This window comes from Barbus barbus (genome assembly GCF_936440315.1).
Source record: "Barbus barbus genome assembly, chromosome: 35".
In the NCBI taxonomy this organism is placed as follows: domain Eukaryota; kingdom Metazoa; phylum Chordata; class Actinopteri; order Cypriniformes; family Cyprinidae; genus Barbus; species Barbus barbus.
This window is the reverse complement of record NC_136763.1, coordinates 1,434,221-1,567,500: the sequence shown is the minus strand read 5'-3', so window position 1 is coordinate 1,567,500 and position 133,280 is coordinate 1,434,221. Positions and strand designations below refer to the sequence as shown.

The following is a 133,280-nucleotide window of genomic DNA, read 5'->3' as shown; positions in this document are numbered from 1 at the left end:
TTCTTATTTTGTAAATGTTTTTTTGTGAGATTTACCCTTTTAGGCATGCACATTTTGACCTGTATGTAAGCAGAAAAAAATAAGGAATTACTAGATAAAGAATACATAGAATATTTGTTTTGTAAAATTATAAAATTTCATATTTAAAAAAAAAAAAAAAAATATATATATATATATATATATATATATATATATATATATATTAAAAAATATATATCTGTTTATAAGTAACCAGAAAAATGTATTAAAGAATTTAGTCTTAATTTAGGCTTAATTTCCTTTATGTAAAATATTATATTTTTTTAATTTTATTTAGAATTTCTGTGGAAATATGACCTTTTTCAGATTTATTGTTGTATATTTGATGTGTTTGTGTGTAACCTGAACTCTTTTCTCTGTCTCCTCTCAGGTGATGATGATGGTGAGTTAATATTGGCTTACGTACCGTGTTCTTGTGTTTGCACACATGATATATGATACTTCTGCAGGGAAACTGATCCCAGAGCAGTGCAGAAGGGCTTTTGTTAAAGCAGACTTTGTTTGTTTCTCACAGGTGAAGTATTTTACAAATGGCTGGAAGGTAGGTGATTATTTACAGTATAAATATGATGAAAACACAGACACATTCATTTACATCATAGTAGTTGTACAAATGATTAATTCTGCTCGTGTTTCATGAATGAGGCCTGATGTGCGTTTCCTCCTGAAACTGAGAGATGTCGTCATTATTTATTTTAAGTCACTCTGAGCGAATCCAGGCGAGATTTATAACTTGAATATGAATCCGTATTTATCCGTATTGTGTCGGTTCTCTGCGCTGTGAAAAATGCAGAATAATAAAACAGATGAGATGAAATATAGATCTCTGTGGTCTAACCCGTTCATTTGTACTCTGCATTGAAAATGCTCAAGGATTGTGGATAATTTGAGTTATTTTGATGTTGATTTGCTAATATAATCAGCCAGGCTGTGGTTAGACTCTGTTCAATACTGATAGTGGAAACAAGAAATTCCTACATTAGAAACTAACATCTATTTATTTATTTTTATATGGATACATTCGACATAAATGTCTACATTTATGTTAAATTTAAATGATCTATTGTGAAGAATTTTTTTAATTATTTATAATAATTAAAAGTAAATTATTTACTTCGTTTAAATGTAGTTTAAACTTACTGTCATAGTACTTTTCATTTATTATTATTGTTACAATTATTATTAATAATAATGTTTTTGTGTATAATGTAATTATTTATTTTGGCGGAAAAGTTTAATGTAGGGAAAATATAATATTTTTATTTCCTGTTTGTTGCCATTCTTATGTATTAAATATGCATATGACTTTTTCTAATGTATAATTATTATACACGGTTTCATGAGCTAATATTTCTCCCCAAAATTAAATATTTATTTAAATACATTTGAAAAATAAAGTATACCTTTATAGTTATTGTATTTTATTTATTATTATTATTATTATTATTATTAATAATATAATAATAATTCTGTGTATATTATTCATTTTAATGGAAAGGGTTCTTGTGGGGGAATTGTTTTGCATATGATTTTAACCTAAACTATTTTTTTCTAATGTATAATTATTATACAGTTTTATGAACTCATATTAAAAAATAAAACTGTACTTAAGAAAAAAAAATATTAATTTTATTATATATATATATATATATATATATAATAAATACATACAGTCACACACATACAAATGCATACACATACATCATGATTAATTGTTAGACAGCACTAAATGAAAACAAAAAAATATTAAAATCCTTATAAAAATACTATAACTATAAACTGTAAGATATAATTAATTTTTTTTAAAGCATTTAAATAAAAAAATTAAAAAAAAAAATTTATTATTATTTTTTTTTTTTTTATTTATACATGCATACATAATAAATATACACCGTACACATACATATATTGTGTAAACAAAAACTTTTATTTTGGATGAGATTAATCGTTTTACAGCACTATTTTCATCATTTAAAAAGCAAATAGTTTGTATTGTATAAAGCTAATTGTTTATTCTTTAGAGAAGTGTTGGTTTAATGTGCTGAGGTCTGTGTGCTGATGCGCTGCAGGTTTGTGTTTGGAGAAGCGTGTTTTCTATCGTCTGATCTCCGGCCTCCACAGCAGCATCAACATCCACCTGTGCGCCGAATACCTGCTGGACGGTAAACACACGAACGAGCCGTTCTGTTATAGTGAGGTGTCTAACGAGTATAGTCGTGTCTAACGAGTGTTTCCTCCAGAGAGCTGGGGGAAGTCGATCTGGGGTCCAAACATGCACGAGTTCAGACAGCGCTTCGACCCGGCCGAGACGAAGGGCGAGGGAACGCGGCGGCTCAAGAACCTGTACTTCCTCTACCTGATCGAGCTGCGGGCGCTTTCTAAAGTGGCTCCGTACTTCGAGCGCTCCTTCATCAACCTGTACACCGGAAACTCTCAGGAGGACTCCACCACCAAAGAGCTGCTGCTGCAGGTCCTCAACGAGACCAAGTGAGAGTCGGAGGAATATTCACCGTTTCATCCGGATTTCTTACTAGTCAATATATTTATAATTTAATGTATTTATTACGTATGTATACGACATTAACTAAAACTACATTTTAAACTAATGTATAACTATCATACACAGTTTTATGATCTCATATTTTCACCCAAGATAAAATAAAAAATATAAAAAATGTATTTATTAAATAATAATAATAATAAAAAATACTCAAGAAAAATGTATTTATCTAAACAATCTTTAAGAAAACATTAAATACTCAAGAACATATTTATAAAAAAAATATTGATTTATTTAATTGATTTATTTATTTATTAAATACTTTTTGTTTTTTATTAGAAAAAAAATTCTTACTGATATAGACTTATATTATTTGTCAGTAATCTGTATGTTTCATGAGAATGAAATGAGAAGTGAATATATTTAATTTGATGTAGTTATTTTTTTCTTTCTTTTTTCATAATTCTTATTTATTACACTGACATTATGGCATTAGCTTAAACAATTTGAAACATTTTTCTAATGTATAATTATTATACACAGGTTATTTTCCCCCAGAATAAAGAAAAAATATAAACACATTTAAAATGTTATTTATTTATTTAAATGCGTTTTTTTTAAAAATGAATCCAGGAAAAAAAATCTTAAAATGCTAGTATATGTTATAAATATTAGTATAGATAGGGGGAATGATCTTGCAATATTTGCACTTTGATACATTTATCTGAATAGTGTGACGATTAATGAACTACATGATTTCTTTTATGCATATTCATATAATGTGCTTACAGTCTTGACTGATTGAGAACAGGTTAATGGGTGTTATTTGTGTTTGTGCAGAGCGTTCCCTATGCACTTTGACGAGAGCTCCATGTTTGCGGGACATAAAATAGAGTCAAAGACCCTGAAGGTGAGGTGATGCATTCTGGGCCGCTTTACAGAACAGAAACCCTCATCTGAGGAGCGGGGGGTAGTTTCTGTATGATTAACTCCGTCTAAACTTTATTTTATGACAGTGATCATCTGCAGGTGCCTGGTTTTACGGTTATACTTTTTGCATATTGACCATTGATTTGCATGCACGCTCATTTGCATTTCATATTTCAAAAGAAGCCTTTTAAACTTCTAAACTCAATGACATTAAAAAATGTGCACACATTTGCAATGCTTCAATCATTTGTTCATGACACATACCTCAGCAAATAGCTTTAATTGTGTTTTTAACTAGAAGCTGGTGAATTAAAGCATGAACATCCCATTATACTTCTGTAATGCTGGGTTTTTGCAGATCTTAAAAAGTCGTAATTCATCCTTCCACAAATTAAGGCCTTAAAAAGGTGCAAAAAGTCTTATATTCATAAACTCATGGCATTAAATGTTGCATGCACTGCAAAAAAGAAAAGAAAAGAAAGAACATCATTCTCAGTATTTTTGTCTTGTGTTCCAGAACAAATATCTGAACATCCTGAAATCAAGAGACATTTACTGGAGATGCAAAACGAACATATGAAGTCTTGATTTTTGAGAAATTGAACAAAATGATTGAGTTTATGATTAAAGCAAGGACAAATATCTGGCTGTGGGGGATGAAAACTTGTTTGCCTTTGATTTAAGATGATTTTTATGAACCCTTCAGCAGATATTTGTTCATGTTTCATTCATGAACTCACTTCATTCTGATCAGTTTCTCATAAAATAAAACATCTTATCCTCTTACATTTTGTTTCTCTGGTAAATGTGTCTTGATTTAATAATCTTTATACATTTGAGCTGGAAAACAAGACAAAAATACTGAGGAAAAACATGTATGCAGTGTGATCAGAAAGTACAGTAAAATATATTTCTAGTGATTTGGAGCAGAAATATTAAGCCTTAATCTATTTCTTTTGTAAAATGCATTAGAAAGGATTGTAAATCAGTTGAAAGTTGTATTTTCAGTCTCTGAAGTGTTGCTAAAACAAGACATTTATGGTACATTTCGAGAAAATAGTGATGTATTGTGTTCCATTTATACCTTTAAATTTCTTTATTTGGTCTTAAATGTACCTTCATTAAACCTGCAGAGTGTGTGAGATTTCAGAAAAACACCAAATATAACCCTGCAGCACAAAAGCAGTCATCAGTAACAGGTATATTTGTAGCAATAGACAACAATACATTGTAAAGATCAAAATTATACATTTTGCCAAAAATCATTAGGATATTAAGTAAAAATCATGTTCCATGGAGATATTTAGTACATTTCCTACTGTAAATATATCAAAACTTCATTTTTGATTAGTAATATGCATTAAGAACTTCATTTGAACAACTTTAAAGGAGATTTTCTCAATATTCAGATTTTTTTGCTCCCTCAGATTCCAGATTTTCAAATAGTTGTATCTCAGACAAATATTGTCCTATCATAACAAACCATACATCAATGGAAATATTATTTATTCAGCTTTCAGATGATGCATAAATCTCAATTTCAGAAAAATTGACCCTTATGACTGGTTTTGTGCTCCAGGGTCACATATATACAGTGAAATAAATGTGAAGAATGTTTATATGACAAAAGGGCAATTTGATGAAAGATTATAAAACTTTTTTTTTTCTTTAAAACAGCATAAATGTTGATTTGGTGTCATCTTTAACCACCTTGTCTTTGTTCAGGAGGAGTTCAGGCTCCATTTCAAGAACATCTCTCGTATCATGGACTGCGTCGGCTGCAGTAAATGTCGGCTCTGGGGAACGTTACAGGTAAAATAACTACTCTTTATCTGAAATTGAAGCGTTTTGATGTGAGATGAGAATGAACCGCTGCTGTCCCGTCAGACTCAGGGTCTGGGAACGGCTCTCAGGATCCTGTTCTCGGAGAAAGAGATCAAGGACCTTCCAGAAAACAGTCCGTCTAAAGGCTTCCAGCTCACGCGGCAGGAGATCGTGGCTCTGCTCAACGGATTCGCCAGGTCAGAGTTACTGCATCATGATGGGCCGCTGCGAACACAGATTATTACACGCACATTCACAATAACACTAGGAATGTGAATTAGCTCAGGAAATGAAGCGCAACAGCTGGTTATTGATATAAAAACTTATTTATTTTCTCCATAAGGGAATTGATTTTTAAAGATAACTTATAAACTGTTAAAGACAGATGTACTGTGAGCTCTGAGGTTGCTAATTGACATTATTTCAACTTATGTTTAACTAAATTTGTGGTGAAATACTACATTACCCATGATGCTTAACAGAAAATTCCACCAATCAGAGTTGTGGCATGTAAAATGTGCCAAAAGAGCTCCGCCCACTCCCATTAAACACTGCAAATGACATTATATAGATCTTTTTTTATTTTATTTGTATAAATGAATTAAAAAAGAAAAAAATTAACAAATATAATAAAAAAATTATATACTCTTTTTGTACTTTTTTTTTTTTTTTTTAAATATTGAAGTTTATAAATAAAAGTTAATAAAGTCATTAATAGACACTCTGCAGGACTGTTAAAATGATCTGCAAGAAATCTTTTATGCATTCATATGGGTTTATTTTTACCTATAGGAGTATATATACATGTAGGAATAAGAATAATTATAAAAAATATAATTATAAAAGTAATTAGTAATATTAATATGAAAATAAATAAATAAATTTTATTAAATAAAAGATTGTGTGTGTGTGTATATATATATATATATATATATATATATATATATATATATATATATATGTGTGTTTGTATGCATATTTTTCAGTAATATAATATAACTTAATATATATTGTTTTTAGGGGTGGCACGGTACACAGATGTCACGGTTCGGTACGTACCTCGGTTCGGGGGTCACGGTTCGATACAATTTCGGTACAACAGGGAAAAAAAAGACATCTACTTTGCTCAGTTTCTTTTATTTTGATGTGAAAATGCTAAATATTATTACATGTTATATATATAAAATCTGTTTTGTTTTCATTGTGAGTGTACACAAATAAAAGCAGACCTTTAACTACAAGCAACAGCACAAATAAAAATACAATAGAGTAAAGATACAAATAAAATAATCAGTGATTTTCAGGGGTTTTTTTAGGTACAGAAATTGAAGTACGATTAAAGTAATCAAAGGTAAAACAGCATTGCATATTTGACTGTATAAATTAAAGATTACTCTTTATTAAAGTTACAAAAGCGATTCAATCAAGAGCAGTGAGTGATTTCTTTGTTGTTGCTGTTTATTTAATATTAACTGTCACTTTAAGAGAAAGCACTGATACTGTACGCCCAGCCGGCTATGTCTGCTATAGGATACTTACCAAGACGGGCATTTTGACAGAATTTTGTGTGAATTTATCCATTAAAACACAATACTTCAGAGAGAGCTTCATATTTGCGCGCGTTCTGAGGCGCAGGTTTGTGCGCTTCTGATGAGCGCACGCACAAATCTTCTCACTGCGCGCGCGAGCTCGCGTCCTCTGGCTCTTAAATATTTCAGCTGGCAAAGCTTACATGACTTTAGTCTAAACACCGATATCAACGTGTGCTGTTCAGGTCTCACCTGTGCGCGCGCTATCAGCACCCGGGTGATGACAGAATAAATGCTCATATTCCAGCATACGCACTCGCATTGAACAAGAGTGAATGATTTGTCCACTTATTTTATTTTTTTTTCTTTCTCATCGCTGTTGTTATAATGTACTGGGAAGCCAGAATGCGCATCCATTAACAGAAACATACATTAGCCGAACCCTATTTGTTTTACGTGTTATTTATAACAAACCACATGCGTTGTCAGAATTCAGTTGAACCGCGGTCCTAGCGCGTGCCGAACCGTGTGTGGAGAACCGTGCGGTTCGGTTTTTTTCCGCGAACCGTGCCACCCCTAATTGTTTTATATATAACTTAAAACAGTTTTGTATTTTTATTTGATTTTTCAATTCAATTGGTTTTTAATAATAAGGGTTTTAATCTTGATTATTCATTCAAAATGCATCATGGGATTGTAGTTCTTTTCCTCATTAAAGCGGTTCACAATCTTGTACCTTCTACCTCATCACATTTTCATTTACTGTTATTCTGCTCATAGCTGGATGTTTTGGTTTATGGCTTATGACACTTATTAAAAATCCCTATTTGAAAAGAGTAAATGTCTCTGTCTCTCTTCAGACTGTCCACGAGTATAAAGGAGCTGCACAACTTCCGGACTCTGCTGAAGGACCAGAGGTAACCGCTCCAGGCGAGCAGGTGGCAGCAGCACTAGACTCAGGGACTGCAGGACCGGATTCCTCTACAGTCACCACATGTCTAACACTTCAGAGTCACACAAACACTGCTCAGACTGACTGTGATCCTTCTCCTCCTCCAGTGGTTTCTCTCAGATTTGACTGCGGTTTGTTTCCTTCCTTCTCTTCGGTTTGTGTGAATGTCTGTTCCTGCTGACTACAGTCATTTCATTATTTTTAATTTGTTAGTAATCAGGTGAACATATCCAGGTCACATTTCACACTAAAAATCACAAGTAATTATATGATTGTATATGTATATGTGGAGAGAGAGAGAAATTTTCATTTTTTTAAGTGAAATATGACCTGTATATATTCTTGACTGATTGACTGCTTTATTTTATATTTTATTTTATTTTGGTGTGTGTGTGTGCCTTTTAAAGGCATTCCTCATTTACAATGAAGACTTTTCTGTTTATAGGACCATGGAAATAAATTTTAAGCTTGAAAGAAGGAAATGTAGCTTATTGTTACACATTTACGCAACAGATAACAAGCAATAATATTCCTCCATTTAGTCCAGATTCATGTTTAATGACAGATTCAATGCAGAAAAGAAAGATGCAGCGTAAAAATAAAACAAAACAAAAATTAGATGGGTGAAAACCATCAAAAACTATCAAAATTATATATGAAAACTATCCAAAAAATATTTGTCAAAAAAAAAAAAAATATATATATATATATGTCTGCTAAATGACTAAATGACTTTTGAAAAAAAAAAAAAAATAATATATATATATATATATATATATATATATATATATATATATATATATATATATATATATATATATATATATATATATATATATATATATATATTCATAAATAAGCCCCCAACAGTGAAATATCACCCACATTTTGTTCCACATCTGGAAAGCTTTAGATGACGTGATATTCTCAGCGCAGGCTTAAAATATCTCATGATTGATCTCATGGGCTGTTTTAGTTTCACAGGTTTTGAAGACAGCTCTGTTTCTATGAATAGCTCCACACACCAGCATGAGAGCTGAATATGCATCTGATCAGTGTTATATTTAGCTGTGAGTGTTTTAGATCAGAGTCCAAACCCACGAGTGATTGCAGCTGAAGCTCAGTTTGGGATCCACTTGATTCATTTTTCTGCCTTTTTCATGATCTGCTAATTCTGGAGGAATAGTTGAGCTAGAGTTGAGATGAAGGGCAGCTATTGGTGTGTGTGTGTGTGTGTGTGTGTGTGTGTGTGTGTGTGTGTGTTGAGCGCTGCATGCTTTCATCAGCGTCTGCCTTAATATTTCTGAATGACAGAATAATACTGTAAATATGGCTTCTCTGCCTCCCTGGGTTCTGATCTCATCGGATCACAGTCGACATCCTCACATCTTCAGGACTCAAAGCAGTGTAATTATCTGCAAAAATGATATGATGTAAATGTATAATGATATGCATTTCCATGTGAATCTGCCTGATGTGATTTGAAGCTCCTCTCTGCCTTTCTGACATGATTTTGAACATTTTCAGGCCGTGATTTAACCATGATCTGTCTTGTGTGTTTGTGTCAGGAATATTTATTTAAACAGAAATAAATATGTCTGGTTGTCTCACAGATTTGTTTTTCGTCCTGTTTTCAGTTTTATGCAAGTTTTATTTTAACAGCAAATCATTTTGTTTTTTGAAAAAAATATAAAGAATAGAAATATATAAACTATAAATAGTTTTTTTTGGTGAACTTTTTTTTTTTTTTTTTTACAATCATTTATTTAAATTCACTTATTTAAATGTATGATTTGTAGTTTTTTATTTTTTTTAAATGTGTATTTATATATTGTTATTTTATTTGTATTTATTTTAGTTCTTGTATTTTCATTTTATTTGTATTTGTTTAATATACATAATATAGGCAAGGCAGTTTATTTATATAGCACATTTCATACACAGTGCTAATTCAAAGTGCTTTACATAAAAGGAAGTAAAATAATTTAAAAAATCACAACTTTTAAAATGATTTAGAAATTGATTTAAAGTTCATTTAAAACGGTTAAGAATAGAAAATGATTATACATAGTGCAGTCAGTTGAGACGTTGAGATGAGTTTTGAGTCTTGATTTAAATGTGGCTAATGTTTTAGCACATCTGATCTCTTCTGGAAGCTGGTTCCAGCTGCGGGCCGCATAATAGCTAAAAGCAGACTCCCCTTGTTTTGTGTGAACCCTTGGTGTTTCTAACTGACTCGATCCTAATGATCTGAGTGGTCTGTTCGGTTTATATTCAGTGAGCATATCAGCAATATATTTAGGTCCTAGGCCATTGAGTGATTTATAAACAATTAAAAATACTTTAAAATCAAATGTAACTGGAAGCCAGTGTAAGGAGCTGAGGACTGGTGTGATATGCTCAGATTTTCTGGTTCTAGTCAGAATCCTGGCAGCAGCGTTCTGGATGAGCTGCAGCTGTCTAATGGTCTTCTTGGGAAGGCCGGTAAGGAGACCATTACAGTAATCCACCCTGCTGGTGATAAAGGCATGAACAAGTTTCAAAACATCTAATTCTTGCAATATTTTTGAGATGATAGTATGCTGATTTAGTTACTGCTTTGACATGACTACTGAAACTAAGGTCTGTCTCCAGAATCACCCCAAGATTTCTGACTTGATGTATAGTTGTTTGACCCCTAGAGTCAAGGTATGCATTCACCTTGAGAACTTCATCTTTGTTTCCAAATGAAATGACTTCGGTTTTCTCCTTGTTTAACTGAAGGAAGTTCTGGCACATCCAACTGTTAATTTCATCAATGCATTGGCAGAGGGAGTCAATGGGGCTAAAGTCATTTGGAGATAAGGCTAGGTAAATCTGGGTATCATCAGCATAGCTGTGATAGGCAATTTGGTTCTTCCTCATTATCTGACTTAGTGGGAGCATATACAAGCTAAACAAGAGCGGTGCAAGAATTGAGCCTTGTGGGACTCCACATGTCATGGCCGTCCACTTAGACTTATGCTCTCCTATAATCACTTCTAAGTATGACCTGAACCATTTGAGTACCATCCCAGAAAGCCCGACCCAGTTTTCCAGTCTCTCTAGAAGTATGTTATGATCGACAGTGTCAAACGCAGCACTAAGATCTAGTAGTACCAGCACTGATATTTTGCCAGAATCAGAATTAAAGAGAATATCATATATTATCTTAATGAGTGCTGTAAATAATAATGTAAAAATATATATATATATGTGTCAGTCAAACGTTTTTGGTAAATATTTTTATTTTGGCTTTTTTTAACACTTATTTTGCAGATTTTTGTCATTCGGCTCTTGTCCTCGTTAGTAAGAAGCATATTAGTCTTATTTTAACAGCAAATAATTTATTTTTGTAGAAGGTGACGAACATCATCCTCATTACAAATGAACAAATGAGAATCACGTGATCAGTGAAATAACATGTGTTTATCTTAAATATATTTAAAGACATCGGCATCATTTTTAAGTGTGCTTCAACCTTAGTTGACCAATTATACTGTTTTCAACAGCTAAAGATAAATACTCAAAGAAACATAAATTCATGCCTTGCACATTATTTCATAATCCTGACTGTAACTACTGTGTTGGAATCACAATGTAAATGTGATCGTGTGAATATAAACACTTACAGCACGAGTCTGTGATCAGAATGTATACTAACGTAATCGCATTATTTCTGCAGTGTATTGTATGCATGGGCCTCATTTATAAAATGTTGCGCAGAAACCATCCTAAATTTGATCTTACGATCATCTCTCAAATATGCGTACATGTGATTCATAGAATAAACGTACGCACTTTCAGATGTGAAATCTATGAATCACAAATGATCTTGAACTTGCACGCAACTGAATGGTTTCAGCTCTCTGCTTTGTAAACGACTCCTAATTAAATAAAATATATAAAATACATGAAAATGGAAACAAGATTAAAAATCCCACAATGCAATGCACTCAATATGTATCTTTTCTCACTCCCTGTTTGATCAGATTGTCAACATTTTATACAAAATTAGATTGAAAATGCTGAATATCCAACTGGATGCCACTTGCTGAATTAAGCATGCCGTGTAGTGACGTAAGTATACTGCACTACTTTATATTGTTGCAACTGGTATTTTTGAAGTAGTATGCAGTGTGTTAGTGCAGCATTCTGAACACAGCCTCGCTCAGAACCTAGAGTCAGTTTCCATGGCGACTCACACTTACAGTGCGTCATGTGTGACGTGTTACTCGTGTGTGTGTGTGTGTGTGTGTGTGGGCGTTTAAAGTGCAATGCGTTTCTCATTTCCAGAACTGTACATCTTTAGCGGTTCAGTCCGGCTGTTGCCAATGACGACCGTGGCTCGTCTCCTCCCAGATGGACCAGGAAGCTGCTGCTGCGGCTGCTCCAGTCAAAGCCGTCTGTCGACAGACTGAACACAGAAAAATCAGACCAAATCAGCTCATATCAATTTAACCTGTCAGTCCAGTGCTCCTCAACCTTCCCAAGCTGCTTTCAAATACGTTTTTATATTTATTTACATATTTACTGAATATTCTGAAAAAGAACCCATATGATTTTAGGGTAATAAAATAGTATGAAATATATGGCTTTCTGATGTCATTTAAATGACTGATTAAGTATTTCATTTTTTTTAAAGTGTTTATTTGATCATTTTACAATTATTCACTTATTTGAATTGACATGTTGGAGTTTAAAATTATTTATTTCAACCACTCTGACAAGCCAAGGATAATTTTTAATATAACAACGACTGGATTCATCTGAAAGAAGAAAGTCATATACATCTAGAATGCTTTGAGGGCGAGTAAAACACAGGCTAATTTTCATTTTTGGGTAAATCTTATATCTTTTATCTTATATTTATGTTTTATTTTACTTCAACTTAATTTCAACTGCTGAAAATGATTTTTAATAGTTGTATGTTATTATTATTATATAAAATATTTTGATTTTAAGTTAATATTTCAGTAATTTAACAGCACATTTTGCATGTTAATGGTTCTCTGATGTTGAGTAATGGCAACGTGTCAAATAAGTGTTTTATTTAAATTTAAATTTTAAAATGATTTACTGATTTAATTGTACATTTTATTATATGAATGTGTTAAATTTTTATTTTAAATATCAATATATTAAGTTTTTTATTATTCATTTTAATTTAAATTACATTTTTAGTGTTGCATTTAGATTTTTTTTTATTATTTAAATTTTACACTTTTATTATTTAATTAATTTTTGTAAGTGTTTTATTGTTTTTATAATTTTTTTGTAAAGAAACTATTACTAAATTATTATTATTATTATTATATTTAGTTCATTTTGATTTGAGTTTTTCATCTGATATATTTCCGCTTTATTTCAGGTATGATTTGTAATGTTTGTAGTTCTAGGTGGTTTTACCTGGTGGAGGTGGTCACCGGATGGGAAGCCCAGGCTAAATCGTCGTCGCTGTCGTAGCGTCTGGGATTGTCGAAGAAATACGGCCGGTTTGAGAAGACGTGGCTGGGAATGGAGGAACCGCTCTAGAAAACAGCAAACACACTTACAGTCAGACCAGGATCTTCTTCACACTGAAAACACTAGGGATGTAATGATATTATCAAAACCGTGATATCGCCATAGCAAAACTGTCTCGATATTATCGCGGTCACATGACGATATGATTCGATAGGTCGTGTAGTTTTAAAAATACTGTATATTTAAACTTCTTATTCTAACTTAAAAGGTCTTTAAAGTTGTGTTTTGGGTCATTTTGCTTTGGCACAGTACTGTATCTGTCAAACGAACTCAGACCGAAAGCACAATATGGCTTGTTCCTTCATCAAGTCTGTTTTTGCTGCGTGTTTTAAAGCGTTTCTGCGTCTCACGTTCACACTGAATGAATGCAGTTTATTTCACGTTCTGTGAGTTTAGCACACGTTTGGGAACAACAGCCACCAGTTCTGCTTTATTTCAGCTGCAGATGATTACAGCGTTTCACTAGATTTGTAGCGAGACGTGTTTTTGTGCCTGTTTTCACTGAAGCTGGAGTTTCCTTCAAAATAAAAGCTTAAAGTGCAGCATGAATTACTGACAGCTAGCGGTTTAAATGCAGTCCAAACTCAAAATATCTCTTTCAAGTGTACAAATTAGCAAAGAGGTATTGTAATTATCCTACTGTAGTGTAAAGCAATAATAATATACCTATCAAATATTCATTTACATTTATTTTACAGTGCAGTTGTTTTATAATATATGGCTATTACTGTAACTTTAAAATGTAAAAAAAAAATTTTTTTTCCAATTCTTCATTCGTCTATTTAAAAAAAAAAAAAATATCATATTGTGGACTTCATATCGCGATATTATCGTGATGGTGAGATTTTGTTATCGTTACATCCCTAGTAAACACTCATCAGATCTGGTCCGGCTCACCCGGTCCTGGGCTGGTTTTCGCACGCGGAAGAAGAAAACCACCAGAGACGTGGGCAGCAGCTCCCAGACGAACAGAATGACACCGAACACGACGTAACCGGCGTCGCCCAGACTGGAGCGCAGATCCGCCTGCAGAACCGGAGAAACACCGGCTTTATTCCTGATTCAGAGCGAGTGAGTCGTGAGATGAGAGGAGAGGAGGTGTGAGCCCACCTGATCCGACACGTTATACCAGTCGTAATCGAACGAGTTGATGCTCTCGATGTTGGTCAGAGCCAGAACCAGCAGATTATAACAGGCCCGCGACGCGTACAGCAGGATCACCATCAGCCCGATCAGAGTCACCTGACACACCGATGTGCCCTGAAACAATACACAGACTTACTGCCAATCAACCACAGTTTATTATATATATATATATCCTTTTCTTTAAGTCCACCTGAGATTTTAAGTTAATATTTCACTAATTTAACAGCACATTTGCATGTTCGCAGTTCTCTGATGACAATTAATGGCCACCTGAAATGCAAGTAAACTAGTTTAAAAAAATTATAATAAATAAAAACTATTAAAAACCTATTAAATTAGTAATAATAATATATTAGTAAGTGTTTTATTAAAATTTTGATTTTAAGATATCTTTAAAAATCTTACATTTATATTAATATTAATTTTACATTTTATTGTTTATTTATTATTTAGGATTTTTTTAAATAATAAAATTTTTAGTAATTGTTTTATTTTTATTCTTTTTATTATAAAATAATTTTTTAATTTTACAGTTTCATGACAAAACATTTTCATTAAATGTTTTATTTAAAATTATTTTAATTTTGTATTTTTATGATTTAATTATTTTTAGTAAATGTTCAATTTTTTGTTTTATTAAAATTAATAATAATAAATGTATTACTATTATAGTCATCTTATTATTATTGTTATTACTATACAATATTGTTTGTTTCACTTTCATAATTTTATGATTGTTTTTTGTTTTTTATTTTAATTTGATATTTTTATGATTTAATTTGTCGTGATTGTATTAGTTTATTTGTATTATCAATTTGATTTAATAGATTTTAATTAGTTTTTAATATTATTAAAATTATAATTTTTATTAAAATTAATTATAATAAAAGTATTACTGTATTACTAATATTATTAATTATAAATATTACTGTAAAAGTATTACTGTATTACTAATATTATTAATTATACATTTTTATTTTACATTTTTATGATTTAATTTGATTAATTTAGATTTTGTTTCTATTAAAATGATTGTTTTAGTTTACATTTTTATGATTGAATTATCATATTTTCATCAGTGCAGTTTGGGGAACCCTACTTTAGTGTAAATGCCGACAGGATTTCTCTTTGATGTGTCTGAAGTGTGTTTCTCACCTTGGACTCCAGGTAGATGCTGGCGAGCGACATCTTGGCGATCTTGTAGAGGCAGACGGCCAGCGAGACGGCGCAGAGGACGAAGAGCGAGTCGTTGATGGCGACTCGCACCAGAACGACGGTCTTGACCTGTGCGTGGCTCATCTTGACCAGCAGAGCGCAGCTCAGATTGACCAGCAGAAACAGCAAACTCACGCCGAAGAACAGCAGGTAGAGAGGAAACCTGCAGACACAGGAGAACATCAGCGCCACCGATGCACAGAGAGAAGCTCAAACATCAGCTTCAGCACTCACTCATAATTATACATCTCATATACTCATATAGATATCACTCACTTATATTTGAGGAGGTGAGGAGAGTACTTCGACTTGGCCTTGAAGAAAACCTGTCAAAAGAAACCTGATTATTGACTAATTAAACACTCTAAACCCTCAGCCTGACACTCTTTTTATTATTAATATTTGTATATATTTTTTAGTGTTGTCAAACGATTAATCGCGATTAATCGCATTCAAACTTTTTTTTTTTTTACATAATATATGTGTTTATTTCTTATGTATATATAAATACACACACATGCATTGTGTATTGTGTATATATATTTATATAATAAACACAGTACACACACATATATTATGTAAACAATTACATTTTTATCTTGGATGCGATTAATCATATGACAGCACAATTTTTTTTACATTTTCTTGAAGTCCCCCTAAGATTTTAAATGAATATTTAAATATTTTTTATTTACATATATATTATTTAAAAACACATTAGCATGTTCACTGATGAAGGTTCTGATGACATGCAAGTAAACATTAAATATTTCATGTATATATATATATATATATTAACGCTGTCAAGATTAGCGTGTTAACGCAGGCGATTAATTTTTTCAGTTTATCGCACTCACAACTGCTGCTTCTGTCTCTTTTTTCTTGACAAAAACTGTGTTTATTTAGACGAGCACATCAAACTGGAGACTAACGAGGTAACGAGGAACTACGTCTTGTCTTTAGCCTTTGAGAATGTGGAATGCGTGTTGTCTTAAATTGTGTGTTTTAATGAGTGTTTCTTGATTGTACAGCACTTGTCTGCAGGTGCAGTTGTAAAGTGCTCTATAAATAAAGTGAAATGAAATTAAATGAGGTGACGAGGAGCTTCAGTAGAACATCAGTGAACTGCGGTCAGATGAGATGTTGTCAGGCCATATGTCAGTAAAAATGAGTTTTCCTGTCCTGTCAGCTGTTATACTGCGCATGCTCTTCAACTGCATTCACAAATACGCCGGCACGCTGTATATCATTTCATATTAAAGCACATCATGTTCAGCAGCGGCAGCTCTTAGAGTGATAGCAGCCTAATAACCAGCTGCAGCGATGTCTGTTCATCAAAGATGGAAATCAATAACTGTTGTAGCCTTAAGGATTCAACTATATTTCATTTAGAATTTAGTGTTTGATAACTTTATTCAATTTCTGTAGACTTCCAACTTGCTGAAGAGCACAGGTAGCTAAATTTGACATCTATTATAATGGGTTTATGTGAAGTATTTTTTAAAGTCTAATCAATTTTAAATTGATAGCTCTCAATTATAATGTAATGTTGAATGGCTTTAGTCAATGGTTAAATATTAGGGGAAAAACTGTTACATAGAAACGTCAGTGATACTACATTCATAAAAAAAATGCCATTAAACAAATATTAAAAAATATACTGTATGTACTTTATGTTATATATACAATATTATATAATATATAAATTATAACAAATAAGTATAAAAACATATATATATTGTTCTTATACTTATTTGTTATAATTTTACATTTTAAGACTTTATTCATTTTTGGTAAGTATTTAATTTAAATTTTTAAATAATTTATTTAAATTGTACATTTGTATGATTTTATTCATTTTTATCGAGTGCTTTATTTTTATTTTAAAATTATTCATTTACATTATAATTTTTATGATTTATTCATTTTAGTAAGTGTTTTAAATTAATTGCACATTTTTATGATTTATTTATGATTTGTTTTTATATATATATATATAATTTTACTTAAAAATCAGTTTGTTTTTTGTTTTTATTTTAAATTAATTTTGCTTTTTATTTAGTTCAAGTTTTTTTTCATTTAGTTTTTATTTAGAGTACATTTTTATGGGGTCTTATATGTTTTTAAACTTAACATTTTAACATATTAATTTTAATTTTATGCATTATTTTTGTTGTTTATTTATTAGTAAGAAATTTTCATCTTAAATTTTTTTCTTTTTTTTTATGATTCATTTATTAAATTAAATTTTATTAATAATATAAAATATAATTTTAATAACTTAAATTTAAGGAGGTGACAGAGTACTTTGACTCGGCTTTGAAGAAAACCTGTCAAGAAGCATGATTTATCATCATCATTATAATTGATTTGCCAAGCAGCACTAATTAAAGACTGTAAATGTTGGCTTTACGAGGGCAGACGTCTCTCCTGTTTAATGAATGAACAGAGACACTGCTGTGGGACTGGATTGACTGTGTTGTGTCTGCTGAAGCTGATATTAGACGTCTGCCGGGCCGTCATCACTGTACTCGATCATGACGCAGATCCAGGCTCAATGTAGGTCATTTACACGTGTGCGAACACGAGCAGAACGAGCATCAGCATTCATGTTCACTGAACTATTCCTAGAAAAAAACATCCTACAAGAAATATGCTGAAGTATGAAGTAACAAAGTAACAAGTAACAATTCCACTCATTCTCTTCTATTGGAAATGAAGAATTGTATAAACTTGTTAAATCATCTAAACCAACACCTGTATTTTAGACCCTATTCCATCTAAGCTCCTAAAAGAGGTGCTTCCAGAAGTCATAGATCCTCTTCTGAATATTATTAACTCATCATTGTCATTAGGATATGTCCCAAAAACCTTCAAACTGGCTGTTATTAAGCCTCTCATTAAACAAACACAACTTGACCCCAAATAATTAATTAATTACAGACCGATCTCGAATCTCCCTTTTCTGTCAAAGATATTAGAAAAGGTAGTATCATCACAATGTTCCTTCTTAGAGAAAAATGATATATGTGAGGATTTCCAGTTTACAAAACTAACTGAATGTATAGTTGAAATCAAAAACTGGATGACTAGCATTTCTTACTGCTAAATTCAGAAAAAAAACGACCAAAAACGTTTGCATGTAATAACCTAGATCACTGTGTAATACTTGACGGCTGCTCTGTAAATTCTTCGTCATCATTTAGGAACCTAGGTGTACTTTTAATAGCAATCTTTCCTTCGAAAAACATGTTTCTAGCTTTTGTAAAACTGCATTTTTCCATCTTAATAATATATCTAAATTAGAGACCCATCTCTTTAACCTGGTTTACACATAATACACTATCACATTTCTATAATTCAAATCTGTTAAATGATTGTTAGGCTGCATTAATTAGGTCAACCGGAACCGGGAACACTTCCCAAAACACCGGATGTACTTGTTACATCGTTAGTAGAATGGCATCTATGATAATATTAGTGTTTCTTTCTTATTCTGAGATCACCGTAGCCACCCAGATCCAGACTGTATCCAGATCAGATGGTGGATCAGCACCTAGAGATGACCTCTACAGCAGGACACCTAGATGAGCCCCAGAGACTGATCCCCAGTGAAGACCCTGTCTCCAAGACGGCCATCGGGACAAGACCACAGGAACCAGATGAGTCCTTTACACAATCTGACTCTGCTTTAGCCTAGATTTAAACTGCTGATTATGTCTGGCCAGAGGAGAATGACACTATTTTGACAAACAATTTCCCGTCTAAATACTGTAAAGCTGATATAAAGCCACCCAATTTGCATTGTTAAAACCGCTATACAAATAATAAAAAAACTAAATAAAAAAAAACTATATTTCAACTCCGGATTTTTCTTATTAGATGTTCCCTAGAATTCTACTCAAGTTATAAAGGGAATCATATTAGTAGCTGATCAAAATATTCCCATTTGACATTTTTATCATTTCATTTTCAGTATTTCTTTTAATTATTTACATTTTAAAAATTTCATTTTCTGTATTTTATTTATTTTAAAAATTATTTAATTTTTTTATCATTTCATTTTCAGTATTTATTTATTTTTTTTTATATTTTTTTTTATAATTTCATTTTCAGTATTTTATTTATTTAAAAAAATATTTAATTTTTTCCCCATTTTTTTAATTTTATTTTTAGTATTTTATTTATTTTATATTTTTCCCCATTTTTTCCATTGTTATAATTAAATTTTCAGTATTGTACTTATTTTAAAAATTATTTAAATTTGACATTTTAATTTTAGTTTATTTTAGTTAAAGTGTTCCTTTCTGATTCCCATGTAGCCGCGGCTCACCTGAGCACAGTAGAGGTTCATGAGGCTGAGCATGAAGAACTGCAGGCAGACGGGGAAGCAGTAGAGCAGCCAGAAGGCGAAGGGTCCGAGCGCGTTGGCCGTCACGCAGTCTCTGAAGTAGAAGGAGAAGAGCAGCGCTCGCAGAGCCGCCCACAGCAAGCACAGGAACAGGAACGCCGTCTGGTAGCTGAAGCGCTTGTGTCTGTAGCGCAGCACCAGCCACAGCTGAGCGTAGATGAAGGAGAAGAGCAGCGAGTAGAAGACGGTGTAGGCCAGCGTCAGGCCCAGCTTGACGAAGGGAGGGATGCTGGGGCTGAGCGTCGGAGGAGACAGAGAGGTGTTCGCTCCGGACGATCCCTGCATGTCTGCGTCTGTCATTACCTTCCCATCCAGCCTCAGAGCTTCACCGTCTGCAGTCGTGAGGAGAGAGCGTGCAGAGAGGATGGAGCATGTGATCAGGATCCGGAGAAGCTGATTGGCTCTGGGGTGTGAGGAGAGAGAGAGGGGGGGTTGGGAGGGGTTCGGGTTTATCTCTCTTCAGGAATAGAATGCCATTGATAGTTTATTATACATATGTGACCCTGGATCACAAAACCAGTCATAAGGGTCAATTTTTATAAATTGATATTTATACATCATCCGAAGGTTGAATAAATCATCTTTTCATTGATGTATGGTTTGTTATGATAGGACAATATTTGTCTGAGATACAACTATTAGAAAATCTGGAATCTGAGGGAGCAAAAAAATCTAAATATTGAGAAAATCTCCTTTAAAGTTGTTCAAATGAAGTTCTTAGCAATGCATATTACTAATCAAAAATGAAGTTTTGATATATTTACAGTAGGACATTTACAAAATATCTTCATGGAACATGATCTTAATATCCTAATGATTTTTGTCATAAAAGAGAAATGTATAATTTTGATCCATACAATGTATTGTTGTCTATTGATACAGATATACCTGTGTTACTCATGACTGCTTTTGTGCTCCAGGGTCACATATATATATTAAAAAAAACACAGAGAAAGACTCCAGATATAACATCATACAAACGTGAAATATGTAAATGTAAAATAATGAATAAAAAAAAAAAAAAGAATTTAAATTAAAAATTCAGATATAACATCATACAAATGTGAAATACATACAGTGTTGTGAAAAAGTGTCGGCCCCATTTTTTTTTTTGCATGTTTGTCACACTTTAATGTTTCAGATCATCAAACTAATTTAAATATTAATCAAAGATAACACAAGTAAACACAACGTGCAGTTTTTAAATGATTAATATTTAAATTTGTTTGATAATCTGAAACATTAAAGTGTGACAAACATGTAAAAAAAATAAAAAATCATAAAAAAATCCACTTTTTCACACCACTGTAAATATAAAATAAATATTTTTTTAAATTAAAAATTTTAATTAAAAATTACAAATCAAAACACTAAAAATGTAATAGCTATTAATTAATAAAAAGTCAAATTCCAAAAATTGTTTCATATGAATTATTTACAAAAAAATAAAATAAATAAAACATTTGAAATTAAATTAAATTAAAAATTAAAACACTAAAAATAATAGCTAATAATTCATAAAAAGTCAAATTCCCCCCAAACATTATATTAATTATTAAAAAAAACAATCAAGATAAAACATTTGAAATTAAATTAACTTTTAAAATGACATTAAATTAATTATTTTAAAAATAATAAATAAAACATTTAAAATTTAATTAAATTGAACTCTTGAAATTGAACTTTTAAAATAAATTAAAATTAAATGAAAATGAATAAAATACTAAACATTAAACATTAAAAATTAAATTAAATTTAACTATTGAAATTTAACTTTTAAAATTCAATTAAAATGAATAAAACACTAAAACAATTAAAAGCTAATAATTAATCAAAAATGTCAACTTTAAAAAATATATTTTAAAATAAAAATAAAACAAACACGAATTAAATCATGAAAATGTTCAATTCAAATCATGTTAAAATAAACATAAAAAAAATTTAATCATGAAAATGTACAATAATACATGAAAATATTTTGGGACTATTAAGATGATTTACACTGTGAAAATAATACTAGCTGATCTACACCTACCTGCTACTGATCTATTAATACTATACAATTAATATCAGTATTTATGTTACATTATGTAAAAAGATGAGAATGACTCATAACTCATTAAAATAATGATAATAAATGATCAATGCATAAATAAATAAATACATTTATTAATAAAGGCTGTACCAAAATATTACCATGGTCTATACTATATAATTTCAATTAATTTCAGTGTTTTTGGTACATTACATAACGACTTATTATTGTCTTATTATAAAAATAATGATAAAAAAATCAATAAAAAACATAATAGTCCTAAAATGGTCCTAAAATCAGCATAAAAGCAGTTTAAAAATATTAAACAATTTCAGTTATAATTTTTTTATTACACTACGTAATAAAATGAGATTGACTTGTAACTGTCTTAAACATAATGATAAAAAATAATCAATGCAAAAAATTTAATTTCATAAAAAAATCTTAGTGGTCGTAAAATATAATCACTTTTCTTTATACAAAATGCAATGTATATTTATTTAGTTTTTGTATGTAATAATGTAATTGGTTTAGTGATGTCACCACCAGAGGGCGATAATAAAACACTGAGAAGAAAATCTGTGACTACAAACCTTGACAAAAGCTCTGTTATCATCTTTCATGTTGTTGCCAGTGAAGACCTCTGTGTTAGATGCAGATGTTACAGCATCAGAGCAGTTACTGAAGCTTTACCTCGGCAGAAAACTAGCTGTTGTGCAGGACATTCCTCTACTGTCTCTCATTTGTCTGCAGATGTGTGCTTGTGAATCATAATTGTACCTGTGCAGAGAAACACATGACCGAGCTTTGCAGAACTGGATCATAACAAACAGTCCACTAGTAATTATTTTCAGAAAAACACATTTGTAACAAATGAAATATGCACATGGCTCAGTAAGGATTCTTTCATGCATGACTGTGGAAAAGGCTGAGAATCTGGGTTTATAAATAAAAAATATGAATATTAAAAAAATTTATTTTATTTATTTATCGTGTCCAGTCTTTGATTAATCAAAAAGCTCATGGATGTAATTATAATATAAGTCAGACACTGAAGTGAGATGCTGTTTTAGTCTTTTCTCAGAAAGATTCATTCAGTTGTTTGGCAATCAATCACACAGAGACATTCTGGTCAGATTCTGGTTTTAATGTTCATCTAATCTCATTTCCTAAGTGGCTTTCTGATTTAAAGATGAAGGCTATTCTTTGGATTGTTTGACGACTCGAAGGAGTCTAAGTCTCGAACTGAATCAAGTGATAGAAAATGCCTCATAAATAGAATTAGATCATTTATGGGTGATATTCCAACAAATGCAGATTATTTTAACAACAGTAGGCGAAGCGTTTCTTACAGATAGCTATTAGATGTTTCAGCTGTTAAGTCTTATATTTGAGTTTATTTTTACGCAGTTGTTAAATTAATAGTAAAGTGATACAGTTTTAATTTTTGCCAATGTTTGTCCGATTTTAACATTGCTCTTTTACCAAAAGAAATACCTGCTCTGCCTCTAAAGCACCTATAAAGTTACTGAAACTGTAGAAAATGTCACTTATATGTGATGTTCAACCACTTTAGTAGATATTCGAACAAAACAACACACTCTCTTGTCGCTGTGACTCCTCAGGTGAATAAAAATACCTGCTCTCTGACACAAATGTTCTAAACGTAGAAAATACCTCGAATTGAACGACTTTAGTGCGGGTACTTAAGAGCTCGCCCACCCTACCTTTAGTTTTTGAGGGTTGAAATCTCTCAGTAATGTAAATGATCTCCGAGGCTCCTCCACCTCCTCCTCTCACACCTCTTCATCACTCCTGACCGGGCAGTAGACGCACACAGAGTGGTATAATGGCTCTTCTGAGCAGTGTTGGGCTTCTGGCTCTGCTGGTGTCGGTCCAGGGTCTGATCCGGGAGCAGATCTTTGATTACGGGATCCGGTTTGGGGACCAGATTCTGGATTCAGGAACCGATTCGGTTCGAGAGCTCGAGCTGCAGCAGACGCTCTTCTTCTTCAAAGGAAAGTTCGACAAAGTTTACGTAAGTAACTTTCAAAATAAGCTAAATATTCATAATTATAACGCGTTTTTCCCTAATATTTCCATTGATGATCTTTAAATCGGCTAATTAATTTAAATAAAAGAAACTGGTGTATACAGATTATTTATAAAGTTTAAAACCGACACAAATTCATTATCTGAACGAATGAATGAATGAATGAAGTGAAATCCTACAAATTGTCCCCAAGAGATCCAAGAGGAAACATGCATTTCTATAAGCATCTTTATTAGTGATTATGTTTTGATATTTGCTCAAATACTGACCAAAGAAGCAAAGGTGCTCTCAAAAGTCATCTGTTGATCAAATCCAGCAGTTATTCGGTGCATATTAAGATGTCTGCCTCCCACTTTCTCTCCTTCTTGGTCTTGAAAGTTGTATATCTAGAGTAAAAGCCCCCCATGGAAGGAAAACACTGGGGAGAGACATATATATGTACTTTAGGTGTCTGTCCTGATGTGGTTTTCTTATAAATGTGCTCAGTAGTCTTGCATGTGTAGGTTCTGGAGGTTGATCAGAGATCTACAGCTTTCTATTACTCTAGTGTTTAACCAAATGCAATCGGTTCTGTGCTTATGTTTTATTACACTTTAGGTTCATTGGCATTAAATGGTTCCATCTGGAATCTTTGGAATTGGGCAAAAAGTTCTTAAAATGTTCTTCACGCTAAGAAAAAAAGTTATTTTGAGAACTGTACACTTTTTTGGGGATCCAAAAATGGGCCTTTTCTCACTTTGCTGCAAAAAAACTTTATTTTTAAGAGTGTCTGATCCTTTGCGTGATATTTTCAGTCACTGAGATGGTTTTGCAGCTTTTTATCCTGCATATGGTCTCCTTTTCTCATCTGTTAACAATCAAACATGAACTTCTGTTGTTCCAGCCGTTCCAAACTGTACATTCATTATGTTGGTTGATTTTGCCATTGTTTACTAATCATCTAACCGGACTGCAGAAGCCAATCAGGAGACAATCAATATACAAAATGTTTAAGATGCTTCTCTGTTAGGTTTATTTAATCGGCTTGGAAGCGTTGAACAGAATGACTTAATATTCAGTGTCTAGGAAAGCCTCCAACTTATGATGATATAGATCTGCCAAAGCAGTTGGTTTTTATATACTAACTGTCTAGTGATATCTCATAACTTCCTCTTGGAATGATATTTTCCATATGGCCTGTCCGCTGATTGCCAATGAATCCCTCCTTATGTGGGATGTTCCACAGAACTCATGGGAACGTTCCAGTGATTGCAAACGGATCAGAAAACACTGGCTCTTAGAAACAGAAGTCAAGAAGTTCTTTTGTCCATCTCTCGGTAGACAGAAGTGCCATTGTATGTTTCCAGATGGATCCGTGATGGCCTTTTCGTTTTGTCTCCATGCATCGTTGACGTTTTGCCAGAGGCTTCAGTGTAGATCTGTGGTGACTTTGATGGCTCCAGCCCAGAGGTGTATATAAGCACTTCCTCCTGTCCTGGTGTGCTCCATTCATTTATAACAGCATTCCTGATGGACCGTCTTCAACAAAGGTTGCCATGTCACCTGCTTTGAACACAATGAAAAAGTAGGAGGAGCTCCTATTCCCATTGGAACCTCATTTAAGTTCAGGATTAGTTCAGGATTGTAAGGTACAGCTCAGCTGGTTTTCCTCTAGACCTTGGTTTTAGCTTGGACGTCAAGAACAAAAGATATGGGAAGTGTTTTGACTTTCTAGCAGCTACCTGTTTAAAACACTTATAGAAGGAAAATAAGACCAAGATCATTTCCATGATTTGTCATTTTCAACCAAAATATTCACTGACAAATATAATTTTAAACTAAAACCTTTACCATGAATTAAGTCATTTTCAATCAAAATCTTTACCAAGTAAGTCTCAGTCAAAATCTTTACCATGATATGCGAAATTTTCAACTAAAATCTTTACCATGAAATAAATAATTTTCAACCAGAATATTCACTACGACACAAGTCATTCAACCACAGTATGGTAACTCCACCACTAATTCTGTCTGAAATCAGAGAAACTACTAATTAAAATGAAAGATAGAAACACTATCACTGGCTTCTACTTAAATTTGGAAAATGAGCATTAATCACACCAAATTTGGAGTCTCTACCTCAATCCCTCTAGTGCCACTAATTGTCCAAATTTGAACTCAATTTTTTTTTCATCATATCGCCCAGGCATTATTGACATAACAGTGTGACTTATATAAAGCTGCTTTGAAACGATGCATATTGTGCAATGAAAATAAATTTGCCATATGGAATTGTGTTGGTAGCATGCAGAGCTTTACCACTCTATAGCATTTAATTTCTGTTTGGTCTTGATTCGGGATTTCCTCACAGGAATTCGAGCGATGCATCAGACCCAATCTGTTTCTTCTTCAACTCTTTGTTTGTTTTCCTAGATTCAAGCCTAGATTTAAACTGCTGATTCTTACATATTGCAAAACAATTCTGCATAATCTTGCAAACTGCAATAAATAACTTCTTACATATGGCAAAAAACGTGCATACTGCAATTAGAATATGCATATTATTGCATATTGAAAGACAATAACTTTGCACATTTTGTGCAAACTGCTTTATATCAAGCCAATTTAAAGCTGCTTTGACACAATTTGCATTGTTAAAAGCACTATACAAATAATATTGACTTGACTTGACTTTTCCGTACCCCTGCCGTCTGGGTGGAGGTTGTGTTGGCTTTGATATCTCCTGGCCTCCCCTGAGGCGATGCATGTGAGGAGCAGCTGCAAGGGCTCATGGGTCAGCGCTCCAATCTACTGCGAAACTCTTCCATTCTGTGATCAATCTCCAGTCCATCTTCCATAAAGCCAAGAGTTATCATTGTTCATTTCTGTAGCTATAAGACGAGCTGAAGTTTAGCCGTGGATCTGAACTTTTATGACTCTAAAACCCTCCATTATTTACAACAATATTTAAGAGCCAATGCCTCTAGCTTCTGTTAATTAATTAAAAATCACGATTTCGTAAAGAGCTGAATCCTGGGATTTCTCATTTACATGACATTTTTCCAGTTGTTTGTGATTTACTGGATAAAAGAATAAAAAAAAGAATCAGATTATTTTATATTCTGATTTCTAACATAAACTTTGCAATATGTAAAAATATCCAAAGTTTTTTTTATTGCAAAATGCAAGAAGATGCTAAATTTACTAAAGATGCTAAAAAAGTTTTATTGCAATATGCATGAATATGCAAAGTTTTTATCTTGCAAAATACAATAAAATGTAAAGTTTATTATCGCAATATGCAAGAATATGCAAGGTTTTTGACTTTCAACCCACTGGGCTGGAGCCATCAATTAAATAATTTGATTTAATTAATTAATTGATTAAATAATTTTGATATCACGATTTCAGAAGTTTTAAGAGCTGAATGTTCTTCAGGAATCACAGTCTTTTTCAATTTGCATGACTTTTCCAGTCATTTGTTATTTACCGGATAAGGATATTGGTCTTTAACAAATATTTTTTGCTCACAGTTTCTACACTGAATAAAATTGGGTGAAGAAACTATTTTTACTCAACAAATAACTGCAAAGAAACAACATATGACACATTGAATCAAATATGAAATTTTGAAGTAGAAAGACTGAAATAGTGTTAATAATACTTTGTTTTATTATTATAAAATGGATGTCATTTTAAGATTTAAAAACATTTCAATCACTTTTTTAAAAACGAATCTTCCTCATATATCCATATTGTCCAAGACTGTATGGTTTTTCAGAGACAAAACAGTTGTTGAGTGGGTGAATTAAAATAAAAAGTATCTTTATTTTTAGATTTCTTTAATGCATATTTTAAATAAATTTAAATCAACTTAGAAATCTGTCCCTCTCTTTGAGAACCACTGGCTTAGAGGTCTGTTCAAGTCACTGATCATAACTATGAGCTTTAGTAATAGTTGTGCTTAATTTGATAAGATGTTGCCTAAAATGCCTCCAAATAATAGCAGACGTATGAGGGAAATCTGTTTTGTAATTTGAGACTTGTGTGAATTATTCTGACCCCTAAAAACAGAGAGATCTTCCATCAGATCACATGACGAAACTGCAAATGACCCAAGAAAAGCGTGTTAATCCTTTAAACGTTTGTTTCAGCTGTCAGAGACTCTACGCATCTCCATCAAGTTGGAGTCAATAGCTGGTGTTTGCTGCTCTTGCAGATCCATCCAAATGCTTCAATCACTCATGCATGCATCTCTTTAGGATAAAAGCACAGTTATCTGGGTTTCAGGGTTTTTCTTTGCACTTTTGGTGCTTGAATGGTTTTGTTGGTAAAGGTAAACCTTGTTGGTACTAAAGTAGACTAAACTTGTGTTTTAATGTCTGTATTTCCAGACTTATGCATGTTGGTTTAATGATTCAACAACCAGCAGACGTCACACACAGATTGTGGGGGTTTGATTTTATCACTTTGGTGTGAAGGACGTTCAAGATCCTGGGAAACCAGTCTGGATTTTGTTTGCCATTATTGCTTGATCTTTTAGATTTAAACCTACTGTAAGCAGTAAGGAATATTGGAGAAGACCTTCTTTTCACATGTTTTGCGGCTCCCCTGCAGTTTTACTTCAGTAGTTGCCAGAAACTCGTTAAAGAAAAGCTTTTACACAGACAAACATGCCTAGTTTAAATGGCACAACACCTTTTGAAGTGTGAAGGCATCCGACTGTAACGAGCAGCATCACCATTAGGAAAGAAAGATCACAGAAAAACATCGCTGTTTGTTTTAGACTTCAGGTATGTGGATGATGTTGGATCTGTTCCTGCAGAAAAACATCTACTAATTTGCAGTTTTTCAGAGCAGACAGTGATTTTACTTGTATTTAATGCAAGAACAACTAAAAGAGTCACGAGCCATTGATTCTCACTCGTATTAATTATTACTAAACAAAACAAAATTTATGCTTGCTATTAAAAACCACAACATTTATAAGAAAAACATATTGGATTTTGCAGTTGTTTACAAGCAGGGCTGTTTTTAAATTGATTTACTGTGAGCATTGCTTTGTTGCAATATGCAAGAAAATGCAACATTTTTTATTGCAATATATGAGAGTATGCAATATGTTTTATTGCTATATGCAATAATATCCTATTTTTTTATTGCAATATGCAAGAATATGCTATGTTTTTATTGCAATATGCAAGAAAATGAAATACATGCATTGCAATACAACAATGTGCAATGTTTTTATATGCAAGGATATGCAATACATTTTATTGCAATCAGCAAGAATATTTCTATTGCAATATGCAAGAAAATGCACAAGAGTGTGCAACATTTCTATTGCCTTATACAAGAATATGCAACGTTTTTTATTGAAGTATTCAAAAATAGTGAAGTTTTTGTGCGATAATCAAAAAAAAAGAAGTTCTGGTCTCTAGTTATGCGTTTCTGTAGAATTTTTCACCTTTTTTACCGCTCCTCAACAAGCCACATGATATGAATTGTTATTCCTTAAAAGTGATGCACATAAGTGTAATACATTAGCACTCACGGTGTCGTTTAATTCAAAACTAATTTATTGTACCTGTACACATCAGTTTCTCTCCTAGCCACTGTCATAAAAAATCCAAAACAGATTCATATTGGTTTAGTTCTCTACTTGTTTATGTTTCATGTCACACCCTCTGCAGGTCAGCACCAATGGCTTCATATCTCTGGCTGAACCCACCGATGAGTCTGAGTACCTGGGGAAGATGCCGGCCAGTTTTGGTATGATTGCAGCCTTCCTGGGAGATCTGGACACCACCGATGGGGCTGGTCACGTCTATTTCCGCCAGGATAAAAGCCCTGATGTGCTCCAGAGAGCCGCAGGGCACATTGGTCAAGCGTTTCCTTCTGATGACGGGATCGAACCCACTCACGCCATCATCGTCACCTGGGAGAATGTGGCACCTCAATCTGAAAGAGGAAGAGGAGATGAATATGAATATACAGTATGTCCCTCAATCATGAATATTTTGCACTTACAAAAGTTAGTTATGAAGCCGGCACAACAGCATCTACAAGTCAAGTCACCTTTATTTAAGTTTTTATTGCAATATGCAAGAATATGCAGATATTGTCTTGAAATATGCAAAAAAAAAGCAAAGTCATTGTCTAGTAGTATGCAATAATATGCATTTTTTTAATGCAATATGCAAGAATTTGCAAAGTTATTGTTTTGCAATATGCAAGAATATACCATGTTTTATTGCAATATGCAAAATGTGCAAAGTTATTGTCTTTCAATATGCAATAATATGCATATTCTAATTGCAGTATGCACGTTTTTTGCCATATGTAAGAAGTTAGTTATTGCAGTTTGCAAGATTATGCAGAATTGTTTTGCAATATGTAAGAATATGCAGTTTTGCAATTGTTTGCATATATTTGAAAATTGCATTTGCAAACAATTGCAAAACAGCTTTAAAGTAGCTGTAAAAAGACAATATTGTCATTTACTTCCTGAAATGCAGACTTGTTTTAAATCTGTTGCAGAGAAATACTTTCCAGCTGGTTGTAGCAAACATGGAGTCGGCGTCGTATGCCATCCTGCTGTATCCAGAGGAGAGCATGCAGTTTGGCTCCACTCTCATTAATGATGAGGATCAGCTGGTTGAAGTCGGCTTCAATGAAGGGAAGGTGGCAGGTTGGTTCGGCTGGGCCTCCACTCAAGGAGCTTACTATCGCATTACTCAAGACAGCGAGGAGTCAATAAGTGCTCTCGCACAGTAAGTGCCATTTAAACATAGTTGTGAAAGTGAAATTATTAATTGTGTATTATTAATCTGGGCTCGCTTGATTTTCATGAGTCAGTTATTCATAAATGCCGTGGTTTTGATTCATATAAATGTATATATGAAAATGATTAATATATTAAAATAAAATACCTACCTAATTTAAATAGCAGATTAATTTGTGCCAAATTACTATAGAGTTTAATCGGACAATAAAATGCCACTGTTTTTAACTAAACAACAGTAACTCTCTATATTAAATAAGTGAATGAATTTGATGAATTTGTGCTAAATTACTACTGAAACTATATATATATAATTACTATAGAAACTATAAAACCTGATAAGTCTGTTAAAACTTTATTTTATGCATATATATATATATATAGTCACGGTAGGTGGTTGTAGACACAGCGCTCACAACAGAAATAACAAAAGGTACTTTTATTAGCATCCACCCACTATAAACCATTATGAACTTAAGATCCGACAAACATAAAGGCAGAACTGAGGACTTATAAAGGGAGAGGAACAAACGAGGAAACAAGATGATTAATCAAACACAGGTGATGGGGATCATTAATTAACAGAACTAGGACAGGAACTAAAACAGGAAGAACCAAATAAGGTAGAAACAGAACAAAACCAAAACTGACATGTTACAGTATCTCCCCCCCCCGGAAGGTGCGTCCCGCACCGTAACAGTAACATCGGGGAGGGGGGGTGGGCGTCCTGGAGGCTGGAGCAGGACCAGGATAGGACAGGGAAGCCTCCAGGACGGATCAGGAGCCTTGGGAGACCATGGCAGGACTGGAGACTCGGGAGTCCATGGTGGATCCGGAGCCTTGGGAGGCCATGGCAGGACTGGAGATTCGGGAGGCCATGGCGGATCTGGAGACTCGGGAGTCCATGGTGGATCCGGAGCCTTAGGAGGCCATGGCAGGACTGGAGACTCGGGAGTCCATGGTGGATCCGGAGCCTTAGGAGGCCATGGCAGGACTGGAGATTCGGGCGGCCTTGGCGGATCGGGGTCCTCGGGCGGCCTTGGCGGATCGGGGTCCTTTGTGGCATTGGCCTTTGGCCTGGCCACACAAACTGAGGCTATATGGCCCCCCCCAAAATTTCTTTGGGAACGTTCCCCTCAGGCGGCCATATTGGAGGAGAGGGCTCTTGGGGGCGCTCTGGAGGAGCGGGCACATGAGGGCGCTCTGGAGGAGCGGGCACTTGAGGGCGCTCTGGAGGAGCGGAGCTGGGCGGAACCAGCGGCGACGAAGGAGGGCTGGACGGGACCAGCTTAGACGCAGGAGGGCGCTCTTGTAGCGCGGACACTTGAGGGCGCTCTTGCAGCGCGGACACTTGAGGGCGCTCTTGCAGCGCGGACACTTGAGGGCGCACGGGAGGCACGAAGCTGGATAGAACCAGCGGAGACGAAGGAGAGCTGGACGGGACCAGCGGAGACGCAGGAGGACGCTCTTGCAGCGCGGACACTTGGGGGCGCTCTGGCAGCGCGGACACTTGGGGGCGCTCTGGCAGCGCGGATTCAAAGGGGCGCTCTTGTAGCGCGGACATTAGAGGGCGCACGGGAGGCGCGGGGCTGGACGGGACCAGCGGGAACTCGGGTGGGCTGGACGGGACCAGCGGGAACTCGGGTGGGCTGGACGGGACCATCTTGCGAGGTGCAGGGATAGGAGGACACAGACGAGGAGCAGGCACTGGATGGCACTGGCGTGAGCATGGGAGCCGAGAATTCCGGGGGAAGAGCCTCATCCAATAGCCCCCTGTCCTGAATCTGAGGCGTGGGCGGCGGAACCCTTTTCACCGCAGCTGGCGCAACGTTCATCGCCCTTTTCGGCGGCATCCTCCTCGCCGCGGGCGGAAGCACAATTATCACCGGGGACGGCGGACCGTTCCTCACCTTCTGCGGCGGTCTTCTCTTCGCCACGGATGGCGAAACTATAGGGTTGGGCAGGCGGGAGGAGCCGTTGGCGAGGTATGTGGAGGATCCCGGCGAGGAATGAGCTGGGGAGACGCTGTGCGTTCCTGCTGGAGCAGAATGACGAGTTTGGGGAATCTCCTCGACTTCTTCGTCGAGTCCATTGAGGAAGAAGATTAGATTAATGAGTTCGACCAAGGGAAAATCACCTGTGGGAAGTTCACAGCGAATAACCTCGTCATTCAACCCCAGCAGGAAACGCGCACCCAGAGCTGCGTCGTGCCAGCTCACCCGGTTGGCAAGCTCGAGGAAAACCTCCACATATCGCGTCAACCTCAGGCCGCCCTGCCGCAGCCCGTACAGCGCGACTTCAGCTGGAGACATGATGTTCGTAGTCTCCGGCGTTCGTCTGGCTTTCTGTCGCGGTCGGATCTTCTGTCGCGGTAGGTGGTTGTAGACACAGCGCTCACAACAGAAATAACAAAAGGTACTTTTATTAGCATCCACCCACTATAAACCATTATGAACTTAAGATCCGACAAACATAAAGGCAGAACTGAGGACTTATAAAGGGAGAGGAACAAACGAGGAAACAAGATGATTAATCAAACACAGGTGATGGGGATCATTAATTAACAGAACTAGGACAGGAACTAAAACAGGAAGAACCAAATAAGGTAGAAACAGAACAAAACCAAAACTGACATGTTACATATATATAATGTTTAGCATTTTCCATTAACATTTTAGTAATTTTGTTGTTGTTGTTTTTATGAGTTATCATTTAAAAATAAAAATAAATAAATATATGTATATCTATTTATGTATATATAGACATGGTTATTATAGTTTTAGTTATTTCAGTACATCAAGTTAGACTAAATTAACTAGCTTTGGTAACTAGCTGAAATAAAATAAGTTTAAGGGTTTTTTATATTTTATTTTATTTCAGTTAGCATTTCTTTTATTTCAGGTAACAAAACAGCTTTTTATCTGCTTCACAGCTGATGTTCCCTCTGCTCTTATTAAATATTAATGTGTTGCAACTCTTCACTCTTCTCAGGGAGACGAACTCGGGCCGGCCTGGCGTTTGGGTCTACGAGATCGGCACGTCTCCGTTTTTCACCTCCATCACACCTGGAGTGGTAACAGAGGTCAGAGAGGTCACAGAGGTCATGACTGAGCAGACTATGGTGGACACTCCGGTCCCTGAGCCGTCCGTCCCGTGGATTCGACTGCCCTCTGAACCTCCGAATGAAACCAGCAGTCCAGAGCCGTTCGCAGAGTCATCGACGCCGGACGAGCCTCAGTATCGTTATGTTCAGCCACGACCAAAGACGTCTCAACAACAACCGCAAAACCCACAGGTGCTGATCATCGACGAGGACGAGCTGAACGTCGACGGTGAGAGAAAAACACTGATTATATTAGGGGGTAGGGCTAACACGGTTCTGTGATCCGTAGTAAATCTCCATCCGAAGGCCAGAGAAACTCCAAATACGCCCCGCAGAAGAAACCCAGGACATCCCTATAACACTAGCTGAATAAACAGAAGATTTAAAGGGATAGTTCACCCAAAAATTAAAATCCTGTCATTAATCACTCTCCCTCATGTCGTTCCAAACCCATAAGACCTTCGTTCATCTTCAGAACACAAATTAAGATATTTCTGATGAAATCTGAGAGCTCTCTGATAGACAGCAACACAACTGCAAAAAATTGTATGCAAACATGTAAATTGCACCTAAAGCAATGTGATCTAATCACTAGCACACCCTGAGCACATGTGAGTTAACCCATTCCTCTTATCGGCAAGATATATCGGTATAATTTTTCATATCGGGCCGATGCCGATATTTACATTTAAAGCCATTATCGGCCGATTCTTATATCAGTCCGATAATATCATGCATCCCTAAATTATATTGTCTTATATTTCGCTAAATGCTCTTCTCTAGTCTTCATTTCTCTAGTAAATAACGAGCTGTAGACACTGATGACTTGCCTGAGGTAAATGAAATAACAATTTGTTTACAAGCTGTTTTAATGACGTCTTTCTGCAATTGAAACACCGATAGAGCGCCAAAACGGCATTTATTGTCTGTATTTCCTGAGAAATTTAATGATTTGTTACAGAAAGACCCGTACCGAAAATTTTCGGTATGAATATGTGTACTGTTACACCCCTAAATTATATTCAGCTGAACAAGTCCAAATTGTGTGTCCACAATAAATGTTTCTTGGTATTTTTGGCAGTGTTTTCTTATAACTACGAGACGTGCTCCAGTAATAAGTGCTCTGTGTTCGCCGACTGCAGAGATTATGCTTCTGGATACTGCTGTCACTGCAAACCTGGTTATTACGGCAATGGCAAGGATTGTGTCGCCGAAGGTGAGTTTACATCGCAACCAGGGTTATTATCCCTTACTAAAACTAAACAAAATAATTTTTATTAAAATTTAAATGAAAAAAATGTCTTCACTTGAAGTAACTTGAATACTTGAACTTATTTTAAATTATAAAATAAATGTATAAATATATAAAAAAAATATTTTATTTCAGATCTTTGCCAAGGCAACATTTCAAATTTTTCTTTAGTTGAAGCACTAAAATATCTAAAACTAAAACTGAAATAAAAAAAAGAATAAAAAACTATATAGAGATTTTTAAAAACCCCAAAACTTAAAAAATTCACACACACAGAAAAATAATCAGTAAACCTGGAATTAAAATGAAAATGAAAAAAATAATTCTAAATATTAATAAAAAAATTATAATAGTATATTTTAATGATAATGATTTAAATTTAAATGATTTAATGATTTAAAATAACACTGGGTCACATAATTTTAACTCTAAACATTATCATCAGGATATGTATTGTTTAGTTTGCAATAGTGTTATTATAGTTAGCTAAAACTAAAACTAAAAGCTTAAAAAACGTTTTTGGTACTTGAAATACAATAAAAATTAACTGAAATAAAATAAAATAAAATTTAAAAAAGTAAACGTATTTTATTTCAGCTAGTTGCTGAATATATCTCATTTTCCTTTAGTTTAATTTTAACTAAAGCTAAAACCATAAGAAAAAAATAGTTACTTGATATTAATGTTAACTGAAATCAAATCAAATCAAACAATATATATATATATAAATATGTGTATATATATATATATATATATATATATATATATATATATATATATATATATATATTTGAAATAAAACAAAATTATTAAAATTATATAGACCTATTTATATATATTAAAAAGAAACACACACACAAAAAAACTAATGGTAATAAAAGTAAGTTTTATTTTATTGTTTCAGTTATAGTTAATTTAGTACATCAAGTTAAACTAAATAAAAATGAGAAATGTTGCTTTAACATTTATTTTATGAAATAGTAATGAAAAGTTGGTTTTAGTTTTAGATAAATGATAATGACTCTGATCCCAAGTAACACTATGTGTTTGGATGTATTATATATATTTGCTTCATCCATTTTTAACAAACAACAATAATTCCCTAAATATCACATCTTTCCCGACTCTCCAGGCAAGCCTCAGAGGATGAACGGGAAGGTCAACGGCAGGATTTATGTCGGGGATTCTCCGTCTCCTGTGGAGTTTTCTAACAATGACCTGCACTCGTATGTGGTGACTAACGACGGTCGGGCGTATATCGCCATCAGCAGCATCCCGGCCAGCGTCGGCCCGTCTCTGCAGCCGCTGCCCGCTCTGGGCGAGACCATCGGCTGGGCCTTCGCTCTGGAGCAGCCCGACTTCCAGAACGGCTTCAGCATCATCGGTGAGACCTGATCAGTCATTATTTATAATAGTGCTGTTTTTGTTTGCATAATATATGTATGTGTATTTGTTATGTATATATAAATACACACACATACAGCATATATTTTGAAAATATTTACATGCATATATTTATATTCATGTAGTTTTGATCATATATTAATATATTTAATATATAAACGTAACACTTTTCTTAAATATTTACATGCATGGGTGTGTATTTATATATAAAATATGCACAGTACACACATATATTATGTAAACAAAAACTTTTATTTTGGATGCGATTAATCATGATTAATTGTTTGACAGCATTAAAAATTATAATTTTTAAAAATATTTTTTGCTTATGTTTATACAGTTACCTCTTTGTCTCTTAAAAAATAATTTCCAACCATGAAACAATATTGTCATAAAATGAGTTTTTGCTTCCAGCTACTGCTTTATCATTATTAATTATTATTATATTAACTTTATATTAATATTAATCATTAATGATTTCATCATAATATTTGTTATATTATTGATTTGTTATTGTTGTTGTTGATAATAATAATTTAATTTAACAATATTACTAACATTATTACCATTAATTATTTTAATTATTATTAGGTTAATAACATTAACTAAATATCAACAATATTATTATCATTAATAATTATAATACTTATTATTTTTACAATTATTGTTGTTGTTGTTAGGTTAATAATATTATTGTAATTAATAATATTAATTAATAATGTTTATTATTTAATGAAGTTATTATTATTTTTATTAGCTTAACATAAATTCAATTTCCATATACATTTTTGTAAGCTTTAAATAACGTTGTAAGCACGGCAATAAAACTGGACATGTCAACATTCTTCGAATATTAAAAAAACGTTCAAATAACCTTATATTTTGGGTGAAAATAAAGTTGTTTTAGGAACCTTTTAATAACGATATAATGATGACAAGAAATCTGAACGTCAATGTTTTAGTTCAAAAAGTTCAAAACAATGTTCCCACAGCGTTTTTATAACTTTGTCGCCTGGGTCCTTGTCTCCGCAGGAGGGGTCTTCACGCGGCAGGCCGAGGTGGTCTTCCAGCCCGGGAACGAGCAGCTGACCATCAGGCAGGAGTTCGGAGGAATCGATGAACACGATCATCTGCTGATCAGCACCGAACTGGACGGCAGGATCCCAGAGGTGCCACGAGGAGCCACGGTCCAGATCGAGCCCTACAGAGAGATTTACCAGTACTCCAGCAACCGTGAGTCAGCTTCTCAGATTCATGAGACTTGAGATATATATAATAGATATATATAATATAGATATATATGACATGCAGTCAGAAATATCATCATCTCAAGCTCGTAAATCACCAAGCAGAATTTTAGAATCCAGAATTTTACTCATGTTTTAGTAATTTACACCTAATTAAACATGCGCTTTCAATTTTATACATGCTTTTATTTTATTTGATTAATCATATTGTAAGAGAAACAAATGAGCCTGTACAATATCATTAAGGTATTTTTAAAATTATTATTATTATTTTTTTTTTTAGTTTTTTTTTTTTTTTTTCTGTTTCCATTAATGTTTTTTTTTATTGTATTTTTTAATGCTTATATAGTTTTTTATGAATTTTTCCTTCAGTTTTAGTTTTATTTATTTTTGTACATCAAGTTAACTAAATGAAAATGAGAAATTTTGCCTTGCTTATTGGCCGAAATAAAATTTTACATTTTATATATTTAATTTTATTTCAGGTAAAACCTATTTTATAATGGATTTTATTATTATTATTATTATTATGGTTAAAGTTTTAGTTTTATTTAACTATAATAAACTTGTGTACATTGCATTGTTTGAGTTCATTTCGAGCTTGAATCATGTTTTTTTGTATTGTCCCTATTACATATAAATAGTCAATATTAATGTAAAGCTGATGTAAAATGAACGTACATCAATTTAGTTCTGTAATTCAGTCATTTTTAAGGTGTTTTATGGTTAATGCAAAGCTAATAACTCCCCTTTTGGGGTTTGCTTTGTGTAAATTAATAAAAATGACAGCATTCTAAAAACGAGACGCTCAAGTTAAAATAAAAAAAAAGATTCTCAAATTTATATATATAATAAAAATAATTCTAAAAATGTTTAAAGTTTAAATTTTCAAAAATGCATTTCAAATTTTAAAAAATGCATTACTTTCTCCATTTAACTGCTGGCATCTCCCTTTTTTTTAAATGCAAAATTGAATTCTGTGTTAGCAGCATGCATTTATCTTAATAACAGCAGAAATTGAAGCCAAGCAGCTTCATATGCTCACTTCAAAAACACCTTTTAATCTAAAGCTGAAACATATGAACACATACACTTGTGTGGTTTAATGCACAAACATCTGGAAGCTCTAGCCCCTCTCTGAGTATTGCAGTTTGTTGCTGCCACAGTAACACATGCACGTTAAGTATGTTGCATTTGCCTTCATGTCTATAGCATGCTGTCTATATCAGTCCTCTATCTTCTCTGCGATGTTCACAGTGATCACGTCCTCGTCGCGGCGGGATTACACCGTTAGCATGCCGGACGGTAGCGCTCGCACACACAGCTATCTGTGGACACAGAGCATCAAGTTCCAGAGCTGCCCACACGAGGAGGTCCTGAGCTCTGCGCCGGCGAGCCAACAGCTCAGCATCGACCAGATCTTCGTCATGTACGACTCCAGCAACCAGCTGATCCGCTTCGCCATGAGCAACAAGATCGGCTCCATCCACAGTAAGAAACACATGAACATTCACAACTTAGACAGAGCGACTAAACACTGGGTTCTGTCATATATATGACCCTGGCCTGCAGCACAAAAGCAGTCATGAGTAACACGGGTATATTTGTAGCAATAGCCAACAATACATTGTATGGATCAAAATTATACATTTCTCTTTTATGCCAAAAATCATTAGGATATTAAGATCATGTTCCATGAAGATATTTAGTAAATTTCCTACCGTAAATATATTAAAACTTAATTTTTGATTAGTAATATGCATTGCTAAGAACTTCATTTGAACAACTTTAAAGGAGATTTTCTCAATATTTAGATTTTTTTGCTCCCTCAGATTCCAGATTTTCTAATAGTTGTATCTCAGACAAATATTGTGCTATCCTAACAAACCATACATCAATGGAAAGATTATCTATTCAGCTTCAGATGATGCATAAATCTCAATTTTGAAAAATTGACACTTATGACTGGTTTTGTGGTCCAGGATCACATATATGTTGGATAATAACTCATATACTACTGTGTTTGGGGTCGGCAATATTTCCTAATGTCTCTTCTGCTCATCAGGGCTGCATTTATTTGTGAAAAATGTGAAATATTATTATAATTTAAAATAACTGTTTTCTATGTGAATATGTGTTAAACTGTAATTTATTCCTGTGATGCAAAGCTGGATTTTCAGCATCATTACTCCAGTCTTCAGTGTTGCACCATTATTTATTTATTTTAATTGTACATTTCCATGATTTTGTAATTTTTTTTGTAAGTATTTTATTATTTTAAAATCCTTCACTTTAATTGTACATTTTATTGGTTTTTATTTAGCTATTATTTAAATGATAAATTATTTTTAATTTGACAAATTTATATTTTATACATTTTTAGTAAGCATTTTATTTTGTCTATTATTTTGAAATTATTTATTTAAATGTTTTTTATGATTTTGATTAATTATCTTCCTTCAGAAATCATTCTAATATACTGATTTACTGCTCAAGAATCATTTCTGATTATTATCAATGTTGAAAACAGCTGTGCTACGCAATATTTTTGTGGAAACTGTGATATATTTGACATTTAGCAGACACTTTTATCCAAAGCAACTTACAGTGCATTCAGGCTTTACATTTTTTATCAGTATGTGTGCTCCCTGGGAATCGAACCCATGACCTTTTACGCTGTTAATGCTCCACCACTGAGCCACAGGAACATTTTAGTTTTCAGGATTCACAGATGAATAGAAAGAACAGCATTTATTTGAAATAGAAATCTTTTGTTGCATTATAAATGTCTTTACTGTCGCCTTTGATCATTTTAATGCATCCTTGATTAATAAAAGCATTCATTTCTTTAAAAAGAAATCTTACTGATCCCCAAAATTGAACTATGACTGTTCTTTACTAACTCTGCTGGCTACGTTCATGTATGGGATCTCAGCAGAAAGGTTTAACTCAGTCTCCAGCTGATGTTTATGACTGTGTGTTCTGGGTCAAAGGTCGTGTGAGTGTGTGTGCTGGTGTCTGTAAGCCGATCTGAGTTAAACCGGAGCTGAGGAAGAGCGCTAACATCTGTGCGTCTCTCGTTCAGGACAAACGTCCATCAGTAGGAGCGTGGTGGTGGTTATTAAGATCAGCTTAAGATCTGTCATCTTGCTGAGTTTTAAGATCTGACAGGCCCAAATGTGCTTTTATTTTTTAACCATATCAAGTCTCTTTTTTTTTATGTATAGTGTTTTTCACTAAACACATTGTTTCAAAGCAGCTTCACAGAAAATCATAATGTAAATGATCCGCTGTGAAGGTAAAACCGCCCGCTCCGAAGTGGGGGTTATATGCGTATATATATATATATATTTATATACAGTGCTGTGCAAAAGTTTGGGATCAGTCAGATTTTTTATGTTTTTAAAGAAGTCTCTTCTGCTCATCAAGGATGCATTTATTTGTTAAAAAATACAGGAACAAACCGTAATATTGTGAACTATTATTACAATTTAAAATAATGGTTTTCTGTTCTAATATAACATAATTTATTCCAGTGATGCAGCACTTAACGCCAATCTTCAGTGTCACATGATCCTTCAGAAATCATTCTAATTACTGATTTATGATTGATGTTGATAACAGTTTTGCTGCTTAATATATATATTTTTATTCAGGATTCTTTGATAAGTAAGTTAAAAAGAACAACATTTATTCAAAATAGAAATCTTTTGTAACAATATACCGTTCAAAATCTGAGGTCAGTATTTTTTTAAAAGAAATTAATACTTTTATTCAGCAAGGATGTGTTAAAGTGATAAAAAGTGATCGTAAAGACTTACAATGTTATAAAAAAAATTATTCTATTTCAAATAAATGCTCTTCTTTCTAACTTTTTATTCATTAAAGAATCCTGAAAAAAGTATCACAGGTTCCAAAAAAAAATATTAGGGAGCACAGCTGTTTACAACAATAAATAAATCATAAATCAGTATATTATTATGATTTCTGAAGATCATGTGACACTGAAGACTGGAGTAATGATGCTGAAAATACAGCTGCAGATCACAGACATAAATTACAGTTTAACAGATATTCACATAGAAAATCATTCATTTAAATTGTAATAATATTTCACAATATTACTTTTTCCTGTATTTTGATCAAATAAATGCAGCCTTGATGAGAAGAAAATGTGTCTTTAAAAAACTTACTGATCCAAACGTTTGAACAGCAGTGTATATATATTTAATATATTTAACTTTTTGCACTTGAGATTTCTATGTATCTCTTTAAAATGTACTGTAAGTATGTAGGCAAAGTTGGATATATTAAAGTATTTGTAGGTTATAATAACTTGTTATGTGGTGATATTGAGGATTATGAAACCAGTGAGGTTGAGTTTATAGTGATTTGGTTTAGTAGGGATTTGTATCACTGCAGCGGGTAAATGACAGGGTTACAACAGAACTAGTATTTTTGGTTACATTTTATTTGAAGGTGTCCTTGTTACAGTGTAATACATTCAGGTACTGAGTCATAATAATTAACTACATGTACTTACTATATGGTTAGGGATAGGATTTGGCTATAGGGTTATTTGCATTTAATTATGCATTAATTTATTGTTATTATAATAGTAAGTACATGTAACGTGTAACAAGGACGCCTTACAATAAAGTGTTACTGTTACATGTTACAAGTGTTACATATGTTTCAGTGTAAAGTGTTACTGTTACATGTTACAAGTGTTACATATGTTTCAGTGTAAAGTGTTACTGTTGCATGTTACAAGTGTTACATATGTTTCAGTGTAAAGTGTTACTGTTGCATGTTACAAGTGTTACATATGTTTCAGTGTAAAGTGTTACTGTTACATGTTACAAGTGTTACATATGTTTCAGTGTAAATTGTTACTGTTACATGTTACAAGTGTTACATATGTTTCAGTGTAAAGTGTTACTGTATTTTTGTGGCTTCTTTGAGTGTTTTATGTTTCAGGAGAGAATGAAAGATGGTGCTTCGACTCTCAGCTTTTGATGTGGTTTTATATTTATGTGCGTTATGGTTTGATGTGGTTTTATATTTATGTGCGTTATGGTTTGATGTGGTTTTATATTTATGTGTGTTATGGTTTGATGTGGTTTTATATTTATGTGTGTTATGGTTTGATGTGGTTTTATATTTAGTTTGATGTGGTTTTATATTTATGTGTGTTATGGTTTGATGTGGTTTTATATTTATGTGCGTTATGGTTTGATGTGGTTTTATATTTATGTGTGTTATGGTTTGATGTGGTTTCCTGGAAGTGAACGCAGACTCGGGTGTTTTTTAGGTGGGATCCCGGAGCAGAATCCCTGTTTCACCGGGAGACACGGATGCAACCCTAACGCCGTCTGCCGTCCCGCTCAGGGAAAAGAGTTCAGCTGTGAATGCACCGCTGGATTCACCGGCGACGGACGGGTTTGTTACGGTAACAATCCTCGTTTATATTTTAAATGGGTTAGTGTTTGTGTTCAAACAGCTGCGTCGAGTTACTGAAGAGCTCGCTCATCTCAGTGCAGATAAATCGAGTTGTTCTCTGGTTGTAGAAGTTATATTCTGATTTAATTTGACTTCAAAGCACCTCCCGGTTCACGGACGGGTCGATGATCCAATGCCAACACGCAGCGGAAGAGACTCGTGACTGTGTATACAGTGTTTAATTCATGGGATGTTTCCTCTCTTTGGGAGTTAAAGAAAACACTACTTAGCTCTTGGACTTTCTGCATGATTTGGTCCACGATTTGTCCCCCTATTTTAGCAGATCTGGGTCTTGTCATTGTTAATAACTGCTTTTCATGTCGAAACTGACACTTATATCAGTGAATATGAACAGAAACAGATGTTAAATATTGCTGCTTTTTCTCTTGAATGATTTATCTCAAAGACCCTAAATGAGCTAAATGAATTTAACATTTATTATTATTATTATTTTAGTTTTGGTAATTAAGTTTTGTGTGTTTTAGTCATTATTATTATTATTTTATTATTATTTTAAAATAGTTTCTATAGTTTTTTTTATTTTTTATTAGTATTTATTTTTTGTTTTCACTTACATTTTTGTAATAAAATAATAGTTGTAATAATTTTAAATAAATGTCTATGTGGTTTATCTATATTTATTTAATATTTTGTATTTTCTGTTTTCACTTTGATTTTAGTTAAAGTTGTAGTAATTTTGTTGTGCTTTTTGTCATTTTTCATTATTTTTAAATATGTCTTATTATTATTAGAAGTAGTAGTATTAGTATTATTTATTACTAGGGCTCACAAAAACAGAATTATTAGAATGAAATATTAATAAATATTTATTTATTCATTCATTCATTCATTCATTCATTCATTCATTCATTCATTTCTTTCTTTCTTTCTTTCTTTCTTTCTTTCTTTCTTTCTTTCTTTCTTTCTTTCTTTCTTCACATTTCAAAGTAATCCAAAACCTACACAAGCAATTGAAACAAAGTATAAGTAATGATAACAACATTAAAATAGTTTATAATAAAACTGTAAAATATTAGAATGCAATTAAACAAAGTCAAATAAAATAAAAATAAAGAATATGAAAAAATAAATAATGTATGCTTTAAATTGTGAAGTATTTGTACATCATAGTAGTATTTCTTGTACTATCTTTATGTATTTTTTGCAGATTTCAGCATTGGTATTTCCATTAACTCTTTCCCTGCCAGCGTTTTTAAACAAAAGTTGCCAGTCATCGTTTTTGCTGATTTTCACTAAAATTTCATCATGGCCCCCAGAATATTTTGTTGTATGAATATCTGAACATTCAATACATCAAAATAAAGAACAGGCCCTCTACCTTTAAACAAAAAAAAAAAAACCTGCTTTATTCTAGCTTCAAGCATTGTTTTTTATCAACACTTGAATGTAGGTAGGTTTCAGAAATAAATACATTTTGAGCAAAAAGCTGAGAAAATAAAATTTTTATCAAATACTACATCTGGATTATATTTAGTAATATTATCAAAGCAAAGATGCAGTAGATGGCTTCCATCAGTATCCCAAAGCTTCACAGGCCTTTAACACTTTCTGGATCCACATTTATATGCGGTTAGTGTTGATGATTGCATTATGTTTCATATGCATATGCTTACATATGAGATCATTTTTTTCTGTGTCTTCCTCGTCTGTGATTCTGATTCTAGACTCATTCAGGAGATGCATAATGGTGCCCCCTAGCATATAACAGCGAGAACGTGGAAATAAAAAAAAGCCTATATTGAGCTCTTGTCTGTGTATTTTATATTTAAATTTCTCTCTTCTGGTTTCTTAGATGTTGATGAGTGTTCAGAAAGCCCTCGGATCTGTGGGCCGTACAGCATCTGCAACAACCAGCCCGGATCTTTCCGCTGTGAATGTCTGGATGGTTTTCAGATCGCCGGCGACGGACAGACGTGTGTCGGTAAGAGACCCAACCGCTTCTGAACCAGGTTTGAGTTCGCTGGGATTAAAGAGATAATTCACCCAAAATGAAAATTCTGTCATTAATTATTCACCCTCATGTCGTTCCAAACCCGTAAGACCTTTGTTCATCTTCAGAACACAAATTAAGATTTCTGATGCAATCCGAGAGCTCTCTGACCCTCCGTAGACAGCAAAGATATTACCACGATAAACACACAGAAACATAGCAAGGACATTGTTAAAATAGTCCATGTGACATCAGGGGTTCAACCGTAATTTTACAAAGCTAGGAGAATACTTTTTATGCGTGAAGAAAACAATATTAACATAATTTATTCAGCAATTCTTCTCCCCGAGTTACCGTCTTCCTCCATTTTGGAGAGTACCCAGAATGTAATCAACGCTGATTACTCAGGGACAAGAATTGCTGAATATATTATGTTATTATTGTTTTCTTTATGCATTCTTTATGTGTGATTAGCTATGTTTCAATCCACCTTTTTTATGCGCATTTTGGAATATCACATTAAATAAAAACACTGGATGGAAACGTCAATATATGCATAAATTCTAAAAAAGCACATTAAAAAAATGTATGCACACAATTGAGTAGGATAAACTTTTTATCCGATAAGAAAAAATAAACTACGATGGATTCACATTTACAGAATAAATTCCTTCATGAGCATTAAAAAAGTCATGTGAGTTTGCGCTATGAGACGGGATAACTTTAACCAGCAGACCGACCTCGTTCCACAGCGTCTGAAATGTAGTTTTGGTCGTTCTGAAATGCCTGAGCAAAGTCTGTCGCAAGAGTATTTCTGTATAATTGTCTTACACGACTGCATCCCAAACAGCAGCATCTGCCTCTGAAATTGTGTTTCGTAATTTATCATATATGTAAATTATTATATTCAGTGGCTTCTCCTAGTTTTCTTAGTGATATTTAGTGCCAGTTTATCAGGAAGTGGCGATTTTGTTCTCTTTGATTTGTTGGATGGAATTCGCAAATGTTTTATTCGCAAATGTTTTATGCGATATTCCAGTTTTGCGCATAAGTTTAATTCGATTATTTGGATGGAAACATAGCTATTGGCTTTCATCCCTTTGTGTTAAACTATGCATACATGATGCTGTTTTGTTTATAATTTTTTAAGCAAATAAACATTATGCACTTTTGCACGTGCATTAGTAATATTTTGCTTGATGCGCCCTCTTGAGGCCTCAGGAGAGAAGACAAAAGCGTTTTTCCAACTGAACTGATGCCTTTTAAATTCAAATATAATTTGAATATTGACAATATTTATTGTTCTACACTTCCATTTGAGCAATTTTAACCAAAGAATGTTATAGACTTTTCATTAAGACTAAAGAATCATATCAACTTGTGGAAAATTGGCATCCGATGACCCCTTTAAATTGGAATATTGATAATATTCAAGTGCAAAATTCTAATGTAGTTTTTCAGCCGTTGTGACAGCCCTGCTGTGTGTGTCCCGTGCAGAGACGGAGCGTCCCGTGGATCACTGTCAGAGGGGAACGCACGACTGCGACGCTCCCGAACGCGCTCGATGCAGCTACACAGGAGACTCGTCTTATATCTGCTTGTGTCTGCCAGGCTTCTCTGGAGATGGACGCGCCTGTCAGGGTAACATTCACTCACCGCTGAGCAGAAAACACTCAGGAAAATGTTTATATGGCTAGTAGCAGTGTTGAGGAGTAACACTGCTACTAGCCATATATGGATTACTAGCTGCAACCAAATTATGCAATTTAGTGTTACATTTAAATACAATACAGTTAATTTAATAATTTAATTACAGAATAAATGTAACTGTTATAAGTTACAGTTACTGAGAAAAAGTGTAATTATAAGTGCTATCAAACAATTAATCGCATCCAAAATAAAAGGTTTTGTTTCCATATTATGTGTGCTTACTGTGTATATATATTATGCATATATAAATACACACACACTCACATGTTGTCACACTTCACCAGGGAGCACGGAGCAAGGAACGAGGATTGCACAAATCACAAACTTTAATATTCCAATAGGAAAACACCGGGAGCACAGGCAAGGAAGACATTCAAGAACCGACAAACACTAACTGAAAGGACTGGGGCTTATAAACACAGAGTAATCAGGGAGGAAGACGAGACACACCTGGAATCAAATTAATAATCAACATGAGGGAGAAACTGGGTCACAGGGAACACATGGGGAGCAAAACACACACAAAACAGTCCACAATCTTCCCAGAAGGTGCGTCCTCCAAAGGGGAGGGACGGGCGGGAACTAAGGAGGAGGCTCAGGAGGAGGACGGACACCCCGGGAGGGGGCAAGCAGACAGAGACCAGGGAGGTGACAAAGGAGGGAGGAGCCAGGAGGGACCCGGAGCAGGAGGCGTACAGCTGGACCCAGGCCACAGCCGTGAAGATGGCCCACGGTGGAGCCGACGGAGGGATGAGCCATGGAGGAGGGATGACCGCCGACCAACGGCGGCAGAGCAGGTGGTGGAGGAGCCCAAGGTGGAGATGGAGAGCCAACGAGCCAGGGGGATGCCGAGGATCCGGGGGGCCAGGGTGGAGCCGAAGGCTCTGGCGACCGAGGCGGAGGCCCGGAGATTCACGGCGGAGCCGGAGCGACTGAGGACCCAGGTGGAGCTGAAGGGAGGAAGGTGCCCACAGAGCCGGTAGGACGGAGCGACGAGTCGCAGCCAGAGGAGAGGAGTTCTGAGGCGGTGGCGGGTCGAAGCCCGACCAAGACGGAGCCGGAGGGACGAGGGAGCCCGGTGGAGCTAGTGGATCGATGGGTGACGGTGGAGGCGAGGGAGCTAAGAGCTGAGGTGGAGCCACTGGGTCTACGGGCCGAGGCGGACAGATAGGGGTCCGGACAGATAGGGGGTTGAGGGCGAGCGGGGGGGCTGCCAGACGACAGCGGTGGAGGAGGCAGGAGTGGGTGGGAGGGCAGGCATTCTCGAGGAGCGGCACTGGAGTGCATTTTCGAGAAATGGGTACTGGAGGATCTGATGCCCCCTCCCTGTCCAGCAGTCCCAGATCTCTCATCAGCTCACCCACAGCCGCGGTGCAGGGGGCGGAGCTCCACTCCACGCTCACACAGTCCACGGCTTTGAAAGAAACCTTTGAAGATGGTCGTCAAGACAAGTCACCTTTATTTCTATAGTGCTTTATACAATACAGACTGTTTCAAAGCAGCTTCATAGTAATAAACAGAGAAAAAGCATAATTCATTGAATATGAGATTAATTCAAATTATAAACAGACAATAGTGTGGCTATTCAGTGAAGCGTCTGTAGGTTTTGTCTCAGTCTCACAGCAGTAATGCGAGTCTCTCAGCAGACAGCGGAGCCCCTGGAGACAGGAAGTGCTGTGATCTGGACAGGAAATGCTCAGCACAGCTGTGTGTGTTATTTATCACTCCAGCTGTAAGGAAGGGTTGGCTGTGGGAGAGCGATTTGCTGCAGGGTGGACATACTTCATTAATAACACGCAGCAGATGTGCATTCCTTCATATAGAGCTGATTCTGATGAGTCAAGACCTGTACATATAGATCTGTCTGCACGTGTAAAACTGATCTGATTTTCTCACGCAGATATCGATGAGTGCCAGCCGGGCCTTTGCCATAGCGACGCCATCTGCTTCAACACACAGGGCTCCTTCACCTGTCAGTGCCGGCCTGGTTTCCACGGCGATGGCTTCAGCTGCACACCTGGATCCGGTAGGTGTTTATACCGTGGGTGTATCTGTGTGACGCTTATATGATGCTTTAAAGTCAGTGTGAAATTACTTTTTTAACTTCTGTGAGTCTTGTATAAATGCTGCCCACTGCTCCGGGTGTGTGTTCACTGTGTGTGTGTGTGTTCACTGTGTGTGTGTGTTCACGGTGTGTGTGTGTTCACTGTTGTGTGTGTGTGTTCACTGCTCCGGGTGTGTGTGTTCACTGCTGTGTGTGTGTTCACTGTGTGTGTGTGTGTTCACTACTGTGTGTGTGTTCACTGCTGTGTGTGTGTTCACTGAGTGTGTGTGTTCACTGCTGTGCGTGTGTTCACGGTGTGTGTGTGTTCACTGCTGTGTGTGTGTTCACGGTGTGTGTGTGTGTGTGTGTTCACTGCTGTGTGTGTGTGTGTTCACTGCTGTGTGTGTGTGTTCACTGCTGTGTGTGTGTTCACTGCTGTGTGTGTGTTCACTGCTGTGTGTGTGTTCACGGTGTGTGTGTGTGTGTGTGTTCACTGCTGTGTGTGTGTGTGTTCACTGCTGTGTGTGTGTGTTCACTGCTGTGTGTGTGTTCACTGCTGTGTGTGTGTGTTCACTGCTGTGTGTGTGTTCACTGCTGTGTCTGTGTGTGTGTGTTCACTGCTGTGTGTGTGTGTGTTCACTGCTGTGTGTGTGTGTGTGTGTGTGTGTGTGTTCACTGCTGTGTGTGTGTGTGTGTTCACTGTATTGTATATTTTTGTTTACTCACTATAACATTATCTTATTCAAAATGATAAAACATGCTTAAAAATGTAATTCATGCACTGTTCTATGCAAACATGTACTAGTCTATGCAAAAGTGTGATATCCTACTGTACTGGATGTCTGAATACTGATAAATGGTCTTAGAGTGCCATCTATTGGTCATACTGAGTATAGATGTTTTATAGGCCGTATACACCGGTCAAGGAGTACAGTAAACTTAGGATAACCTGGGGAACTTTGGGTGATTTCCAGAATATGAGGAATATGACAGATACATGTAACCAACTGTGATGTATGTCGTCTGGGATCACTGCCAACCAATGGGAGGAGAAGAAGAACTTTTACTTTTTAAAAATGACGAATACAGACGAATGCCACCATTAAAAAATAGACAAGGTGAACAAGTAATTAAATGTGGTAAATCAAACAGACATAGACAATGAGAATAACAGGAACTACCAAATATGGGCAATAAGAAACATATATATACTCTGTACCGACACTCACAGAATCAGAATCAGTCAATGGGACAGCTGCTTCTCGACTTTATTGTCTTGTTATAATAAAGTCTTTTCTTTCACATTTGAAACTCTGCTGTTTTTGAGCCTTTCTAATTGCACGACTGAGATCCAGACCATCGACGAGAGCACGATTTTCCACAACATAAAAGTGGCACCCCAGATGGGACTGGATTGAGGCTCCGGCGTCTTGAAGGGCCGTTGCAGGCGAGGGACCTGGGTTAACACGCAAACAATCCGAAATTACGAGGCCTCAAGGTAAGCAAGTTTTGCTTATATATTTGGATATAAGGAGATTGTTTGCTGGTTGACTAAGGGTTGAGCCTGTGGCGGTGATTTAGGACAGGGCCTCACCAGCCAACGGACTTAAAATTATTTAAATGTAAAAATGCATATGGATTGATGAGTTTCAAGTGTTAAAGAATATGCCCATTAGTTAAAAAGAGCACAGATGGTGCCAAAATAAAGTAGTAGTGAAAAAGCCTAGTGAAGAAGGGCTAGAAGTGTGAGCGTCTAGTTAAGAGGGACGCTGAATGCCGGCAAACGCCTAAGTGAGAGGCGTGGATCTGCGGTTACCGGCCCTGGGACAGAGGGTGACTGCTCGGACAGGTCCGTTTCTAATCGAAACAGTTAGTTTTTGTTCGTTATATGTTATATGTTATATGTAAGTGTTGGTACACTTGAGCAATATATGTTTGTCTAAAAGTAAAAGTGCACGGTTATTTGATAAAACTGCAGAGAAAAATCACGTTAAGATTTGAAAAAGATCATATTGTATTGAATGGAATATTTTAACGGATTATTGAAAATTGAAAGAACTAGAAACACCCCAAAAAATTGGTTGTGTCGTTTGTTTGGGCATTCTCCACAGTGTCGACGCTGTGATCCAAATTGTGAAACTAAATTGTTGATAAAAAGAAAAGAATTGAAAAAGGCAATCTGAGCGCCTGTTTTCCCATTGTTGCGCCAGGGAGAGAAGAGGGGACCCGCGAGGGTGGGGGCTGAGGCTTTCTGTGTGTGTGGACTGATAAAGAGTGTGTGTGTGTGTGAAGTGCTCGAGCAGTGTGTGTGTGTGTGTGTGCGAAAAGGAAGGAGAGGGAGAGAGAGATTCTGTTATTCTGAGTTTGCCCATACGGAGACATGAAGCGGACAGAAAAAATAAAACACATCGATTTGAATGACCCTGACACTGAACAAGAAAATCAGTTTCAGGCAGTATTGGTACAGACACAAGGTATTCGCAATCATTTTTGGTTGGAATCCAGCTTTATTGATCTCTATGGGCATGAACAGAAATTGACAGAATACAAGAAAAATATCTTTTTCAGAAAATTGATTAAGATTACAAATTTGGGAGAAAAATCAGCTGAATGGCCAGGAATAAAGTGGGAAGATGTGGTAATGAAACATATAACGATTCGGCGATTGAAATACAATTTGTTTAGACTTTGGGATGCAGCTCTTCCTTGGATGGGAGCTGAGTCAAATGCAATTGACATCCCAGTTGAACCAGTTGTAGCACCGTATATTAAAAATATTTGGGCACCCTGGCCAGTGCTCGAAAAAGGAGCTACAATTCTAGATAACATCCATCTCAGAGTGGAAGCTGAGACGAGAGAAGTGATTTGGACGTCCAGAGTGTTGTTTGAGTCACCAGAGATAGGAAGTGCGCAGCCTCTCTTTGTGACTGGCAGAACTCTGAGGCGCCTACTAGTGACGATTGAGCAGAAGTTACAGCCTCAGTTCATACGTCACGTGAGGGTGGAGATTCACGGAGATCAGGAAAGATCGGATTCATCTCAGTGCAAATTGCTAAAAACAATACTCAATTAAATTAGAGAAAGACAAGAAAAAGAAAGGATGGCAGAGGGGGAAATAAAGGGAAAAAAGAAAAGGGGAAAAAGAGGTAGAAAAATTTTAACAATGCCGGAAAGAAGCTTATTGATTGACTATATGGAACCTCTGTATCCGATGTGGTGCACAAGAAATGAATTGAATATCAATATAATTAGGATAAAAGAATTTTGTATAGAATTAATGCCATCTCTCAATTACTCAATTTGGACAGGAGGATTGACAGCAACAGGTCGCAAATTTCATGAGAGGAGACTGTGGAGTTTTGAAGCTTTCAGCTTGGGGGAACACATCATTTGGACAAAAGCTAATCTTCGGATAAAAGAAACAAAGGGCTTTGGGTTACCTTTTAAGTTATTAACCAGAAAACACATTGTGATTATTCTAAAATATTTGAGATACACTAACCAGATTTCTTAAAAAAGGTGATAAAGTCCTCAGCCCAGTACAAGTCCAGGTGTAATCAGGGGTCGGATACTTTTAGTGATCCTCGTCTGATGAGCTTGGTGAAGAATTAGCTATTAAGTTTTAAACCACTGGGATTATAGAGGTAAAATCGCCTAATAAACAGAGAAATAATTAGATAAAAACTATTTGCTAAATAAATTGATAGGGAAAAATTTTATAATGTCTAGTCCAGTAGAATTATTGGCCTCTGAAAATCCAGCATGTAAAGAAAATATAGGGGGACTCTCGAAAAAATGGGCAAAAAGAACAAAGAAATTGGCCACCAAGTGGCCGGTAGAGGGAACATTTAATGTGGCTATGTGTAGAGAGATGGAAGTGCTGATTAAAAATCACAAGACCAATGACAAATCTAGAAAACGAAATGACAAGAGGGAACAAGAATTAGGGGTGTTGAATTTATTCAAGCAATATGGGATTAAATTATGGAAATTGGAAAGGGGAAACAAAACGGGTGAAGTAAAAGAAGAAAGACCACCTCCATATGCTCCTTGCTGTGACCAGGCCGTCAATCAGATGCCAATCATACAGGGAAAAATAGATATAAAAGGACCCATAGAATTTGAGGGGTATGTACATGAAACAAGCTCAGACGAAGAGATAGAAGCGCAGAGCTGCCCAGAATCATTGTCATTAGAAAGTAGGGAGAAAGAATATGCTTGCAGGGTCGTGAAGGAGGGGCTGGAGCCACAGGAGGAAAGGCTGGAGCTGCAGGAGGAGGGGCAGTGGACATCTACACCAGCACCACAGCCGAGAAGAGAGAGAGAGAGAGCAATCTACAAAGAAGAGCCAAGAATTGAAGGAAGGGGGGCCAGAGACTACAAGGAGAAAAAGAAATCAGGAGCACCTCCCACACGTCATGAGCTTGAATCAATGTTAAAGGAGATGGAAGAGCGTTATAAGCGCGAAACAGCAGCAGGTGGCGGCAGTGAGAGAAGTGAGGAGAGTGAGTCAGAAAGATCATCTGAGGAAGGAGCGCCCTCTGCTGACTCAATACAGGAAGAACTGGCTGAGATGGAGGAAAGATGCAACAGGACAAGAGAGAAAATCAAGCAAGCTATTAACATGACAAGAGAAGAATATGAGCAGGTAGAGAGATCATTACAACAAGAAGCAAATGAATTATTGCATCTTCAGTCAAAGCAGCCTCATTCAAGTCTGCGTTACCCAGTTCAGCGAAAACAGTACAAACAAGTTGAAGGGATACTGACCTTACAGGACATAGAGCCACTGAAAGATCAGCATCAAGTGCAAAGGCAAAGAAATGAAGACAGATCAGCACGGACGATGAGATCTCCAACAAGAACAACAGAAGAAGCCAAGGATGGTGAATCAAGACATCAGTGCCCAATTCTCATCAAGCAAGGGCATGCTCAATATATACCTTGGGCAAGTCAAGATTTGGACTCTCTAGTGTCCCGTCTCCCAGATATTCATGAAGGAGCTGGAAAATGGATCAAAACAGTGGAAGAAGAAACAACTGGAAAGCTGTTGGCACTTGGTGACATCAAAGCATTGCTTGTAAAGTGCCTAGGAGCCTCCAAGATGAATGACATCCTAAAGCAGTCTGGCCTTCTGCATGCAGTGGACAGACCTGAAGCAGATGGAACCTCCTTTGACAAACATCGACGTGATATTTGGAGGGTGCTGAGAGCTGAGTACCCAATGCAAACTGACCCAAGCTGCCTGAAGGGAGAGCCAATGGGAGAAATAGAAAATCCTACCACCTACATACAGAAACAACTGAGACGATGGAAAGAAGAACTGGAAAGAGATCCTGAACAAGACAGAGTACTGACAGCACTCTTCAGGACTGCAATTGTGGAAGCCATGCCTGCATCAGTAAAGCTGAAGCTGGAAGATGTGGTAGGTCTGAATTCAAAATCACACAAAGAATTCAGAGACCATGTGGTTCATGCTGTGGAACAATACAGAAAGCAAGAACTGAAGATGAAAAATCAAGAAAAAGAACTACAAAGAAAGCTGACCCAAATGCAACTTGAAGAGCTCCTGAACAAAAAGAAAAGGATCCTTGCAGTACAAAAGGAAGACTCCTCAGCTGTTATGGCACCTGTCAACACTTCAGTGCCAGTTAATCCACCAGCACCAATGAATGTGGCTTCACCAGCAAATCAGATTGTGACAACACAGGCGCCACCTGCTGGAACAGGGAATGCACCACAAGGGCAACAACCAGTGGTAATATATCTCAAGCCAGAGCAAGCAAACAACAGGAATTGGAACAGACCACAACAAGGAGGGCGTGGTAGAGGCAGATTTAACAACAATCAACAGAGACCAGGAATATGCTGGGGATGCAATCAGCCTGGACATCTTAAGAGAGACTGTCCCTCCAATCCTTGGATGCAAGACCAACTGATGACAACAGGGGTTGGTTATGAACAACAACCAATGCAGACCCGAGTTCAAGGACCTGTCAACCCGTGGCGTGGTCCTAATCAAGGTTACTAGGGCTGCCCAGAGAATCCTGAGGGGAGGAACCAACTTCCAATGATATCTTCGGATGCCGATCAAGAACCAATGTTGCGAGTTAATATTGAAGGAAAACCAATAACTCTTATGCTTGATACAGGGGCATCGTACTCGTGCTTGAATCCAAGATATGCCTCGCACCTCCCCATGTCTGGAAAATATATAAAGACAGTAGGATTCTCGGGAGTGACTCAGCTACTTCCTATGACGACCCCTGTAAGCATAAGCTTAGAAGACACAGAAATAAGATTACCAATTTTAGTTTCAGAACATACACCTGTCAACCTGTTAGGTAGGGATGCTATATGTAAATTGAAAATGCAAATATGGTGTACTCCAGATGGAATTTATATAAATGATAGAGCAGTGAGACAAATGAATTTGACAGACGTACAACAAACACAAGAGCCATGTGCTAACATGTATTGGTTAGGGGATTTGTATGAAGACGTAGAAAAAACACTTAACAAATGGGGAAGATACATAAGAGAACAACTTTGTGAACCAAGTCTACCAAAAACTGAATTTCATTGTACTATGAAGTATGATGAAAGCAAAGACCCAGAATTTGAAAAAAGGTGGCTAAAAGACACAAAAGAACTAACTATCCCCATGATGTCACAATATATAGTGATAGGACCAAAAGGTGCAGCTCTGCAGGTAGATAGAGAAGAATTCATTGATGAGTGGTTTGATGTGCCTAACTCAGTTCCCCATGTTACTCTGTATGTAAATAAAGACTGTGTTTCCAAAGACTTAGGCCCCATGATGAAAAAAGCAGAAAAAAGTAAATGGGAAGTTACAGAAAATCCTCTAATATTTCAATCAACAGATGACCAGTATCTTAAGATTTTATGTGCAACTCCAATGATGGGAGTTCCTAGAATGATTGTAAATACAAAAAGCAAACCAAAAGTTGAGGAACATCAAACAAAACAGACTGAATTAATAAGAGAAATGGAGAGGCAAGTGCCATCAGAATTATGGTCACAACATGAAACTGATGTAGGGCTAGTAAAGTCAGCTAACCCGGTTAGAATAATACTTAGACCTGGAGCTACAGTACCTAGGAAAAAACAATACCCCTTGAAACCAGAAGCTGTAGAAGGAATAAAAAAGACAATTGAGGGGTTAATGACAGCAGGAGTGCTAATTGAAATCAATAGTCCTAGCAACACTCCAATATTGCCAGTAGCTAAAGCAGATAAATCCAAATGGCGTCTGGTGCATGACCTGAGAGCAGTAAATGAGATTGTGGAGGACTGGCCTGCGGAGGTTCCAAATCCGCATACGCTGCTAACCAATGTTCCATCTACTGCTAATTATTACACTGTGATTGATCTGTGTTCTGCCTTTTTCAGTGTTCCCCTGTCAGAGGAAAGCAGACCATTGTTTGCGTTCACCTATCAAGGTAAAAAATTAAGTTATACTCGAATGCCCCAGGGCTTCAAGCACTCGCCCCACATTTTTAATCAGGTATTAAAAACAGATCTAGAGGACCTCAGGTTAGATAGTACCCTAATACAGTATGTAGATGATTTGCTTCTTGCTTCTGCAACTCTGGAACAGTGTCATCAGGACTCAATTAAAGTGCTTACTAAATTAGCAGAGGGGGGACATAAGGTTTCCAAAGACAAGCTCCAATATTGCCTGCCACAGGTTGAGTACTTGGGACGAACAATATCACATGGGATGAAAGCAATATCACCCAGTCAATTAGAGGGCATTAGCAAAGTACCCCAACCTCAAACAGTAGGGCAGATGATGACTTTTCTAGGAATGACAGGTTTTAGTTCAGATTGGATTGAAGACTATGCCATTAAAACAGCCCCGTTAAGAGCCTTAATGAAACAAGTGGGTCATCAAAATCTTAGGGCACCACTGACATGGACAACAGATGCATTAATAGCATTTGAATCATTAAAAAGAGAATTGCAGTCTGCACCTGCATTAGCAACACCAGCATATGACCAAGTATTTCATTTGTATGTTGCAAATAGAAAAGATGGCTATGCATCTGCAGTACTTATGCAAGAGACTTGTAGTGGAAGGAAAAAACAACCAATTGCCTACTACAGCACAAAATTAGACAGTGTGGCTGAAGGATACCCGCCATGCTATCAACAAGGATTAGCAGCAGTGTACTTTGCATATGAAAAAGCCTCTACAATAACTATGGGTTATCCAGTCATAATATATGCACATCATAAGATAGTGGAGTTGTGGGAACAGGGTAAATTCGTTCTTACCCCTTCTAGGTGTCTGGCATATTCAACATTATTGACCTTTCCAGATATAACGATAAAGAGATGCACAACAGTCAATCCAGCCAATCACATACCTTTGCAAGATGAGGGAATACCTCACGAATGTGTAGCTGACTCCTTAGCATTCACCAGATTAAGACCAGATTTAGAATCAACACCCATCTCTGAGGCACAGGTTGATTATTTTGTAGATGGATCATGCTTCAGAGACCATTTGGGTAATCACGCAGGATTTGCAATTGTTAGATGTGACAGTGATGACTTTATTCCAGTGGTGGTGCAGCATTGTGAACAACCATGCTCAGCACAACTGGCAGAGTTGAAAGCTCTTACTGAAGCCTGTAAATTAGCTAAAGGCATATCAGCAAATATTTATACTGATTCTGCGTATGCTCATGGTGTATGTCACCTTTTTGGAGCAGTTTGGAAGCAAAGGGGATTTAAGAAAAGTGATGGTACACCAATACAACATGGTGATCAGATAATTGATTTAATAACAGCTATGATGCATCCAAAGAGATTGGCCATCGTTAAATGCCAAGCACACAAGAAGGGTAATGACTTTGTGATTAGGGGCAATAATGAAGCAGATAAATATGCTAGACAAGCATCTGGCTGCACTACAGCAATAATGGCTCCGTCCATTCTAATTCAACCTCAGCCTCAATTAGCAGATGTAGCACGGATGCAGCAACAAGCTACCCCATATGAACTCAGTGTATGGCAACAGAGAGGAGCGACAAGAGACGCAAATGGGCTTTGGCGGTCACATGAAGGACAAATGATAGCTCCCACACCATTGCTTACAATCCTGATCTCTGACGCGCATGGTTTCGACCATTGCGCGAGGGGGGAAGTGATTAGAAAGGTAAAACGCCAAGGATTTTGGTCACCTTATTTACAAGCAATGGTGGACGAGTATCTGTCTGAGTGTGACGTCTGTGCCCAAAATAATGTAAGAAAGGGAACAACCGCACCCGTAGGTCATATTCCTGTCCCAGAGGGGCCATTCAAACATTTGGTAATGGACTATGCAGATATGATAAGAACTGTCAGAGGTAAAAGATATTTACTGGTTATAATTGACAGATTTAGTAGATGGGTGGAAGCTGTTCCATCAGCAGACCAAGGGGCTCAAACAGTGATTAAATTTTTGACCAGAGAAGTAATTCCCAGATTTGGAATACCATCCCAAATTAGTTCAGACAATGGATCAGCATTCATTCAAAGAACAGTAAAGGCAGTAATACAACAGTTAAGGGTAAAGCAACGTCTAGGTTGCGTCTATAGACCTCAGTCCCAAGGGATCGTGGAGAGAGTTAACGGGACTCTCAAGGCGAAATTGAACAAAATTTGCGCCGATACAAAATTAAATTGGGTAGATGCACTGCCCCTGGCGTTGATGAGTTATCGTATGCAAACAAATAGGATAACAAACTTGACCCCACATGAAATGCTGACAGGTAGACCAATGCCAGTCCCATATTTGAGAGGTCCATATGAAGGACCGCCCCTTGAACAGTTGCAAATGGAGTTAAAAGCATATATGAAACAGCTGACGAAAATTCATGAAGCCATCCATACACAAGAACAGAATAGAGGTCCAAGAGAGGAAGAGGAAACACCTAGTGTTATACAACCTGGAGATCAGGTATATTTGAGGGTCTTTAGAAGGAAATGGAATGAGCCAAGAAGGGAAGGGCCATACACTGTAGAAAGAGCCACCCCAACAGCAGTACAGGTGCAAGGTAGCACAACTTGGTACCATTTAAATCATTGTACCAGAGTACCCAGATTGAGACCCAGAAGACGAGAAGAACAGATAGTAGAGCTCCCTTCAAGGGAGCACAGTCCAGAGAGAGGTGGGGAAGAAAATGAGCAAGTAGGGCCCCCTCCAAGAGAGCAGAGTCCTGAAAGTAACGGGGAGGGGGAAGAAAGTAATGCTGATGAACCTCATTTCAGGGAAACAGAGCGCGCAGAAGCCGCAGCACTGACTGAAGATGGGGTGCAGCCTCCGGAAGTGGAACATGAAAGTCAGGGTGAAACTGATCGTGATCTTGGTGATGATATATCTGCTGCAGAGATTGCCCAAGACGCGGGGCAATCCACAAGACCATTCGAACCACAGCCATCAACTAGTGTTCAACCCAGATATCAACCTGATGAATTCCTCACGCTTGATCCAAACACCATTGCTGAATTATTCTCTTAAAATGACTGATCAGAAACCAGGTATTTATGCAAACGGACATGTTAGAAAGGGGTCAGTAAGTAGGGCTAACGATAATGAAAACAATGCTAAAACATCAGATTTAAAGAAAGAAGGACTGCTAGGTGCGGCCCATGACAATGAGTGGTTCAAATGGGCAGAATACACTGCAAAAGTAGCAGGAATGGATAGTTGTGTGTTTTGTTCTCCATCCCCTCTCGAAAAATTAACAGTAGTGCCCAGTCCCTATGATTTCATCCAATGTGGTAAACATTATGCTCAATATTGTAAAGACACTAAAGCTAAAGGGATACGTTTTCTGAATGCCACATATTGTCCAGCAGAATGCTTACTTATGCTAGGAAACAAGGGCTACTATAGAGATTTTGGCAAAATAAGAATAGGAAAAGAGTGTAATCAGATGAATATTAGAGTTGCTCGAAATAAAAGAGAGATCCCATCAGCCTATGATATTGACTACACATTAGATTATGAATGCTTCAACAGAACCAACGGAAAACAAGATGTGGGTGAATTTGGGGGCAACTGTGCGGTAATTTGGCATATGGATGTATTCATGTTTCGAAATCCACATGTAGCTAAGTTTCATAGTATAATGTATGCTACCGCAACTATAAAAACAAATATGACAATTGTGAGATTAATAGACAAATGTGCAGAAGCTACAATTCACTTTCCTTTTATTTATTATCTAATGGATCAAACAGAAGCAGTGGCAGATTATTATTGGATGTGTGGAGGAAAAAGATTGCGAACCACACTCCCAAAAGATTGGAAAGGTATTTGTACCAGAGTAAGATTGATGCAAGGAATAACAATAATAGAGGGAAACATAGATAGTGTAAAGAACCCCAAATCACAAGTAAGCAGAGCAAAGAGAGCGTATGCTCCAGACCCAAAAGTGTACTTAGATGCAATTGGCCAACCTAGAGGAATACCAGATAAATTTAAAGCAAGAAATGAGGTAAAGTCTGGCTTTGAGTCTCTACTTGTATGGATAGCCACCAACAAAAACACTGAATGGATTAATTACATTTACTATAATCAGCAGAGGTTCATTAATTACACCAATGATGCCTTAAGTGCTCTTGGAGAACAATTAGATGCAACAAGCAAAATGACATGGCAAAATAGACAAGCTTTGAATTGGCTGTTGGCGGAGAAAGGAGGAGTTTGTGTAATGTTTGGTTCTGACTGTTGTACCTATATCCCAAATAATACAGCGCCAGATGGATCGTTCACCCAAGCGATGGATAAACTGAAAAATCTGAGGGAAGAAGTGACCTTGAATGCTGGAACAGATCTGCAGATTGGAGACTGGTTAAATTCAATTTTTGGGTCTTGGAAAGGGTGGTTGATTAAGGTGGGCATTATAATAGCAATTGCTATTGTTGTGTTTTTTGTATTGTTTTGTTGTGTTATACCTTTCATCAGATCCATGCTAGCCAGTGCTGCAGCCAAACAGATGCTAAGCATATCAGTAAGACCAACCGGAGTTGACATTGGATATGCTCACGGATACACTGTGGGCCCTGGACTGGACGAACTAGACGACTTTGACCTAGAAGAGACTATTCTGTGAAACCTTTCCTGAAAGAACGACGGAGTGGTAGGGAAGGGGTGCCTTTTAATTTTTTATACTTCTTTATTTTCACTTTTGTAGATATATTAGAGGTGTTGGATAGTGTAGGGAGAGAGATAGGGGTACTATGTATTTTCCTTTGGCATATGCCCCTTCCTGAAGTCATTTACTCCTTATATCATTTATATTTACTCCTTATATCATTTATATTGAAATTAATTTACTAATCTTAAATGTATAATGTGAATACTGAAAGAAAAAGGGAACGATAAGGGTCTGAAGCAGGTCATTGTCCATGTTATGAGGCATTGCAACCAGAAAAAGGGAATGAAACAGAAGGATTAATTGAGATCTGAAAGGTGATTGAGGGTCTGACCCAAGTCAGGAGTGCAATAACAGTGTTTATTCATTTAGCCCAGCCTTCAGAGATCAATATGCATTTTTTCTATACTTATTTTTTATGCTATTACACTAACATTCCATTAGTTACTATAACAATGATTGCTGTATACACTGGAACATGTCGTCAGAAAGGAAGAAGGAAGGATCGACGAGCACCTCAGTGCTTAGCAACACGAGTAGATTCAACTGGGGTTTAAAAACCCACCATCTACTCCAACACCAGATAGGGCTAGAGGAAGCTCCTCTGGCAACGAAGGATAACAACACCAGATAGCGCTCTAGGCTACCGGAAATGCCTAGAGTTCCTCTGGCTGCGTGGGACAAACCAGTGTTTTAAATCTATTTTCTAGATGTGTTGATTAATCACTCATATATTCTACATAACCATGACAACCATGGGCAAGGCTTGAACATTTTGTGCACATGCTTACACACACATTAATGATTGAATTATTAATCCCGAAAAGTATGGTTGGATAGGAAGACAGATTCTTTTACTCTTCTCTAGTCAAAGGTGAGGAGAGATGTTTGGGTCTGGCTTCCTCTGGAGTGCGGTATCATGAAGAAACAATCTGACAAGAGGTTATGAGAGGCCGCACGTTGGCTGAAAGAGGGTATAAACTGAGGGGTGGACTCATGGAACTGCACTCTAGGTAATGAACATGATTGTGAGACTTAGTAAAGTCTCAAAGAGAGGAATATATTGTATATTTTTGTTTACTCACTATAACATTATCTTATTCAAAATGATAAAACATGCTTAAAAATGTAATTCATGCACTGTTCTATGCAAACATGTACTAGTCTATGCAAAAGTGTGATATCCTACTGTACTGGATGTCTGAATACTGATAAATGGTCTTAGAGTGCCATCTATTGGTCATACTGAGTATAGATGTTTTATAGGCCGTATACACCGGTCAAGGAGTACAGTAAACTTAGGATAACCTGGGGAACTTTGGGTGATTTCCAGAATATGAGGAATATGACAGATACATGTAACCAACTGTGATGTATGTCGTCTGGGATCACTGCCAACCAATGGGAGGAGAAGAAGAACTTTTACTTTTTAAAAATGACGAATACAGACGAATGCCACCATTAAAAAATAGACAAGGTGAACAAGTAATTAAATGTGGTAAATCAAACAGACATAGACAATGAGAATAACAGGAACTACCAAATATGGGCAATAAGAAACATATATATACTCTGTACCGACACTCACAGAATCAGAATCAGTCAATGGGACAGCTGCTTCTCGACTTTATTGTCTTGTTATAATAAAGTCTTTTCTTTCACATTTGAAACTCTGCTGTTTTTGAGCCTTTCTAATTGCACGACTGAGATCCAGACCATCGACGAGAGCACGATTTTCCACAACAACTGCTGTGTGTGTGTGTGTGTTCACTGCTGTGTGTGTGTGTGTGTGTGTGTTCACTGCTGTGTGTGTGTGTGTGTTCACTGCTGTGTGTGTGTGTGTGTGTGTGTGTTCACTGCTGTGTGTGTGTGTGTGTGTGTTCACTGCTGTGTGTGTGTGTGTGTGTGTGTGTGTGTGTGTTCACTGCTGTGTGTGTGTGTGTGTTCACTGCTGTGTGTGTGTGTGTGTACTGCTGTGTGTGTGTGTGTGTGTGTGTGTTCACTGCTGTGTGTGTGTGTGTGTGTGTGTGTGTGTGTTCACTGCTGTGTGTGTGTGTGTGTTCACTGCTGTGTGTGTGCGTGTGTGTGTGTGTGTTCACTGCTGTGTGTGTGTGTGTGTTCACTGCTGTGTGTGTGTGTGTGTGTGTGTGTGTGTGTGTTCACTGCTGTGTGTGTGTTCACTGCTGTGTGTGTGTGTTCACTGCTGTGTCTGTGTGTGTGTGTTCACTGCTGTGTGTGTGTGTGTTCACTGCTGTGTGTGTGTGTGTGTGTGTGTGTGTTCACTGCTGTGTGTGTGTTCACTGCTGTGTGTGTGTGTTCACTGCTGTGTGTGTGTGTTCACTGCTGTGTCTGTGTGTGTGTGTTCACTGCTGTGTGTGTGTGTGTTCACTGCTGTGTGTGTGTGTGTGTGTGTGTTCACTGCTGTGTGTGTGTGTGTTCACTGCTGTGTGTGTGTGTGTGTGTGTGTGTGTTCACTGCTGTGTGTGTGTGTGTGTGTGTGTTCACTGCTGTGTGTGTGTGTGTGTGTGTGTGTGTGTGTGTTCACTGCTGTGTGTGTGTGTGTTCACTGCTGTGTGTGTGTGTGTGTGTGTGTTCACTGCTGTGTGTGTGTGTGTGTGTTCACTGCTGTGTGTGTGTGTGTGTGTGTGTGTGTTCACTGCTGTGTGTGTGTGTGTTCACTGCTGTGTGTGTGTGTGTGTGTGTGTGTGTGTGTGTTCACTGCTGTGTGTATGTGTGTGTGTTCACTGCTGTGTGTGTGCACGTTGGATGGGTTAAATGCAGAGCACGAATTCCGAGTATGGGTCACCATACTTGGCAGTATTTTCACTTTCACTTCACTTCATATTAAGATAATAAAGTAATAAAGATAATAAAGAGTTAATTTGGATTTCATGTTGATTTTAATGTTTGCTTGTTTGTTTGCTTTTTTCAGAGAATTTTTAACATTGAATTACTGTCTTAAAAATAAAATTACAAATAGAATAATTTGCACTGTATATATATCTTTAAACACATATTATTATTATTATTATATTAACTATTGAAACTTACAAAAAATTAAAATAAATATATATTTTTACTCATAAACTAGAACCTAAAACTTAATATAAACATATTAAAATATTAATGAAAATGGCAAAAACACACAACAAATGATCTCAATGTTATTCATCAGTTATTCATCAGTTATTTTTGTATCTTAATGCTACAAAAATAACTGATGAAAGTCCACCAGATACTATGATTTGTTTTATTAAAATAAGTATAAAAAATGATAAAATAATAAATAAAAAGTATTTTAATAATGTATACTTTTATTATTAATAACACTTTTATTAAAAATAAATGAATCATTCACAATAAGACATATATTTAAATAGTAAATGAAGTCCATTTGGATTTAATGTTGACTTTAAAGTCATTTTTCATTTCTGTCGTTCAGTGCCTCAGTTTCTCTCTCCCACACGTTTCTCAGGGCCATGAAAGCGTCTGTTTATTGGCGATGGCCAGATAAGAAGCACTCATTGTAATTTGTCTGAGTGTTTTCCTTCCTCCTCCTCCTCTGGGGTTTTGCTCGGTCTGGTTTACATTATCATATGGTTCTCATATAGAGTCTCTCTAGAGTCGGCCAGGAATGTGTCTGCAGTCTCTGATCTTTGTTCTGCTTGTGTTGTATATACTGTACTGATCATCTGGAGCAGCATCAGAGCTCACAGCACCTTCACAGTTATGTGATATTCACCTGCTCACTTATGATGAATACAAAAACAGATGAATGTCAGATGTCTCTCAAAACCATGCGCAGGTTATATATAACAACATAAATTCACATAAAATTGAATTTAAAGTTAATAAAAAAAATGTGAAATATTATTCTAATGTAAAACAGCTGTTTTCTATGTGAATATATTGTAAAATGTAATTTATTTCTGTGCTCAAAGCTGTATTTTCAGCATCATTACTCCAGTCTTCAGTGTCACATGATCTTCAGAAATCATAATAATATACTGATTTACTGCTCAACAAACATTTCTGATTATTATCAATGTTGAACACAGTTTCAGATTCTTTAATGAATAGAAAGTTCAAAAGATTTATTTGAAATAGACATTTTTTTAACATTATAAATGTCTTTACTGTCACTTTTGATCAGTTTAATTGAAATGTTATGTATATATATATATATATATATATATATATATATATATATATATATATATTAGTGCTGTCAAACGATTAATCGCATCCAAAATAAACGTTTTTGTTTACATAATATATGTGTGTGTACTGTGTGTATATATTATGTATATATATAAATACAAACACATGCATGTATATATTTAAGAAAAATATATTACGTTTAAATATTAAATATATTTATATATAATATAAAATATAAGTATATGAATATATAAATGTAAATATTTTCTAAATATATTCTGTATGTGTTTGTATTTATATATACATAATAAATATATACACCTACATATATAATGTAAACAAATTTTTATTTTGGATGCGATTAATCGTTTGACAGCACTATTAAATATTACATATAAATTAAAATAAATAAATATCAGATTATATAGATTCTAAAATATATATATATATATATACTGTATACTGATTTTAAAATCTATTAAATAATTTTTTTTTAAATAAATAACTCACACAAATTAATTTAGAAAAATCTTATTGATCCTAAAATTAGGTTTTATGTTCATAATGCAAAATAAATAATTTCCCTTTTTTCTTTTTATTTCATGAATTAAAATGAATTGATCACAGATGCCTAATTGAGTTTTCCTGAATCACAGTCGCTGGACTCTTGCTCTGTTCAGTCGTGTTAAACTGAGGATCGTATCGCGAGACGCTTCTGCATATTTTCCCCTGCGGCGAATATTTGACAGCACTTCAGTGAGTGTTTCTGTCTGTGTGTGTTTGACAAGCGTGACGTGATCTCCTAATTTGAGGGCAGATGTCACGTCTCTGACGCCGTGATAATTACAGCCCGACACATTCACACTTGCTTTAAGCGTTCAGGTCCGTATGCTAGTGTTATCTGCCACAAGTCCTTCTGTTTGTCTTCCTTTGTGTTCAGAATCGTCTCATCCTCTCGATGAGGTAATGAGGAGGAACTAAGACAGATACTGTTATCCCTAAACAGCAGAAGAACTAGTGAAATGTGGTAAAGTGTGTGAAAGCAGGTGCTGTTTGTGTGTTTGTGTAGCACCTACAGCTCTGCAGATCCTACTGACGATTCACAGAAAGCAGCAGCTCAAGTTTAATTTCAACACGATCCCTGATCATCTCGGTCTGATCTGAAGAGGTTGAGCACATTTCAGCGCTGAGTGTTTTATAAATGCAGATTGAACGATAGCAAAGCACTGCTGCACATTTCTTAAAGGCACAGCAACAGAAAACAGTCTGTTTAGTTGTAAGCAATAATTAAAAACTACATTTTGACTGTTTTTGATATGAGCCCCTTCAGTAGAGGAATGTGTGTGTTTGGATGGTTCACAGTAAATATATGAGTATTTATTTATTCATTTGTTTATTAGGGCCTTTTTTCAAGATTTTTAGGATTTTAGAAAATCATCTTGTCCAGATACAATGATTAAAATGATTGAAATAAAACTAAATTAAAATTATATTAATTATGCATGAATTAAATTTAGTACAACAAATGCTGCTGTGGAAATAATTTATAATAACAGAAATATATATATATTTTTCAGAATAATGTTCACTGATTAATGTAACTAGATACAGATACAGTAATTTTATTTTTTATTAAAATATTTATATAAATATTTAAACAAAATATATACCATTATATCAATTAAAATATAAATAGATAGTAAAAAAGATAAATAGTAAATAGAGATTTGGATTTCATGTTGATTTTAAAGGTGGTTTGTTTATTTTTTAGGGCCTTTTTAGGATTTTTAAGAGTGTAATATTGTAATTAAAATAATCCTGTCCAGGTACAATAAGTATATTAAATTAAATTAATTCTGCAATAAATGCTGCTGTGGAAATAATGTAGACCAGTACTTTGAGCCTTATATAAAAACAAGCTTTTTTTTTACACCAGATACAATTATATTTTTTAAAATTAAAATAAATATTAAAAATATATTTAAAAAATTATAAATACATAAAACTAATAAATACAATTTCTAATAATAAATAATAATAATTAAATAAAAATGAATCAAATTAAGACCAAAAACATTTATTAAAATTGTATTTATTTATTTGATTTTATTGAACTTTTTAGGGAAATGTTAGGATTTTTAAGACAAAATTAAACAAAATTCAAATAAATCAGCATTAATTAAATTGAGTACAACAAATGCTGCTGTGAATTATACTTATAATTGCACTTTTTTGCATTACAATAAAGAACATTTAAAAGGGAAATATACTATTATTACTATTATTATAAATTATAGTCAATAAGATTGTCATCACAATGCAAAAACGATCCTAAAACTAGACTAATATATATATATAAATTCTAATGAGTGTTTTGCGATTGAATGGGTGACGGTCACATAGATCATCTATAGCAGATGTCACCACAATCTCACCAGATCCACTTCTGAAGGGCCCCGGGGCCCAGAAACCACCCTCTCTCAGACAGAGCAGAGATGGTTTCATCATGAGTCTTTAACTGTGAGAAACAGAGTGACCCTCTCTGTGTGTTTAGATTCAGTAAATACTCTGGCTTTGAGGTCTTGAACTGACTATATATTAGGGATGATAATAAATAATTAATTTATTCATTTTATTTTGCTATAGTAAAATTAATGATTTTTTTTATAATCCTTTTTTAATTTTTACATTCATTTAGATTTTGCTACATTTTACCCTTTTTATTTTATTTTTTTATTATTTATTTATTCAGTCATTTATATTTGTCAATTTTTACATTTTAATTTTTACATTTATTTATTTATATTTTGCTACATTTTAAGACTTTCTAAATTTATTTATTAATTTATTTATATTATGCTACATTTGAACCTTGAATTATTAATGAATTAACTTGTTTAGTTATTCATTTAGATATTAACCTTTTTTTATAATATATATATATATATATATATTAATTTATTAATTAATTTATATTTTGCTACATTTTAACACTTTCTGAATTTATTAATTTATTTACATTATGCTACATTTTAACCTTTTAAAATTATTAATGAATTAACTTATTTATTTTGACCGTTTTTATTTTTTTTTTTTTATTAATCTATTTAAATTTTGCTACATTTGAACACTTTCTACATTTATTATTCATTTATTTATATTATGCTACATTTTAACCTTTTATTTTTATTAATTAATTTATTTATATTTTGCTACATTTGAACCTTTTTGAATTTTTACATTTATTTATTAAGATTTTGGCGTCCAGTATGAATGAAACACACATTCCATCCTATTGTGGGTAAAATCTGAAAAATATACCTTTCTCAAAAGAAATGTTTAGCAGACATATAAAAATCCACACTTTTTCCAGTGTACAGAAGTTTACAGGAGTTTTTTGTTATTAATTTGTTGCAAAAAACACTGATGTGCCAAGCTATCAAAACCAAACCAAAAACCGTGGTTAAAAACTGTAGTACGTATTGAGCCATGGACTAATGCTATTGTTGCATCCCTAGACTATATGTCACTCTTTATTGTAAAAGAGCATTAAAATAACAGCTTGTTGATCATCTGCTGGTGTGTTTGCTGCAGATGGAGAGCAGACGGCGTGTGAGCGTCACAGAGAAGCAGCCCAAGCGTCCTCGTCTTCCTCGGGAGGATACTTCTTCTTCCGTCCGCGTCCGGCCGTCGGTCAGTACGTGCCCAGCTGTGACGCTTACGGCGCTTATGAACCCCTGCAGTGTCACGGCAGCGCGGGTCAGTGCTGGTGCGTCGACTCGTCCGGACAGGAGATCCCCGGATCCAGAGCCGAGCCGGGCAGCACACCCATGTGTAAGAGCACAGACTGCCCCGTTACATACCTTTATATGATGCTGCCGGAAATACATTAACCTATGACTTTTATTCTGATATTTTGTGGCTTCTTCTCATTTAGAGTCATGAACATGTATGCAAAGTTTCAACACATTGATGTGTCGTGGAATTTGCATACAGTATTTATATTACAATATTAAAACCTTCTTTTATTTTTATAATTATTTATTTATTGCTACATTTTAAATTTTTACATTTATTTATTTAGATTTAGCTACATTTCAACCTTTTTAATGCTGCATATTAACCATTTTAAATTGTTTACATTTAAGTAATTAATTTAAAAAACATTAAAAAGGTAGCAAAATCTAAATAAATAATGCATTTATTCATTCATTCATTCCTTATTTAATTTTTATATTCATTTAGATTTTGCAAAATTTTACCATTTTTAATTTTTTAATTATTAATTAATTTATTTATTCAGTCATTTATATTTTTCTACATTTTAACTTTTTAATTTTTACATTTATTTATTTAGATGTTGCTATACTTTAATTACAATTGTAATATGACCTGGATAGTTCAGCTGCACATAAACAGAAGAAATGTTTTGTCAAATGCTCTAATGGTGCATTCATGTGTTTGGCAGATGCTTTATCCATAGTAATATACACCGCATTGATGGCATGCAATTTAGCCGAGAATCGAACCCATGATTTTGCTGTTTGAGCTTCAGGAAAGCACAGGTTATGTGCTTTTCCACACTTTTTCTTTTTAAAATGTATTACTTTTTTTTTTTTTTTTTTATAGTTGCAATATTGTTTATAAAATTTATAGCTTCTGAAATTTCTGGAAAAAAAAATGTTTACATATTTATTTTTGTAATGTGTGAGAACTATGAACGTTAAAAGTTTGGTTTATTTGTTTTTCACATAAGTGAAAATTTTCACATTTTGCACATAAGTCACACAAAAAGACCTGAGTATTGATGTATTATTTAGGATCCCAAACAGGGAAGGATTTTGTCAGCCAAACCCTTTTTACCTAAAATATTTTATCTTTTAGTAAGCATCTTATTTAGATTTTTTTTTTTATGATTTAATGAATTTGTAATACATATTTTTTTTTTTTAGATTTGTTTAAAAATATATATATATTTTAATAAATATATTACAAATATTTTAATTTAATTTTAATTTTACCTTTTTTATCATTTAACGCATTTTGTAATTTTTGTATTTATTTTTGTTTTATTTTTTTATTTGGAAATTTTCAATGATTTTTTATTTTAATTTGACATTTTCCCCTCTTTCCGTAGGTATTGATCACAATGTGGCTCCGCCCCTCATTGGCCCCACCCCCAGAACCGACATCAGTCCTCTGACTCCTGGAGCAAACCTCTTATTCGCCCAAAGCGGCAAGATCGATCACATCCCGCTGGACGGCAACCGGATGATGAAAGAGGAGTCGAAGACCGTTCTGCACGTACCTGTGAGTTAATCATTTACTCTGCTGCTGCATTATGCTTCTGTGAGCTTCAGAGTGGCCCCAAAACATATTCTAAACTGAAGTCACACCTAAATTATAAATTTATATTTTTTTTATTTATATTTGTTACATTTTAACTTTCTTTTATTTATTTATTGCTACATTTTACATTTTTTGCATTCATTTATTTATTTAGATTTTGCTACATTTGAACTTTATTGATTAATATTAATTATTAATTAATATTAATTTATTAATTAATTTGAACATTCTACTTTTTTAAATTTTACATTTAAGTAATTAATAATAAAAAAAACTAAAAGATTATATATAGCAAAATCTAAATAAATAATTTATTTATTCATTCATTTCATTTTGCTACATTTAAACTTTTTAATTTTTACATTCATTTAGATTTAGCTACATTTTACCCGTTTTAATTTTTTTAAATTATTTTAACATTTTAACACTTTATAAATGTATTTATTAATTCATTTATATTATGCAACATTTTAACCTTTTTTAAATTATTAATGAATAAATTTGTTTATTTATTCATTTAGATTTTGCAACATTTTAACCTTTTTTTAAATGTTTTAATTAATTTATTAATTTATTTCTATTTTGCTACATTTTAACCTTTTTAAATTTTTAAATTTATTTATTTATATTTTGTTCAATTTTATCCTTTTAAATGTTTTTAATGATTAATTGATTAATTAATTAATTAATTAATGATTTTATATTTTGCTATTTTATATTTTTGTTTTTATTTTGAAATTATGTATTTATTTTGTTTTATAATTTATCGTTTTATTTTAAAGTGTTTTACTTTGAAGTTGATTTTCTTTTAAAATTATTTATTTCATTTTACATTTTTATGATTTAATTCATTTTTAGTAATTAATTATTAGATTTCAATCAGCTCCTTTTAATTTTTTTTTTTATTATTAATTGATTAATTAATTAATTAATGCTTTTATATTTTGCTACGTTTGAACCTTTTTCGCCATGAAAATAGCCTTATTAGCTGGCGCAGTATTAAATTATAAACAAACAAACAAGCATGAAAAATGAAGTCACACTTAAATTGCACACACAATATAAAAGCAAGTGTCATTTTTGTAAATAAAGATGCACAAACATTTTACAACAAAAGGTTTTTACAGACAGAAGTTTGTTGGGTTTGAAATGCTAAAACAATAGAAGTTTTGTTGAAGAAAAAGATGGTCAGACATTAATTTTAGTTTCTTGGAGCCACTATATGATGGAAAATTGTTTCTAAATGGATCCAGAAACTGTCAGATTCACCAATTATACATCATCTGCACTGAAATATGACAAAACCTCAAAATGTACTGCTCTTGTCACCACAGACAGTCATGAGTCAGCGTGACACAGTCCAGCAGGAAAACTAGTAAACAAGACATGATTTATCTGGTCAGACTGAGACGGCTTTGATTGACCATCATGTGTGGGATGTTTGAGATTCTCCATCCAGAGTCAAACTGACCGCTCGCTCACACAACACCTTCATGCTGCACATTTAGTTTTTACAATTTCAATCAAAAATAAGCTTATTAAAATAAATACAAATTTTGTACAATTTAATCTATTTTTTTTAATTTTTAAAATAACTTAAATTGTGCTATATTTTAAGCTTAATTTTAAAAAAATATTTACATTTTGCTACATTTTAACCATTTATGTATTTATTTATAATTAGCTATATTTTAACCTTTTTCATTTTTTAAATTATTTATTTATATTTAGCTTCATTTTAACCATATGTATTTATTTGTTTTTTTGTTATTAATTTATATTTTACTACATTTGAACCTAAATTCATATATATATTGCTACATTTATTTTTTATATTTAGATTAATTGAATTATTTGATATTTTCTTCATTTTAAACTTTAAATTTTTTTTTTTTTTAACCTATTTATCTGTTTATGTACATTTGAACAATTTTTGCCATGAAAATAGCGATGGTAGCTGGCATAGCATTAAATTATGATTAAACAAGCAAGCATGTAAAATGACTTTACTGCAAATAACTTGCGAGTGTGACGTTGTTCTGAATATTTTAATTCCTTACAGCATGTTCATTATTAATCCTCCTCATGTTTCGTGGGCCGTTCCTCGTTCTGTTGTGGGGCTGCGTCTCAAGCCTCTGGTCTTGTGTTGATGTCTGCAGGGTAAAGTGGTGATCGCGGTGGCGTTCGACTGCGTGGAGCAGATGATCTTCTGGTCTGATATCACTCAGCCCTCCATCAGCCGAGCCAAGCTGCAGGGCAGAGAAACCTCAGTCCTCATCGCTAAAGGTGATAATACTCTCTAACACTGACACATCAGTCACACCACAATAACTCAGTGTCCCTAACGCTTTATCAGCTCAACCCCTTTCAACTCTGATATTTACTTTAGATCGTTAGTTATATTTACTGAGATTTTAAGATATTGTAATAATCTAACAACAACTATAATTTAACAACACATTTGGTCATTCATGGTTCTCTGATGTAGTTTTATTACATTTTCATGATTTATTTTTAGTAAGCATTTTATTGTGATTGTTTTTATTTTTAAATGATTTATTTAAATTTTATAAATTTTATGATTCAGTTTATTTTTATCAAGTCTTTTGTTTTGATTGTTTTTATTTTTAAATGATTTATTTATTTAATTTTTTATGATTCAATTCATTTTTAGTAAGTCTTTTGTTTTGATAGTTTTTACTTATACTAAATTATTTGTTTTAATTGTACATTTTATTACTTTTTTAGTGTTTTATTTAGATTGTTTTTCATTTATTAATCTTCATTTTACATTTCTACGATTTAATTAGTGGTTAATACGTTTTTTATTGTTTTTATTTATAAATTATTTATTTTAGTTTTATAATTTTATTATATTTTATATTTAAATTATTTATTTATTATAATATAACATTGTGATATAATTGTTGTAGTGTTTTATTTAGATTAGTTTTTTTTAATTATGTATTCATTTTAATTTCACATTTTTATGGTTTAATGTTTAATTTGGATCTTATTTTGATTGTTTTTATTTTGAAATTATGTATTTATTTATTTACTTTGAAGTTGATTTTCTTTTAAAATTATTTATTTCATTTAAGATTTTTATGAATTAATTAATTTTTAGTAATTAATTATTAGATTTCAATCAGCTCAAAAAATATTAAATAAATGCCGCTTGCTATGTTCTTTTATTTAATGTAATGACATTCAGACAAAATGTTACTTCAAAATCTTTTTGCAACATTTGTTTTGTTTTTTGAAATCTATCAAGCTGTATCTATGGAAACCCGCTGTATGTTGTGTCTGTGAGCAGATCTAGGCAGCCCTGAAGGAATCGCCATCGATCACATGTCCAGAAACATGTACTGGACCGACTCCGTCCTGGACCGCATCGAGGTGTCCCGACTGGACGGCAGTCAGCGGCGCGTCGTCTTTGACAGTGACCTTATGAACCCGCGACCAATCATCGCTGACCCCGCCTACGGGTACGTGCTCGTTTGGTCACGGAGCTTTGAAGAAAACACACACATATGTTGGCTATTGCTACAAATATAGCTGTGCTACTTATGACTGCTTTTGTGCTCCAGGGACACATATATGACACACGTCTCTCTGTCCTCCAGATACCTGTACTGGTCCGACTGGAACCGAGACGGGCCCAAGATCGAGCGCTCCGGTTTGGACGGCAGCGACAGGACGGTGCTGGTGCAGGAAGGGCTGGGGCTACCCAACGCTCTGACCTTTGACCCCCAGAGCAGGCAGCTCTGCTGGGCGGACGCAGGTCAGCTTCACATTCATTCAGCAACATCAGTCATGATTCACGTTTGGTTGAAAGATGATGATGATATTTTCTTTCTTTATAATAACGTCATTGAGCCATTCACTATCAGGCCAGAAGCATGACTTTTCTGTCGCAGTGCATAGAAGCATTTTATTTTGAATGTTTTATTTTTATATGATTTGTTTATTAAAATTTTACCCTTTTCAGTGGTTTAATTCATGCTTAGTAAGTGTTTTATTTTGATTGTTTTTATTTTTAAATGATTTATTTACTTATTTAAATAATTTTTTATTTTTATTTGTATTTAAATTTTTATATTGATTTATTTATTTAAATTTTATAGTTATGATTTAATTCATTTTATTTTGATTGTTTTTAATTGATTTATTCATTTTAAATGCACATTTTATGATTTAATAATTTTTAGTAAGTGTTTTATTTTGATAGTTTTTTTCAAATGATTTATTTATTTTAATTCCAAATTTTCTATTAGATTTTTAATGAGTTATTAATGTTTATTTATTTTAATTGGACATTTTTATGATTTTATTCATTTTTTTGTAAGTGTTTCATTTTAAAATTATATATTTATTTTAATATCACATTGTTATGATTTAATTAATTTTATAAAGCGTTTATTTTGATCAATTATTTATTTATTGTAATTTAACATTTTTTATGATAAAATGATGTTATAGCGAGTTTTTATTTTGGTTGTTTTTTATTATTATTTATTTTAATTGGGCATTTTATGGTTTTGTTTTGATTTGTTTTAAAATGATTCATTTATTTTAATTTGACAGTTTTATGATGCAGGTCAGCTTCATATTTATTCAGCAACACAAATCATTAAACAAGTTTAATACTGTACTGGTTATTATTGTTGAAAGATTATGAAGGTATTTTCTTTATAATAACATCATCACTGATGAATCATTCACTATCAGGCCAGAAGCATGACTTTTCTTTAGCGATCCTGGTAATGTGTGTGTGTTTCAGGAACCCGTAAGGTGGAGTGTGTGGATCCGTTCTCTCGTCTCAGGAAGAAGCTGATGGAAGGGATTCAGTATCCGTTCGCCATCGTGTCTTACGGCAGAAACCTCTACTACACCGACTGGAGAAGGTGCGTCACATTTGGTTTTACTTCAGAGCCGTCTGATTCCCAAACAAATGACTCTCATGAACCAGTTCATATAATGAATCAATTCAAAAGAATCAGAATGAATCACTCTAAAGAATCACTGAGTGGTTTCTGAATTAACATCTGACTCCGTGATTGGATGTTTATATGACAACGTGTACTTAAATATGGACATTCACAAACAAAGGTTTATTGTAATGATTTTAATTAGAAATTACAACATTAAAATATATTACTACAATAAACAGATTTGTCTCCCCGACTGCAAAATCTGGATTTTTTAGGGAAAAATATTATGTTGGATAATATATGACTTAAATTCAGATTTTACCAGCTTCATATATATTCACACAGATTTTGGAAATGTGTGTTAGTTAGTGATTAATTAAAATTTTACATTTTTGATTTAATTAATTTTTAGAAAGTATCTTGCTTTGATTTATTTTCATTTAAAATATTTCAGATTTAATTTTTAATAAGAGTTTTATTTTGATTGTTTTCATTTAGAAGTGTTTATATAATATTAGATTATATAATATTTTTATATATATTTTATGATTTAATTTTTCATGTCTTATTTTGATGATTTTATTTAGTTTGTAACTTGATTGTTTACATTTTTTATGAGTTTTTTTATTATCATTGTAAATTTTGATTTCACATATTTCATAAATTTTTAGTAAGTGCCTTATTTTTATTCGTTTTTAGTTTTAAATTTATTTTAATTTGATATTTTTTAAATAAATATTTTTATATTTTATATATTTGTTTATATAAACGTTTTTCATCCTACGAACCCAAAGTTAGTTGTTGGTTAGTGTTTTATTTTTATTGTTTTTATTTTAATTTTACCTTTTTTATAATTTATAATCCAATTTTTATTGTTTTTATCTAAAAAAAAATTTAAAATTTTAATGAGTTAGTTGTTATTTAGTTTGTTGATTGTTTTTATTTTTACGACTGATTTATTTTAATTGAACATTTTTTACTTAATATTTAGTGATTTATTTAGATTTTCTTTACAATTTGATTTGTCACTAGGGAAGCAGTGGTTGCTATGGACCGTCATGATGGGATGGAGGTGGAGGAGTTTCTTCCTCAGAGACGTTCTCGTACATACGGCATCACTATGACTTACCCACAATGCCCTGCAGGTCTGAGCTCAGGCTATTCTCATCATAAACGACTGTAAGATCTGAACTCGTTTTAATCGCTTGACTGTGGTCCGCAGGCATGAACCACTGCTCTCGTGATAACGGCGGCTGCTCTCATCTCTGTCTGCCGCGGCCGGGAGGATTCACCTGCCGCTGTCCTGATGCCAGAGACGGCTCGTGTGTCGAGCAGGACGAGAATTTCTGAGGTTACGTGACACTGAGAGACACTGAGAGACACTGAGGACTGAAGAGGGAAGGATTTGTGTTCCTCATTACTGATCCTTCCGCTCGGATCCAGATAATCATATAGTAGGGATGCACCCCATAGATTCATATCGCATCTGATAATATCAGTGTTCTTCGTAACTGTGTCAGTCTGATGAGGCTGATAATAGATGCAGATAATATCAGGGATTCACTTTTTTCAAAGTCTTCCAACAGTAATGAACAGTTCAGTATGGAAGCTTGTTTCCACCACGGAATAAAAAAAGTAACAACTTTTCTCACAGCTGTAAGTTTACATCTCGCAATTCTGACTTTCAGAGTTTATTTTTGCAATTCTGATTTTTTATTGGAACTCGGAGTTTACTTTTCAAAATTCTGACTTTTCTACTGAAATTCTGAGTTTACTTTTTTGCAATTCTTAAAAAAAAAAAAGAATTCAGAGATTATTTTTCACAATTCTGACTATGTTTTTTGGAATTCTGAGTTTTCTTTATCGAAATTCTGAATTAATTTTTGCAATTTTTACGTTTTTTTTCTGAATTCACAGTTTACCTTTCGCCATTTTAACTTTTTTATAGGAATTCGGAGTTTACTCTTCGCGATTCTGACTTTTTTCCCCCTCAGAATTCTGAGTTTATATCATACAATTCTGTTTTTTTGTTTTGTTTTGTTTCCGCCATGGAATAAAGACATTAAAATGGCAATTGCGACTTTTTAACTCAATTTTTACTTTGTTTTGTGAGTTTATATCTTGCATTTGCAAGTAAGAAACTTTAAATCCTGCAGTTCTGAATTTTTTATCGTAATCCTGAGTTTCCATCTCGCTATTCTTTCTTTCCCACCACAGAATAAAAAATATTAAAAAGGCAACTGCGACTTTTTATCTCACAATTCAGATTTTTTTTCTCACAATTGCAAATTTAAAGCTCACAATTCTGAGTTTATAATTTGCAATTCTTAGAAATATTTATATTTCAGAACTGTGAGATTAAACAATCATAGTAACCTTTTGTTTTTTTTAATCTACAGTATATGGCTTCCATATTTTCTACTGCACATTAATATTTTTTTATGTATGATTTAACTTTTCGCATGAAAAATTCTACACTGCATCTCTACTGTTCACCTTTTTTAAAGCAGGTAAAATATGAAATATGTATAATATCAGCAATTATATTGATAATTGTTAATAAAAAATATTAGTTGTCTATATTAGTGTTTAACCGTCATAACATTTAGATTTTTATTTATATAATGTTTATATATAATAACAAATTGATGAAATTAAACAACATTTAAACACAAATATCCATTTATAAAGCTATTTATCATTTTAAATGTCCGTATTGGTGCATCCCTACTAAAACCACTTGAAAACATGAATCTGAATCCATCTGGAAATATTGTGTTTTATTGTAGCTGTCTTTCAGCTCTTGGGCTGCTGGGATACATTTATACTATGGGTTGCATTCTGGAATGAATATTATCTGCAATCATTCTGATTTAGGTGTAGTATTACTTACTTAATTGTATTTTAATCTGACTTTTAAAATGCCAGATGAAGATTTTCTTTTTGTTTGTTGTAAATATCAAAACTACATCATCTTTATGGGCTCTGTATTTCCTCTCTGGTGCTCGGGGGTCGTTTTATTTGACGTTTACACTCAGACAGTCCATCTGGACGAGAGCCTCATATGGAAAAGCACACTCTTTGTTTACATACTGCATGATGGGAAGGCAAGCCGCTGTGGAAACAGCTGGACAGAGGAAGGAAGAGAGACTGTGTTCAGTTAAAACACATTTTTAAGAGGTTCGAGTGTTTTATTCCTCTACTCACATTCTTCAGACATGAGAAATTGACCTTTTAGCTTATAAAAAATGCAACTTACAGGTGGATCTGATAGCTATGTTTATTTTTGGCAAGTTTGTGTATTTCAGACATTTTAACAAACGGGTTGGATGCTCTGTATTTCCTGCTGTAGATTTTCAGATGCCAGCAGATGTTTGACTTCACACAGAGCTCTAAATGATATGGTCTTGTCCAACACACACGGGACTATACGAGTCTACATAAGACATTTGGAAACAAGACATATGGAACAGTAATAAATCAAGTATGTAAAAGACTGATTTATTTTTATTTTTACTGTTTAAAACTACACTATGTAGCTTTAGTCCCTCGAGCAGCTGAAGCATGAAACTACAGTAACTCGTGGAGGAAGATTGTTTTGGTCGAGTTGTGCTTCGGCTACGCAATTCTGCGCGGATGAATCTGCTGCTGTGATCGTGATAACAGAGAATCAGAATCAGAGTGAGCTTTACTGTCAAGTATGTTTACGCATACGAGGAATTTGTTTTAGTGACAGAAGCTCCACAGTGCAACAGAATGACAGCGACGAGACAGATAATAAAAAGAAAAATATATAATAAAAATATACAATGTACAAAATAGCAAAAAACACAATATATAATATAGACAATTATGTATGTACAGTTATGATATGTGCAAATTTGAAATGCAAATAAGTGTGTGTGTTAAATAAATAATGTATTATATATGTAATTATAGTGTTGTGTGTTCTGCGTTTATTATCAAGTGTTCATGAGATGGATTGCCTGAGGGAAGAAACTGTTCCTGTGTCTGGTCGTTCTGGTGCACAGAGCTCTGAAGCGTCGACCAGAGAGGTTGTGTGCTGGATGTGAGGGGTCCAGAGTGATTTTACCAGCCCTTTTGCTCACTCTAGATAAGTACAGTGCCCTATCGAGGGAACTTCGAACTGCGTCCTCTAGGGGTCGCTATGGGGAACACGTCAGCGTGACCCGTGTCTGAAGCATACATACAAAAACACCACATGTCGTCATTCTCTTCTGTGGCAACGACAATCGAGGAAACAAGCAAAGATGACACAAAAGCATATTCAAGCAAAAGCCAACACGGATAAGTTGTGTGAGACAAAGCAAAATCAGCGTTAGTCACCTATCAAAAAGAAACAAGACAACCTCGGTGTCCAATTCGAGCCCTTCCTGCTCCTTGAGTTTCCCTCCACCGCTGGAAAGCTGCTCCGATCTATATATACACGGGTCCTACCTCTTGCCTGATCGTAAACCTTCTTTTTAATGTTTTGTTTCTATGATATTTTCCTCTTTTTTTTATCTGCCATCTCTCTCTATCTATAGTCGATCTGCTAATATCCATCCAGTGCACTCAAATAGAGCGCTCTCTTCTCTCTATCAGTACAAGACACGCCCCCTTATTGCTGATTGGCTACACGTGTTTTGGGACTCGGTCAGACACTGAGGTCAAAAGCGTTTTTCAAAAATGGCTTTGCGCATGTGGCCTGGCAGCCACTACTTAGGCTAAAGTACATAGCGGAAACCCTGATTTATCCTCCGTATACTGATGTTGCCTTTCTTAGAGACAGTGAGGGGGACGGATCGGGTCACTCTGAATCTGGGGTGGTCATGTCCCCCCGTCCCTAGTGCCATCTGCGCACCTGTGTAAATGTAAAAAGGTAAATGTAGATTACTGTGTGTAGAAAAAATTAGAAAACTGACAATGTACTGTCGTGAGTGTAAAAAGTTAAATGTAGAGCAAAAAGATGAAAATAAAAATAAAAAAAATAATGGGAGACCCTCAGCAGCCTCCTGTTCAGCCTGAAAAATCAGCTTATCAAACCGCAGCCTTGCTCTCCTTGACACAGGAAGGCGACGAACTGATGGCAAGAGGCTTCGTCTTCATCCTCTGGTGCTGGTGGATGTGACAGTGTGGTGAGCTGTGTCAGTGGCTCAATTTCTGCCAACAGTCCTTTCTCAAAAACTGACATATGCTGTCTCTTTCTCTTCCTACCCCTGTCAGCAACCTCCATGGTTTCCTCCTGCTCTGCCCGGTTCTGTCTCCCTGCCTGCCTCCATCTGACTGCCTGTATCAATGCCCGCCTCATCTCCTGTGGTTCTGCTTGGATGGCTTGCTGGGAAGAGACCTGGCTGCGTTCTCTGATCTGACTGTCCTCCTCTGGCTCTGGACTGATGGAGAACTGATGGACAGAAGAGGTGGTGAGTGAAGGGGGCAGAGCTTGTCTGGGCATGTCACTGGACGTCTCACGGTTGGTGAGGATTGGTGTGAGAAAACCCATCACCGCCATAAAACTTTGTCACAGATGATTTCCCTTTCCTTATTTTACTCCTTCCTAAACCTGTCTCTCAAGGACTTCCACCTAGCTCACTCGGTGAGCTACTGCTGCTACCTGTTGCTATTTTTACCACAACATATCTCGAAATAGACCACTCGGAAAATAAAATACTGATATGAGTCAAAACTAAACAAGCTAAACGAATGACTCAAACCCAAAGACTCGCGAGATGAACTAATCGATTCTCTTTCCGGCTCTGACTGCATAGGTTTAGTTTATGAGGCTGTCACAAGCAATTAACCAAACTGTGCTATAAGTTTGATCATATAAGTTTGTATATCTCGATCCAGGCTTTCTTCCGTAATTTCACGCTTGTCAAATCAAAGTCTTTATTGTCACACAAGTGTATTGATGGTGAAATTCTTAGGTACAAGACTGTGCCATAGCAGTACAAGAAGTGGGTATACTCTTAATTTATTCCCCAATTTTTTTTAAAGCGACCCAGCAAAGGATGAACACCCTGTGTTATAAACAGTAACGTGTAAAACTAGTCTTGTACTTTTTGTTCACCCCAAAATGGGCCAGTAGTATTTGCATATTGTCACTTAACTTCTGCTGCTTGACTTCATGGAGTAAGGATCATTATGAAATCAAAATTAGCCACAGAAGAGGTGCAGGAAAAAAAATAGACTTCAGCAATTAACCAAACTGTGCTATAAGTTTGATCGCAACATATAATCGTTGTTAATAGTGTTCACCATCTGTTTGATTACATATCATTAACGAACTGCATGATTTTTACGGTACATTTCTGCCATATGGACATCAACTTGACCACTGATAAGCTACTAAATATATTCCAGAAACTTTAATTTAAACTTTTTTGTAAAGATGCTTTGCAATGATTTGTATCGTGAAAAGCGCTAAATAAACTTGAATTGAAAACTGTAAGCTTATTACGGGAGCCCGATCTGAATCAAATGATTCATGAACCCGCTCCGAAGTCCCGATCTGAATCAAATGATTCATGAACCCGCTCCGAAGTCCCGATCTGAATCAAATGATTCATGAACCCGCTCCGAAGTCCCGATCTGAATCAAATGATTCATGAACCCGCTCCGAAGTCCCGAACTGAATCAAATGATTCATGAACCCTCTCCGAAGTCCCGAACTGAATCAAATGATTCATGAACCCGCTCCGAAGTCCCGAACTGAATCAAATGATTCATGAAACCGCTCCGAAGTCCCGAACTGAATCAAATGATTCATGAACCCGCTCCGAAGTCCCGATCTGAATCAAATGATCATGAACCCGCTCCGAAGTCCCGATCTGAATCAAATGATTTATGAACCCGCTCCGAAGTCCCGATCTGAATCAAATGATTCATGAACCCGCTCCGAAGTCCCGATCTGAATCAAATGATTCATGAACCCGCTCCGAAGTCCCGATCTGAATCAAATGATTTGCCATCCACGATCCATTTAGTGCTAGAAACAGTGGATCGTTTTGCGACGCAATTCAGTTTCAAAAAGCTTAAATTATTTTCCTCCATGGAATAAAAAAGGTGATAGCAGCTTTTTAACCTCGCAACCCCCCCCCCCCCCCCTCCTCCAGAATCCTGAGTTTACCTTTAATTTACATTTGAAAGATATTGCAACTTTTAATCTCAGATTTCTGACCTTTTTTCTCGTAAAAGCAAATCTGTCTCACAATTCCGACAAACCAGCAGTTCTGAAATTTCTTCTCAGAATTGTGAATCGTGCCATAATTTTTCAAATATCTATTACAATATACTGATAAATTGAAGATTCACTTCAATGGTGTGAGAGACTGGATGCTTTCAACTGATTTCTAGTGAACTGTCAGCAACTGAACTGCAGCTCAAACTATTTCAAATATAGTCAATTAAGCTACAAACTCAAATTGAGTCATTTACACTGGAACTGCTTCGACTGATTCAAATTCAAACTCGTGACTTCGATCATTTCAAGCGATTCACTAACAATAATTAGTGCAAAAGAGCCATTCATTTTCAATTTCGACATCGCTTCTAATTATTTTAAAAAGCAAGTCTAGTAATGCGTGAAACTTTAATTTTTTTTGTGCAAGGAAAAACTAAGTATAAAGTTTCCCGGGAAATCCGTCCCGACAGCTTTAAAATATAAGTAATTGTGATTTAACGAAATGATTTAATAAATGATTCAGATCCCACAGATTTGCAAACATAATTACTGTTTAATATGTAGTTAAATTTCATGAATTATGTCAAGAAAATCCTGATAATTTTACCAAAAAATAAAAAATAAATTGCAAAGGCTAATATTAATATTTTGGCATCATGACATTTTTTAAATGACAATTAAGCAATTTTCAGTTGCCTTCTGTAACATGGGAACAAAACAAATGTACATTATAATTTAAACGTAGCATGAAAGTACAGTTTTGCCGTACGCTGTACTGAATTAGATTTTACTTGAATGTGAAAAACAAACATCGATACTGGGGTGAAATGTGACCTGTACATTACTTTATGAGATTCACCTGATCTTATAAAGTGTCTTTCTGGAATATTTGCTCCAGGCATGTTTGGTGCAGCGAAATGAAGCGCCATCTGGGGGTCAGAGACTGGAATGATTCGCACAGACATTGAAGGATACAAACCAAATACTAAATAAATAGTTTATGCTATCTATAGGGAGTTTAGCAATGCTTTGTTTTCTGGAGGAGTAACGTTGCGTGATAATGATTTCTGATCGGTGGAGTGTTTCAGTGGTCAGTGCAGAAGATGATGGACTCGTCTGTCAGTCCGTAAGACTCAAATGTCCCACAATTCCCTGCGGTTTCATCAGGACCAGCGCACCAGAATTCTGTCGCCGTCCTCCACAGAGTAAAACTCCAGCGGCTTCAGATCGTTATCGATCTCAATCTCTCTGCTGGCCATCTATAGGATGGGATATCACATAACTTATTTCATCTCAGCTTCATTAGTGCAACTTCAGGTGATAAAAAAAAGAAACTAAATCAAAATTCATAAAAACTATACATACAAATGAAAAAAACTAAACAAATAAACTAACAAAAACTCATAAAATTACTAAAATTAACAACCAAAACCAAAACCATAAAAAATATTTTTTGTTACTTGACATAAGATAAATATTAACTGAAACAAAATTATATATACAAAAACAAACAAAACTTATTTTATGTCAGCTACTTTCATTTCTCATTTAATTTGAAGTATAAAAATAAACTAAAACTAATGAATAAAACCATATAGACAGGTAAAAAAAAAAATACAATTACAAAACACAACAAAAGTATTAAAATTAAAGTGAAAACAGAAAATAGAATGATAAAACCACATTTAAAATATTAACAAACACTAATAGCATCTCAAATATATTAAGCAATGCAAGCTTATATCATAAAAATATCATTTGTAAGAAATACAAAAATACAATAATCGTAGGAAGTAAAAGTGAAAAACGAATAAATGAATTAAAATGAGTGCATTTCTGAAGCTGATTTAAAGCTGAAGTGTGATTATGTGTGTTTTACCTTGGAGCAGGTGTAGGAGAGCTTTAACTCCACTCCTGGTAACTTGAGCAGCCGATGTAAAAGCCCCTTCACCTTCTGAACGATCATCGAGCCTGAAAACAGCAGAAAAACACCTCAAACATCCGTCATGCGTGACGCTGTCAGCGTTTCTAAAGCGTGCTTTTACCTGGCAGCTTCTTCTCAATGGGCTTCCTCTCTGAATCCTCCGGACAAACGAACGTTACGGCTGAAATCAAAGCAGAGATGTTGAGAGACGCTCATATGGTGAGGGTTTAATGCTCTGTATTGATGAGATGAGGGAAGATTCGTACTTAATAATTGATTTTTTAGTGCAAATGGTTTCTGTTCTTTCAGCTCGCCCTCCTCTGGAGCACCGTACTCTGAACAAACAAACAAACCAACAGAGTGTTTTATTTCTGATTATAACACAATACAGAACAATGCTTAAAGCTGCTGAGTGACGAGGTGCACAGCAAACAAGCTAAAGAACCCAGAACTGTGTTGTTTTTAGATTATGACGCATGTCGCTCTGTCTCTATAAGATTGTATCAGAGATGTTTAATATGCAAATAAGCAGAAGCAATGAGATTCCTCTGTGGGCGGAGCTTCCAGCTCAGTTTAAACACTTACTCTGGATGAGCGCGAGGTATCGTGGGTGTTCGCTCATGAACTCTGTGTTCGGGTCGTTCTTCTCCGGCTCACGGTGACCTCCAGCCTTCAGCCACGCCAATCCAAACATCTTACAGTAATCCAGCTCCGCACCCCTCCTCTCATCCGACAAAACCTGACAACAACACCGGATAAAGCCCCATGTCTTCTGTCTCTGATTGATAGTTCAGAGTGTTTTATCCAGTTAAAGCTCTTTTAGTGTAATTGTAGAAACATCCAACATCAGCTGCTGCTTCTCGTGTCAAATCTTGACTGATTTTGATCAAGTAAAGGTCAGAATAACTGCAGTCATATCTCCAGATGAACTCTTTCTGGACTGAAGCAGCTCAGCTTTACTTGATTCTCCATCATTTTCTAGTAAAATCAGTGCGTCTCAGGATCTTTAGAGGAGCGTTTGTTTGTATTTTCACTATATCAGACTATATGAGTCATATCCACCTCATAAATGACTTTTCTGGAGGGTAAAATGACAAGTACCCATAACCATGTGTTTGAGCGTCACCTGTCTCATGTCGAGCAGCTGCAGCCGGCTCAGTCGGGCGATGATGATCTGTCTCGAGGTTTCCAGGTTCTTCTCTCTCTGCAGCAGCGGGTTCCTCCTACAGGACAGATGAAGAAGAGACGGCAGCTTCTCCAGCTCGTTCACCACACGCCACTGCAGACACAGACAGACATTTCATCACTGAAACCATCACAAAACATTGCATAAACCAAACATGAACTGACATAAAATAGCATTTACATTCATGCATTTAGCAGACGCAAGTCACTTCGGATAAAAGCATCTGCTCAATGCGTAAATATAAAATATATATATATTAGTGCTGGCCAACGATTAATTGCATCCAAAATAAAAAAAATTGTGAGCATAATATAGGCTATGCATGTGTACTATGTATATATAAAGACACACAAAGTATATATTTTGAAAATAATAAACCAAAAAGGGTTTTCGCGCATCAAAACAATAAAAGTTTAATACAGCTTGACCCCCCCCCCCTCCATTATAATGTGTCCTGTGAATTTTTTTTTTTTTTTTTTTTAAATGACGACTATAATAGATTTTTACCATGATTTATAGTAGACACAAATTAAAACGTCATTCAGTGTAGTAACAGTTGATAAAACAAAAAGGATATTGTCAGGATATTTAGATCAAGAATCATTAGATGGCATTAAAAATTATTTTTTTACAAGTTACAAGCTGTTCGTGCATATATAAGATCCGTAAAGTCATGAAGACTCTCAAACCCAAAGAGATATCGTTTCTAAAAGTTAAGGCTCATCCACGCCTTCCTAAAACGCCTCATTCAAACACCCCCCCCCCCCCCACGTCTACGTCACTGTGTGGGAAGATTTGCATAACATCAAGGGTTACACAAAGAAAGAAGGCGGGACTTTTATTCTCGCTGTAGTATTGTTGTCGTTGAGAAGCTGTGTGTTTCCATATATGGTAAGAGACGTAACATTTCCATCACATGCTTGAGGTATTCGGCCAATCACAACGCACTGGATAGCTGGCCAATCAGAGCACACCACGCTTTTCAGAACAATGAGCTTTGTAAAAAAAACAACGCGTTTCAGAAAGAAGAGCAACAATAATGTACGGTATGTGGAAACTTATGTGTTTTTTGAACCTGATGGACTATTTTGACGATGTCTGTCACACTTTTCTGGGCCTTGACGGTGTTAATTGTTTGGCAGTCAATGGGACGGTCACAAGCCTCCCGGTTTTCATCCGAAATATCTTAAATTATGTTCCGAAAACGAACAAAGCTTTTAGGGGTGTGCTCAAAATATCGATTCTTAGATATATACCGATATAATAAAAAAAGATACAGTATCGATATTCTAGCCCTTAGTATCGATACTCCGCCCAGCCGTTAGGGGGCGCAGCGGCACCCGCGAGTTTAAAAAAACTCATGGAAAATGTTAAAGCAAGATGTAGCATTTAAGTGATTTCATAGTGAAATATGTTATGGCAGTACATGGTGTCACAAAAAAGAATTATAAGAAGATTTAATAAGAAGTTAAGAATAATAAGAAGAAGATTTTGTGCTTGTGTGAGCTCAGACTGTACCCTTGGAAAGTTAAATGTTGACTTGTGGTAATTTCCAGATTAATACAATTTGTGTACAATTAATCAGAGCACTTAAAGTTGCAAATATTTAAGCAAAATGCACTTTGTTATAATGCATTTTTGTCTTCAATAAATTGAAGAAAAATGCAGAGTTCTGTTTGTTGACTAAATGTGTTCAGCATTAACTAATTGGCTCTGGCCCATGTATTTTTATTGAATCGTATCGAATCGTGTCACATTGTATCAAATCGTATCGAGACAGCTCTGTATCGAGGTACGTATCGAATCGTGACCTGTGTATCGAGGTATGTATCGTATCGCCAGGTTCTCCAAGGTATACAGCCCTAGTTTGGAACGACATGGGGGTCAGTGATTAATGACAAAATTTCAAATCAATTGTTCAATCACCAGATTTGACCCATTTGCCAGCAAGAAGGTTTAATCATTTAAAATATAATCAAATTTAGTATGGTTACCATTTCTTTGAAATGCTTTAATAAGTACAGGTCAGAATGTTGTCTCGGTTTTGCATAAATATATCAGTTACGCTGAATGACGGAACATTATTTCACTCATATTTTGACATTCTATTTTCACAAAAGTTACTTGGAACATTAAAGCAGACACTTACTTGCATTTAATATGCTTGCCAGCTGTGTATATAAAATCACTTTTGTCAATTCAATTTGATGCAGACACTAAAATGAGACGTCTTTGACCCATTCACATGATATTCTTATAGATTTACCTCTGAAATATCGTTGTCGTCTAGTAAAAGTGTCTTCAGCGCAGGAAACAAAGCTGTCTTGCTACCTTCACAGCATGAAAATATAGTTTTTATTTATTTCATGCATGTACAGTACACACACATTATAAATATACAGGTTTGAAACACTCTGGTACCTGGTGAAGCATCACTGAACTGAATGACAGATAAACCGGCGCTGGACAGATTCAGCTTCTCCAAACTGAAGATTCAAACATTATTTCACAGTTATGATGTTGTTATGATACATGTTTTGCATCTTCATTATTTGTTCATTCTTACCAGGGTAAATGTGAGATTTGCAGCACTGTCTCCTGGACTATGTGGTTATTGGATAAATCCAGAACTTTTAAAGCCTGTAGCACATGTTCTGGTCTGGATAAAGGAAAGCATGATTGGTTCCTGTGACATGAGGAATATCTGTGCTCTGTGAGCTGAACGTGATTCAGTGTTGTACCTCTGTAATTCTGTGATGTCATTGTCAGCAAGATAAAGTTCCTCTAACCTCTGCCACATGGGGGCGCAGTGGAGAACCTGCCAAACACAGACGGGTCAGAGGTCAGAGCTGAAGACACATTCACAAACACATCAAAAGTTTGGAATAATTCAGATTTATTAATGTTCTCATCATGGCTGCATTTATTTGATCACAAATACGGTAAAACAATATTATAGTGAAATATTTTTTACAATTGTATTAGTTAATTATTATTAATATTAAAATAATAATTGTTTTAAATTGAACAGAATGGCTGTTTTTATTATATTTTTACATTTTTATTAATATTATTAAGTTTTAAATATTTTACAGTATTACTGTTTTTACTTTATTCTTACAGTAATATTGTAAAAAATAAAATTTTATTAATTATTATTAATTTAATTATAATTTTAAATATTTCACCATATTACTGTTTTTAATGTATTTTTACAGTGATATTGTGAAATAGTATTACAATGTATTTAATTTATGAATTATTAATTAAAACATTTCACAATATTACTATTTTTACAGTATATTTGTGAAATATAATTACAGTTAAGTAATTAGTGAATTATTAATTTAATCATTGTATTTATTATTAATATATTATATTAATAATAAATACAATTATAATATATTAATAAATAATGTATTATTTAGTAATACTATTTTATTAATTTATCATAATTCATTGCTATTATTATGTTCATTTAGTAATAATAATTACATAATTATTATGCATTACTTTAATTATAATAAGTATTTCACAATATTACTGTAAAACACAGTAAAATAATAACGTGAAATATTAAAATGTAATTTTTTTAAGTATTTCACAGTATTACTGTTTTGCTGTATTTGTACAATATTGTAAAATATTATTACAATTTAATTATTGAATTATTATAAATTTAAATAATTCACAATATTACTGTTTTAATGTATTCTTGATTAAATAAATGCAGCCTTGGTGAGCAGAAGAACATTAATAAATATATATATATATATATATATATATATATATATATATATATTATTCCAAACTTTTGACCAGTAGTGTAAGTGTAAGTATGTACTGTTAAATATGATATAATTCAGTACACCAGAGAATGAGCACAAACCAAAACAACACCTGAACACATATATCTGACCTGAGTCCAGGTGAGGGCGCAGCTGTTGAGTGACAGCACCCTCAGACGAGAGAAGGCGGGGCTTAAACGGCTCGGCTCACCGGAGATACTCAACCTGTTGTGACTGCACAGAGATTTTGAAACAGGACCTCAGAAGGGAATAAAATCAGAGTTCCCAAATGTCAGATTCTCTGACTTTTCCCTGACTTTCACTGACTACAAAGCTGAATTTCCATGACCTATAATGAATGCCACTGTTGTTCTCCCTCTCCAATATTTGATAGCTCAATAGTAGTTTTACAAACTTTTTCTGTCGTCTGCTTTTAACACAGAGGCTTTGAAATTTTGTAGCCAAAGCTTTTTAAATTGGCATATTCCTGGCATGTTTGCCTTAGTTAACAGGCACAGCCTGGTGACTGCATTTGACTTAAGTGATTGCAAGTTGACGAGCGGGAAGGGAATAAAATGGCGCTAAAAATAGCCCAACCATAACAATAGGCAAATAAAAAAAAATACTGTATAGAAAAATTACATTTTGATAAATGGAAACTAGGGCTGGACGATATGGCCAAAATTTATATCACGATATATTTCTTCATTTTTGGTCAATACGATATCATTCTGATATGGATATGAACTATATTTTTAAAAGCCTCAGAAAAACTGGCAAGAACGCCCACAACAAATGTACCTACAAACTTCTGAAAACTATATCATATTTTAGAAATAAAAATGATACAAAGAAATGAATGTTCACCTTTTATTTGTATTTAGCTTTCATAAGACCCTCAGACTCACTCACCTTATTAATAGCTACTAATATATTTAACTTTAAACTATAACATAGGCTGATTATTTTTATAGATTGAAACAAAAGTGCTTCAGCCGGGATTAAGAATATGAAAATTGATGCAGAAAACAGAAAGAGAGAGAGAGGGGCTTATTGAACATGCAGATTCATTCTCTGCCAGCAGGAGGCGCTTCTGGAGCAACAGACACATCCCTGATATTCCATGACTTGGACAAAACAAATATTAAATTCCCTGACTTTCAATGTCTGGAATAGACTTTTTAAAATTCCATGATATTCCAGAAATTCCCGTGGGAAGCCTGTAAAATGATGTCAGGTGTGATCAGAGGGCTTCACCTGAGCTGCAGCTCCTGCAGAGACTCCAGCTGCTCGGTGATCGCCGCCAGCACCTCCCACGAGCTCAGCAGGTTTCCAGAAAGATCCAGAGACTGAGCCACTGAGAGACGCTGTTAAAGAAGCTTCATGCTAGGGATGGGCGATATGGGCTCAAAAATATATCACGATAATTTCTGGTATTTATTGCGATAACGATATCAGTGACGATAATTCAGGGAATCGTATGCATTCACTAAGAGACCAAACAAATCCTGTTTCTTTAGAGAAAAGCATTATCTTTCCAATTTTTCCCAAAAGAGGGTGTTGTGCACACGCAATGACTATTTAATTCATGCTGGAAGCCAGAGGGCGCTCTTGTGCAGAAACACATATGCATCACAGAAGTTATAGCACTGACGACGCTCCAGGAAATCCCTAATATGGACAAAGATATCCAGTTATCGCTGAATAAAATGCAGACAGAGAATTTTTAACGCAGATAGAGAAACTGATGTTATGAAGTTAATTTGGAGAAAAAGCATGTCAATAAAGGATATCTTTGTTGGACACCAGGTTTGTAAACACACACAAAAGTGTGCTACTGTAATACATTTACTCAAGGCTCAAACCGATGTTTGTTGCACAGTACAGCCCTGACCAAAGTCATTTTTACCAGTATATCGCAAACGATAAGAGTCTTCTTGTTCCTGTCTGGGACCATCAATGATGTGTTTTTGAAGGATACATGGTGTGGTGTTTCTGATCTCGTTCTCTGGACCTGGACCAGACACCTCGCATCTCCTCAGACCGATTTCTGTCAGGTTCTCCAGCCTGCGAGAGCACAAAGAACATCATACATGTTAGCTTCTGAAAAAACCTCCCTAATAATAGAACTAGATGTGCATTAAGACAAGACACTACAGACAAAACTGTGTTTTTGCTTCCATTATATGTCTTATATCTATTATATGTCAGACTAGTGGAAAGAAAACATCCAAAATACACATTAACAAAAGTTTGGGATCAGTAGGATTTTTAATGTAAAGATTTTAAAGTTTATTCTGCTCATCAAGGCTGCCTTTAATTTAATCTAAAATACAGAAAAAAACAGTAATATTGTGAAATATTATTGGAATTTAAAATAATGGGTTTCTATTTTAATATATTTTAAAATAAAATTTATTTCTATGTTGGAAAGCTGAATTTTCAGCATCATTATACATTATCAGTGTCACATGATCCTTCAGAAATCATTCTATACTGATGTATTATCAATATTGGAAACAGTTGTGCTGATTAATATCTTTTATAACCTGTGATATTTTCTTCAGGATTCTTTTATGAATAAAAAGTTTAAAAAAGAACAGCATTTATTCAAAATAGAATCATTTTGTAAAAATATACACTACTGTTCAAAAGTTTGGGGTCAGTCATTTTTTTTCTTTCTTTTTTTAAAAGAAATGCATACTTTGATTCAGGAAGGATGTGTTAAATTGATAAAGTGCTAGTAAAGACTGATACAAAAGATTTCTATTTTGAATAAATGCTGTTTTGTTTTTTTTACTTTTTAGTCATCAAAGAAATCCTAAAAAAATGTATCACAGGTTCCAAAAACATTTAACAACGGTTTCCAGCATTGATTATAAATCAGTATATTATAATGATTTCTGAAGATCATGTGACACTGAAGACTGGAGTAATGATGATGAAAATACAGCTGCGCATCACAGAAATAAATTACAGTTTAACATTACAGTTTTTAAATTGCAATAATATTTCACAATATTACTGTTTTTCCTGTATTTTTGATCAAATAAATGCAGCTCTGATGAGCAGAAGAGTTTTTTTTAATCATAATGGCCCGGTTTCACAGACAGGGCTTGGACTAAGCCAGGATTAGGCCATTGTTCAACTAGGACATTTAAGCCAAGTCAAGTCACCTTTATTTATACAGCGCTTTTAACAATACAAATTGTGTCAAAGCAACATCACAATATCAAAATGGGAAAATAGTGTGTCAATAAAGTAAAATTTAAGTCATGTTTATAAACTTGCATTAGAAAAAAACATTACTGGTGTGAATCTAAAGACATTGATATGTTTTAAGATCAGTCAGTGCAAGTTTCTTTCAGTTGAAACAGCTCAGACTTACATTTTAGTCCAGGACCAGACTTAAGCATTGTCTGTGAAACCAGGGGTAAAAATCCTACTGATCCCAAACGTTTGAGCAGCAGTGTAAGTGATATACAGTGGTGTAAATATGAAACACAACAGTTTACAAAATCAAACCCCACCTCTGTTTCTGCTTGACATCCTCAAAGCCGACCATCATCACGGTTTTGCTGGAGATCCTCAGCTCTTCTCCGATAACCTCCTGTAGTTCCACCTCGTAGCGCTGCTTCAGAGCCGTCACGTAATCCTCACCGAAACTGGCCTTCTTGGGCCGAACGAAGGAGCCGCCCGTCGGGTGTCTGATGGAGAACACACACAAGCTTTGTTAATATTTATGTCATTGATTGTAATTGTTTAGTCGCTGATGAGCACCTGCAGGTGAAGTACCGCACTCCTTCATGACTCCCGTCATGTTTTCCTCTCTCTGGATCGTCCCACTCCACTCCCAGCCACAGACCTGCAGGAGCAGAAGACGGACGGACATCAGACCCCTTTTTCTGCTCTAAAGAAGGAGGTGTCCCAATACTTTTGTCCATATAGTGTCTTTGGTGTTTTTGGCTCTTAAAGTCACACCAGAGGTTCAAGTTCTTCCACACTGACTGAATCAATCATGTCTTTCTGAACCGTGTCTTATACACAGAGACACTGTCATGTTAGAATAGAAAAGGGTTCTGTCCAAACTGTTGCTATAACATTAGAAGCACACAATTCCCTAGAATATCATTATATGCTTAAACATTAAGATTTGTACATTAAGATTACTAAAGTAGTCAAACCTGTTCATTAGAAGGGGTGCCAATACTTTTGTCAGTATAGTGTATAAAGCTGAATAAACGGAGACGGACCTGCAGTGGGAGGAACTGGACCCACGTAACGGACAGTTCCTCTCTCTCCATCACAGCTCACCCGTCTGCCCCCAGCATCCTCCAACACCTCCGGAGTCTTCATCAGACGACGATGATGATGATGATGGTCTATATCCTATATCAGTCACTGAGAAAACATGACACAAATCAGATCTAATTCACCTTCTTGCGCATCAGGATCATGAAACTATACTAACAGACCTAAAAAACTATTAAAAACATCATAAAACGATAATATAATATATTAAATTATATCATATAAACATTACTGCAGAACTTAAAATGACATACAAGAACAGGGCGATCACAATCATAACACATAAAAGAATTACACAGGAAAAGACACACAAATATACAAATAAATCACACATAAACTCATTAAACCTCACAAATCTAGCGAAAAATTGCATTGTGTATAAATCTAAGGGATGAAATTAGAGCAGTTGGAAAACAGAGGAAACTTCTGAATGATAAACACTGGAATATGATATAATATCAGCTGCAAACATATTGTTCAGTTTTTCATCATATATTCGCTTTATGATCAGATTAAGAGACATGTTTAGATGTATTAAATCACATTATAAAAGATTCTCTATAAGCATAAACAAAAAGAAGAATGAGTTAGATATTAAATAACTTCAATTATAACAGAATGAAATGTTCCTGCATCATTCCTACCCGCAGAACCGTAAACAGGAAGTGACATCACGAGGTCCAGCGCCGATGAGAAACAAACCGCGGTCTGAAGCGCTGCTATTATTACGCGTGTTTTATTCAAACAGGTCATAGAATAATCTGTAAATGCTCTTTTTCTATTTAAACTCGTGTTTCTGATGCGGGTCTTTGAATGAGAATGATTCCGGGTCAGGAACCGATGATCGGTGTGTGTTGTTTCCAGGGGGCGAGTAAACTCTGCGCACGCGCGTGTGAGCGAGATAAACGTGTTTGTGCGCATCTTCAGCAGAAGCGACATTAAGATCTGACAGATATTCAGGATTTTACTCAGACATGCGCGCAGAGTGACATCATGAAGAAGAAGCAGTTTGTAAAGAGGTGTGTTTTCTGTCATTAAATAAACATCAGTTAATTGAACGGTGCAATGCTATGTTTTTAAAGTGTGTGTGTGTGTGTGTGTGTGTGTGTGTGTGTGTGTGTGTGTGTGTGTGTGTGTGTGTGTGTGTGTGTGTGTGTGTGTGTGTATATGTGTATAAGGTTCTTCAGTGATAACTATGGTGTTATCGTCTTAAAACCCTAAAGAACATGGTATTACCATGGTATCTTTGTATTATGTTGGTTTTGGGATCTTTAATCTGTATTGTTGTTGTTGTTGTTGCAGCAGTAGTGATGCTGGAGATGCTGGAGATTACACGGTCGGTCAGGTGTCCAGCAGCCTGTTCCCAGAAAAACACAAAACTGGAGCTTTATCATCTTTATTCTCCTCCACATCATCTGCAAATACTTTAGTCTTCGCTCCTGCACCGAAGGTACGGGTGTATCAGATGAGAAACGTGATTGTGGTGTTTGAAATGACAGCGTTGTGATGCTAATCGTGGTTGTTCTGTGTTTCCTCTCATCAGACTGAATCTAAAGTCACACCAGCACCGTCTGATAACACTGATGTCAAAGGTCAGGGTCAGAAACAGAAATCGAAAAAGACTTCAAAGACGCTTTCGGCAGCTGAGAAGGTGGTACAGGACAGGTCAGTGATTCTGCTTGTGTTTTGTGTAATGAAACGCATTTATAAGACATGATCAGTCAGATCACAACACTGTGTCCTTACAGTAATACAAAAACTGCTATTAAATGGGATTTTATTCTTTACTTTAATGAAGTAGTGGACGTTAATAAAACCTCATGAAATATATTTAAAGAATATATTTTCTAAGTACTTATATTCAGCTTTAAAATAAGTAAAGCTTGCTTGCAAAACAAAACAATGTGCAAATTTGAGCAAATTATTATTTTTAATTAAATCATAAATTGCCCTGAATGCATCATTAGCATATAAGTAATATAAATAATTTAATTTGGTAAGTAATTTTTTAAATTAATTTTAAGGAATTTAATTAAAGAAAATTAATTGCATAACAGTACAAATATATAAATGTATTTTTATTCACTTATCCGGTTTTATTTTATTATCCGTGTCTTGTTTTATTTATTTTTATTATTATTATTTTATTATTATTTCTGTATGCTGGACCTGGTCTCATTCTAAAATAATTCATAAATTAATTTATTAAAATTTATAAATTTTATTTAAATGAATAAAGTTAATGGATTTCAGTGATTTAAAAAACAAATGCCGTAATCACAAGTGAAAATGTAATGGAAAACACATGGACATTTATTTTCGATGTTGAAATCCACAGGGAGAATGCTCTACAGAATGCAGATGATGAAGGACAAACAAGTGCAAAGAAAGTGAAACGTGAACATCCAGATGTGACGGATGAAACGACTCAAGAGGAGCGGCCTGTTAAACACAGAAAGAACATGGCAGAGGAGCGAATCAAAATGAAACGAACGGTGTTTGTGGGGAATCTGCCTCCCAGCTGCACGAAGAAGGTGCTTCAGTTTAATACACAACTTAATCTGAATCTTCACTGATGTTTCCATTAAATCCTGTGTGTTGTATTTTGTTTTGCAGATGCTTTTGTCTCTGTTCAAGCAGGCTGGAGACATCGAGTCGGTCCGCTTCCGTTCAGTGGTGCGTCTTCTGCTCTGGTCATTATATCGTTGTATTAACTCAGATCACTAGTTTGAGTTTTAATAGAGGTGTTTTGCAGGTGCAAGAAGACCCAACTATGTCCCGTAAAGTGGCGGCCATCCAGTGAGTATAGCATCCTATAGTGAAGAGTTTGATGAGATTGATTGTTATTAATATAATGAGCCTGTCTGTCCATTTCTAGGAGGAAAGTTCATCCAAAAAAACAGAATATTAATGCTTACATCGTCTTCAAAGAGGAAGAAGAAGCTGCTGGCGCCCTGAAATGGTACGAGTGTTGACCGTATTCAGTTACTGCATAATAAAAAGTTTAATTACAGCATGATCTTCCATATCAGATTGATTGATGACTTTTAAATTAAAGGAATAGTTCAGCCAAAAATGAACATTATCTGAAAACGTGCTCATCCTCAGATCATCTGAGATCAGGATGAGTGTGTTTCTTCATCAGGTTTGTAGAAATGTGTCTCAGCATCAGTGTCTCAGCAATGGATGCTCTGCAGTGAATGGGTGCCGTCAGAATGAGAGTCCAAACATCACAATAATCCACACCACTCCAGTCCATCAGTTAACATCTGGAGAAGACAAAAACTGAAACAAATCCAGCATTAAGATGTTTTTAACTAACATCTATAATAGAGTCTATAATATCTCTTCCTCCAGTGAAAAAGTGCATCTCCTGTTGTCTCTCACATCAAAATCCAGACTCATATTTGTTTAGAGCTGTTTTATCTTGTAAACGCTGCTTGATCTGCAGATTTCTCTCCTGATTCAGACCAGACCTGGAGGAGGCGTTATTATGGACTCGTGTTTTAGTTAAAACATCTTAATGCTGGATGTGTTTCAGCTTTAGTCTTCTCCAGATGATAACTGATAGACAGGAGTGGTGTGGATTATTGTGATGTTTTATCAGCTGTTTAATGAAATCCAAATATATTGTCATAAACTCTTGAATTTGTGCAGGAACGGGCAGGAGATTAAACCAGGGTTTCATATCCGAGTGGATCGCGTCTCTCGGCACAGCGGAGTGAGTGCCATTAATAATGTTGTTAATATAATTCAGCTGATTTTAAATGTGTTTATATAATAATCAATCATTGTCTTCCCCACAGCATGATCATAAAAGGTCTATATTTGTGGGAAATTTACCGTACGGTGAGTAACAGTGATTGGAAATCTCTCTACAGCTCAGTATCTTCTGAAACGCCACCGTTTCTCTTATGAACACGTTATTTGTTTTTTACGGCAGATATTATGGAGCTTCCGTTGCGTGAACACTTCGAGGAGTGTGGGAATGTGGAGGCTGTGCGTTTGGTGCGAGACCGAGCGTCTGGGATGGGGAAGGGCTTCGGCTACATCTTGTTTGAGGTAAAGCCGACTGTTGATGTACACATTCAAGGCCTTTATATTATCATCATCATCATCATCATCAAAACTTTGCTGTTAAACGTGTTTCACACTCAATCTACTGCATGTCTTCTATTGTCTGATTGATTAGTGTTTTATCCAGTAAAAGCTCTTTTAGTGCAGAAACGTCCAGCTTCAGCTTTCTATTGTCTAAAGGTTCAAAAAAGGTCCAATTTAAAAAAAAAAAATTCTCCTCATTATTTTACATGCCAGGCTTTACAGGGTTAATAAAGCGGTTCTGGAAGTAAAATTAAATTTATTTCAAAATTCATGTTTAATGTGGTAAATCTCACAGAAATGTTTCCTTCTGTTTCAGAGCCCAGATTCGGTGATGTTTGCACTGAAACTCGACGGCTCCAGAATACTAGATCGAAAAATCAGAGTGAAACGATCTGTGAAGAAGGAAAAACAAAAGAAAACCCCTTCAAGATTCAAAGGGTCAAAGCAAGAAATCAGAAATAAGACGGGAGGAAAGAACTTTAACACAAATCCTGGCAAGAAACAAACCCCAGCTTCATCGTTCAAAGGAGAGATGGCAGATCCTACTGCAAAAAGAGCCAAAGGACTCAAAAAGAAAATTAAGCACAAGAAAAAGAAACCAAATGTTCATATTTAATGCTTTTACAGGTTTGGTGTTCTTATGTCACAAAAGTTTGGAAACACTTGACATAAGGATTGCTATTCATATCAGATAACTAGCCTATTTATAGGCAAACAGCCCAAAGCAGTAACTGGTTTAGAGATCGGCGCTGTTTTGTGAGCATAAATGTGATTATTTGAAACTGTTGATTCGTGTTTTATTATGAGTGTGTCGCTTTTACTTTATGGTAGCAAACAGGTTCATTTGTTAGTAGCCTGAACTTCTTTTCTGTATTTAAATGATGGAAGTATGCAGTTTCCCGGGAAATCTGTCCCGACAGCTGTAACATATAATTTAGCTTCAAACAAAAACTTGGGTTTATGGTGTATTCACATTATTATTTGTATTGTGTTATGAACAACAACAACAAAAAATACATATGTAGTTTCAATTTTTAACTTTCACTTCATGTTTATTTTTCCAGTAATGTTAACATGAATCATTGCATTAGATATCATTAACAAGCATTAATTAATCAGAGGTAATTATAATTTCTACATAAATACATTTTTAACAATGTTGCATTAGTGTATTATGTAAAATCATGAATTAATGAACAATGTATTAATATGTGACCCTGGACCACAAAACCAGTCATAAGTGTCAATTTTTCAAAATTGAGATTTATGCATCATCTGAAGCTGAATAAATAATCTCTCCATTGATGTATGGTTTGTTATGATCGGACAATATTTGTCTGAGATACAACTATTAGAAAATCTGGAATCTGAGGGAGCAAAAAAATCTAAATATTGATAAAATCTCCTTTAAAGTTGTTCAAATGAAGTTCTTAGCAATGCATATTACTAATCAAAAATGAAGTTTAATATATTTATGGTAGGAAATTTACTAAATATCTTCATGGAACATGATCTTAATATCCTAATGATTTTTGACATAAAAGAAAAATGTATAATTTGCTACAAATATACCCCAGCGACAGACTGGTTTTGTGCTCCAGGGTCACACATCACGTTATATTTAATAAACACTGTCTGCATTGCTGGTTCCCAATTCATTTAATGTTAATCCACTGAAACTTGACCATATGACTGTCTATTTTAATATGAGAGCAAATTAAGTTTGTTTTCATTTTTTGATGATCTGTTGCTTTAAATCGCAATTGTGCAGCACGTTATTAATGGAGGCACATGAATGACTGACACATTGACTCGATACAATGATTTTTTTTATTTTGGAGTTAAAAAAGAGGAAACTCTCCCCTACTTGAAACAGAGCACCTTTAAATGTGCTTCATATCCACATTAGACGTCTCTCAGCCTTTAAAAATAACTTAAATACATGAACACAGATAAATGACAGCAGCATGTTCTCTCGTGAGTGTTTTCTTCAACCGGCTGCTTCAGTATTAATCAATGACAGACGAAGGACGCTGTAAACATCCCGTCTACAAGCCTCATTTACTGCATATTTCATAATTTTGTGAACCCAAAATGCTTTGTTAGTAAAACAAACAATTGATTAAAAAACTTGGTCATGCTTGTCATTCAAATACACTGAAACCCACGTCAACTTCAACAGGACTAACTCAGAAGCTCAAAACAAAACTATGGTATTTTATCCCAAACGCTTCTTTAAATCTGTTTCTGTGCGTTTAGTGTTTGAGAACCAGATGGAAAGGAGCGACTGCCAGATTCGAAGCAGACAGGAAGTGATGTCACAGAGCTGCTGCAGGTATTCTACTCGATGTCGTCATCGCTGACGCTCTGAGCGCTGACGATACGCTGCACCAGAAGAGAGAAGCATTAGATTTGCTTTTGAGGAAGACATTTAAATCATAAAAACACGTATTCGTCTCATGAATATGAAACAGATAATATATGCGCATATTGCATATTTTAATTGTTTCAAATGCACGTCACCTGGCTGATGGTGGGCAGTTTGGTGAGGAGCATCTGGAAGACTGGAGGAGGAAGCGTTTGCTGCAGGACCTGCAGGAGCTGCTGCGGCTGACCGCACACGGCGATCGCATTCGTCAGATGATCCACGCCTTTCTCATAGTCACCTGACAGAGAGAGGACCAGGGTTAACCAGGGTGTAACGGTTCGGTACGTTTGCGATACGGGGGGGGGGGGGGGGGGGGGGGGGGTAATTACGTCGCAATATTGGAAATATTTATATTTTAAACCATGAAGGCGAGCCAATGGATATCACACAAGCAACGTGCAAACTTTGTGCAAGAGTTATGCCGGTGAACGTCTTAAAGGGATAGTTCACCCAAAAATTAATTACTCACCCTCATCTCGTTCCAAACCCGTAAGACCTTTGTTCATCTTCAGAAAACAAATTAAGATATTGTTGATGTATTCCGAGAGCTCTCTGACCCTCCATAGACAGCAAGGAACCTAACACAATCAAGACTCAGAAATGTAGCAAGGACATCGTTAAAATAGGTTTAACCGTAAGCTACGAGAATATGTTTGTGCGCAAAGAAAACAAAAATAACGACTTACTTTACTTTTAGTCATTTAGCAGACGCTTTTATCCAAAGCGACTTACAAATAAGAAAAAGTAAAAGTTAACACTCATTTAAGAAAATACAGAAATTAAATAAAATTGACAAATGCATACAACAACAATATTTCAATAGTAAACATAAAAAGGAAAAAAAATAAATGTACTAACTTAAATCAACAATTTGTCTCCTCCGCGTCACCCTATAGCGCCATTTTGTAGAGTATCACATATGTAAACAACGTTTATATGCTGATGCACTATTTACGTTGTTTACGCTTTGATCTGAACGTAAACAGCATATCCGCGTGCATAGTACATTGTTTACATATGTGATGCTCTCCAAAATGGCGCTATAGGGAGGAGACGAGGGTGGAGGGAGGAGACGAATTGTTGAATAAAGTCGTTATTTTTGTTTTCTTTGTGCACAAAAATATTCTCGTAGCTTACGGTTAAATTACCGTACCACTGATGTCACATGGACTATTTTAACGATGTCCTTGCTACATTTCTGGATCTTGATCGTGATAGTATTCTTGCTGTCTATGGAGCGTCAGAGAGCTCTCGGATTGCATCAGAAATATCTTAATTTGTGTTCTGAAGATGAACAAAGGGCTTACGGGTTTGGAACGACATGAGGGTGAGTAATTAATGACAGAATTTTCATTTTTGGGTGAACTATCCCTTTATTCTCAGACAATTCACTATATGCAGAAAGTGAAAGTAAAAACGTAATGACGGAGCTTTCTGCATCTGACGCCGCATATTCTCTCAGAGACGTTGAGAGACCAATCTACTTCAACACGCTGATGATAACGGTATATAGCTAACTCTTAATTTATTCCCTTAATATGTGGCCCTTACATAGTGGGGAAAAAAATGAGAGGAAACAGATTTCATGTTAAACAGGTTTAGCTTGCTTCAAAGTTTATTTCATTGATTTTTATTGATAACTGCAGTGTTAATATTTTAATTATAGGCCTATAATTCATTGTATAATAGACCTGCTTTAAAAGACTTAAAATACAGCATTTAACTGAGGAGTAAATAGCCTTGTTAAATAGTTATGTGGTAATATTGCGGGGCAAATTATTTGTATTTTTAATTTAATAATAAAAGTAACTTCATAATAATAAAAATAAGAATGTAACAGGCCTACATTAATTAGAAATGCCAAATACTCTTAATATTGCCAATAATGGATGTTTTTGACAATATCTCTGGCTATCGTCGATACGAGATCATCATTTTTTGATTGTTTACATCATTTGGGCTGTCTTGTTGAGCACAGTGGATAACATTGTATTTCACACACTTTAATCTCTTTTATTTTCCTCCAACGAATCGTTGGGTTTGTAATGCGTACCGAACCGAAAGCCTCGTACCGAATGGTTTGAATACATGTACAGTTACACCCCTAGTTATTATAGTTAACTAAAACCATTACAACAATAATTTTGTTGAATTAAAATAATTATTAATTTGTTTATTAAATAATATTAGTTGGCATTTCTCATTTTTGTTTAGTCTAACTTGATGTACTACATAACTAAAACTGAAATACAAATTAATAAAAACTATAGTAATTAATAGAAACCTAATAACAATGACAAAAACACAATTACTAAAACTTTACAATGAAGACAGAAAATATAAAAATGACAACTACTTCAAAATATCTCAAAAAGTGTCTTAGTGTTACTAAAATAGTCTCTGCAGAAACAAATGCATGTGTTTGAGCGAGTGTGAGACTCGTACTGTATCGTGTATCTTGTCAGTGTCTGCACTTGCTTGGCCATTTTTAGTGATTAACAGGAAAGTGGGTCCAGCTGAATTCTAGCAGTGATTTGTTAGATGGGTATAAAAAAGGTTATTATACCACAGCAGCCCTCGTGTGAAGACCATCGACTCCACCGGGCTAGGACACCGGCAAAGGATCTATTTTTATTTTTATTTTATACATTTTTTTCCTTTATGTTTACTATTGAAATGTTGTTGTTGTATGCATTTGTCAATTTTATTTAATTTCTGTATTTTCTTAAATGTGTGTGTATAGAGTGTTAACTTTTAGTTTTAGTTACTTTTTCTTATTTGTAAGTCGCTTTGGATAAAAGTGTCTGCTAAAAGTAAAGTAAAGTAACGTTTATATAATAAAATTAAAAAATAGAACGGAGAAGGAAATTCTACGTCTAATTCTAGTTGGGAAGTAATAAGTTATTAACAAATAATATTTTAAATATGCACAGGTTCACTCTTATTTGTATTCCTGATTGGTCAAAAATGCAAAACGTCTCGTCACATGCTGTTGAATTACATTAATTATACCATGTTTTTCATTCAAAACAGTCAAATTTGAGGAAATAATAAAGTTGAGTAGTTTGCATTGCTGGATATTACTGTAAGTTTTTTAATATTTCTATTGTTTAACCATTGTCAAATATGAAATGTTTCACTACTTCCATCTCACCTCGCTCTCTTTCAGTGTTAAACTGATGCTTCGTGCTGGAATTCACGATCTGTTACTTTGATTTGATTGGCCAGCTTAATTATTTTGACAAGCGCTGTGAGACCGCTGGGGCAGACCAGCCTAAAAATGTCATCTTTAAACCTATTTTTCATCCTAACCAAAAAACAGCGCTGAGTAACGGAGCGCAGCAGATCAGAGCGAGAATTCCTAATATGGGGGGGTCTGACCATTTGTAGTTATTGAGGGGACTTAATGTTTATCTCAGTGTCTATGGTGTGAGACAGAGATGATTTCTCACCCTGAGCCAGCAGCTCTTCTCCGAGCTGAATCTCCTCCAGGAAGAACTTCTGAACGGCTTCGGCGTCTTTCAGGTCTGGTAACTGAACAAACACAGAGATATCAAAGAGGAAAACCATTAGGGAACGTTTCAAATATCATATATTCACTATATCAAGAAAAAATAACATCTGTAACAATAAATGTGTGTGGAATTACCTTTGATAATCCAGCTTTCTCCTGAGCCACCTTCTGCTTTTTTCTTCCTGAAACAAAATCACATTCATCAACACACCTGCATGTTACAACTAGTACAGGTTAACTAGACAGATAGACAGACAGACAGATGGACAGATAGACAGACGGACAGACAGACACAGACAGACAGACAGACACAGACAGAACGACAGACAGACAGACACAGACAGAACGATAGACAGACACAGACAGAACGATAGACAGACAGACACAGACAGACAGATAGACAGACACAGACAGATAGACAGACACAGACAGATAGACAGACAGACAGACAGACACAGACAGAACGATAGACAGACACAGACAGAACGACAGACAGATAGACAGACGGACAGACAGACAGACACAGACAGAACGATAGACAGACACAGACAGAACGACAGACAGATAGACAGACAGACACAGACAGACAGATAGATAGACAGACAGACACAGACAGACAGACACAGACAGAACGACAGACAGACAGACACAGACAGAACGATAGACAGACAGACAGACAGATAGACAGACAGACAGATAGACAGACACAGACAGATAGACAGACACAGACAGATAGACAGACACAGACAGACAGACAGACACAGACAGAACGACAGACACAGACAGACAGATAGACAGACAGAACGACAGACAGACAGACAGACAGATAGACAGACAGATAGACAGAACGATAGACAGACAGAACGACAGACAGACAGACAGACAGATAGACAGACAGAACGACAGACAGACAGACAGACAGATAGACAGACAGATAGACAGAACGATAGACAGACAGAACGACAGACAGACAGACAGACAGATAGACAGACAGATAGACAGAACGATAGACAGACAGAACGACACAGATAGATAGATAGACACAGATAGATAGATAGATAGATAGATAGATAGATAGATAGACAGACAGACACAGATAGATAGACAGACAGACAGACATAAATAGACACAGACAGACAGCTAGATAGACAGACAGATAGACAGACAGACATAAATAGACACAGACAGACAGATAGACAGACATAAATAGACACAGACAGACAGATAGACAGACAGACATAAATAGACACAGACAGACAGACAGACAGACAGACAGACATAAATAGACACAGACAGACAGCTAGATAGACAGACATAAATAGACACAGACAGATAGACAGACAGACATAAATAGACACAGACAGACAGATAGACAGACAGACATAAATAGACACAGACAGACAGACAGACAGACATAAATAGACAGACAGACAGACAGACAGACATAAATAGACACAGACAGACAGACAGACATAAATAGACACAGACAGACAGATAGACAGACAGACATAAATAGACACAGACAGACAGATAGACAGACAGACAGACAGACAGACAGATAGATAGATAGATAGATAGATAGATAGATAGATAGATAGATAGATAGATAGATAGATAGATAGATAGATAGATAGATAGATGCTCTCACGTTCTCGTAGTTTGTTCTTGTAGTTCGGGTCACTCCGTCTCTTTCTGTCGAAATAAATGCAGTAACCGACGAAGAGCGCCGCGCCCAAACCAGCCGCGATCCTGCTGCTGCTGCTGCCGCCCATCATGACGAGAGAGATCAGAACAACACGACACGAGAAATAATAATAATAACAATAATAACAGCGATCAGACCGACTGCATGACCCTCACGGAGAGCCACACGAGGAAAGACCCCAGTGACGTCAAACCCTGTGACAGCTGAGCTGCCGCTGCTTCCGCCTGATCAGAAATACACTCTTTACTCCTCACTCTTCACTCCACAGGAGATCAAACAAGGTAAGAATATTATATCTTTATGAGGAAAATAAATTATGTTCAAAAACCCGTCCTTTAGAACAATGATGTCTTCTGTTTATACAGCAGGTGGCAGTAAAGATCCACAGATGAATAATATCAGTTCAATCTTATTTGATACAAAACACAGAGGCTGAGTTTTTGTGTAATATTTTGATTAATTATATTTATACACACGTAGATTTGTAGAAGTTGCTCCAAGTTCTGTGGCATTTAAACATGATTTGAAAAATTAAAAAAAAACTTAAAAAAGGACACCCCCCCCCCCCTTTAGAAAACAGACTTGAAAGTGCACTATTTACAGTTAAATTGTTATAATTCATGAATGCCTTTGAATACAGACCTAAGGTTGGTCTCCTTTTAAAGAAGATAATTGCAGATTATTGCAGAATTTAAATAATTTCAAAAAACGAAAGTAAAAAAAAGTTATAAAAGTTTAAATTTACTGTAAATAACATGTACCGTACTATTATTATTACATATTATATAAAATAAATACTTTACAAAATATGTTTTAATCCAAATTTGAAGTTGATCTAAAAAATCTGAGGTTATGCCATGTTTAGGTGTTACACCACAAACAGCCCCCGGGTGCCATTCAACCCCAGTCAAGTTTATTATGCACTTTTCTGTCACAAATGTATCAGTTTCTCTCTCACTCTCACTCCTATCACAAAATAGTCCAAATATCTTGAGACTCAGACCTTTCACATGATATGTATTTTGTCAAGATTATAAAAAGTTTTGATTCTATAAGACCGTAATATATTTGGAGTATGACCCCCCCCCCCCCCCCCCGCTAAGGGGGAGGAGCCCGCTAAAACATTTTATATGACAGTTTCTATGGTGACGCAATATCCGATTTCAAAACTGTTTTCATATATGATGATTACTAAAACATGTGACAGGAAAAAAAGGAAATGAATAGAATTTTTGTGTCAAAGGTCAGCGCTCCCTCCTGTTATGGTGTATATGTTTTGAGATGCGCTCTTGTCATAAATTAATATATTACTGCTCCTACATAATTTTTAACAACAAACAGTGGTAAAATATCTATTTAGGAGTCTTTCCAATGATATAGTTTGTCATGATTAGATTAGGATTTAATGGTAATATATTGAAGTAAAGTTAGGTGTCCCGTATACGGGACGGTGACAGTTAAGGGTTAAAATACATAGGCCTATAATAATAATAATAATAAAAAAAGTGTTATTTTGTATTAACAACTGCCAAATATTTCCATATAAATGATTAGCCATTTATTTTATACATTTTGTTTATTTTATATAACACAGTGTATCTATATAAATTATTTCGTGTTTATTTAAATGATTTAAAATATAATATTAACTATATTTATACACACGTATACATATATATATTTATACACACACATATCTATGTATACATGTGTGTGTATATATATATATTCAATTGATTTATTTCCTTTCTTGGAGCTTGGCTGTATACTGTAATACACTTTTATTGTATGGAAACATTAATTGTTTACTGAACATCTCAAATATATTTATCTTAATTACTTTCATTAAGGGTAAAGAGCATTGAATTAATGAAGACAAAATTAATTTACTTTTATAAAACAACAGCTGTATTTACATTTACTAATTTAATTGAATTAATAGAGATACAAACCAGTCAAGTTTCAATCTCAGGATTGATATTTGAATACTTTATGATCAAATATTAGCCGTATAAACCTCTGTGTCATGGAAACTTTTATTGTTTCTGTTGCTAATAAAGGCATATGGACTAATGTTTTAGGGTGACTTTCATTCTAATGTATTTGACATGTTTTGTACTTTGAAGTACCGTGGGAAAATATGGGACATGAATATGAAATCATTCATCAACTCTGTGTATATAATGGTATTACTTGTTTTGGTAAGAGACGTTCTCCTAATGTCCTTCCCATTGGTTGCTCTTTATTTCTGTGTAGTTCTGCACTGAATCTTTCATGTGTTTCCCAACATCCTTTTCTGTCTCTGAACCGTTGCTGATGTGTGTTGCAGTGATGCATGTGTGTGCGTCATGTGTGACTGCTCTGGTGTGTGTGTGTGTGTGTGTGTGTTCATGATTACACTAATGTAAAAATATACTGACAGTAAGTTAAACTGTGAGTCAAAATGTTGAAAGCTGCTGGATGCCTGCTCTAGAGGTTGTGTCCATAGCTGAAGTCTTATTTAAAGGGATAGTTCACCCAAAAATGATCTTTCTGTCATCATATACTCACCCACATGTTGTTCCAAACCTGTATGATTATACTCATAATCTCAACAAAAAACAAAACCATAAAGAAAATTGTTGCTTGAAATCAAATAAAATATAAAAGAACTTACAATTATTTCAGCTAGTTGCCAATTTAGATCAATGTAATTTTACTGAAATAAATATAATAAAAACTATCTAAATGATAAAAACAGTCAAAAAAGCATATAACTCATGCACTATGTTTCAACCATGTGAGAGTTTTGTGTCCTCAAATTACTGACAATCTTCCTTTCTACTGTGGTTTTGAAATTAAATTCTTAATTTTTGCATGCATTTTGAGATGTTTAGCATGCAATAAATGTTTTCATACAATAAAAGTGAATGATGTATACTGTCAAACTCCAAAAAAGCATGAAAAGCATAATAAAAAAATGTCTATACAATTTATTTGGTCATAAAGTAAAAATACAATTTATTATACAAAATAAAAATGCAATACAATTTATTTTTGTCATAAATTAAAAATATATATCAATCGCATGTTTTAGATCCTATAATGTGCCCAAAACGTCTCCTTTCTACTATGGATTGGAAATTTCATTCACATTTGCATGCATTCAAACACAGTGCATTGTCAGTGATTTCAAGTGGTTTCAGCTCTGTATTTCAAGCCATTGTGTGCTCAAAACACTGAATATCTTCCATTCTAGTGACATTTCCTTCACATTTGCATACATTCAAAAAGGGTCCAATGTCGATAACAAGACCCGTGAGAAGCACTTTTGATGTCAGTCCTGGTGCAAAATCACAACATGCAACATTTACATGAGTCTAGAAAACTGTAAAGTGCATGATGACCTAAACTGAATCAAATGACTTCAGCAGCCTTGAAATATAATGCATATGGAGGCATATGGACTCATGTTAATGTTAATTTAGTCCTTTTTTTTTTTTTTTTATATACATATAATAGTAAATATGTGTGTGTATACATTTATATGTATATGTATATAATTTATCTCCATTTCTTATATTGCATGCTAAAGAGCATTGTGTAAATGAAGACAAAAGTTTTATTTACTTAATTTTTGCTATTCTTTTAACACAAAATATTCCCCTAGAGATGCAGACCTGTCAAGTTTCATCCTCACAATTGCTATAAATAATAGTAATATTTTTATATGTTATTTAATTTTAGGCAAAGGTAAATATTCTATCATATTTTTATGTATTATTTACCTTTTGTATGATGCATTTTTATGCTTTTTTGGAGCTCGGTTGTATAAAAATTACTATACCCTTTTATTGTATTGAAAATTTATTTGCATGCTAAACACAAAATATTCTCCTAGAAATGCATAAGAATCACGTTTCATCTTAAAATTGATATATTTTTATATTTGAGATTATATTTTTATGATATGAAAATTAATTATAAACTTTTTTGGAGCTTGGTTGTATAAATCACCTTTTTATTGATAAATTGTTATTGTATGGAAACATGAATTGTATGCTAAACATTTATGTATGCAAAATATGCTATATATATATATATTAGTGTTGTCTAACGACTAATCACGATTAATCGCATCCAAAATAAAGTTTTTGTTTACATAATATATGAGTGTGTACTGTGTATATTTATTATGTATATAAATAGACACACATACAGCATATATTTTGAAAATGTTTACATGTATTTACTTGTGTATATTTATATTCATATAAATTATTTAAATATATTTAATATATAAGCATAACATATTTTCTTAAATATATACATGCATATGTTTGTATTTATATATACATAATAAATATACACAGTACGCACACATATATTATGTAAACAAAAACGTTTATTTTGGATGCGATTAATCGCGATTAATAGTTTGACAGCATATATATATATATATATATACTGCATATATATGCAATAAATATGCAAATATTTATTTATTTATATTATTTATTGCATGTATTTATCTCCATTAGGTTAATTTACAAGGTAAAGGACATTAAGTAAATTAAGACAAAATTTTATTTATTTATTTATTTTTATTTTTTGCTTGGTTGTATTAATCACCTTGTATTTTTATCGTATGGAAATGTTTGATGCTAAATATCTCCATCACATTCATTGCATGGTAAAGAGCACTAAGTAAATGAAGACTGAATTTTATTAACTTATTTTTTTCCATCCTTTCAACACAAACAAATTCTCCTAGAGACTCAAACGGATCCTCTCGTCAGTTGGCAGTAATACGGTGCTTGTGGTTTGAGTGGAGGCCGAGGTCTGCAGACGCTCCACCCTCCTCTTCACAGACAGAAGTGTAATTATTTTTACCCAAAGCTGCAGCTGTTTATTGCGAAGTCTGGCAAGTGCAGCGCAGCGTGGGAGTCCTGCCAGGAGACGGAGGCAACTGAAAAAATTTGCCATTACGACTGGAATAAAATACACCACGAGTTGAGCTGCTGCCCAGGAACGTCCGACCAAAAGCCTTTATGGCAGCAGAGGCTGTATTTTCCACAAACCCAGAGCTGCCTGATGTCATCCAATGTGTTTTCAAGGAGGAACACGTCGTGAAGCCTGGAACGGTGCGATGTAGGCCACGTCCAAGGGCTTTTTCATCATTACCGGGTGGGGTTTGGAGCCAAAGCCAGAAGCACGGAGAGCCTGAGCTCTTGTTTTTGTGTGTGTGCTGGCGTGTTGTTTTTGGCCTGAGGTCTCCATAAAGCCTCTGTGGTCGGGCTCTTGGCTCTCAGCGGTTTTCACGGTCAGCGAACAGCTCAGAAATCCTGCGATCCAATCATGGCGTCAGGCACCTTAATAATGGAAACCAGAGCTCGACACCTGCTCCCCGTTTCTGCTCGGATTCTCCGACGCTGTCAGCTGTGAAGTTGAGAACGGTTGAGAAGGTGTGAAAACCACCGAATGTGTCAGAAACTGTGTTTTTGCGAGTGTGTGTGTGTGAGAGTGAATGTGTTTGTGACACGTTGAATTGCAAGAATAAAAATGTAAGTGTGAGACGAGGTTTCTGTGTGTTCAGTAGGGGTAGCTGCTGCTGCATCACACTTACACCGACAGACGAGTCAGAGCTCATAACACGGCTGCTTTAGCACACAACAGAAAGCAGCACTCACTGAATATTTACTATGGTTTCTGGTCTTTTTGTGAATGATTCATCAGTATATATTTACATTTATGCATTTGGCAGATACTTTTATCCAAAGTGACTTAAAATCCATTCAAGTTATACATTTTACCATTCATGCATTCCTTGGAAATTGAACTATAGTATTATTTTAAAGAAAAAAATATATGATTATTTATTAGTATTAATATTTTATTAATATTGCAACATTATTTTAAATGTATTTTTTTATTTTGTATTTATTAGTATTAATTTTTCATGAATTTTTCCTTAAATTTAATTTTAAAGAAAAATATTTTTATTTATTTACAATATAGTTTTAAAGAATAAATATAGTTTATTTCTTTTTTAAGAATATTTTATTAATATTTCATTATTATTCTAAATGTAAAAAATGTCTTGATAGCCTTTCTTCATAATGCGACTATTTATATCCCGCTTATTTATCAACAACAGCACTTTCATCATCCAATCCACTCATCATGAAGGTTTTTTTACACTGAACATGCTGTTTAACTTGTAAATGCGTCACTACGTAACTTTTGTCCCTCTAGCGGTTAAAATACAAAAGTAACTCGCGGAGGAAGATTGTTTTGCGCGTCACGTGAGTTGTGCTTCGGCGTGGATGAATCTGATGTTTGGAGACGCCACGCTGATCGTGATTACAGATGATCTTTTATCAGCAGGAATTACTAACGACATCAAACTGAAACGAACAAAAGATGGATATCTGAAAATATGTCTTATGAACAGGTAAGAGCTTATATTACTCTGTTAGTGTGTCTTATTAAAGTCAGTTGTTTTAAAATAACGTTACAAACGATTGGCAACGTTGACGTTGCTTAAAACACTTTTACTATAATAATGATTTTCGTAAGGGAAGCTATAAGTGTATTTATAGGCAAACAGACTAAAGCAGTAAGTGGTTTAGAGTTTAGCATAGTTACCAACATAAACATTGTTTTGTCAACTTAGTAAAAGCACAGCAAATGTTATTCTATGAAACTATGTTTATTCATGTTTTTTTACAGGTTTGTCGCATTCAAATCCTTTCGGTTCGAGTTTCAGCTGTTTTGTCTTCAAGCTATTCCACTGTAGTCTGACCTTCTGTCCTTTATTTATGATTATGGCAAAACTAACATGGACGAATGGCGGAAGTAGGCCTATGCAGTCTGGACAACTCTAAAATATGAGTCCTTATTATAGGCTTACCATAGTGATTTAGGGTGAAACAAAACACAGTTTGTAAGATGGATTTATGATGTACTTGCTCATTATTTACATTTTGTTCATTTCAATATGTTGTTATGAAATGTTGCTAGTAAGTGTTCTGCTTCAGTTGCTTGGGTTTTGGCACCAAACGATGCAACTGCACGCTCAACTTTAATACTTGGTATACTTGATTTGCGTAAAATACTAAAGCAAACACTACTGCACCGCATGCATTTGTACTGTGCATGCATACTGTACACAAGGATGACGTCCCATCTGAGATAGCAGCGGCGTCTGGGCGAAACGCTTTGAGGTGAACAAAAGCCTCCTAGTGTCGCATTTCCAGGCAGGAGACGAGCACTAATCCGCACCTGCTCATCGGCTCTCTTCAGATCCTGTGTGTCTCTGCCATCCGCGACGGCCAGCCAGGCACATCCACAGGAGACTCTTGGCAAGGCGCGCGGGCTGCAGATGGCCTGGGATTGATGCTCCGCACGCTGCCTCCTCCTGCAATGGATCTGATTAAAGCCTTTGAAAAGAGACAGGCATTGATCATGTCGAGCTGCATCCGAGAATACCAATTAAACCCTTTGAACTCCCCTTAAATTATATCACCATCCAATAATTACGCATCCATGAATAGTCATCATCGGGAAGAAACCTTGTTTTCTCTTGTCATTGGGGTCCAAAGCTGCATAATCAGTGTGTTTTGGTGTCGCTCCACGATCTGTCACTTTCCCGGCGACTCGCAGGCCTCACGGGACACATGAACACATGTGGGACACTTTATCGCGACGCGTTTCCCAGAGTCATGACTGTGAAATCAGCTGGAAGTCAGAGTACAGCTTTATGTTTTTACAAGAAGGAAAAATGGTTTTTAGACATTCGTAGACATTTTTCCAAAAATGGTTTATTATTGGAAGCATGTCTTTAAGGCATTCTTTATTTATCAAGCTCTTTATACAAGATAGTTTCAAAGCAGCTTCACAGTAATAAACACAAAAATAATATTGGTAATGTTGCAAAATTCATTCAAATTTCAGCTGTAAAGCAGCTCTGCAGAAGACAGTAGTATATAATATATATAATAACTACACACAATTTAGAAATTTTTGGAAAAAATATTTAATATCATTTAATAATTTTTGGAAAATCGGATATAAATTCGCAACTCAGAATTTCAAGATGTAAACTCAAAATTTTGACCTTTTCTCAGAATTCTTAATTTACATCTCAAGTTTCAGTTTTTTTGTTTGTTTCCGCCATGAAATGAATAATAAAAAATATAACAGCTAGCAATCGGAATGATTGTTTATTCCACGACACCAGAAACTATGTTAAAAAAAATCCAACGAAATAAGCCAATTTTTCACCTTTTAGCCCAAAATAACTTTGTATTTTATTTATCAGTGTGGTAGCGCTGAAGCACGCAGGACAGGATTGTTTTTGCTGAGTGCTTCACTCCTCATGTTCTGCTCCAGAGCTTTGAAGTCTTTGTTTCAGGACGAAGTGTGCATGAATATTTTGGCACGCACCCGAGGCTGTGTTTTCTGAGCAGGACAGGAATGAAAGCCTTTGAAAACATCACCAGTTTAACTGCATTTACCCAAGTCCCCCCCCCCCCCCCCCCCCCGTTCTTGTTTCTTCCTCCCCAAGCTCGCCTCAGGAAATACTGAAACGATGAAAGGCGCCTGCGTCTTTCTCTCCCTCTCTCTCCTCACATTCATCATGAGCCTGTTCACATTTCCTGTTTACATGCCCGAGGGCAGAGCAGGAGACGAGCCTCTGATGATGCAATCGCCCTCTCACTCTCTCCTCGTCCTCGTGTTGCACAACCCTCTTCCCTACTGAAATACAATGCACCACTTCTCATTTCAGCCGCATTGTTCTGTGGCCTTTTGACACTGACATGACTTGCATAAAGCAAAACTTGATTTATTTAAAATGTGCATTTCTTATAGCCAACATGCGATGCAGTTCATTTACATGGACTAACATATTCCTTTAAAAGAAGATATCAGTGATTAAATTTACGCATTTTGCAGATGCATTCTTCCAAAATGACTTGCATTGCATTCAATGAATGCATTTATTACTTTATTTCATGCATTGAAAAAGTATATATTTTAGTTCATGTTTTGTTAAGAAGTAACATTCGTCAGATAAAGCAGATATTCAAAACATTAGCAACATAACAAACTATGGTTAAAAAAAAATATAACTGTGTACTCATCGATATGCATGTTTATGACATACATAATGCATAAACCTTCACTTTTCATGTCAACATGAAATTACATTTACAACTCATTTTACTTAATCTGATGTATGAGTAAACAGCAGTTTTATATTATTATAGTTTTAATTAATATTTTATTTTAATGTTTGTTAGTTTTAATTTTAAGGATTTAAGTAAAACAAATTTTTATAGTTTTCATAATTATTTCAGTTTTAGTTATTCTATTACATTACGTTAACTTGAAAATGGGAAAAAAATTGAAATAATTAAATTTTTGTTTCAGTTATTTTAGTAAATAAAATTAAACTAAATGAACATGAGAAATGTTGCCATAGCTGAAATAAAATAAAAATAATATGTTTTATTATTTAATTTTATTTTAGTTAATATTTATTTTATTTCAGGGTTAGTTAAATGAAAATGAGAAATGTTGCTATAGCTGAAAAAAAAATATGATGTTTTATTCTTTAATTTTATTTAATTTTATTTGAGTTAATATTTATTTTATTTCAGGTTTAGTTTAATGAAAATGAGAAATGTTGCCGTGGCATCATCTAGCTAGTTTAAGTGTCTTTTTGAGTGGTTTTAGTTAACTGTTATAACTCTGGTAAACAGGATATCCGGTCAAATGTATGGCATGCATCAGCTTCGTTTATGATTTCATGCCGTTTGTAACCCAATAAAATGCATCAACAAGTCGAAGTCCACACATAACATGATAAGAAAACTATTTCAGCAAACATTCACAGAGACGGGTGTGTAAAACAGTAAATGATCTCTGCTGATAATGCACACCTGTAAAACAAATACTAGAAATTTGCATTGCATCTCATTTCCCTGTACGTCATCTACGAGTCAACAGATCCTATATCTCACATATCCCATATCTGACTGTGATTGAAGCACAGCATATACTGACACAGCACTTTAGTGTTTTAAACTGTAGTTTTGCTTCGTTCACAAAGGGTTTCATGCATCTGTGCGCAGCGGCTTTTATCATCTTCTATTAAAATAAGCCGAAGCCTGTTTAGTTTATCACTCACACAGATGGTGAACTGATTTAATTACACTTCAGTCCTGTCTCATACAGACACGAGAGCCCTGCTGGACCTAAAAATAACCTTGAATCTGAGAGCAGGGGGCCATTTTGATGGACCGCGTGAGTTTCTGCGTTTGTCCGCTCCAGCTGTCCTCCTACAGCAACTAGGCTTTTTGTTTGTTTTTTTATAGCTAACCTGAAATGTGAACTCTGGGGCCTAAAAATACAAGTCGTCCATCTTAAAATACTGTCCAGGGCCCCGGTTTCACCCCTCCATGGCCTCAGGACAATTGAGACGAGTTACAGTGAGCCATGCGTCATTCGACACGACGGACAGATGCATGGAAACACGGTCCGACACACTCGCACTGGAAAAACACCATGGGTTCATAGCCAAGCAACAGTTTAGAAACTTTACATCATCTCATTTAATAACTAGTCTTGTTGTGAAAGACTGTTCATTTCATGCAAATATGCAAACTCAGCACGCTTTGCCAATGTCCGTTGTACATACTTAAAGAAATAGTTCACCTAAAAATTTAAATTTGCTTAATGTCTTCACCCTCAGGTCATCCCAGATCAGGATGAGTGTGTTTCTTCATCAGGTTTGTATAAATGTGTCTCTGCATCAGTGTCTCAGCAATGGATGCTCTGAAGTGAATGGGTGCCGTCAGAATTAGAGTCCAAACAGCTGATAAAAACATCACAATAATCCACACCACTCCAGTCCATCAGTTAACATCTGGAGAAGACAAAAACTGAAACAAATCCAGCATTAAGACCTTTTTAGCTAAAATATGAGTACAAAATCCATAATAACTCTTCCTCCAGTGAAAAATTCCATCTCCTGTTGTCTCTCACATCAAAATCCAGCCACTAATTGTTTAGAGCTGTTTTGGACTGTTTTGATCCGTGCAGATTTCTCTCCTGATTCAGACCCGACCACTTTTTCACCGGAGGAAGCGTTATTATGGATTATGGACTTGGATTTTAGACAGAAGCGGTTTGGAGTCAAAAGCATCCTTACAAGTGAAATTTTATTTTTAATTATGCATTGCATTATTGTGTTTTAAGGTAAAGGAAATGTTTATAGACTTCACTGAGAAAATTACCAGTACATTTTCCATTTTTACATATGTTTTTCTTACTATGTAGCCACTTTTGACTATTAATATATATTTTGGCCCACTTTGGTCTTTTCTGGTAAAGAACGGCCTGCTTTTCCATTGTTTTGTAAACGTGCTAGATGGACATCTTTGACTATTTTCTCTTGTCTTACATCTTTTGTAGTGTCATTTCTAGAATAACGTCAAGTCAAGTTTTACACAGAGTTCGAGTAGGACTATTAGGAAAATCAGTTGACTTCAGTAATCTTTGTTGTATTAAATGTCAATGGTGATCGTTAAAAATGGAAAAAGCACTTTTCTACAAGGTTTGCATGTTTGTAACTCAAGAAGTATTAAAGATATCTTAACATCCTTTTAGATGTTGGTTCTTAACAATTTGTTCTTGTACTGTCACATAGATATTGGGATCTCAATGCAGCTCTATGTCCAAATTGTTTATCTTTGTAACTGGACCATATAGTGCCTTAAAAATGAGGATACCAAACCACACGTTTGTTAAAAACCAAAATATAAAGGGATATGCAGATATCTTTAATACTTCTTGAGTTACAGGCATGCAAACCTTGGAATAAATAACACAAAAAGATTTTGAACTGTCACCATTGGCATATTATGCAACAAGCATTGCTAAAGTCAACAGATTTTACTAATAGAGCTACCGATCTCTGTGTAGAAATAATATAATGATGCTGCCATCTTTCTGAAGTCATTTTATCCTCCTGTAATTTGGCTCCAAATCTCAGGTGAAAAATTGTCATTTTGACCCTCTTCTTAGTGGATTGCTCAGTAAATATTTTATTATTTTATTATTAATTTACTAAAAATAAATTACTTTGTCTCTCCCTTCATTCCCTCTCATCACAAAAGCCCTAAACGACCAACACTTCACTATCCTCAGTAGAGTTGTGCTTATGAATAATTGTAACGTTGATGTTGAAACGTGTTTTTTTATTTATTTATACCAAGCGTTGCTGCAGCAATTTGCATATGAAAGAGTCTTTGATGTCTTTATCTGAAACACGCGGTGCTTTGAAGCCTCTGACTCGTACAATATGAATATACAACACTGTCGCGTTCTGATTTAAAGCGCCGGAATGAGGCAAAGCTAGTTTTCCGAAGTGAACTGAATTAAAAGGAGCCTTCATCACCCCCCCCGTCCCTCTTCATCCTCTCTTCACAGGTCTGGATTAATCTGACGCTTTGCCGATTAACAAATTAATTAACGTTGCTGTCATCTGGTTTGCTCTTCTTCGCTGAATCAAATCTTGTTTATTAAGATTTTCTAATTTAATCTCCATTGTGAACAGCATTTAATGAGTTTCTGCCACGTTTAACTCGACTTACCCTCTGAAACGTGCTGTGTTTGTATAGAAATGCTTGGTTTCTGGGATGTTGTGAAGCGTGAGCTGAACATCTCCTCTCATGACAGCGAATCAAAGCATCATGCCGGAGGAGGGAATCAGGTTGCCAAGACAACAGCATCCAACCTGCCAAACATTTCAGGAAGGGATCCGAGTATCTGAAGATGGAATAAATATTTCCTGGGGAATCCGAGTCCATGTTTCTAAAGGGCGTTTGTAGCATGAAACGAAATTTTAATGTCCAGATTTGGTCACAGCATCAGAGATTAATAAATAATGTATGGTATTACGCAACACCATGAAACTACATTTGCATTTGCTGAAGGGTTTGCAAGGCAGCAACAGGATTGTTGGCAAAGTTAATGAAACTTACTGAAACAAGATAAAAGCTGAAACAAATCCAGCATTAAGACGTTTTTAACTAAAATCCGAGTCCATAATCCATAATAACGCTTCCTCCAGTGAAAAGTGTTCTGGTCTGAATCAGGAGAGAAATCTGCACAGATCAAGCAGCGTTTACAAGACAAAACCGCTCTAAACAAACATGTGTCTTGATTTTGATCTGAGAGACAACAGGAGATGTACAGGAAGCGTTATTATGGATTATGGACTCGGATTTTAGTTAAAAACGTCTTAATGCTGGATTTGTTTCATCTTTTGTCTTCTCCAGATGTTAACTGATGGACTGGAGTGGTGTGGGTTATTGTGATGTTTTTATCAGCTGTTTGGACTCTCATTCTGACGGCACCCATTCACTGCAGAGCATCCATTGAAATCGCTTTTTTACAAGCAAGTTTTCTGTTTAAGATAAATATGATTTATAGTAATGGGCACTATAATAAAAATGAGTGTTTTTCCATTTGAATCAGTGTTATCAGCATGCATCATGCAGCAAAGCCCCCCAGCATCAGATCAAACGCTCGATTCTGCCTTCAAACAATTAGACAAATCAACATCACTTCCAACGAGGCGTTCACAGCGGGTGCAGGGTTGCCAGGTAACAGCTGGTTGAGTGTGTGTGTGTGTGTGTGTGAGAGAGATTGTGTGAAGGTCAGGACGGTATTTGGGTGTGTGAGGAAAGTCAATCAGCTAAAACACTCTCAAGGTTATGGAGAGCGAATGAAAGTGTTTTCCAGTATCGCTTCAATTTTCCAACTGTATTTGAGAAGTTGATACTATTTCTGGTTTTACTTTGACAGTCATTGAAAAAACATCAGTGTTCGAAGAAATAGTTCAGCCAAAAACTATTTTATTTTTTTATTTTTTTAAAGAAGTCTCTTCTGCTCACCAGGGCTGCATTTGTTTGATCAATGTCATTTCTCTGTCACTCATAAAGATTAGATCTCATCTCAAATGTCACTCCTTCACCTCCAGCGAAACCCTTAAGAAACTAGCGCTACTCGCCAAACAGCATTTTTGGGCTGAAATACAACAGCTAATGAAGACATTCAAAAGCGTTGCAGACAACATTTCATCATTGTTTTTCTCTGGACAATGTGAACAGGTTCAGATGTCTGTGGCTGACAGACTCATGGGAGAAATCAGTGCGACTTAGATCAGGTCACTGTAATAAACCCTCGTTTAGTGCTTCCTTTATGGATATCTTACAACATCCTGTTTCAGGCCTTTGGAAGAGACGAAAATAGATACGGAGAGCTACAGAATGTTCCAGTCCTTTACAGATAACATTGAGAGCAGGAAACGTTCCTTGTGTGTTGTTCGCTGAAGTAGCTGATATAAATGTTTTTATCATCTGTCATGATTCAATGATACCAGAGGGGACGATAAACTCTCTAATATCTCAGTTGTTTCTTTTAGTTAGGAACAGTCCTACTCCTCGGATGTTTCTCTCTCGTAACCCCACAGCTGCTAAGATCTCAGTATTAGCTGATTCATTTTTTATCAAATGTTTGAGTTCATTAACTTAACTCGTGATTCTGAGAATTGCGAGATATAAACTCAGAATTACGAGATATAAATTCAGAATTGCAAAATATATACAGAATTGTGATATATAAACTCAGAATTGCGGGACATAAACTCAGAATTGCAAAATATATACAGAATTGCAAGATATAAACTCAGAATTGCGATATATAAACAAAGAATTGCAAGATATAAACTCAGAATTGCGATATATAAACAAAGAATTGCAAGATATAAACTCAGAATTGCAAGATATATACAGAATTGTGGTATATAAACTCAGAATTGCAAGATATAGACAGAATTGCGATTATATAGACAGAATTGCAATATATAAACACAGAATTGCAAGATATAAACTCAGAATTGCAAGATATAGACCGAATTACGATATATAGACACAGAATTGCAAGATATAAACTCAGAATTGCAAGATATAAACTCAGAATTGCAAGATATAGACAGAATTGTGGTGTATAAACTCAGAATTGCAAGATATAAACTCAGAATTGCAAGATATAGACAGAATTGTGGTGTATAAACTCAGAATTGCAAGATATAGACAGAATTGCGATATATAAACACAGAATTGCAAGATATAAACTCAGAATTGCAAGATATAGACCGAATTACGATATATAGACACAGAATTGCAAGATATAAACTCAGAATTGCAAGATATAAACTCAGAATTGCAAGATATAGACAGAATTGTGGTGTATAAACTCAGAATTGCAAGATATAAACTCAGAATTGCAAGATATAGACCGAATTACGATATATAGACACAGAATTGCAAGATATAAACTCAGAATTGCAAGATATAGACCGAATTACGATATATAGACACAGAATTGCAAGATATAGACAGAATTGTGGTGTATAAACTCAGAATTGCAAGATATAGACAGAATTGCGATATATAAACACAGAATTGCAAGATATAAACTCAGAATTGCAAGATATAGACCGAATTACGATATATAGACACAGAATTGCAAGATATAAACTCAGAATTGCAAGATATAGACCGAATTACGATATATAGACACAGAATTGCAAGATATAAACTCAGAATTGCAAGATATAAACTCAGAATTGCAAGATATAGACAGAATTGCGATATATAAACACAGAATTGCAAGATATAGACAGAATTGCGATATATAAACTCAGAATTGCAAGATATAAACTCAGAATTGCAAGATATAGACAGAATTGCGATATATAAACTCAGAATTGCAAGATATAAACTCAGAATTGCAAGATATAGACAGAATTGTGGTGTATAAACTCAGAATTGCAAGATATAGACAGAATTGCGATATATAAACTCAGAATTGCAAGATATAGACCGAATTACGATATATAGACACAGAATTGCAAGATATAAACTCAGAATTGCAAGATATAAACTCAGAATTGCAAGATATAGACAGAATTGTGGTGTATAAACTCAGAATTGCAAGATATAGACAGAATTGTGGTGTATAAACTCAGAATTGCAAGATATAGACAGAATTGCGATATATAAACACAGAATTGCAAGATATAGACAGAATTGCGATATATAAACACAGAATTGCAAGATATAGACAGAATTGTGATATATAAACACAGAATTGCAAGATATAGACAGAATTGCGATATATAAACACAGAATTGCAAGATATAGACAGAATTGCAAGATATAAACTCAGAATTGCAAGATATAGACCGAATTACGATATATAGACACAGAATTGCAAGATATAAACTCAGAATTGCAAGATATAAACTCAGAATTGCAAGATATAGACAGAATTGTGGTATATAAACTCAGAATTGCAAGATATAAACTCAGAATTGCAAGATATAAACTCAGAATTGCAAGATATAGACAGAATTGTGGTGTATAAACTCAGAATTGCAAGATATAGACAGAATTGTGGTGTATAAACTCAGAATTGCAAGATATAGACAGAATTGCGATATATAAACACAGAATTGCAAGATATAGACAGAATTGCGATATATAAACACAGAATTGCAAGATATAGACAGAATTGCGATATATAAACTCAGAATTGCAAGATATAAACTCAGAATTGCAAGATATAGACAGAATTGCGATATATAAACACAGAATTGCAAGATATAGACAGAATTGTGATATATAAACTCAGAATTGCAAGATATAGACAGAATTGTGAGATATAAACTAAGAATTGTGAGACACTATCTCAAAATTTAGAACAAAAAATAGAATTGTGAGACAAAGTCTGAAACTATGAAAAGTAATTGCAAAAAGTTGCAATTACCTTTCATAGTTTTCATTTTGTGGCAGAAACAAAACACAGTTGCAAAATATCAACTCGAAATTCAGGGGAAAAAAGTCAGAATTGTGAGTTTATATCTCACAATTCTGACTTTTTCTTGCAATTCTGAGAATAAAAGTTGAGAATTGTGAGATTTAAACAGAATTGGTATAAACAAGGAAAAAGACTGAATTGTGAGATAAAAAGTGTGACTTGATTGCAGAGTTTGGTATCTTGGCAAATCTGAGCACAGTTTGAGATTTGAGGTTTGGGGGAAGTCGTGGCCTAATGGTTAGAGAGTCGGACTCGTAATCCAAAGGTTGCGGGTTTGAGTCTCGGGCCGGCAGGGATTGTAGGTGGGGGGAGTGAATGTCCAGCGCTCTCTCCACCCTCAATACCACGACTGAGGTGCCCTTGAGCAAGACACCGAACCCCCAACTGCTCCCCGGGCGCCGCAGCATAAATGACTGCCCACTGCTCCGGATGTATGTTCACTGCTGTGTGTGTGTGTTCACTGCTGTGTGTGTGTGTGTGTGTGTTCACTGCTGTGTGTGTGTGTGTGTCTGTGTGTGTCTGTGTGTGTGCACGTTGGATGGGTTAAATGCAGAGCACGAATTCAGAGTATGGGTCACCATACTTGGCAGTATGTCACTTCCCTTAACTCAGATGTCATGAGATCTTTTCTTTGTCTTTGCTGCTCTCCATATTGATTTTATGGCTCTAAACTCTTACTGGATGATGATTACTGACTCGTTTGCATCTGTTTTAATTTATTTACATCTAAGACAGCTAAAAACATAAATTAAACTTTGACTCCCATAAATCTCTAGAGCTCTAAAAGCACGACCCCTGAGCAATAAATAACAGGTCGTTTGTAGATATCAGTGATGATTTTGTTCAGATATCGCTCACACGTCTGTGTGGAGCAGATCAAGCTCGTACAAGTTCATAAATCAGGATGCACAGCGAGGCAGAAAGGATGGATCACTTTTGGGAAACCAGAGTATCGGTTTCCAAATTTATCAGCGTGAACTTTGACCTTAATGTGAGTCAGTCCTCGCCGTGAATGTATGGGTGTTTCTCATTCCTGCAGAAGCGCTCTCGGGTCACGAGCGTTAGAGCCGGATTCCAGCGTTACACGGCTGTGTGACCTTAAGCACATTTAACACACACTCACTAGCTTCGTTCATTAGTGCACTATCAGTGTGCAGCAGTGAATATACACACAGATCACAGGAGAATTATGACATCTTTTACATTTTTGTACATCTGGGACAGTGTTATTTTAGTATCACTGAGATACTATTTTAGATTAATATGTATTTTGAATTAGTTTTTATTTAGTAAATTTTAGTAATTTTTTTAAATGTCTATGTAGTTTTTTTTATTTTATTTTCAGTTTGAGTTATTTTAGTACATCAAGTTAAACTAAATGAAAATAAAATGTTTATATATATACAGTATATATATATTTGTGTGTGTGTGTGTGTGTGTGTGTATATATAAACACGGTTGTGCTCATAAATTTACATGCCCCTTGCAGAATATGCAAAATGTTAATAATTTTAACAAAATAAGAGGGATCATGAAAATTGCATGTTATCTTTATTTATTTAGAATTTAGTACTGAATAAGCTATTTCACATAACAGATGTTTATATATTCTCCACAAGACAAAATAATAACTGAATGACCTCGAACATACCCTTGAATCTTAATATTGTGTTGTTTCCTGGTGATCCACGACTGTTTTTCTGTGTTGTGATAGTTGTTCACGAGTCTCTCGTTGGTTCTGAGCAGTTCAACTTCCTGCTGTTCTTTAGAAAAATCCCCCAGCTCCTGCACATTCTTTGGTTTTCCAGCATTTTCTGAATATTTGAACCCTTTCCAACAGTGACTGTATGATTTTGAGATTCATCTTTTCACATGAAGGACGATTGGGAGACTCATACATAACTATTATATAAGGTGAAAGCATTTACTGATGCTGAAGAAGGCAACACAATGCATTAAGAGCTGACTACGTGTCTTTCTAAGGTTTCATAGCTAGAATTGAATGTCTCCTAAATTAAATTAAATCATATTATCAGTCTTTGAGCATAAGCATAATGAGCATAACTTTTTGATTAGTAATTATGCACAATAAAAATATTTAGGTGATATTTACTTTGTTCTTCACACACTACATCAAACTGACATTGTCGTCAGACATGACTAATGTTTAATAAAACTCGTCAAGTGGCATTTATTTTAATTTATGCATTTGGCAGATGCTTGCAAAACAACTTGTGGTGCATTCAAAATATACAGATTACCATGCATTCCCTAAGAATCAAACCCATGACCCTAGTTTTACCATGTTTTACCATTTGAACTCCAGGAATATATGTTTAGGATGGATTTTTTTTGTATATATATTCAACGATTTAAAGTCTGGGTTTCAGACATTTGTAGTAAAAATAAATGAATGCATGAAGGTAAAAAGTTTCCAAGACCATTTTAATGTGACCTTCGTAGCAAACTTGTGTGTGTGTGTGTGTTGTATGTGTCCAGAATGTGCCAGATAACACTGGCCATAAGCCATAAAGCGCAGCATTCATGCTAATTTCTGTCATCTGTCATCTGGAGCAATGCCAAACATGCCAAGAGGACGAGAAATTCTGGGCGTAGTGAAGATGCCTTTGACAACCACATGAGCTGCTTTGGTTTTATCTCACTTCCAGTGAAAACACACCCATGTCACTTTAAGATCAGTATCACCAGCCAAAGTACATCAAAAGGTCATATTTATAAATATGAAAAAATGACTTCACATCAGATGTTAGAATTGGCTCGAAGGCCGAAACTAGAATACAAGAAAAAATGACTTAAACCTATACAAATAAAGGCTGAAAAAGGATTTTCTTCACAGCAATGCCATAGAAGAACCATTTTTGGTTCCCTACAGAACCTCAAGTTGTGTTTTGGTCATTTTGACCTGGAGAGGATTTTCTTTTTAGTTTTATTTAACTGTATAATAAGCCTGGTTCCCTGACAAAAATTGTTTATACATTTGTTGTTATGCTATATTATCACCAAATCTAGGATTCAGTCTTTTTAGCAACATGTTTTCTTTCAATCATCACAGGTTTTGTATTTTGTTTTGTTTTTTTGTGACTGATTGATCATAGGCCTCACTGATCTGAGCTTATGTGCTTAGGTTTTTGAGTGAATATTGCCAAAATTATCCACAAATAATGCTTTATTTAGTCAAAAGCTGATGTGAGGCCTGCGATCAATCAGCTCCAATACGAAACCCAAAACCTGTGCTAACTGAAAGAAAACAAGTTGACAAGAAGATTGAATCCAAGATTTGGTAATAATATAACATAAAGAGTGATTGACAAGCAACTTTTTAAAGGCCGTATATTTTTGATCAAGAACACTCGAATGCAACAAGATCCTAAAATAGTACAAAAAAGATCAAATTTTCGTGGAAGTTTTTATATCCTGTGTGAGCAAAGTCAGTGAGAATCAGTCCAACGCAATAAAATAACTGCATTTTCAGAAAAAAAAGAAAAAAGATACTAGGTAAAGAATTGTCAGCACAAGGGTTAAAAGAACCACATTTTAATCTAAAGAACCTTTTTCTATTATAAAGAACCTTTAGTTATTCCATGGATGTTTAGGGTTCTTCATGGAACCATCGATGCCAATAAAGAAGCTTTATTTTTAAGAGTGTAATTGGAGCATATTAACACACAGATAACAGCGGTGGTACTGAAGGGGTTAACTGAAGAAAGCACAGTGGCCTTTGAGTGAATGACGTGAGGTGTGGCCCTGAAATCACCTACAGCATGTGCTGCCAATCTGTGAAGGACACAAAGATTAGCGCTGACCCCGGAAAAGAATCAGCCCTCTGCCAAACAATATGAGATTTCACTGAGAACTCGGTCTTATGTAAGGCAGGTTTAATTACTTATTTAATGTGTGTTTCCTGACCCAAGAGCAGCACTGAGCGATCACACACGGTTTCTTTGTTTGTTTTATTTGCTCTCGTTATGCAAGAACACAACTTGTAGCTCAAGGTACAACTAAACGTTTTATCTTCGCTTCTCGATGCATTTCCAATTTTTGACAGTAGATGGTGAAATACGTTTTCTTACTGGCATATTTAGTGATTTAATAATACTAATAATTAATAATTACAGATTCTTAAACATGAGTAATTTATAGAAGCTTGTCTCCGTCATGGAAAAATATTAAGAAAGGTAATAATTACGACTTTTTCCTAGAAATTCTGATAAAAAAACAAAATAGCAGGATATAAACTCAAAAGTGCAAGATGTAGGCCAAAGTCAGGATTGTGAGATAAAAAGTCACAATTACCATTTTTATTTACGTAATTACGCAATTACATTTTGTATTAGAGATTTCGTTTTGTTGCGTTACAAGCCTTGTAAAACTTTAATATACTGTAAACAAAGTAAATATTGTGTTAATTCCGTTTAAACAATTATTGCTGTATTTTTACTGTTAATTTTATATGAATTCCACTGTATTTCTACAGCGTCTAAATTTCTATATTAAAATTTCAATGATGACATTCTCATTTAAATATCCCCCTCTGTTTCTTTTTTTAACAAATCACACTCTTTTTTAACATTGCAAGTCTGATTTTTGTCAGGAGCATTAAGAAGAAACATTTTCAAAGCAAAAAAATTGCTAATATATATGAAAGTTTGTTTCTGCCATAGAATAAAAAAAAAAAAAAAAAAAAGGTAGTTGGTACAATTCGGAGATATAAACTCAGAATTCTTACTTTTTACTCTGACTTTTTTACATCTTGCTATTTTTTTTCTCTGATTTTTGAGTTTACATCTCACAAAAAAAATTTTTTTTTCTAAATTTTAATTTTATTTTGCTTTGCTTTGTTTTGTTTCTGCCACAAAATAAAAAATAAAGGTTGTTGTGACTTTTTATCTAACAATTCTCACTTTTTTTGTCGCAATTGTGAGTTTACATCTAACTATCCAGACTTTTTTCTCTGAGTTTATATCAGAATTCCAAGAAAAAAAGTCTTAATTATGAGATTTAAAAAAAATAATAAATCACAATTACCTTTTTTTTTTTAATTATGGAAATGGGCTTCCATAAGTATATAGCTGCAAAAACAAATAAACTATAGTGCTGTCAAACGATTAATCACGATTAATCGCATCCTAAATAAGTTTATAAATTATATGAATATAAATATAAACATGTAAATATTTTCAAAATACATACTGAATGTTTGTATTTATATATACACATAATAAATATACGCAGTACACACACATATATTATATAAACAAAAACTTTTATTTTGGATGCGATTAATCGTTTGGCAGCACTAAAATACTTTGAATTTTCCAGACTTTACAAAACAAAAGATTTTCTCTTATTAAATATCTTTAATATAATATCTTTAATTTATATTTTAGCATTGTTTTATTTTGTTATTTGCTGTTTTCTGATCAGAACAGACCTGAAACCCATTTCTCTCCCTCATGGCCTGGTTTCTCGTGATCAAGGAACAAACTTCATCTTGTAATCTAGTGGTTGCTACAGCAGATCGAGTTGTTTGAGCAGCACATGGCTTTTCCATTAGCCTCCTCCATCAGTCCTTTCCTCTCATTTTCCTGTCTGGCACTCAGGACTGATGAACTCGGGACCTGCAGAGACTCTTCTGTCGTCTACATGAAGCTAATTTAGCCTCCGTCTAACACACGGCTGTCCGTCTGTCCCGAGGGATGCCGGGAGAATTCCAGTAACCCAGTAGCGAGACCCACCCACCATCTCACACACACACACACACACACACACACACAAACACACTCTGGAGTGGTGGATCCATTAAAGGATTTATTTCCAGGCGAGGCCAGCCCTGCTGAGATGATCGCTCACATCTGTTCACACGCGACGCACTGATTCACTTTGCTTTCCATTACAGTTCAGAGAGAGAGACAAAGCCAAAAACTAACATCAGAAACTAGAAGGTGAAGAAAAGGTCATAATGAGAGACACATGATGGATCTATACTACAAAAAAATTATTTTCTTAGTATCTTTGTCTTGTTTTCTTGTACAAATATCTAAACGTTCCTAATCTACAATTATCTTATTATTATTATTAGTAGCAGTAGTAGTATAATCATCATTATATATATATATATACACATACACACACATAATTTATTTAAATTTATTTAGTTAATTTTTTATTTAATTATTTTGAACATTCCTAATGCAAAATACATATATTTCATACATTCATGCTTAAAATATTTTTTTAAATAATCTTAAAATTGAAAATGTAAAATATTATTAAATTAAAGCAAAAATACATTTATTTCATATGTATTATTTGTATGTTATTAAAGCAACATTAAAAATATTACAATTAAAATGTTAATTAAAATAATATATATATAAAAAAAGAAAATATATACATACATACATACAGTCATGGCCAAAAATATCGGCACCCTTGGTAAATATGATCAAATAAGGCTGTGAAAATTATCTGCATTGTTAATCCTTTTGATCTTTTGTTTAAAAAAAATCACAAAAATCTAACTTTTCATTGGATAATAAGAATTTAAAATGGGGGGAAATATAATTATGAAATAAATGTTTTTCTCAAATACAGGTTGGACACAATTATTGGCACCCCTAGAAATTCTTACGAGTAAAATACCTCTGAAGTATATGCCCATTCATATTCATAATTTTGAGCACTCCAGGGTGATTATGAACATGAAATTATCCAGCCATGACTTCCTGTTTCACAGAAATATAAATGGGAGGAAAAACAAAGCCCAAAGTCCCTTAATCATCCATCACAATGAGAAAAACCATAGAATATATTTCTGATGTGCAGCAAAATATAATTGAGCTTCACAAATTAGTGAAGTGGCTTTAAGAAAAGAGCTAGAGCAGTGAAAATTCCCATTTCCACCATCAGGGCAATAATTAAGCATTTCCAATCAACATAAAATGTTACGAAACTGCCTGGAAGAGGACGTGTGTCTATATCGTCCTAATGCACGGTGAGGAGGAGAGTTTGAGTGGCTAAAGACTCTCCAAGGACCACAGCTGGAGAATTGCAGAAAATAGTTGAGTCTCGGGGTCAGAAAACCTTAAAAAAAACTGTCAATCAGCTCCTACATCACCACATTGTCAGACCTCTGTTGTGTGTGTCTTGTGTTTCCATGCCCATATTTGGTTTGTTTCCTGTCCTCGTCTAGTGTGATCATTAGTTAATCCTTGTCTAGCTGTGTTTGTCTCGTTATCTCTGATTTACCTGTGTATTTATAGTGCTGTCTGTTCAGTTAGCGTTGGTCTGGTCTACTCGTTACTCCCCAGTGTTCCTGTCTGTGTCTACCTTGCCGTGATGTCTCCATTAAAGACAAATTATTTGAGTTTACATCCTCGTCTCCGTGTTCCTTGTTCCTCCCTGCTGTGTGCACCGTGACACACATGTTGTTTGGGAGGGTTTCAAGAACAATTCTCCTAGCTCATCCAAAAACAAACTCCAGCATATTCAGTTATCAGACATGACTGGAACTTCAAATGGGACTTGCTTCTATGGTCAGATGAAGCTAAAAAAAATACCTATAAATGTACATATATATATATAAATGTGTGTGTGTGTATATATATATATATATATATATATACATTCATTATAGATATATGATGCAACAACATTGCCATTTTCTTGCCATTTCATTGCCATTGCCATAAAACTTTTTTATCTGTTTATGGCCCAGTGCTGTTTATGTTTAGAGGTGCACCTTCATGCTTGCTTTTTTGTACGATTCACATTTTATGAATTCACACAAAAATGACAAACTCATTTTTTAAGTAAGTTTTTCTGTGAGATCAGGTTGTCACGTCTTGTATTTTCTCAAGCTCTTCACTGACACTTTTTTTTTTAAAAGAAGCCCAATGTCGCGTAAAATATACAGACTTGGCAACAGTGATTGCCAGTCACGACTTACCGACTCATGATTTATTAAAGGTTTTTTTACCAAATGGTGAATTCAGAAATAATCTCTTCAGTTCATTTGGCAAGTAATAATGATAATATTAAAAAAGCAAAAAAACAAACAAAAAAGAAAAACAGGGAAGCAGGATCCATTGCTGAGCAAGTGATGCAATGCTACATTTCTCCAAAGCTGATGAAGAAACAAACTCTCAGATCAGTCACATGACTCAGTCTACTAAGTGGCTGCTAATGAAATCTCATCAGTTCACAGGCTTGAAAATAGGACGCGTTGAAAATAAACGTTTAATTTGTAGAAGAAAATCTCTGCAATGAATCACTGAGAACCATGGGAAGCAGCCGCAGTGGGAACGCACAGAGAACAGCTTTGATCTGGTTTCCAGGGCTGGAGATGGGTCGGTTCGGTGAGGTCAGAGGGGCCGATGGGTGTGACGCCTGCATATTCATTTCCAAAAATACACGCGTGGAGGGAGTGAACGCTGATGCATATCAAAGCTCAAGCCCAATCAGATGTTAGAAATGTACTTTTTCTTACTTTTTAAGTTCCAGAGTTGTAGGGGAACCTTTCTATGTTTGTATTTTAGTAACAGTTTAAAGGGTTAGTTCACCCAAAAATGGAAATTCTGTCATTAATTTCTCACCCTCATGTCGTTCCAAACCTGTTGTCACGGAACGCTAAGGGGAGCGCCGTGGAAAAGACGAGGTCAGAGCTCTGGTGGCGACCGGGAGAAGAGCAGGGCCCGGACTCATGACACCTGTAAGTGTCATGTTTTCTAAGTATTCTCGTAGCTTCATAAAATTACGGTTGAACCAATGATGTCACATGGAAGATCCTTGCTAAGTTTCTGAGCCTTGGTCATGTTAGGACACTTGCTGTCTACGGGAGGGTCAGAGAGCTCTCGGAATTTATCAAAAATATCTTAATTTGTGTTTCGAAGATGAACAAAGATCTTACGACTTTGATTACCGTATTGACCCGAATATAAGACAATGTTTTTTTCTTGGAAATGCATCTGAAAAAACGTGGTCGTCTTATATTCAAGGTCTAGACTTTGACATGTCAATAATACACCTACAACAATAGGTGGCGCCAAATACACATAAAATAAGTGTACCAAAAAATACGGAATGTAATGTGTGTTGTAATGATGTTAGAAGACCGCGAGTGAAAACAAAGGAAAAAGAAAAGCTTACAGCGGCATTGTAACGGGGCGAACAAGACGTGAGACGTGCGGATCCAAGTGCAATCTTTTATTTATAAACATAGTCAATTAACAGGCAGGGTCAAACAACGGTAAACAGGTATGGTACGGGCAAGACACAGAGCAATCCTAGGGCTAGCGAGAGTCGACGATCGGCGAACAATATCCAACAGGGCAAGGCAGAGAGATAATCCAGGTATACGAGCAGTAGTCCAAGAGAGGTGCAAACAGAGGCCAAACGGCAAGGCAAAGGGTAAATCCAGGAAACGCGGGCAAGAATCAAAACACTAGAAAAACACACAAGGCAAGACTATGACAACAAAGTGGGTTCCGTATCGCAGCTAAAACTAGGAGAGTTATAAATGCAGAACAATACTGGAACTAAACAGAAAAACACAGAATGGCTCGGTAAGGCAGCTAACACTAGGGGAGTGATAAACGCAATACAATACTCGGCAGAGAGGAAGAGGAAGTCCATGGTTTATGTAGGGTGTGTGATCAGTGCAATCAGCTGTGTGTATCGTCAGTGCAATGGATGATGGGAATTGTAGTCTGAGGTGGCATGTAACAGTTAGTGTGGTGCAAGAGTCCATGTGGTGAGCGAGTGACCTCTGGTGGTGAGTTGATGGAAGTTCATAGACCAGATTCCGATTCATGATTTTATTATTATTACAAACCACGTTTTCTAGCCTTCAGCTCATGAGATAAATATTAGAACAGAGCCATGCAGTGGAGGAGTTTCCCAGCGCCACACAATCAGACAGAAAATAGGCCACAGTAAAGCCCTAAAGGAATGAAGCACATCACAGTGTGTGTGTGTGTGTGTGTGTGTGTGTGTGTGTGTGTGTGTGCGCGATTGCATCAGTAGTGAGTCAGACGCAGGCAGACGGGAGTTTTCAATGAGTCGTCATTCACACAGTCGCAGCCGCTGTTTGCTTGTGTCAGCATGTCAGTCGTCTCACAGCACACACATATGAGCGTTTCAAGAATTGCACACAAAATGCAAAATGCCTCACATCTCTTGCAAAATTAAGCACTGCATTCGAAATATCACAAACACATCTCAAAAGCAAACATTTGAAAGTGAAGTGACATACAGCCAAGTATGGTGACCCATACTCAGAGTTCGTGCTCTGCATTTAACCCATCCAACGTGCACACACACAGCAGTGAACACACACACACCGTGAACACACACCCGGAGCAGTGGGCAGCCAATTGCTCAAGGGCACCTCAGTCGTGGTATTGAGGGTGGAGA

The 133,280-nt window shown here is 35.2% G+C and overlaps 6 protein-coding genes across 7 annotated transcripts in view; 3 read left to right on the top strand and 3 right to left on the bottom strand.

Annotated features, from left to right (window-relative positions):
* The window catches only part of LOC306855445 (ERO1-like protein beta), a 17,348-nt gene extending 8,892 nt beyond the window's left edge, over positions 1-8,456 (top strand). The window contains exons 9-16 of the mRNA XM_079394183.1: positions 410-421; positions 554-580; positions 2,109-2,201; positions 2,280-2,526; positions 3,380-3,449; positions 5,195-5,281; positions 5,357-5,490; positions 7,683-8,456. Of these exons, the coding sequence (XP_079250309.1) occupies positions 410-421; positions 554-580; positions 2,109-2,201; positions 2,280-2,526; positions 3,380-3,449; positions 5,195-5,281; positions 5,357-5,490; positions 7,683-7,743 (731 nt within the window). The 3' untranslated portion in view covers positions 7,744-8,456. The remainder of the gene's footprint in view (positions 1-409; positions 422-553; positions 581-2,108; positions 2,202-2,279; positions 2,527-3,379; positions 3,450-5,194; positions 5,282-5,356; positions 5,491-7,682) is intronic.
* Positions 8,457-12,100: 3,644 nt separating this feature from the next.
* On the bottom strand, positions 12,101-20,390 carry LOC306854747 (G protein-coupled receptor 137Ba-like; the record flags this gene model as incomplete). The annotated part of the gene is made up of 7 exons (XM_079392988.1): positions 12,101-12,209; positions 13,202-13,323; positions 14,216-14,344; positions 14,429-14,578; positions 15,620-15,842; positions 15,956-16,005; positions 20,013-20,390. The coding sequence occupies 7 exons, from the start codon at positions 20,388-20,390 to the stop codon at positions 12,101-12,103; spliced, it is 1,161 nt and encodes a 386-aa protein (XP_079249114.1).
* Positions 20,391-23,974: 3,584 nt separating this feature from the next.
* LOC306855263 (nidogen-1-like) lies at positions 23,975-77,121 on the top strand (the record flags this gene model as incomplete). The annotated part of the gene is made up of 20 exons (XM_079393817.1): positions 23,975-24,163; positions 29,851-30,153; positions 30,698-30,930; positions 33,933-34,273; positions 35,126-35,260; positions 36,429-36,680; positions 37,733-37,933; positions 39,205-39,438; positions 43,262-43,399; positions 45,263-45,391; positions 46,898-47,041; positions 49,011-49,136; positions 69,083-69,322; positions 70,626-70,798; positions 72,997-73,123; positions 74,154-74,325; positions 74,464-74,621; positions 75,621-75,744; positions 76,804-76,916; positions 76,994-77,121. 20 exons carry the CDS (start codon positions 23,975-23,977, stop codon positions 77,119-77,121), a joined length of 3,660 nt encoding a protein of 1,219 aa, XP_079249943.1.
* Positions 77,122-83,374: 6,253 nt separating this feature from the next.
* LOC306855260 (tubulin-specific chaperone E) lies at positions 83,375-94,830 on the bottom strand. Its single transcript, XM_079393813.1, has 17 exons — positions 94,808-94,830; positions 94,106-94,253; positions 93,633-93,717; positions 93,383-93,559; positions 91,834-91,919; positions 91,110-91,209; positions 89,984-90,086; positions 88,806-88,882; positions 88,631-88,723; positions 88,486-88,550; positions 88,331-88,395; positions 86,005-86,157; positions 85,464-85,617; positions 85,145-85,213; positions 85,000-85,059; positions 84,834-84,925; positions 83,375-84,213 (listed from the first exon to the last, which is right to left on the bottom strand). The coding sequence occupies exons 2-17, from the start codon at positions 94,206-94,208 to the stop codon at positions 84,118-84,120; spliced, it is 1,578 nt and encodes a 525-aa protein (XP_079249939.1). The 5' UTR covers positions 94,209-94,253; positions 94,808-94,830; the 3' UTR covers positions 83,375-84,117.
* Positions 94,820-100,388, top strand: LOC306855261 (RNA-binding protein 34-like). Of its 2 annotated transcripts, none has more exons than XM_079393815.1 (11): positions 94,820-95,182; positions 95,469-95,613; positions 95,707-95,828; positions 96,502-96,697; positions 96,780-96,839; positions 96,919-96,962; positions 97,042-97,125; positions 97,821-97,884; positions 97,970-98,012; positions 98,107-98,225; positions 98,581-100,388. In XM_079393815.1, exons 1-11 carry the CDS (start codon positions 95,157-95,159, stop codon positions 98,878-98,880), a joined length of 1,203 nt encoding a protein of 400 aa, XP_079249941.1. In that variant the 5' UTR covers positions 94,820-95,156; the 3' UTR covers positions 98,881-100,388. The 2 variants fall into 2 exon arrangements, with proteins under 2 accessions (XP_079249941.1, XP_079249940.1); XM_079393814.1 differs by having other exon boundaries at positions 95,070-95,182; positions 95,466-95,613; positions 98,581-99,912.
* On the bottom strand, positions 100,078-106,107 carry LOC306855262 (mitochondrial import receptor subunit TOM20 homolog B). The gene is made up of 5 exons (XM_079393816.1): positions 105,855-106,107; positions 104,342-104,388; positions 104,145-104,226; positions 100,788-100,930; positions 100,078-100,649 (listed from the first exon to the last, which is right to left on the bottom strand). Exons 1-5 carry the CDS (start codon positions 105,979-105,981, stop codon positions 100,605-100,607), a joined length of 444 nt encoding a protein of 147 aa, XP_079249942.1. The 5' UTR covers positions 105,982-106,107; the 3' UTR covers positions 100,078-100,604.
* Between the last annotated feature and the right edge of the window lie 27,173 nt (positions 106,108-133,280).

Excerpts from the sequence above, each read along its gene's own strand:
- LOC306855260 (XM_079393813.1), bottom strand. The coding sequence starts at position 94,208 with ATGAAGACTCCGGAGGTGTTGGAGGATGCTGGGGGCAGACGGGTGAGC. Across the intron at positions 91,920-93,382 it reads GATGTCAAGCAGAAACAGAG|GCTGGAGAACCTGACAGAAA; the intron begins GTGGGGTTTGAT and ends GTGCTCTCGCAG. Across the intron at positions 88,396-88,485 it reads GTTCAGTGATGCTTCACCAG|GTAGCAAGACAGCTTTGTTT; the intron begins GTACCAGAGTGT and ends CATGCTGTGAAG.
- LOC306855261 (XM_079393814.1), top strand. The coding sequence starts at position 95,157 with ATGAAGAAGAAGCAGTTTGTAAAGAG. Across the intron at positions 95,614-95,706 it reads TCTTCGCTCCTGCACCGAAG|ACTGAATCTAAAGTCACACC; the intron begins GTACGGGTGTAT and ends TCCTCTCATCAG. Across the intron at positions 96,698-96,779 it reads CTCCCAGCTGCACGAAGAAG|ATGCTTTTGTCTCTGTTCAA; the intron begins GTGCTTCAGTTT and ends TTTGTTTTGCAG.
- LOC306855262 (XM_079393816.1), bottom strand. The coding sequence starts at position 105,981 with ATGATGGGCGGCAGCAGCAGCAGCAGGATCGCGGCTGGTTTGGGCGCG. Across the intron at positions 104,227-104,341 it reads AGAAAGCTGGATTATCAAAG|TTACCAGACCTGAAAGACGC; the intron begins GTAATTCCACAC and ends GTGTTTGTTCAG. Across the intron at positions 100,650-100,787 it reads AACTGCCCACCATCAGCCAG|CGTATCGTCAGCGCTCAGAG; the intron begins GTGACGTGCATT and ends CTTCTGGTGCAG.